At 38.9% G+C, this 144179-nt stretch overlaps 4 protein-coding genes across 4 annotated transcripts in view; 3 read left to right on the top strand and 1 right to left on the bottom strand.

Annotated features, from left to right (window-relative positions):
* LIPK (lipase family member K) overlaps positions 1–8117 on the top strand; it is a 21025-nt gene extending 12908 nt beyond the window's left edge. Inside the window, exons 6-9 of the mRNA XM_066243147.1 lie at positions 1462–1608; positions 3880–3951; positions 6740–6811; positions 7462–8117. Of these exons, the coding sequence (XP_066099244.1) occupies positions 1462–1608; positions 3880–3951; positions 6740–6811; positions 7462–7695 (525 nt within the window). The 3' untranslated portion in view covers positions 7696–8117. The remainder of the gene's footprint in view (positions 1–1461; positions 1609–3879; positions 3952–6739; positions 6812–7461) is intronic.
* A 26060-nt stretch (positions 8118–34177) lies between these two features.
* On the top strand, positions 34178–52106 carry LIPN (lipase family member N). The gene is made up of 10 exons (XM_066243010.1): positions 34178–34255; positions 36511–36626; positions 37178–37295; positions 39470–39668; positions 41276–41385; positions 43814–43950; positions 46101–46247; positions 47868–47939; positions 48480–48551; positions 51645–52106. The coding sequence occupies exons 2-10, from the start codon at positions 36522–36524 to the stop codon at positions 51876–51878; spliced, it is 1194 nt and encodes a 397-aa protein (XP_066099107.1). The 5' UTR covers positions 34178–34255; positions 36511–36521; the 3' UTR covers positions 51879–52106.
* A 22804-nt stretch (positions 52107–74910) lies between these two features.
* Positions 74911–104662, top strand: LIPM (lipase family member M). The gene is made up of 9 exons (XM_066243009.1): positions 74911–75184; positions 79106–79223; positions 87004–87202; positions 88422–88531; positions 94320–94456; positions 94596–94742; positions 96024–96095; positions 97430–97501; positions 103242–104662. Exons 1-9 carry the CDS (start codon positions 75038–75040, stop codon positions 103509–103511), a joined length of 1272 nt encoding a protein of 423 aa, XP_066099106.1. The 5' UTR covers positions 74911–75037; the 3' UTR covers positions 103512–104662.
* Positions 104663–112264: 7602 nt separating this feature from the next.
* On the bottom strand, positions 112265–141843 carry ANKRD22 (ankyrin repeat domain 22). Its single transcript, XM_066243400.1, has 6 exons — positions 141609–141843; positions 121330–121521; positions 118450–118557; positions 117620–117697; positions 114897–114995; positions 112265–114613 (listed from the first exon to the last, which is right to left on the bottom strand). Exons 1-6 carry the CDS (start codon positions 141627–141629, stop codon positions 114536–114538), a joined length of 576 nt encoding a protein of 191 aa, XP_066099497.1. The 5' UTR covers positions 141630–141843; the 3' UTR covers positions 112265–114535.
* Positions 141844–144179: the final 2336 nt, after the last annotated feature.

Here is a 144179-nt window from a genome sequence, read left to right as displayed (position 1 = left end):
TTTAAAATTTTATTTAGAAATTAAATTTAATAGAGTGACATTGATCAATTAGAGTACATAGGTTTCAGGTAAACATAGCACATGTATCGATTTTAAACTGAGTCACTCATGCATTGATATATAGGTGGAGTCAAGTCAGAGACTATCACCCTGTATTTAGAAAAGTCAATTGTCAGAACAAAAAACAAGGACCCCTTACGGTAGATATAACCTCTTCTTTCACACCGTATTTTCATAACTTATTACTCTCTGAACTGGCTGTTTTCCTTGACATGAGGTTTCTGCCAAGTTTTGGATGACAAATATATTGGTAAATGAAAAACAAATATGTTCACTGATTAAAATCTCATCCTGACAGTTTTTTTTTAATGTAAATGGGTATTTACAAAAAAATTAAGAACCAAAAAAATTTTTTCCTCTTTATATTGAGTTTATTATCCTATGATTATAACACAAGTTATTAAAAAACAAAAGCAAGATTGAATTTATATACACAAGGATTAGATCTTAATTTATGTTTCAATCTCAAAGATTCCTCAAGTTCTAAAAATAAGTTCAACTTACTTGCAACATTGCTTAAAATTTCATTAGCAGATATATTTTAGAGGTTAAACTTTTGCCTCTTGAGAGAGTTTATTAAAAGATTCTGGAATGAATGACTCATTAAGTCTGTATTAGTCACAATATAATAATAATATTGTTTTTGGAATGTTTACTAGTTTCTAGAAAATGAATTAGGTGCCTTTTAAACATGACCTATTATCTTCACAACAGTCCTACATAGTACATATTAATTTTCCATTTTAGAGTTGAGAAAATTCAGGATAATAGAAATTAAATATTTTCTTAAGGTATGAAAGACAAAGCCCAAAGTCAAACCAAGGTATCCCTGACTCAAAAGACTTACCAGTGTTCTATGGCAGTGGTCTTCGACCCCCAGGCCAGTGTACCAGTGTATCGGTACTGGTCCGTGGGTCATTTGGTACCAGTCCACAGAGAAAGAATAAATAACTTACATTATTTCCATTTTATTTATATTTATCTCTGAATGATGTTTTATTTTTTAAAAATGACCAGATTCCCTCTGTTACATTCATCTAAGACTCACTCTTGACGCTTGTCTCGATCACGTGATGCATTTATCTGTCCCACCCTAAATTTAGGCCGGTCCGTGAAAATATTTTCTGACATTAAACCAGTCCATAGCCCCAAAAAGGTTGGTGACACCTGTTCTATGGGGACTAGTTTCTCAGAGGCCATTACAAAAACAATATAAGTAAAAGATCTTGGTGAAAGAAGTGGGTTAGGAGGATAACACTTAACAGACCTCGTGGATGCACTGAATTCTAAGTACTAAGCAGATGTCAGCTTGTGTCCAGTCCTTGTCTGATTTACCACTCATTTTCCACTCTTGACATGCACATGCATGACATTTGATGATGTCTTTAATTGATCTTGCAGGTGTTATTTGGTGACAAGATGTTCTCTGCTCATACATTCCTTGAACAATTCATTGCCACTAAGGTGTGCAACCGGAAGCTATTTCATCGTATTTGCAGCAACTTCCTATTTTCTTTTTGTGGATTTGATCCGAAAAACTTAAACATGGTATGTGTAACTAGTTGGAGCTGGGAAAGCAGTTGTTTTGTTGCATAGCAGTTAGGAAATATTATTCTAAATTACATAGAAGCCACATTCAAGATCTGCTTTTTGTCTTCTGAAATGTAATTAGCATGTTCATGGCTTCCAACTAAAGCCAAGAATCTACCTGCTCCAGTAGGAGGACTTAACAAGTTGTTTATTGTTTGTTTGTTTGTTTCTGAAAATTCTCATCAACTCTTGCTATTGGCCACAGTGTTAAATTGAAAAAGTCACTTTGATTATGGCTATTTGAAATTTATTGCACTGTGTTTGAGCCTTATCTTAGACGTACTGAAGTAAAGTTTCAGAGAGTGAGCTCACGCATTTCTATTCTTTAAATCAATTTTCTACTTTCATAGGTGAAGTGGAAAAAGCCATTTTGTGATCCACTTTAATCCAAAGGGATAAGGGGTGGCTCTTCAATGACAGCTACAATTCACTGTTCAAGGGATACTGAGAGGAATAAATGTCGGAGTTCTTGTCGAATCTTTTCCAACTTAACTGACATTCTTCCCTTTTTTTAGTTACCACTAGCTGACTCAGAGTGGGAAGAGGAAATTACTCTTTAATCCCCTGCTAGAAAGGAGATTGGTTTGAAACCACAGACAAAGCTGAAGTTGATTTCTGCATATATCACAGATTCTGTCTAGAGACTTGTATTGCTTTGTGAGAAGAAGGCACTGATAAACATTTTCCTTGCTTTCAAGCAAGATTTATAAAAGATCGTCTATTCAAAGCATGCATTAGCCACTGTCTTTTCACATTCCTTCTTCGCTTTCCAGATTTACTTCAGAAACTATGCTTTCCTATCACTTAGCTGGAAGAATTTCATATAGGCAAAGCTGAGTAAAAAGACCTTTAACCCTTTGAGTAGTGAGTTTTTTTCATGCTTGCTGACCCCCGGGAGTGAGTTTTTGGGTTTTTTTTTTTCTTTCAAAAAATGAAATTAGTTCCAGTTATAGTTTTATTAAGTTAAAATTATGTTTGTTTGATAACCAATTTATGGAAACAAGAAGAACATACATTTGCCTCTGTTTAATGTTTGTTGCCTTACACATTTTTAAAATAAATCAATCATACTCTGGATGGTCAGGAGGCACAAGGACGTACATGAACATTTGTACTGCTCAAAGGGTTAAGCAAAATCTGTAATAGAGATAATTTTAAAAGTACCCTTTTAACATCCTTTAAGAGTTTGCTAAAGAAACACTTCACAAAATGGCGCGCTTGAACATAAATTGAGGGCCCTCATCGTACATTTATATGGTCAGACTGACTCCTTTTCTTATTGTTGGGGGTTTCACTATGGAATACTACAATGCCTGTAAGAACACTTATTTCAGTGGAATATGATCAGAGGTGATACCTAAGTAGAGTGTTTATAGAACTTTAGAAAAAATACACATGTTTAGGACTCAACCTAGAGATTTTAATATTGATTCATAGGTTTTAGTAGCTCATAAGTAGTTGTACTTTTTCTTAAAGCTCCAAGATGTTTCTGATGTTCACTTTGGTGTAAAATAACTTTTTTGTATGCTAAAAACACAAAATGCAAAAGCTTTTTAAATTGAGAATATATTTATTGCCGGTTCAAAACCCTGGGCTTGCCTGGTCAAGGCACATATGAGAATTGATGCTTCCTGTTCTCTGTTCTCTCTCTGTCTCTCTCTGTCTCTCTCTTCCCCGCCTCTCTAAAATGGATAAATAAAAATATTTAAAACTTTAAAAATTATATGTTTAAATGTTAATGATGGTTAAAATATTGGATGGATATGTCCCAATTTTTTGCAAAGTACCCTGCATAACATTTCCATTTTTAAAATCAGAAGACAAAAGTGAACATTCAGATCTGTTCTCAATATTTTACAATGAACAATTTTCTCAGAATGTCCTGTGGGCTATAACACAGGATAAATAACGTCAATGGGACTTTTATCTCATGACTTCTTGTCTCCTTGGGCCTGTCCGAGGTGAGACTGGAAAGAAAAGTTGTATTACCTTCTGTCTTTGACCAGTGGGATGCCCTCTGTGGGCTTTGTGAAGACACTGCTCAGGACAGAAGAACAGAGCTGAGGGACAGGAAAGTGCTTATTGATAGGCTTCTTTGGTTAATACATCTTCAGAGAGTATACTGTATGATTTTTCCTAAAAGAAAAATAGAGAAAATATATTTGAATTGACTTGTGATATGATTAGATGATTAGCCTCCAGATGAGACATCATCTCTTTACTTTGCAGAGTCGCTTGGACGTGTATTTGGCACAGAGTCCGGCAGGAACGTCTGTTCAAAATATGCTACACTGGGGCCAGGTATGTGCTTGTTTTTGCTGAAAAGATGCACACATATTTCTGCAAGATCCCCAAACAGCCTCCCAGAGAGCTCGCTGCAGGGTTTTGCAGGCCCCTGCCACTGTCCAGTTGATGACCCCAGAATCAGCATCAACTCGTTGATTTCATTTATTCCCTTCTAGTCTTCACGTTCTCAGTGTCTGAAATTTGAGCCTGGTTCCCAGATATTCTAACTGCATCCTGATCCTTAGATTACTCCAAACTGCCTTTTCTAGGGAAAGCTTCCAATTTCTCTTCTGGGAAATCACCAACTCTAATTGAACTTTATATATCCTGATAATAGGTTATTTCAGAAAGATCTCATCCTCCAGTTGACATATGGGACATTTCAGAGTGTGAAAATAATGCTTTATTCACAAGAAACTAGACATTAGGGAGGGATTAAAGTAGATTAATGCTGTCTGTTTTTACCTCCAGTTTAAGTTTTCTTAGTGTGTGTATTACTTAATATTTGACAAGTTCAAAGATAAGTCAGATTCAATTAGTATAGTTTCCTGAGCCAAGTACGTATTAGAGAAACTGCGTGTGTGTGCGCGCGCGCGCGTGTGTGTGTGTGTGTGTGTGCGTGGAGAGAGAGAGAGAGAGAGAGAGAGAGAGAGAGAGAGAGAGAAAGAACTGGAGAAGTTCTTCCCAAAGTTTTAATATGAGATCTCTAGGAATTTGCATTTTTTATTTTTTTAGGAATTTGCATTTTAACCTACACCCTGATAAACTTGTTCCTTGCTTTAAAATTTAGAATCACTGCTATAAATAACCTGAAATGCTAGTTGAGGATTTCTGAAATTCTTTGAAGAGTTCCACCTTCAGGAGATAAGCCTTCAAGTTCTTATAAGAAAAGATCTTCAAGACCTAGGGCCTCCTACTGGTGAAGAGAGAGGCAGACTCGGAAGGTCATGACCTTCCCAGGCAATACAACTTCAATTTCATATTTACTGAGCGTTTAGTATGTGTCCTTCAGCTATTTATATACGTGATTTCATTCAGCATTATTGAATTCATTCTCATAACAATCTTTCAATAAAGACATAGATATCCTCATTCTACAAATGTCATAGCCACTTCCTGACATATCTCACAGCTGACTCCTCTTAAAGATCACTTTTCTCTGATAGAAAATCCTCCTCAGGATAGAAATAAAGGAGAGAAATAAAATATTTGATCATAAGTTATATACACAGCTAAGGCAAGGATGAGGATGATGGTAATAATACTCGTAAAAAGAGATTTGTTAAGCATTTTTAGATGCTACATGTTTTTATGCATGGTCTTGTTTAATATTCACAACCTTAGAGAAGAATTTTATTGTCATTCCTATTTTACAGGTGAGAAAATAGTTTTAGAGAAGATAAATATGATATATTGTCTTAGACCACAGATTCAATATTTTGTTGAAGCCTGGATTCACACCAGGTCTATTTAATGCTAAAATCTAAGTTCTTAATTAGTACATTCTACTGCATCTTATTGTTGAAAACTAGCATAATTTCAATAACAGTAGGCTGCTGCCTCTTTTAGTATAAATCAGATAGGAATAATTTAAAATTAAAACATCAAGTTTAAATCAATGAGTGTGGAAAAAAAAATACCTGAGATTTAAGTTAAGAAAACAAAACCCTAAAATCATCTGAGAATAATTTAATGAAGTAAACATTATTTGTTTTTCAAATCGGCATGTGTGGCAAATAACAAGGAAATTAATCCCTAGGCACATGACTATTTTTATTCTAATATATGAAGGCTAAAATTAAAATGCAAAAAATAAGCTTGCATGGTGTCTCAGAAATGCAGCCTAGGACCACGCTCCTGATACATGGCAGGGGACTCGGCCCTGCAGACAGGGGACAGACCAGCCATGCCATACTTCCCACAGGAAGCATTCTTTCCAATAGTTAACAAAATTGTTTAATAATAGGGAGTATAATTATAATGTCTTAGACCACCTGATTAGAATAATATGGTTCAATTATTGAATAATAATGGCAGTGATTTTTTAATGTAAGAGATGTATAAGTGGTGCCCTTTAAAAGAGATATAAAGGCCCTAGCCGGTTGACTCAGTGGTAGAGTATCGGCCTGGGTGCAGGAGTCCCGGGTTCGATTCCCAGCCAGGGCACACAGGAGAAGCGCCCATCTGCCTCTCCAACCCCCTTCTTCCTCTCTGTCTCTCTCTTCCCCTCCTGCAGCCGAGGCTCCAGTGGAGCAAAGTTGGCCCAGGCGCTGAGGATGGCTCTGGGGCCTCTGCCTCAGGTGCTAGAATGGCTCTGGATACAACAGAGCAATGCCCCAGATGGGCAGAGCATCGCCCCCTGGTGGGCATGCTGGGTGGATCCCGGTCGGGCGCATGCGGGAGTCTGTGTGACTGCCTCCCTATTTCCAACTTCAGAAAAATACAAAAAAAATAAAAAAATAAAAGAGATATAAAACTTTCTTAAGCCAAGATATTTAAGAATCATTCATTCCAACACCTTTTAATTTTTTTCTATGTACAGCTACAGCATTATAACACTCAAGCATTGCTTTTTTGAGAATTTTCATTGGAAAATTATAAGGAGTAATAAAAGCTTGGCAATCAGTTTTATAAATTAACATCAGTTTTTTTATCATTTTAATTATTTAGCTTATTAATCTTTATTGAATTTTAGCTCATGTGCTAAAGGGTGGGATATAATATCAATCTTCTCTGTATCTTTAAAGATAGTATGTTGGTTTTATGTATCACTTAATGTGTTTATTCATTTTATTTTATTTAGGCTGTTAAATCTGGTCTGTTCCAAGCCTATGATTGGGGAAACCCGGATAAGAACATGATGCATTTCCACCAGGTACAATAATAACAATCACCAGTTGCTTCCTACCAATGAACTAATACTAGGTGTGGCAAAAGTAGGTTTACAGTTGGGAGTACACAAAACACAGAGTTTATTCTTGTATTAGTATTTATTAATTATTCTATGAATTCTTACACAAACAACTGTAAACCAACTTTTGCCACATCCTGCATAGTATCCATTCGTTAAGCACTTACTAAGACCTCTTCGAACTATGCCAGCTATTTTATATAGGTAGATCAGATGTTATTTACTGGTTTCTTACCATGTGCCATATCATTTTTAAATTCACAGTTCATATTATTGCAATGAAGTGTTTTTAAGTAAATTTAACATTGTAATGTTTACATGTCAGCCTGGCAAGATAGTTGGTTAAAGTTTTGACCCAAAGTGCAGAGGTTGCCAGTTCGATCCCTGGTCAGGGCACATACAGGAACAGATTGATGTTCTTGTATGTCTCTCTCTCCCCTTTTTCTCTCTCTCTAAAATAAAAAAAAAAATAGTTTGCATGTGATTAAGTGTGACCTTACTTGCCTATTTTTAATATTAAAGAACATACTTAAAAACTAATAATATTACTTCTATAATGTGGTTTTCCATGAAAACTCCTTTTTTTTTTATTCTGTCTCTTTAATTATGTTTAGTTTACACCTCCTTTATACAACGTTACCAAGATGGAAGTTCCAACAGCAATGTGGAGTGGTGGAGAAGACCGTGTGGCTGACTCCAAAGACACTGAAATTTTAGTTCCTAAAATTAGCAGACTTATTTATTACAAATTTATTCCACACTACAATCATGTGGATTTTTACCTTGGACAGGATGCGCCCCAGGAAATTTACCAAGACATAATTACAATGATGGAAGGATGTATCTGAAATTCAATACACTTACTTTTTTCTAAGCAAGTTTTCATGATAAGAATATGGCACACAAACCCAAAGGTGACCCCTCCACTGATTTTTACCCCCTCATATCCATGCATTTATGTATTTCGCACTTGTTGAGTTGGGGAGGCTGAAACTTGCTTCTAGAATTAACAAAAGTGATGGGATTTCACACCCTTGATTAGATTATGTTTATGGCAAAGATATTGGGATGTCACTCCCTGATTACTTTATATTCTATAAGAAACCATCTTAGCAGACTGGAGCAAGAAAAATCTCCTTGTTGTCTTGATGAAGTAAGCAGACAGGTCGAGGAATCCCACATAGGAAGGAACTATGTGTGGTTTCTATGATACGCAGGTGAACTTCAGCAGGTAAACTTCAGCCCATAACAGGCAAAGAGTTAGGACTCCCAGTCATGCAGCTGGAAGGAAATGAATTCTACATGAAACCCGAATGAGCTTGGAAACCCATTTTTTCCCAGGAAACTTCCAGTTGAGAAAACAGTCTGACCAACACTGGGATTGCAGCCTGGGGTAACCTTGAGCAGAGAACCTTGCTATGCCATGCATGCCCTGAGTACTCTCAGAAACAGTAAGATAATAAATATATGTTGTTCTGAACTGCGAAGTTTGTGGTACTTTGTTATCAGCAATAGTAAAATACTATTATTATTAATAATAAATTGTTGTTGACATTGTTATTATTTTGTCTCTTTGGTTAGAAGCTTGAAAGACCTTGCCTTTACTTAGCTTTGTCTTATTTCCTTTGTCCTGAGGAACTTCCGTGAGCATTGCTTGGTTTGCAGATCTGCTAGTGATCAGTGTCTGAAAAAAAAAACCACCACGCCTTTATTTTGCCTTCATTTCTTCATTTTTTAAGTTGTGGTTAGGACATTTAATATGAGATCTACCCTCTTAATGAATTTTTAAGTGTATTGTACAATATTGTGAACTATATGAACTATGTTTGCAGAGAAGATCTCTGAAACTTTATTTTCTTGCTTAACTGAAACTTTATAACTATTGAACAACTCTCCTTTTCCCCTTCCCCCAGCCCCCAGAAGCCACATGCTACTCTTTGTATCCATGAGTTTGACTATTTTATGTACTTCATATACGTGGAATTATGCCACCTTTGACCTTCTGTGACTGGTTTATTTCACTTGGTATAATGTCCTTAGGTTCATGTATGCTGTTGCATATGGCAGGATGTCTTTTCCTTAAGTCTGAATAGTGTGCCATTGTGTGTATATGCCACATGTTTCTTATCTGTCTCTTCATCAGTGAACATTTAGGTTGCTTCCATACCTCAGCTATTGTGAATAATACTGGAATGAACCAGGAGCGCATAGATCTTGTCAAGATCTTCATTTAAAATATCGTGGATGTATACACAGAAATGGGATTGCTAGATCCCATGGTAGTTCTATTTTTATTTATTTATTTATTTATTTTTTGTATTTTTTCTGAAGTTGGAAACAGGGAGGCAGTCAGACAGACTCCCGCATGCACCCGACCGGGATCCATCCGGCATGCCCACCAGGGGGCGATGCTCTGCCCATCTGGGCCTTTGCTCTGCCGCAACCAGAGCCATTCTAGCACCTGAGGCAGAGGCCATAGAGCCATCCTCAGTGCCCAGGCCAACTTTGCTCCAATGGAGCCTTGGCTGCAGGAGGGGAAGAGAAAGACAGAGAGGAAGGAGAGGGGGAGGGGTGGATAAGCAGATGAGCGCCTCTCCTGTGTGCCCTGGCTGGGAATCGAACCTGGGACTCCTGCACTCAGGACGACGCTCTACCACTGAGCTAACCGGCCAGTGCAGGTAGTTCTATTTTTACTTTTTTGAGAAACCTTTATAATCTTTTCCAAAGCAACTGCACCATTTTGTATTCTACCAACAGTATATAAAGTTTGTAATTTTTATACATCCTCGACAACACTGTTGTCTCTTGTGTTTTTGATAATAATCATTCTAACAGGTGTGAGATCGTATCTTATAGTAATTTTGATTTGCCTTTCCCTGATGATTAGTGATTATTGAATGAGGGTGAACAACTATACAACTTCTCCACCAGGGGGGAGGGAGAAGAGGGAGATGTGCACATCCTTAGAAGAGGTTTGAGATGCTCCCAGAAATTCTACCTGGGCTGATTGGAGAATGATTTTTACTTTCCCTTCATTTCTGAAAGATATTTTTTCTGACAATAGATTTTAGATTGACCCATTTCATATTTTTGTTATTCTTTTTTTTTGCATGAATTTATTTATTTATTTTTTTTCTTTTATTTACATATAATTTTATTTTTTTAATGGGGCGACATCAATAAATGAGTATACATATATTCAAAGATAACAAGTCCAGGTATTCTTGTCGTTCAATTATGTTGCATACCCATCACCCAAAGTCAGATTGTCCTCTGTCACCTTCTATCTAGTTTTCTTTGTGCCCCTCCCCCTCTCCCTTTCCCTCTCCCTTTCCCCCCTCACCCCCCCGTAACCACCACACTCTTATCAATGTCTCTTAGTTTCACTTTTATGTCCCACCTACGTATGGAATAATGCAGTTCCTGGTTTTTTCTGATTTACTTATTTCGCTTCGTATCATGTTATCAAGATCCCACCATTTTGCTATAAATGATCCGATGTCATCATTTCTTATGGCTGAGTAGTATTCCATAGTGTATATGTGCCACATCTTCTTTATCCAGTCATCTATTGACAGGCTTTTTGGTTGTTTCCATGTCCTGGCCACTGTGAACAATGCTGCAATAAACATGGGGCTGCATGTGTCTTTACGTATCAATGTTTCTGAGTTTTGGCGGTATATACCCAGTAGAGGGATTGCTGGGTCATAAGGTAGTTCTATTTTCAGTTTTTTGAGGAACCACCATACTTTCTTCCATAATGGTTGTACTACTTTACATTCCCACAAACAGTGTATGAGGGTTTCTTTTTCTCCACAGCCTCTCCAACATTTGCTATTACCTGTCTTGCCAATAATAGCTAATCGAACAGGTGTGAGGTGGTATCTCATTGCAGTTTTGATTTGCATTTCTCTAATAGCTAAAGAAGATGAGCATCTTTTCATATATCTGTTGGCCATTTGTATTTCTTCCTGGAAGAAGTGTCTGTTCATATCCTCTTCTCATTTTTTTATTGGATTGTTTGTTTGTTTGTTGTTGAGTTTTATGAGTTCTTTGTATATTTTGGATATTAGGCCCTTATCTGAGCTGTTGTTTGAAAATATCATTTACCATTTAGTTGGCTTTCTGTTTATTTTGTTATCAGTTTCTCTTGCTGAGCAAAAACTTCTTAGTCTGATGTAGTCCCATTCATTAATTTTTGCCTTCACTTCTCTTGCCTGTGGAGTCAAATTCATAAAATGCTCTTTAAAACCCAGGTCCATGAGTTGAGTACCTATGTCTTCTTCTATGTACTTAATTGTTTCAGGTCTTATGTTTAGATCTTTGATCCATTTTGAGTTAATTTTAGTACAGGGGGACAAACTGTAGTCCAGTTTCATTCTTTTGCATGTGGCTTTCCAGTTTTCCCAGAACCATTTATTGAAGAGGCTTTCTTTTCTCCATTGTGTGTTGTTGGCCCCTTTATCAAAAATTATTTGACTATATATATATATGTGGTTTTATTTCTGGACTTTCTATTCTGTTCCATTGGTCTGAGTGTCTATTTTTCTGCCAATACCATGCTGTTTTGATTGTCGTGGCCCTATAATAGAGTTTGAAGTCAGGTATTGTAATGCCCCCAGCTTCATTCTTTTTCTTTAGGATTGCTTTGGCTATTCGGGGTTTTTTATAGTTCCATATAAATCTGATGATTTTTTGCTCTATTTCTTTAAAAAATGTCATTGGAAGTTTGATGGGAATTGCATTAAATTTGTATATTGCTTTGGGTAATATAGCCATCTTGATTATATTTATTCTTCCTAACCAAGAACAAGGTATATTCTTCCATTTCATTATATCTTTTTCAATTTCCCTTAACAATGGTTTATAGTTTTCATTATATAAGTCCTTTACATTCTTTGTTATGTTTATTCCTAAGTATTTTATTTTTTTTGTTGCAATCGTGAAGGGGATTATTCTTTTGAGTTCATTCTCAATTGTTTCATTGTTGGCATATAGAAAGGCTATTGACTTCTTTATGTTAATTTTGTATCCTGCGACCTTACTGTATTGGCTTATTGTTTCTAGTAGTCTTTTTGTGGATTCTTTGGGGTTTTCGATGTATAGGATCATATCATCTGCAAAAAGTGATACCTTTACTTCTTCTTTTCTGATATGGATGCCTTTTATTTCTTTGTCTTGTCTGATTGCTCTGGCTAGAACCTCTAGTACCACATTAAATAAGAGTAGAGAGAGTGGACAACCCTGTCTTGTTCGTGATTTAAGGGGGAAAGCCTTCAGTTTAGTGCCATTTAATATGATGTTAGCTGATGGTTTATCATATATGGCCTTTATCATGTTGAGATATTTTCCTTCTATACCCATTTTGTTGAGAGTCTTAAACATAAAATTGTGTTGTATTTTATCGAAAGCCTTTTCTGCGTCTATTGATAAGATCATGTGGTTTTTGTTCTTTGTTTTGTTGATATGGTGTATTACGTTAACCATTTTACGTATGTTGAACCATCCTTGAGATTCTGGGATGAATCCCACTTGATCATGATGTATTATTTTTTTAATATGTTGTTGTATTCGATTTGCTAGTATTTTGTTTAGTATTTTAGCATCTGTATCCATTAGAGATATTGGTCTGTAGTTTTCTTTTTTTGTGCCATCCTTGCCAGGTTTTGGTATGAGGGTTATGTTGGCCTCATAAAATGTGTTTGGAAGTATTGCTTCTTCTTCAATTTTTTGGAAGACTTTGAGTAGAATAGGAACCAAGTCTTCTTTGAATGTTTGATAAAATTTGCTGGTATAGCCATCAGGGCCTGGACTTTTATTTTTGGGGAGGTTTTTAATGGTTTTTTCTATTTCTTCTCTACTAATAGGTCTGTTTAGGTTTTCTGCTTCTTCTTGACTCAGTCTAGGAAGGTTGTATTGTTCTAGGAATTTATCCATTTCTTCTAGGTTGTTGAATTTAGTGGCATAAAGTTTTTCATAGTATGCTACAATAATTCTTTGTATATCTACGGTGTCCGTGGTGATTTCTCCTCTTTCATTTTGGATTTTGTTTATATGAGTTCTTTCTCTTTTTTCCTTGGTAAGTCTTGCCAAGGGTTTGTCAATTTTGTTGATCTTTTCAAAGAACCAGCTCCTTGTTCTATTAATTTTTTCTATAGTTTTTCTGTTCTCTAATTCATTTATTTCTGCTCTGATTTTTATTATCTCCTTTCTTCGGCTGGATTTGGGGTTTTTTTGTTCTTCTTTTTCTAGTTCCTTAAGGTATGAAGTTAAGTGGTTCACTTGGGCTCTCTCTTGTTTGTTCATATAGGCCTGAAGTGATATGAACTTCCCTCTTATCACTGCTTTTGCTGCATCTCATAGATTCTGATATGTCGTATTGTCATTTTCATTAGTCTGTATATATCTTTTGATCTCTGCACTTATTTCTTCTTTGACCCATTCATTTTTTAAAAGTATGTTGTTTAGTTTTCACATTTTTGTGGGATTTTTTTCCTCTTTTTTGCAGTTGAATTCTAGTTTCAAGGCTTTATGATCAGAAAATATGCTTGGTACAACTTCGATTTTTCTGAATTTGCTAATGTTGTTTTTGTGGCCCAACATATGGTCAATTCTTGAGAATGATCCATGTACACTGGAGAAAAATGTATACTCAGTCACTTTGGGATGAAATGTCCTGTAGATGTCTATCATATCCAGGTGCTCTAGTGTTTTGTTTAAGGCCACTATGTCTTTATTGATTCTCTGTTTGGATGACTGATCTAGAGCCGTCAGTGGTGTATTGAGGTCTCCAAGTATGATTGTATTTTTGTCAGTTTTTGTTTTAAGGTCAATAAGTAGCTGTCTTATATATTTTGGTGCTCCTTGGTTTGGTGCATATATATTAAGAATTGTTATGTCTTCTTGATTCAGTGTCCTCTTAGCCATTATGAAATGTCCATTTTTGTTTCTGAGTACTTTTGCTGTCTTGTAGTCAGCATTATCAGATATGAGTATTGCTACGCCTGCTTTTTTTTTGGATGTTATTTGCTTGGAGTATTGTTTTCCAGCCTTTCACTTTGAATTTGTTTTTATCCTTGTTACTTAGATGAGTTTCCTGTAGGCAACATACACTTGGATTTTCTTTTTTAACCCATTCTGCTACTCTGTGCCTTTTTATTGATGAGTTTAATCCGTTTACATTTAGTGTAAGTATTGACACTTGTGAATTCCCTATTGCCATTTTTTATCTTGCTTTCTGTTAGTTTTGTGTCTTGTTTGATCCTTCTCTTTCGTTTTTCTATCTTTTGTTTTTATTTGGTTGTATTCCATACATCTTTCCTCTGTTGCAATCTTTTTTATTTCATGTGCTTCTGTGGTGGTTTTTTCAATAGTGGTTACCTTTAAGTAATGGAAAGGGTTCCTACCCTGTTCATTGTAGCGAACTATTTTGTGAGTACTTTTGCACTCCATCGTCCTTTGCTACTGTTAATTTCCATCTTCTCCCCCCCCCTTTCTTTTTGTTGTTGTCACAGTTTAAATTTGGTTTTATTGTGTTCTTCTTGGAGCTTTTACTTGTGGCTCTGTTTTTTTTTTTTTTGTTCTTTGTATCTGATTGGAGAACCCCCTTTAGTAATTCCTGGAGTGGGGGTTTTCTGATGATAAATTCCCTCATCTTTTCTGTATCTGTGAATGTTTTTATTTCTCCTTCATATTTGAAGGATAGCTTTGATGGGTATAGTATTCGTGGCTGAAAGTTCCTCTCTTTCAGGACTTTAAATATTGGGGTCCACTCTCTTCTAGCTTGTAGAGTTTCTGCTGAGAAATCTGATGATAATCTAATGGGCCTTCCTTTATATGTTGTATTCTTCTTTTCCCTGGCTGCCTTGAGAATTTTTTCTTTGCTGTTGGTTTGTGCCAATTTCATTATGATATGTCTTGGAGTAGGTTTGTTGGGGTTAAGAAAACTGGAGTTCTGTTTGCTTCTTGAACTTGAGACTTTAGTTCTTTCCACAGGCTTAGGAAGTTCTCATCTATTATTTGTTTGAGTATGTTCTCCATTCCATTTTCTCTCTCTTCTCCCTCTGATATACTTATTATTCTTATGTTATTCTTTTTGATGGAGTCAGATAATTTTTGTAGGGCTATCTCATTTTTTTTTTACTTTTGAGTCTCTTTCTTCTTCTCTCTGTTGTGCCTCAAGTTGCTTGTCTTCTATTTCACTAATCCTCTCTTCTATCTGACCTGTTCTATTAGCTAAGCTTGTTACTTCGTTTTTCAGCTCGTGAATTGAGTTTTTCATCTCTGTTTGATTTGTTTTTATAGTTTCAATTTCCTTGGACATATATTCTTGTGTTCATTGAGTTGTTTTCTGAGCTCCCTAAATTGCCTTTCTGTGTTTTCTTGTATATCTTGGAGGATTTTTAGTATTTCTATCTTGAATTCTCTGTCATTTAGCTCCAAGGTTTCCAATATATTAAATTTTTTCTCCATAGATTTTTCCTCATCTAGCTGTGTTACCTCTCTTTCTTTTGTATCCATGATATTCAATTTTCTCTTCCTTAATGGCATCTGAGGATGGTTTTGTTGATAGTATTAATGAGATTTAATAAAGAATAAAATGTTAAAACACTAAAAAATCGAAGAGTTGGTTTTTTAAAAAAAAATTAGTAATGAAATAAAGAAAAATAAAATAAAATAAAAATTTAAAAAAAGGAAATTATTCCCCCCCTCCTTTTTTCCTCTCCTCTCCTCTCCCCTCTTTCTTGAGAAAATCTTGTGATAAACTGTGAATTATAACAAACAATGCCTGTAATGGAGGGCCTGTATTGGGGAAAAGTAATAAAGGGGCAAAAAAAAAAAAGAAAGAAAGAAAAAAGAAGAGGGTATGGACCCACAAAAAGCAAATAAGGAAAAATTTTGGGTCAAGAATAAAATTATTTGCTTTTAGGTGTTGGTTGACTAAGAGTTATGATGAGAGGAATAAAAGGCAAACAGAAAAATGGAGGGACAAATTAAAAAATTACTATTGTATTTAGTGGAACAAGAACTAGATAAAATGGAGAGCCAGTGATGGGAGCACTCCTAGTGAGTTAAAAAGGTGAAGTAAAAACCCCCCAAAATGCCACAAACATAAGTTTGAGTCCCAGATAAGTTAATTTGTTTGTTATTGAGGTTTTAATGAGAGGAGAGGTAAAGGAGAAAGGAAGAAACTAATATAGAGGGAGAAAAGAAAGAGAGAAAGAGAAAAAAAGAGGGAACCACTAAAAGAAGAAAAAAGAAAAAAGAGGAGAGAGAGAGAGTTAAGGGTTTTGGAGTGCAACCCTCATAGAAAGAAAGGAAGAGGGAAGAAAAGATAATGGGAGATGTAACACTTATGGGTAGTGTAGTTCAAGGAGAAGAGAGAGTAAGACTGGCAGAGAGTTAATCAGCCAAATTGGAAGAGGAAAAAAAATATCAAGAATGAAGATAGGAGAAACAAACGAACAAATATAATAAAATAGGATAGGTTATAAAGTCTGCGTATTATTCTTGATTTTGAGAGGTTATCTTCTTGCTTTTTCTTTTCTCTCCCTCTTCCTGGTTGGTGACTCTGTATCCCAGGTTCTGCCCCTTTGGCACACTCAGGTAGAGGTTTGCAGTTGATAAGTCTCTATGGCGATGTCATGTATTGTGCTTTAGTCTTGTTGGCAGTCGAGGCTCATTAGCATTTATAGGCTCCGACAGTGAGAGAGTCTGTGTTCCTGGAGCTTTTCTCCTAGTCTTTCCTTCCTCAATTAGTAGCCTGATAATCCAGCTATGGGGTTGCTGCTGCCTCTGCCTGGATAGTAAGAGGCTCAAAGAGCTGGCAACTCCCCACTCTATGTCCACTCAGCACAGGGCTCTGGGTAAGGCTCAGTTAGTCATAGCTGCTAGCATAATCAGACAGGCTTTCCGCCCATTCAAAGACCTCTGGCTCTGCCACTCTGTCCAGTAACACAAGAGGGCGCCCATTCCCAGGGCACTTGGAGGAAACTCTCACTCACTATCTGCACGCACAGACCAGGATATCCGGCCGGCAGTCTCACGCTCTGAGTGAAACCCCCAGCCGCATGGAAAAGTTCCAGAGTTGGAATTGGCTCTCGCTCCGTCCCCGTGCGCGGCTTTTGCAAGGCGCTGGGGCGGCCCGAGATTCTGCTTTGGCCCACACAAAGGCCCCTGACTCTGCCCCTCTCTGCGATAACATGGGCGCCCACTGCCGAGGCACTCGGAGGAATCTCTCGCTATCTGCACGCGCAGACCAGGATATCAGGCTGGCCGCGTTTCCCGGCCGCTGAGGAAACCCCCACCAGCACGGAAAATTTCCACCATTGGAATTAGTTCTCGCTCCCTCCTGTGCGTGGCTTTCCCAAGGCGCTGGGGCTGCCCAGAGATTCTGCTTTCAGCCCACACAAAGGCCTCTGACTCTGCCTCTGCCTCTCTGTGGGGTAACACGGGCACCCACTCCCAGGGCTTTGGAAGAAATATCTCGCCCACTATCTGCGCGTGCCGACCAGGAGATCGGGTAAAATGGCTGCCCCGCTTGTCTTTCTTTGTCTGGGTTTGGCGCGAGTGTTAGCTTGTATTGCCCGGGTTGCCACAGGAACAGTTTTTCCTCAGCTTGGATCTCCGTGCCACAGCCTGTTTCAGCCGTTTGTGCTGCGGTCTGGATCTATTCACCCCCTTTGCCCGCCTCAGTTTCTATATTCACAGATCCCAGAGAAAGCTGCCCTGTTTAGGTTAGTGAGAAATGCGGAGCATTTCTTACTCCCTAATTCCTTTGGGGTTTGGTTATATATTTAGCCAATTTTTTGCGCGACCATACCTTCGGGTGTATTGCGAAACATCTGGAGGCTCCAAGGATAGGTTTTTCTGTTTCTGGTTGAAGATCTTGTTGAGTTTTGGGGGAGATTTATCGGTATCGCTTCCTACCCCGCCATTACTCTGACGTCATCTTCATTATTCTTTATATACATGGAATTATGCTAGTTTCTGATAAGTATATAATATATCTCTGTTTCTTTATACTTAATGTTTTTAAATATTATTTTTGTCAGTAATTTCAGCGATTTGATTTGGGTGAATGTTGTGTTTTTGTGTGTATTTTATTTGGAACTCTACAGGCTTCTGGGGTCAGTATATATATAGTTTACATCAAATTTCAAAAAATTATGTCTGTGATTTCTTCAAATCTCTTCTGTGCTTTACCTTTTCTGGCTAACTAGATATATGTTGACCACTTGCAATTGACTCACAAGTCACTGAAGCTGTGTTCTTTTTCCCCAGTGTTTTTCTCTGTGTGTTTTATTTGAGAGATTCTGTGTGTGTGTGTGTGTGTGTGTGTGTGTGTGTGTGTGTGACAGAGTCAGAGAGAGGGACAGAAAGGGACAAACAGGAAGGGAGAGAGATAAGAAGCATCAATTCTTCTTTGTGGCATCTTAGTTACTCATTGATTGCTTTCTCATATGTGCCTTGACCAAGGGGCTACAGCAGAGCAAGTGACCCCGTGCTCAAGCCAGTGACCTGGGGCTCAAGCTAGCGACCTTGTCAGGCTATTTGAGTTTCTTTTCCAATGGCTTCATGTTCACAAATCTTTTCTTTTGCACTCTCTAATCAGCTGTAACTATATATATATATGGTGCATTTTTTTTTTTGGATGCTATATTTCTCATCTCTAGAAATTCCATTTAGGTCTATTTTATATCTTTGTATCTTCCTTCCTTATTTTTGTTTTCCTTCAATCCTCTTAACACTGTACACATACTTTAATACCTGTTTTAACATACTTTCTGCTTATTTAATTATCTCTGCCATTTGTGAATTTGTTCTATAGATTGACTGTCTTCTGATTCAGGGTTGTATTTTCTTGCTTTAGTTCAATACTCCTAAATTTTTATTGGGTAACACTTTGAATTTTGCACTGCTGAGTGCTGAATTCTATTTTACTCCCTTAAATAAGGGTTGGAAATCTTTTGGCAGTCAGTTAATTTACTTTCAGCTAAGTTTGATTGTTTTGAGGCCTTTCTATCTCTTCTAAGGCAGTTTAGCCCTGCTGCTGAGGCATACACTGTCTGAGGTCTCTACTGAATTCCCATGTGTTCACAAAGGGTCCTCCGTCCTGGTTGGTAGGAACTCATATTAATCCCTATGTATACTCTACAAATGGCTTTACTTCTTGTACCTTGGCAGTTATTTTCCTTTGAAAGTTTTACTTTGTCCACTCCTCTGGAATTCTATTATTATTTAGCCAAATAAAATGAAATTTAAAATTATTATTAAAATTATTATTTAGCCAAAGTTTCAGGAGGACGTATCTTCATATTTCAGGAGCTCTTTCTCTTGGTTGCTCCTTTTACTTCATTGTTCTGGCCCACAGATTGTATTGTTCTTGTTCTCTGTCTCCTTAAGTCAACTAGGCCACTGAACTTCCTTTGGGTTCCCCTACCTTTGCTGCAATGTAGGAATTGCTGGTGGGCAGAAAGCTATGGTGCTCATAGGCTCATAGGACTTGCCTTGTTTTCATCCTCTTAGTGATCACAGTGCTGTCTGCTCCTTAGTGACTGAAAACTGTTGTTTATTACTTCGGTTTCAATTTTTTAATTTTTTTATTATAGGGTGATAATTCCAAACCCTGTTATTCTCTCACGACTAGAAGCAAAAAACAAGGTTTTTTTAAAAAAAAACAAAACTTAAAACATATTATTCTGCTAATGTGTAGCTGGCAAACTTTACATAAAGAAGATAATTGTAAATAAATAAAATAAAAAGAGTATGTAACTTAAAAATGTTAAGTTTTCTATGTTTCATCTAAAATTGTCTATCTTACTATCAATATGTTGCAGGAAGTGATGATGGAATCCTGCACTCTGAATTTAAATAAAAGTAAGCACAGTCGTAAAGGATTCAAGTGACTTGACTTAGGTGTATAAATTTGTAAGATAGATTAAGAACTATATGTTCAGAATGGCAATCAAATGTAGTATTTCTATGACATTAATTTTTCTCTGCAAATCTCTACTGCTTCCTCCCTTTAGTTATATCCATTTCTACTGATCCATCTTTCCTATTACTTTTTTAAAGGGTGTTTTTGCCATGAAATACAATTATGCCAGAATTTATGATAATTCTCTGCTTTTTATTTTATTTCATCAAATCCTAACTCCCCATCTGTCTTTCAGAGTTGCTCATAATCTAATTTCACCTGCCTTCCCAGTTACATTTTGCATCTGTTTTCTTAAGCAGATGCACATCTTTTATGTTTGTATAATTAAGTCGTTCTACACATCTTTCTCATTCTCCACACTGTTGGACTTAAATTGAATGGAAATATAATTAAGGTACAACATTGCATTTCTTAACCGAGTAGATTTTCTTGTTTTTATTGCCATATCTCTTTTTCTGAGTGAGAGGAGGGGGAATAGTGAGACAGATCCCCATATGTGCCCCAGCTGGGATCCATCTGGCAACCCCCATTTGGGCCTGATGCTTGAATCAACCAAACTATTTTTAGCACCTGAGCCTGATGTGCTCAGACCAACTGAACTATCTCAGTGCTGAAACCAATCAAGCCACTGGCTGTGGGAGGAGAGGAGGAAGAGGGAGGAGGAGAAAAGCAGATGGTTGCTTCTCTTGTGTGCCCTGACCAGGGATCAAACTTGGAATTATATGCCAGACTGATACTCTATCCACTAAAACAACTAGCCAGGGCTATTGTTATATCTTTAAAATATTTTTTAATTTATAATTTATTTCAGTAAGAATCTCAAGGTACATCACCATCACTTTTATCAGTTATATCAATTTAATATTTTTAGTTTGACTTTGTACTTCATGTTCAGGATTCTGAATACAGGCAGTTTCTAGAAAAGAGAAAACTTCCTCATGGACCCATTTTTCAGTTCAACCATAAGCCTACTTTGTGCAGGACTTAAGGTGTTGCAGATCTCCTTACTGAAAGGGAACATTTGTAGTCCCTGCTAAAGAAGTTTCTGAACAGCTCCTCAAAGTTACAAGTTATTAATTTAAAAATTTTACTCTCCATTTCTTAGATGTTAAAGACTAGAGATATGGGATAAAAGAGGAAAAACATCGTTCTCACACTTATAATTTACATATTGAGTTTAAAATATGATGGGAAATTTCAACCTAATGATGATAGTAATTAAAATAATAAACATTATTTAGCTCTTGTTATGCACTTATAAACTGATTAAGCTTTTATTAATATGGCCTAAGTCATTCATCCTTGTCCATATCTTTGTGATACAGGTACTATGCTTACCTATTTTGTAGAAGACCACTGAAGCTCAGAAAACTTAAATGTTAACTCAAATATTTAAATAACAGGTTAAATATTTTAAAATTTTGAGCAAATAATTAGTCTTGATCCCAGAGTTTTCCAAATTCAAATCTTATGTTCTAAAACTTTGCTTTGTTTCCCAAAAGGGAGTCTGAGATAGGTTGTCTAGTCCAAAAAGCACCTTCTGTTCAGGGACTGTTGGGACTCTGTACAGTGACAAGACTAGAATTTCATACAAACTTAAAGCAAATAGAATAACTAAAAATCTATGTCACCAGAGCTACAAAGAGGGAGTGACTAAACCAACAACGGGGGTAAGGGTGAAGTGGGCAATACCAGGACAGAACAGGAGTGTATTTAAGTATGTAAAGCAGGCTACCCAAGTTCTGAGTCAAAACCAGGTTGACAGCTTGGTTGGTATTTGTCTGACAAATCTGTTGACAGGAGTGTTGCGATGGCTTTTGCATAGCTACACTACTTTAAGTTAGCAGCTAAGAGTCATCCTTTTCGACCCTTCCCAATATAATTCCTCTTAATGAAGCCTTGCCCTGCAACATCAGAGAATTACCCAAGCCTCACTAGAACACTCCAACCTTCTATATATAGTAGAATCAGAAATTTTGAAAGCACACTATCCTCAATAAGAAACAATCTTTCCTTTATTTTCATACCTGAGATTTCTTACCTGAAGCTGAACATTTTCACATTTTTAAGGTTCCACTGACCTAGTTCTTTTAGTGTTAGTTCCAACTATTGTATTCTGCTCACCAATATGGTGTCAGACGGATACACTGGTTTAGTAAAATGAACCAGTTCTTTCTTAGCACTTTCTTTTAAGGATATCATGGGTACTACCAATATTTATAAAGGTCAACGTAACAAAAATAGTTCTCATTTCTATGGCAGTTCATGTTCATTGCTAAGTGTTTTCACAGGTTTAATTACCTTTCCTCTTACAGATTGAGAGGTAAGATGGAATCACAATGGGACAAATGCTCAAATTAGTGCTAAACAATGGAAGTTCCAGAGCCAGCTCCACTAATTATTAGTTGAGTGACCCTAACCATCTTCCTTATTGTTAATCCTAACAATATTCTTTTCCACAAAATGGGGGCATTCATTGCCACTTACCCCATATGTTCTCACAAAGACCAAAGACATTTATGAAACACATTTGTATCGCACAGCACTCAAACATGGGCTATGAAATCCAAATTGTTTCAGTTTGGTTCCTAGCTGCATTATAATATTTATATCTATATACAAGTTAATCACTCTAATCCACATTTTTCCTATATATAAAAGGGAGATAATGTTAGTACCTCTAATGTTGGTTGATGTGAAATAATGCACTAAAAATTTTAACACAATGCCAGCTACATAAAAATGGGTTAATAACTATTATTATTTATAAAGTTCTATGTTAAGATTAATGTTTTTAATCATGACCAAAATCTTACATGGAAAAATGGAATGCTTTAATTTACACAGGAAATAAGTACAGTATATCAAGACATTAAATGACATATATAAAGTCATATTTAACTATAAGACTTATTCCCTTGCTCACTTTAGACTTGGATATATTTACTCTATATACATTAATAGAAATCATCTCTACTGCCCAGGCAGTGGCACAGTAGATAGACCGTCATCCTAAAATGCTGAGCACCCTGGTGTTTAAAACCCTGAGGTCGTTGGTTTGAGCATTGGATCACTGGCTCAGCTGGAGCCCCCCATCAAGGCGCATATGAGAAAGTAATCAATGAACAACTAAGGTGCTGCAACTGTAAGCTGATGCTTCTCATCTCTCTCCCTTCCTGTCTGTCTGCCCCTGCCTGTCTCTCTCTCTCTCTCTTTCTTTTTCTCTCTCTTGCTAAAAGAAAAGAAAAGAGAAAAGAAAAGAAATCACCTTTACCTATTATTTTGAAATACTTAACATTTAACATTTGCCAAGCACTATGTTAAATGCTTCTGTATAATTTCTTGTTTAATTCTAGTAATAATCCTGAAGACGGACTTTGTGTTTCCCATTTTACAGATAAAAAGACTGGATGTTTAAAAAGTTAATAACTCATGGACACAGATAAGAGTGCAGTGGTTACCAGGGGGAGGGGAAGGAAAGAGAGGGAAGGGGGTGGGGCAGGAGAGGGGCATAAATAGAAACAAATATAGGGTGATAGAGGATGATTTGACTTTGGGTGATGGGTATACAGCATAATCAACTGTCCAAATGATGTGGAGATGTTTTCTCTAAATGTATGTACTCTGGTTGAGCAGTGTCACCTTGTTAAATTTAATTGTTTAAATAAAAAAATTTTTAAAAAGTTAATAACTTTCTGAAATGGTGAAGCCACATTTTTGGAGGCAGGAGAATAAACCCAAGCTGTCTCACTCTTGGAGCCAGCACTGCTGATTAAGCATGATGCTATATTACTCTTCACAATACAATATTGCCAGTATAATAATAGTTGCTAATTATTCTCCATTTTTCACACAATCAGTTAAATAATCTCTAATGTTTTATCCAGTGCTGCACTATCTGCTATGGGAAAAGGAAGAGAAGAGGGGCCCTGGCTAGTTGGCTCAGTGGTAGAGCGTCGGCCCAGCGTGTGGAAATCTCGGTTTGATTCTCGACCAGGGCACACAGGAAAAGCGCCCATCTGCTTCCCCATCCTTAACCCTCTCCTTTCTCTCTGTCTCTCTCTTCCCCTCCCACAGCCAAGGCTCCATTGGAGCAAATGTTGGCCTGGGCGCTGAGGATGGCTCCATGGCCTCTGCCTCAGGCACTAGAATGGCTCCAATTGCAGCAGAGCAACGCCCCAGATGTGCTAAGTATCACCCCCTAGTGGTCATGCTGGGTGGATCCCAGTCAAGCGCATGAAGGAATTTGTCTGTCTGCCTCCCCCCACCCCCCACTTCTCACTTCAGAAAAATATAAAAAAAAAGAGAAAGAAGAGGTATTGAGGGCATGTATTAGATGGGGGATTAATATTTTTTATTTTAATTAATTTTATTGGGGTGACATTGGTTAATAAGATTATATAGGTTTCAAGTGTACAATTCTGTGATACATCATATATATATATATTGCATTGTGTGCTCACTACTCAAAGTCCAATCTTCCTCCATAATCATATGACTCTTTTTTACCCTTTACTACCACCCCTGTCCCCCTTCCCTCTGGTAAATGCCATGCTGTTGTCTGTGTCTATGAGTTTTTTGTTCGTTTTTCTTGTCTTTCTTTTGAGTGCCAAGAACCACACATTATCTCATTTAATCTTCATGATAGTTTGTGAGTTAGATATTAGTATACTCATTTTACATATGAAGAAGGTCCAGAAATAATTAAGGTACCTAAGGTCAAATAGCAAATAACTGGCTTGTTACTCTAATTCCTAAGTGCACATCCGTATGTTGTCAAGGTTGTGATCTAGATATGGAAAAGTCATGTACATGAAAGGTCAGAGAAGCCTTAGGGTGTCTACAGGTAGAAAAAGGGCCAGGGAATGTGGATTTTATCTGATTTACAAATGAACTTGGAAGGGAGACTAGCTGCCTCCTGGCAGTAAATCTGCCTGTCTCATTTATGATTGCACCCACAATTACCCAGGCACAGCCAGTGATTAATAAATAGTTGTTAAATGGCTGAAAGTGTCCCCCTCTGTCCTCTAAACACTTGATTGGGTCCTGTGGAAATTGGGGTACTTTTAAGATGTAATTAATATATATTGGGCTAAGACTCATTTCTCAAGAATTTCTTGGAATAAATAATGAGCTATAGATGTGAAGGGGAGGCAACTGAATGAAATCTGTGCCTTGGCAGGGGAAGGTTAGCTGGCAGGGCACCAAAGGCTTCCCAGGGAGGCACCTCTATGGGGACTCTGGCATATCAGACTGGCATATCCTGATTTATGATCTTGTCATTTTCCCAGAAATGATTGCACTTACACATGCTGAGTCACATAACTGAAACTTACAAGAAGCTACAAAGCACAAACAGAAAACATGTTTATAATTTACATTAAAAACTATAGCTGTCCAAAAAAAAAAAACTATATTAATTTTTATGCAAAGCTAATGGATTCTTTCCCTGTAATAAAGTACATAGGAAGTCCTAATATGAAAATGTTGCTTGGTGTACACGGATTAAAAAACACAAAGCGCCCTGGCCAGATAGCTCGGTTGGTTGGAGCATCGTCCCAGAGTGCAGAGGTCGCCAGTTGGGTTTCCGGTCAGGGCACATACGGGAGTGGTTCGATGTTCTTGTCTCTCTTTCTCTCTCTCCCTCTCTCTCTCTCTCTCTCTCCCTCTCTCTCTCTCATCAATAAAATAAACACTTTTTAAAAATCTTTAAAAAAAAACAAAGAGGAAGCATGTGATTTCAGAAATCATTACCTACACAATCATTCAAGTGCACTGAGCCTTTTCCATAAGAAATTAACTGTCAACACTTGACATTAAAGCTTCACAATAGCTTTCTGAACTGGTACTGCTTGTATCCTTTATTTAGAGACTAAGGAACTAAAGTTTGGAAATACTGGATAACTTAACTCAAAATCTTAATTCTCTAAACTCTGGAATCTTGATTTTAGATTCCAAACTCCTTATGTTCTAACATCATCTCTATGATGAATGAGCTAGGCATTGGGAACACAAAGAGTAATGAGGCAGACACTGTTTCTGCCCAAGTGCAACTTACAGACCAGTGAAGAAGGCAGACGCTCTACAGCTGCTTACTCACATAATTAAACCTTTAATTATACTTGTGCTGAATTTACCAAGATGAAATGCACCGTCATTGAGTTGGACAAGGATGTATTCTTTGAGGAAATAATATTATATATTGGCTGAGATCTGTGAAATCTGCCTGATATTACAGGCCAGGGAATAGCTCAGGTGGCAAGGAGCTAGGCTTCTGGAGGAGAAAGAAGCACAGGGAGCTAGAGCATAGGGAGCTAGAGCGTGATGAGCTTGGAGAGGTAGGCAGAGTTGGTTGTAGGCCTTCCTAAACCACGCACAAAATCTTGAATGCCAAGCAATTAAAGGGTTTTAATCTTGAGAGTACTTAAAACAGAATCAGGTCAGATGTGTGATTTAAAACAATATTTTCACTATGAAGTGAATTAGATGGTGCTGGGAGTCTAGGTAAGAATGTTGTTGTGGTTCGGCTAGAGATTAAGGCAGTTCAGTCTATTTGGAACCACATAGCTAGTTATGAACAAGTATTTCCTCAGTTCTACATCAAGGACTCAGTCCTCTTAAGGACCAGTGATGAATTTGTACTGATACCATGGTCTCAAAGCAAAACCTCTCAAGAAAGTTGCTGTGTTAATTATATACATACATAACGGCTGTTGCTTATTCAATCAAAACTCAGAAGATTTAGACCTAAGAAGCTGTCAAACTTATAAATGCCTTTAAATGCTAGCACAATATAATCACTTTGGTGACATTTTTCTCTTTCTGAAAATTTACAATAATTAATAAAAACTTTAAAATAATAGTGTGGCATTTGTTGTTGGATGAGGGTCAGGATAACAAGCTGTCCTTCTGGATTTGCTGACCCTGAGAGCACTGATGGATATTATGCTTTTTTCCCAGTGGGCAAATATTTACTCATGTCTCAGAAGGCACAGTTCAGCTTATACCACCCACTCTTTTATATATATATATATATATATATTTTTTTTTTATAAATAAATTTTTATTTTAATGGGGTGACATCAATAAATCAGGGTACATATATTCAAAGAAAACATTTCCAGGTTTTCTTGTCATTCAGTTCTGCTACATATCCATCACCAAAAGAGAGATCGTTCTCCGTCACCTCTATCCAGTTTTTTTTGTCCCCTTCCCCCTCTCCCTCCTTCCCTCGCCCCATCCCCCGTAACCACCACACTCCTGTCCATGTCTCTTAGTCTCGCTTTTATGTCCCACCAATGTATGGAATCCTGCAGTTCTTGTTTTTTTCTAATTCGCTTATTTCACTCCGCATAATGTTATCAAGATTCCACCATTCTGCTGTAAGTGATTCGATGTCATCATTTCTTCTAGCTGAATAGTATATCATGGTGTATATGTGCCCCATCTTCTTTATCCAGTCTTCTATTTTTTTTTTACACTGATTAAAAGCCTTTAAACAAACTCTTGGCCAATACAGCAAGAATCCATAAAAGAGTAGTGTCCTTAACATGTTCACCAAGTCCAAGTTGGCCCCATCACCATGCCAAATCCCTGATAAATGCAACCCAACCACAGTTCAGTCTGTTAGGAGCTGTCACAAGGAGCAGGAGTCCAGGAAAAGTCCACACAGGAAAAGTCCGCATGGCACTGGAATTGTTGTCACCATTCTATACTTTGCAGCTCATGTCCAAGTCCCAATGATAGCTGCTTCTAGCTGGTAATAATTCAGGTAGACTGGAAAAGCCATTTGCAGCATGCATGGATATGGAGCTTCTGTTCTCCTCTGCCTGGAGAGTTGAGACCAGGTTGCTTTTCCCTGAAGCTCTGTGACTGTGGCATGGTAAAGAGAACCTTGGGATACACTAAGCTGGGTGGCAAAGGTAAATTCATAATCCAAGTTGGCAAAAGGGGGAAGGAGAGCTCTACATTAGGAGTAGGTCCCAGCCTGAAATATGAGTGGGGCATTGAGGTAGGAGGGATAAAGGAAGCACTATATACTAAGCAAAGCAGCAGAAAATAGGACTATCAACACCCACAACAGAGATCTTTGAGGGAAGAATAAAAAAACTGACTATTCAGGCAAAACATAGTTAAGTGGCCCTTGTGCAAATGAGATCAGTTTACCTGCTTCTTGGAAGAAATACCCTAGGCTCGTCCACAGTGTCATAGATGGGGCTGACGGCCCTGGGCACCTTCAGCCTTCAGTGGCAAACCCCAGCTTTCTGGGCAAGGTTAGGTCATAGGTGGCTGGAGCAGGGCTGGAAGAGACTAAACCCTCCCTTAGAGGAGCAAGGGGGAAGCCTGCCTTCCAGTGTCCCTGTTTCCTCACAGCAGAGGCGTGTAAGTCTGGCAGGCTTTAGCTCAATGACCTTCCTTTCCAGTATTGAAGCAGGACCCAGATGGCATCCTATGAGACCCCTTTGGGGCATTGGAGCCTTTAAGGGTGTATCCTAAAAGCTGGTAGTTCCCCTGATCTCTATTGGGCTTTTTCTGCCTCTAAGTATCTTAAAAGCCATGCTCAGAAGATCTCGCTGAGGGGTTTGAGGATCCCCATTCGCCTATATAAATCTTTTTCCATATATCTGGATATTATGCTTTTGATAAAAGATTGTAAGATTGTAGCCAAATATTTGTGTGCATGTCTTTTTTTGCTAGACAACAGTATTCAAAGCTCAGATGAGGAGCAGAGGCCAAGCACCTGAGAAGGTATGTTTGATGATTCAGATAGTAGGAAGTTTCCTAATAGATACTCAATTCAGGTTAAATATGAAAAATTAAAGAATCTGGTTGAAGAACATTTTGAGAGAAAACAAGCTCCAGACTGATAATACAACCACTAGTCAGATGTGGCTACCAAATATATTATAATATGATTAATATTAATGTAGTTATGCTGTAACATAATCATCATATTTCAAAGACAGTGCAAAAAACAAATTTAAAGAATTGAAAGTCTCTCAATGATATTGATTAATTATATTACAATAATAATATTTTGGATTTATTGGTTTAAATAAAATATAATACATATAAAGATTTGTTTTACCTGTTTATACTTTAACAAATGTGGTTATAAGAAAATCCTATTATGCCTGACCAGGCGGTGGTGCAGTGGATAGAGCGTCTCACTGGGATGCTGAAGACCCAGGTTTGAGACTCCGAGATCGCCAGCTTGAGCAAGGGCTCATCTGGTTTGAGCAAAGCTCACCAGCTTGGACCTAAGGTTGCTGGCTCGAGCAAGGGGTTACTCGGTCTGCTGAAGGCCTATGGTCAAGGCACATATGAGAAAACCATCAATGAGCAACTAAGGTGTCACAACGAAAAACTGATGATTGATGCTTCTCATTTCTCTCCGTTCCTGTCTGTCCCTATCTGTCCCTCTCTCTGACTCTCTCTCTGTCTCTGGAAAAAAAGAAAGAAAGAAAGAAAATCTTATTATATATGTGGTTCACATTACATTTTTATCACACAGCTCTGGCATAGAAAATCAAGATTAAGGTTATTGTTGCCCCCAAAATCTGGTTATTTGTAGAAAAACTTGAATAATTCTTCATTTATAATTTTTTCATGTATGGAGAAATAGAATATAGAGTGTGTGAAAGATCAGATTGTGCCCTAGTTATCAAGTTTGAAGATAATTAGAGGGCTGAATAGCAGAAAAACAATCATTGAGTAGTAATTTTTTATTGTATTACTGTACAATGCAATGTATAAATAATTGTAGACCTATTATAATTTAATACAAAACAGAACAAGGTTAATTTTTCTTATAAATTTACTTTATTCTATTGATATTATTTACTATATAAAAATGTTAAGAAATAATTTTCTTTGAAATATATATAAGAGCAGAGATTCATTAGAATTTATACCCAAGCTCGTAGGATAGCATAATTAGTATTTCCTAGGAATTAAGCAGTATTCATTCATTCATTCCTTCACTAAGCAAATAGTTTTGATGCAAATAGTTAGTGGTTAGAAGACAGATGAAATCAAAATACTGTGATATTAAAAGCCATCTACCCATTTTCAGGAGTGGTAGAGAGATTTGAAAGTGAGTTAACAAAATAGGAAATAAACTCTGGATGAAACAGCAGCATAAGAGCCATTGTTACCTCTTTACGGGTTCCAATTACTATTTATTTATCTTTGCAATTTTTTTTTGGTATTTTTTCCAAAATCAGACTCCTGAATGCACCTGACTGGGATCCACCTGACATACCCACAAGGGGGTGATACTCTGCCCATCTGGGGCGTTGTTCCATTGTGGCCAGAGCCATTCTAGCACCTGAGGTGGAGGCCATGGAGCCGTCCTCAGCACGGGGTCCAACTTTGCTTCATTGGAGCCTTGGCTGCAGGAGGGGAAGAGAGAGACAGAGAGGAAGGATAGGGGGAAGGTTGGAGAAACAGATGGGTGCTTCTCCTATGTGTCCTGACCAGGAATCAAACCCAGGACTTCCACACGCTGGACTGATGCTTTACCGCTGAGCCAACCAGCCCGGGCACCATTGCAAATTGATCAGACTATCTAAAACTAGATCCAACTTGAATTTCTGGCTGAGTGTTTTGCATATGTTCTTTAAAAAAAGAATCTTCATTTGAATATACCTCCTACAGGAATTCAAATACAAAATGAGCTCTAACAAATACCATCCATATATTCTACATATTAAGTAATCAGTTAGGCAGGTAAACCTGCTCGGAGGAATGAATGGTATAAATTTCCTCCAATTGGGTGGTATGGCCCCTCCTCTTCATTCTCACAAAGCTTTGACCTTTGCCACTGATAGCGTCCTGATCCTGCCATTCTGGGTAATGGATGTCACCAAAGGCAATAACCAGCACTTTTGGTAATAATTTCTCTTTAAAAGTAAGTGATATTTCTTTTGAACATTTTGATTTGGGGTGGGTGAATGTTCAATTAGCTTATCATGGCTTCTTTTCAAAAACCTTCAGTATTTCACTCATTTATGATGGATAGCATTTTTTATTTGTCATTTCTCTCTTCTACTTCTTTATCATAGCCGTACTATATTTGAAGATGGGTGTAGTATAGTGGAGCTGAAACGGAGATGTACTGACACCAACACTAAAGAGAACATGCTCTACTCTAATAGGTAATCTCAAAAACAACATTGTTTCCTATAGATATCATGAATATTGACAACTTTGTTTTATGAGTAAAGAAATAAACATTTTAAATATAATTTAAAGTGCCTTTCCTAAAACCAAAATATGCGAATTAGTCATTTTACATACACGCATATGTGCACACGCACACACGTACACACCACTTACAGCTTTATTGTGCCCTGTTTAAATTTTAAGATGCATAATGATTTAAATAAATTATCTACTGAGCTAGCAACAAATCCTGTGTTACCGTTCATACAAAGATTTTTACTCCAAGACAAAATTTATATCAAGGGTGGAAAGTTTTCGATTATTCCTTTTTCCAAAATTCTTAATAGTTTTTATTTTGTTGGTTATACCTAATTTTCTTTCAAAATTTGAGTTGAGTTCAAGGAGAAATTATGCCCCTTTTGAAATGGTCATGTATATATATATATATACTAATAAAAGACTGGCTTTGGGGGTAAAGAAGCAAACAAACAAAAATAATGATGAGACACAATAGTAAATGTATTTTGAATTAGAACACTGGAAGAAAAATATTTTCACAGAAATACTTAAGGATGTATGTTCAACCATTTATTATCAGCCATATTGACAATCAAATAGGCAGCAATCATCAAACAATTTGCTAAGGCTATGATATGATACAATCCTTGGGTAAAGATATCAGAAATACCATGGGCCTTCTGAAAGGTTGTATCTTAATCTACATTTTGCCCACAACCCTTTCTAGCTCTAATATCAACAAGCTTTATGAAAAAAATAAACAGAAAATATTGGAGCTTCTAGAGAATAGAAGTTACCATTTTATATTTCACAGAGCCAAGGAAGAAGTTTCAATGTATTTCATGTTAATTCATTTTCATATATTAAATAATTACTAAAATAGCAAACTAACATAAGAATTATAAAACCATTGTGGGGAAAAAAATAGCTTCATTTATTTGAGATGACTTTGTATCTGTACAAACAAAAGAATTGGAAGAATTCTCCAGATTATTTACTCAGAGTTGAAAGAATATGAGAAAGCAATGGTGTAGAATTTCTGAAATTTAAGCTAGTCTAAAATCTGTAAAAGTCTGAGAAGTTTAACTATATTAATACTATTTTTACATTAAATCATGGCAACTAATCAACATTAATAACACTGCTTTCTAGAACTTTCCAAAGAGTCCATTGAAGTTTTGTTAGGAGGAGTTGTTTTTAAAGTCATAAACCATGAGAGTTTCCAGGCAAGTTCGCACACTGCTACCATTGTACTTGTCCATCATGGCAAAACATGATTGAGTCTTTCATCAGAGACTAGTATTGATTGATACATGATCTTTCCACCTATTCCAACATTGAGTGCTTCTTTTCATTCTGTATTTGTTTAAATGGCATAAAATTTCTCACACAAGTGGAACAGATTTTAGGTTTTAGACAAATAGGAATAATCTCTATTTTTGAAAGGATTTGAGAATAAGTCCAAACTAATAGAACTGAAATTTCTGTATCATGCTGGGTAGCAACTTAACCTTTCTCCATGTTGAAAGATGAAAGAGATTTAGTTACTGCTTGAGCCACAAGCATGCAGAGTGAAGCAGAAAATTGAGGCACATACAACTCCATTATCTAATATTTCAGGTGGGGATAAGAGCTAAATTACCTTCATTCTCCTCAGATCTCTATTTCTACCTTGTTTAAGGCAGTAGCTAAATGGTTTTAGGGTCAGATCCCACATTACTGGCAGCAAGTTGAATCACTTATCATATTTCCCCATGTATAAGACGCTCCCATGTATAAGACACACCTTAAGTTGGGGGCCCGAAATTTGAAAAAAAAAAAAAAAGTATTACATAAAGTTATTAAACTCAAGTTTTATTCATCATAAATCCATACAACCCCTCAAGTGGGAAAAGCAAATAAAAAAATCTACAACCACTGTATAAGATGCACCCAGTTTTTAGACCTCAAATTTTTCCGGGAAAAAAAAATGCATCTTATACATGAGGTAATACAGTAGCATGTGGGTCACTTTCCTCTGTCACCCTGCTAGTTCCAAAATCTTTCTGGACTCAGGATGGCTTTATCTTGTCAATTTAGTTACAATCAATCAAATCTCTACACAAGAGATGAGAGTGATTTTCAACCTTTTTCATCTCATGGCACACATAAACAAATTTCTAACAACACTAAAAATAGATGTGTTCTGCTGATATGACAAAAAATAGGTATAATTTTGATTGATTTACAAAAATGTTAATAGTAATTATCTACCCTTTTTGGTCCAAATTGACTTTTCTAAAAAAATCAGGTGCCTACACTTGTATACAAGAATTTCTGGTACAAGAACTAACCAATCAGATGCAATGTGATAAGACCTATATATAATCAGGATACGACATTCATACCAGAAGGCTCTTGTTGTGTTGGCTGTTTATCATTTTTTTATTGGATAATCTAAAGGAAAAGAGGTTGGTGTCCTGACTAAATAGTCAAGTATTTCATGTTTTAAAAATTCTTGCGACACACCAGTTGAAAATTGCTGCCCTAGATGATTGACATCAGTACCTTCACATTCAGTTGACCCTTGAACAACAGGAGTATTAAGGGCACTGATGCCTTACCCCAAAAACTTTACTAATACCTAACTTTTGACAGGAAGTCTTACCAATAACTGTCAATTAATACATATTTTGCATGTTATATGTATTATATACTGCATTATTGCAATAAACTAAGCTAGAGAAAAGAAAATGTTAAGAAAATTATTAAAAAGAGAAAATATATTTACATATTTTTTGAAGAAAATCTGCATATAAATGGACCCACGCAGTTCAAACTCATGTATTTTAAGGGTCAACAGTCCATTGCCTCGTTTGACCCTCACAGTAATGCTGAAGGGTTGAAGACATACCTATTATTATTTCTGATTTTGTGTATTAGGATCCTGAATAATTTTACTCTGCATTTGACTCACTGGTTTTAAAATATTGCTGAATCCTCCCAACAGCTTAGATACTCAGTGTCTATCACAAAGGATTCAGTCAAACTGGTTATTTGACACCATGTAGACCATTGTTTCCCAATCCACAAGTGCATTTTGGCATTTGGTGTGTTGGGAAGACGCCCTAGGTGTGTGTCACATTCCAATTTCCCCATATCCATGGGCTTCCTGTCTCTCATCTGTCTTGCTTCTAACTGTCACTGCAACTGTATCTCATTCTTCAGCCTGATGTTACATGCCGACGATCAGAAGTTCCTAACTCATAGGAGTCCTCAGGAGCAAGGGAAGCTCACCTAAGGAGGTAAGATCAAGATTTATTACAATCAGGAGGAAATTGGGCGTGGCAATCAGATGTAAGGGCTCTTTAGGGAGGCTGCCTGTGTCCCTGTCCTAGTTTTGTAACCTGTTGGCTCTGTGACCTTGGGCAGATGTTAATTTCTCTAAACCTTTATTTATTTTATTGATAAAATGAATAAAATAGCAGTAAGTGCCTCATGCAGTTTCTTTGAGGTTTAAATAACATATGTGAAGTCTTTAGAACAGTGCCTAGCACAAGCCAAGCACTCGACAGATATTAGCTATTATTCATTTCAAAAATGTTTTAAATTATATAGCATTTGGAGATATAAAATTTTATTCAACCAGATAGCGAATAGAAGGAAAGTTATTTAATTTCAAAAGTAAATTCTGAATTTGTAGAAGTCAGTCAATTTGTTACAGCAGAGGTTCTCTGCTATTACTCTCTTACTCATTCTTAGATTAAGAAGTGAAAGAGCTTAGAGCTTTATATGGCACTTAATCCTCTCTGTAACCCTATAATCTTCCTTATAACTGTGTAACATTATTCTCCTACTTCCACCATAAAGGAAACCAAGAGACAAAGCCAATAAAAATAACTTCCCCAAGGTTAGGAATCTTGTTTTTGTGAGGCTGGACTTCAATCTCAGGCCATTGGAGCTATCACGTGATCAACATTCTACACTCAAGGATGTTGGCCTGCCTTTGAAGATACATGATTTAAGCCATGCCAAAAAGGATAGATAGCACATTTATTTAAAATTTTCCATTGGGTCCACATGAGAAATAATCACATCACTAGAAACCTATTGTATGTTTGCTTCTTTGGTTAAAGTTTCTGTTCTTGTTTGCTTTGCGGGATGCTGTTCTAGAGTATAGGATACTTTGACATTTACCTTTGCTGTGTGTGGTGTGGAAAATTATCCTCTGAATCTTTAGGTGTTCTGGCAATTTGCAAATGAACAAAGACTTAAAATAATTAAAAATTTTAGATTAAGCCCAACCATGTGGTGACATAGTGGATAGAGCATCATCCTGGGATGCTGAGGAGCCAGGTTCGAAACCCTGATGTTGCCAGCTTGAGCATGGCTCACCAGCTTGAACATGGAGTCCCCAGCTTAAGCATGAGATCATAGACATGATCCCATGGTCACCAGCTTAAGCCAGTAGTAGGATTCAGCCAGTTCACACCAATTTGGCAGAACTGATACCTAGTTTTTTGTTGAGTTCGGCAAACTGGTTGTTAAAATGAGACTTATAATCAGGGCTCTCTCTAAGGTGGGCACCTGGGCAGCTGCCCGATGTGGAAATCACAAATTTACATTCCTTACTCTTTTTTAACGTTCATCTGCACAACAGTGTATTCTAGGTGCTCATAGTATAATGTGCATTTCATCCATAGGTGAAAAAATTGACAGAACTATGCTTGTAATATTTTCTTATTCATTTCATAAAACTCATTATACTTTTGATGAAATACTACATTTTAATTCCATTGCATTTGTTACTTCTGTAAACAAACATATAACATAAAGAGAAAGAGTGCCAAACAACCAGAGGGTGACAAGCTGTCATTGGAAATATCTTAAATAACAGTTTCATTGATTTTTGTCAGATATTATTTAATATTTTTATTAATATTTTAAAATCTTATAATCTAGTTTTGTATACCTCTTTTAGTGTTCTTATTTAAGTATCAAATGCATGAGATAATAAACTACCTTTTGGTATATCATTTTTTTTATACTTAAAATTGTCACTTAGGCAGAAAACCAGTTGCTAAATTATTTGAATCCCACCAGTGGCTTGAGCCCAAAGGTCTCTGGCTTGAAGCCCAAGGTCACTGGCTTCAGTAAGGGGTCACCGGCTCAATTGGAGCTCCTTGGTCAAGACACCTATAAAAAAGCAATCAATGAACAACTAAGGTTCTGCAACTATAAATTGATGCTTCTTTCTTACCCCTCTCTCTTCCTGTCTGTCTGTCTCTGTTTATCTCTCTCTCTCTAAAAAAATAGATTAAAATAAACCTTCATACTAGACTAAATTTATTTTATTTTCAGAACTGGACTATGTCAAAGTAGTGTTTATGTAAAAAAACAGTTTAATAATGCTCAGAGTTAACTCACTGTATTACTTCTTTTCACACTTTCTTAGCTTTTTCAGGATGTTAGTCAAATTTATATTAGGGTACTCTTTTTATTTCAGTAATCAACTCTGGTATATAAAATTAATCTGTGATTATTAAATGTTTTATGTCAGGCATTACCGTGATGTGGCTGTTTTTAACAACAACCTGTTTGATTTGTGGAACTTTAAATGCTGAAAGATTATTTAATTTGGAAAATGAAGTGAATCCTGAAGTGTGGATGAATATTGTAAGTCATGGAAAATTCTGAAGAACATCAAATAAAGCAGATTAATGGGTTATGAAATTATTAAAGGTCCTGTTATAGCTGCAAATCTCTGATAAGAAAACAGATAAAACAGGTGATTTTTAACATTTCTCCAATAGTCAAGCCAGGTAGATCTGCCCTTTAGGTTGAATAAATAATGCTTTTCAGTAATGCAAAGCAGAACTATATTTTTATAGACAATTACTATTTTAAGAATAGTAAAAATTTATATTTTAAGCCATCTAGATGATACTTATGTCTTCTCTCTACTGGGCTGTGATTTTATTTTCTTTAAACCAAGAAAGAGCTAAAAAGACTTGAGAATATAGTTTTGTCAAAAGAATGGGTTAATACTAAATATTATCTCCCCCCAAATGCCAATAATAAAAACATTTTTTAATATTCTACCTATTTTATTATCAAGACTTTATATAATACATTAATTTTACAATTATAGAGGCTACATATTACAGATAATTTCCCTTGATAAGCAAAGAAAATGTTTATCTAACACTTGTATTTTCACTGGGCAGAGTGAAATCATCACTTACAATGGCTACCCCAGTGAAGAGTATGATGTCATCACTGAAGATGGGTACATTCTCAGCATCAACAGAATTCCCCATGGGCGGAGAGATACTGAGAACACAGGTACATGATGTGTCTCTCCTGATAAGAAGGACTGGATATATGGCTAAATTTGAGTGCTGGCTTTTCTTTAATAGAGTGACTAATTTATTAAAATTTGTTTGAATTTTGCATTAGTCTTTAAATGGTTAACAAGGAGTCTCATTCTTTTCCAAATCCCTGAAGAATGCCAAGAATCTAAAAACACAAAGGGCAAGACTGATCTTGCTGACCACAGCCAGGCTTGACTGTGAGGGTGTAAATGCACAGGTGGGCCTACATTTTATTAGCTCATTCCTGATGCCTCCTGAGACAAGTGCTGTATTTCAGTAAAGTCAATCCTGCACTGTTGGAAAGGGATTTGCTGGGTTGTAGGAAGTTGGCTGCAGGGTAACCCAAAAAAAGGGTCGGTAGCCCTCACTGGAATCAAGAGACCTCCTTCTTCAAAATAAAAATTCAACTTAGTTAATTGACATTTCTGAAACTTTTCAAGGAAAGGAAATGTTCACATTCACATATGCTTTGACCTGAGGGAGTGATGGTTTGTGGAATGAATGACCGTGGTGTTCATATGGCCTCATTCTAGAATGAGGAGCCAGCCATGCACAAGCAGAGGAGTTTCCGTCTTTAAAAGGAGAAATATAACTGCAGAGCCTCTGAGGAGGGACAGAGAAGAGTAAGTAAATTCTCTGCAAAGCCTCAGTGGCAAATCATTCACCGTGATTACTCCGCATCGCCTCTCCCACCTCCACATTCAGAGGCAGCTATAACCATGTTGTTTGACAGGTTTCTCCCTCTAAGAAAGAAATTTGTAATTCACAAGTTTAAAAAAAAAGTGTGTGTGGGGGGGTGTGTGATGTGGGTAGGATTACTTGACAAAACATGAGACAGTTAAAGTTGATTTCAAATAAAGAAAAAACAAGCTTTTTGTATATGCCCTTCTTGAGGATATAGTACTTCGACAAAGAAGTTTGTTTATCAGAAATTCAAATTTAATAGGGTTTCCTGGGTGTTTTTTTTAAATCTTTTTGTTTATTTGTTTGTTTTGGGCTAAATCTGACAAAACTTTGGCAACTAAATCTCCTTCAGGCATGAGGGAGAAGGAACCATGAAATACAAAAGGAGAAAACATTTTCAAAGAGAGATTTTGCTTCAGGAAAGAGAATTTGGGGAGATTTGGAATTAACAGCCATGTATTATGTATCATTCCAAAAGTTTTATATTAATTTAAATCAGTTAAACCTCCCAGCAGGCCTATGATGTCACTACCACTAATAGTTCTCACTTTTCATAATGAAACTGAGGCAAACAGGCTATGAAATAGACGGGAAGTCATACAAGTAGCAAGTAACAGAATCAGGATTCAACCCTGGGCAGCCTGACTTCAGAGCCTGTGCTCTTAACAATTAGATTATATTGCCTTTTAGGAACTGTTAACCCGGGTTCTTCTCATCTTCCCGCATGAACACTCTGTTGGGAATTTGAGAATTGACAGCGGGATGTTGAGCTGATTTTACTATTATACATAGTTTTCAAATACTCACCAGTGGGTAAAGGTTGGGGGTTTGGTTAAAAGCTTGTTGAGAAATTAGTGATTGTGCATTTTCACTCACCTCCTCTCCTCCTGGAAGAAGGACTGGAAGAGGTATAAGACTCCATTCAACAAGATCACTTCCTGTCTTTGTAAGCCAAAGCCAGCAGATATGTAAATATGAGATCATGGAGTAGAGCGGTTACAAGCACATGCTTTGGCATAAAACAGAACCAAGCGTGAGTCTGGGCTCTGTACCTTGTCAGCTGGGTGACCTCTTGGGACTGTTACTAAATTATCGTAAATCACAGTGAAGTGAGTATCCTCAAAATAGTGGCTACTTTATAGAGTTATTGTAAGAATTTAATTAGCTCAAGCACATCAGTCAGTGAGCATACATCAGTTACAAAGTATGTGCTCAAGAAATGTGTTATGGGATTATGACGTTTAACACTAATGACAGGGCAAAAGTAAATGCTGTTTTTGGTTTTTGTTGTCATTTTTTTTTTGATGTGGTATGCGTGTGTGTGTGTGTGTATACTGTCATGTTCCTAAGATGCTCTATTTATCATAAATTATTTTCTCCTATCTATCTATCTATCTATCTATCTATCTATCTATCTATCTATCTATGATCTATCTATCTTCTCTTTCTTTTTTCCTCCAGGTCCCCGGCCAGTTGTGTACATGCAGCATGCCTTGTTTGCAGACAATGCTTCCTGGCTTGAGAATTCTGCCAATGGAAGCCTTGGATTCCTTCTAGCAGATGCAGGTTATGACGTCTGGATGGGGAACAGTCGGGGGAACACTTGGTCAAGAAGACACAAAACACTGTCAATGACTGAAGAAAAATTCTGGGCCTTTAGGTAAACTGTATCTAAGAAAAATCATAAAGGAAGTTGGAAACAATTTCTTTGAATATAATAGTGTGAATGATATTAATAGCAATCTTTAATATTTAAAGTCACAGTTCCCTGTAATTTCTACTAACATCTCAAAGGACAGAAACAGCAAGAAGCCTTGATTTCCTCTGATTCTCCCATAAACAAATTATATCACTTTTAAAAAGATTATTTTAACATTCAGTTTTATTTAATGCAATACATAAAAAGTATGTCCCAAGAGATAGCTCAGGAAATTCTTCTGACCAATGTATGCACTCACTCAATATTTATTGCATGCCTACTATATACACTGTTCTAGTCCCTGAGCATTCAAGAGTGAACAAAGTCTCTGCTCTCGAAAAGCTTATATTCATTCTACTGCTGCTAGTACAAGTCTTTTCTCTTGGACAGCCAATCAGTTTTGCAATGATACATATCAGTACTGTATTTTATTTAGAGAAACTGTGGTTGAACTGTATAGAATACCTTTTTCAGAGAAATTTCAATTTGAGGTCTTTAGACCCTTGTTAATGGTCAATGTACTATTTCTTTTAGTGGAAGTGTTTTCTGCTGTCACCAGAGGGCAGGCTGATGCCCGTAGTAGGCTTCCCTTCTAGGCCTAAGTTCTCTGTATGCAAGCCCACTGCTAGAATAGAGTGGACAGTCCTACCATATTAATAAGCTATGCAGAACCCACTGACAGGTTGATAAGAAAAGAAGGACAGAATGAATTGTTAGGGTCAGAGCTTTTGGGCAGTGTAGCAAGTCACTGGTTCTTGGCTGGGAGCATGGAACTTGTTTACTATAAGATATTACAATTCCCGTACTTGAGAGTATCGATCTAGAGATTTCCTCATTTGTTGTTTTAATAAACAGTCCTCTAACTCATGGAGTATCTGACTCAACTAAATATTATTTATTAATTGTTCTCCTGTATTAATACCAGCTGAACTGGCACTAAAAGATTTTGGTATATGTTGAATATATCATATATTCCTCTATATGTACACAACTATTAATAATAGCAACATCTAATTAGGTGCCTACTAAGAGCCAAGGCCACTTCTTTAATACTATCCAACCCTTATAAAATCTATGATATATAACAGATACTATCATGTTCATTTCACAGATAAGAAGACTTAAGTTTAGAGTATTTAAGTAACTAATCAAAAGTTTATTCAACTAGTGTATGCTAGAATTGTGATTTACAACCTGTTCTGTTTCCAAAGTGGGGTGTTAAAATGGCTCTACTAGTCTTAAATCCCCTTGGGGGTTTGAAGTAGGGGCATGAAGACTATATGGGGAAAGGGAAATGAAAAAAATACCATAGAAGGTATTAAAGAGGAGAAATGATAAGACTGAACCTCAGATAGTTTATGCAAATCTTGAAATCATTCCTGTTATTAGAAAGTAAACCACATGAATGCAGCAAACAAAAGCTACAATAGCTTACATATAATTCGATAAATAATGAAATATACACCAAATAAGTGAGCAGTACAGAATTCTATGTGTAAAAAATAAGTGAGCAAATGCTCTGAGTTTTAAACTTAGTTGTATTTATAAGCCCCTGTTTTATTTTGCAGTTTTGATGAAATGGCCAAATATGATCTCCCAAGAATAATAGACTTCATTGTAAATAAAACTGGGCAGGAGAAGTTGTATTTTATTGGACATTCACTTGGCACTACAATAGGTATGTTTACAAGGGTCGATGTTTTACAAGGGTCAGATTCTTACAAGAGTTCACCTTTAAATGGGAACAGTTACTGCCATTAATAGTGTCCTTAATTCTCTGTCCTGTGCTCAGTACATAATAACCCTAGTGCCCTAAGTGGCTATAAACCTGATTTTTAGAAACAGTATATAGATAAAATCTCTCCTCCATTTCTGATCACAACAACACATTTGTAATCGTAATGTAATTTTCCAGAATAAGATGTACCCCAAATCCAAAGAAATATACAAAGAGTAGGTTTCTATACTCCCTCTGGCTGAGAAAGTAAAGCCAAATGACATAAAATAATCCATGAAGAATATAAGTGCACATCAATCATACCTTCTTCACAACTCAAACGAGATTTAAAAATAAATAAAGGTGAGGAACATATATTTATACTTATAATTGAATAAATTGAAAAGATATGAAAAAAAAAAAAGAAAAGATATGATCCTTTTTGTTTTAGTTGGAGCATAAAAACAGTTAATGAACTGGGCTTATCTATTTAGCATGTTTTTCCATTTAATATTTTTGGAAAACAATTAAATGTAAGAACTATGCAGAAAACAATTTTTAAGTCTAAGACTCTGCTCTTTGAAAACATACTTTTTAATGATTTCCTAGATCTTTGGGGGGGGGGAATAATCAATACTCTAGCTCCAAATAAAAATGTAAAGGGATCTAAACCATTAAAAATATGAATTTATTAGTGATCTTCCACTGAAGTTTCCAATCTTAAGAGATTGAGCTATGTGAAAATTATTTAACTATAGGTCAAACTTATGCAATAAACATTCTTCCAGTAGTCTCATTTTACCATTATCACCAGCAGCAAACATATATTAACCAGTAGTTTATATTGATTGGCAGCTTACAAGCTTGGAATAGGCAGTGAGCACCAGGAGCATATTCTATTGAGAAACCACTCCCCTTGTCCCAAAACCACTGCCACAAACAGGCAAATAATTACACTATCATAGCTAACACTTATTGAGCATTTACTAGGTTTAGAGCGCTGTGTTTGGGAACTTACTCGTAATATCTCTCTTTATGCTTCAGAACAATCCTAGCATTATTATTTCTGTCTCACAGAAGGGGAAACATAAGTTCAAAGAAATTGAGTGAATTGTTGAAGGTCTCTTAGCACATAAGAGACAGGACACAGATTCAAACCAGGTCAGTTTAACTTTATCCATGAGGTGCTTAGGCAGTGGATGGAGCAATGATGGCATGAGTGAGGTCTAGAAAAGTGGGTTGGACCTAGATATGCTCTTATAGATGGTTTGTAAAGTAAACAAAAAAGTTGACCATCAGTGCTCTTCATCACATTTAGGGCATAAAAATTTTTAGTGAGCATTATTTGGATATTGGGCAGAGCAATTTTTGTTTGGTGGGAAAGACCCACTCTTTGCAGGACACTTTGCTATCTAGGGCCCAGCTCACTAAGTGATAATAAAGCTTCCTAGTCTGTATGACCACCAAAAAAACTCACAGAGAACTTCTAGGGGGAAGGAGTATGCCTATTTCAGAGTCTTGTATCAATTACTCAGTCAATTGATACAAAGTCAGCTCATTTTTTCAGCCAACACAGTTTCAACAAAAATTTCAGAAAAAGGAAAATAAGCTTCTATGGCCAGAGAGAGAGAGAAAGAGAAAGAGAAAGAGAGAGAGGTGGGGGGGAATAGATGGGGGCCGGGAAGGCACCTTGAACAACCGAAAAAAAAACAAGGAAACTTCACATAGCTGCTTCTGTGTGGTGTTGATCTCCAACCTCATCATCACAGTGTTAGTGGTGGGTGCAACGCTATTGCTTAAAGATCAGAGCAAATGGAGACACTTAATTCTTCCTGGCACTATGGTGGATTGGGGAAAATCTCCTTCCCTTTTGGAAGCAGGAAACAATTCTGGAGGGTTGGTAAGCATCTGGTGAAGCACTGGGAGCAGTGAAATCTCATTCCACTGTGAGAAAGAAAAACTGGAATAACTTGACGATACTGCAGAAAGAGCTTAGTGAGTCACCTCCCATGAACTGATTCTTTACTTCTGGAAGCTCTGGACTCATTCTAGCATCTCAGAGGTGGGGGTGAAGTGACAATATTGCCAGCACTTACCCCATGCTCTGGAAGTGAGGTTGCCCATAGTTCACACTGCAGTAGTGGTTTCTGCAGTTACTTTTCCCATCCAAGTTAAATTGTCCAGAATTTTAAAAATAAAATAAAAATGGAGACTTGAGAGCAGAGAGGACTGAAGGCAGATTGTCTCTGCAGAATAACTCAAAAGAGTTTCCCAATTCATCCCCAAGATCATTGCAATAGAAGGACAAAAACGACGGTCCCGCTTTTGTTGGTAGAAGCATTTTGTATTTCTCGTTTTTACAAGACTGTCTTGTCTCCTGTTCTCTCAGGGTTTGTAGCTTTTTCCACCATGCCTGAAGTAGCACAGAGAATCAAAATGAATTTTGCCTTGGGTCCTGTGGTCTCATTCAAACATCCCAAGAGCATTTTTACCAGTTTCTTTCTACTTCCAAGTTCCTCAATCAAGGTAGGCTCCCCATTTCGCCAAACTGTATCTGAGAGTGTCATTTTAGATCATAGATCCTTATTCTTTTTTAAATCTGTTATGAAGTAATAGTAGGAAGTTTCATCTAATCTGTGGAAACCAGACTCCGCAACCATGTGCTCATTTGTGTCTGTGTATGTGTGTCTGGACCACAATATCCACAGTTTTCATATACAATTTACCATACTCTGTCATTAGCAGACCTGACACTATATCACAATTGCTAGCTGAGCTGAGTGCTATGTCTATCTAAAGTCCGTTCAGAAGTTTTCTTGTTCCATTCTTGTTCTGTGGAACATGTGGGAGACATTTTTCTGCTTTCATATGCTCACTGACATCCCTGACTTTGATGTTAGATAAACCTAAATAATAATAATATAACTCTTCCCATATAGAAACGTGTTCTAATTTAATAAAACTAAGATTCTAGATCCTAAATGTCTTATAGCTCAATTATTTATTAAAATATTTATTGATTATTTTCCAAGAATTGGAAAGTGGTTTGACTGTTAATTGTAAATTAAGGTTGTTATCCATTAAAATTATTTTCTGTTTGCTTTTCATTTTTTTTCAAAGGTCATTGGCACAATGCACATAGTATTTTACCAAGATTGCACCTTCAATTTGTGGTGAAGGATAAAAAGAATTTTGGCCAAACTAAAGTCTAGGAGACCAATTAGGGTATCACAGTAATTCATTTATAAGATAAGGCCCTGGTTTAGGGTAGAGTAGTAGAAATGGAGGAAAGAATTTATTTGTGAGCTAAGAAAAAGAAGAATTTCCATAAGGCCTAATGATTGTTTTGATAATTGTTTGTATTGTTTACTATGAGCTCAGGTGATATAACTTTCCTTTTGTGCAGTTGATAGTTCTATTTCAAAGTGTGTTGATGTCAGTGTTTATGCTTTCTACAATTGGACGGAGTTGAGCAGGCAAATAAGTTAAATTCAAAGATAGACACATTTCTCTTTCTAAACACACCAGTTTTGCCTATATATTGCTTTGCCTACCAAGATTGGGTCTGAAGCAAATATTGTCCCTGGATTATCTGTTTTATATCCCTTGTCAAATTTCCTGCCACTTTAAATCCCATTCCCTGAACCCTCCTACCATTGCATAATATCTGTTGCCTGCAGAAGCTCCAGTCCTCTCATCAAATATACCCCACCCAAGTTTACTTTCCCAAACCCTAGAACTTTTAACCATGTTACTTCCCATGACATCATTTTTTTTCCATCCAGTGGCACCCTCTCTTTGGTGCACCGTTCTCTACTTTTTTTTTTTCCGAAGCTATTAATAGAAACGGGGTGAGACAGTCAGACAGACTCCCGCATGCGCCGGACCGGGATCCACCCGGCACGCCCACCAGGGGGCGACGTCTGCCCACCAGGGGGCGATGCTCTGCCCCTCCGGTGCGTCGCTCTGCCGCGACCAGAGCCACTCTAGCACCTGGGGCAGAGGCCAAGGAGCCATCCCCAGCACCCGGGCCATCTTTTGTTCCAATGGAGCCTCGGCTGCGGGAGGGGAAGAGAAAGACAGAGAGGAAGGAGAGGGGGAGGGGTGAAGAAGCAGATGGTACACACAGAATTTCCTGTGTACCCTGGCCGGGAATTGAACCGGGACTTCCGCACACCAGGCCGATGCTCTACCACTGAGCCAACCGGCCAGGGCCCCGTTCTCTACTTTTTAGCATAAGAGCTAGCTAATCTGCAACACTAGAAAAAGGATGCACACATGGGTAATAGGGAAAACTCTGCTTTTCCTTCCTGCCCAAGGCAATATTTAAACTTAAGAAGAAACATTTTTGCCTTTCTTGCCAATTAGTGAGAAATTAAAAATAAAGCCAATTACTAATTACAGAATACAGTGACAGAATACAGGGAAGCTTCCCCATGGAGAAGCGAATCTGGGGTTGAAGGTTCTTACTGCGATCTTGTAAATTATGTCTGTTGGTCTTCCCTGGGTGCAGACAGATTCCTAAGTAGTTACTTTGCCTGAATGACTTGATATTCTTGACTGCAACAGCAAATAGAAATACAAATAAGTCCCTGAGAACCCTTATTCCTGGGATGCTGAGAATGTCAAAAAACTTGGAAACAGTTCTTGAAAAAAAAAAAAATTTTTTTTTACAGAAATTTTTTGGTACCAAAGGTTTCTTTTTAGAAGATAAACCAGGGATGTCACCTTCTATCAAAATCTGCAAAAATAAAATATTCTGGGCGATATGTAGTGAAATAATGTCCTTATGGGCTGGATTCAACAAGAAAAATATGAATATGGTATGTATAATGATTATGGGACCGTTGGATGTTTTAAGAAATTCCAGCTTTCCTTTTATTTATTTTGTTGTATCTATTACACCGCATAAATTAATACAGTAATTTAAGCTCGTAAAGACAGAGATTTGCTATGCACAGGTAATTAATTCAATGGACTGTTAATGGGAAGACTGGAAAAAAGAATAAGTAGGCAGCTTCATCTTTCCAACCCTGGTCAAGTTTAGGAAATGAATTTTCCATAATTGGTAGTAGTTTCACATGTTCATAATCAGCCACCACTTTCTACAGTGAGTTTGAGTTTACAATTAATATAGTACATTTAAAAATAAAATCCTAGAGTCCTGACCTGTGGTGGAGCAGTAGATAAAGCATCGACCTGGAATGCTGAGGTCATGGGTACAAAACCCTGGGCTTGCCTGGTCAAGGCAAATATGAGAGATGATGTTTTCTGCTCCTTTCTCTCTCTCTCTCTCTCTCTCTCTCTCTCTCTTTCTCTCTAAAAATTAATAAATAAAATCTAAAAAAATAAGTAAATAAAATCTTAGAAAAGAAGAGAAGCACATATAAGCTTTAAACTTATTTCATGTGGGCCCTCACTTGTTGGATGACTTTGGCCTCAAACAAACTCATCATTTAACTAGGAGATTACAAGACAGAATGGAATGGAGCTGGACTCTCTCTTTTATGAAGAAGCAGCAGTCCTGTTTCATCAACTCTTTGTTTCCTGTTACTGAGAATTCAAGGAGGAGGAGTTGACATTTGCAGAGGACTGCGGTTAGACAGTTATGTGTCATATTCCAAATGTCAGCTAAATGAGACTGTGACAGTAAAACTAGTCCCAAATGTCTTTTTTACCAGCACACCCTACTCCTATTCTTTAAGAAGCTAAGTTGTGTTCGACTAGAAACCATAAGAAAGCATTGTTCAAGGCCTATTTATTCAAAAAGTTAATAGTTCCTTTGGTTAGTTTCATTATATTCTGAGATATAAAATTATAGTTACTATTATATCTCTAAAATTTTATCTCTGTAATGTTTACAAAGACTGAAGTACAGTGCATATAAAAATGATTGTTTACTAGCCTTTAAAAATAATATTTCTTCTATTCTCACAAGACCCTACCAAATTGGTAGCATGATTTTTAGTCTCTTCATTTAATAGAAGAAAATACAGAAACTCAGAGATGTTAAATAATTTACCCAAAGTGACAAATATTATAACTAGTAAAATGAGATCCTGAAATCCAGGTTTTTTGATCTACTGATCTGTAGCAGAGTATGTCTGTGCACATACACACACTGCCACCCCAACTTGCACATAACACCTTCCCTTCATGATGTCCCTTGTTACTTCTTCTACTTCAAAATAAGCAAATTATCTTATAGTTTCTGAGCTGGTGCAGGTTTGCTCTCAAGCAATCCATGCCACTGGTCATCCTGTGGTTCCCTCATGTTTGAGTGTCGGCCATAAATGCAGATTTATCTAGGCGATTCACCTCGCTATTTTCAAAACCCCCGTATTTATTTACTAAATTTAGCAGAATTTTTTTTCTGTTTCTGAAAGGCTTAGTTTATTTCACTGTGTGATTCTTGCTGTAACATGTGGTTTATTTCCCTGCAGAGTCGAATAGACGTGTATATGTCACATGCTCCCACAGGATCATCAATACAGAACATCCTGCACATAAAACAGGTAGTGTCTTTGTCCTGGAAAACCATCCCAATCCTTATTTTCATTATATCTGAAGGGACAGAGTTAGCAGGCCTGCTCTAAGAAGCTTGCAGCTGGCTTCCCTTTTGTCTCTGTCACCATCTTAATGATTTGATTTCCCTGGATATTAAGAGAAAAATCAAGGAATGGTGCAGACCAAGTAGGTAATATGAATGATCCCCATCTTAAATCAGAGCTTGCAAAATAGGCCCTGAGCGAAAGCAAGAAGAGAGTGGGAAAGCCTCAGGAATCTGAGCCTTCCCCAGAGAGAGAAATAGCTGAGATTTGACTTCTCCCTTAATGCGGTTTGGTTTTCCATTAGTTTTTCCTTCAGACTCAGGAATATCATTGCGCTCTCTGCTGCCCTTGTTTTTCATAGTGGTAAAATGTATTTCTATCTGCCTACTGGTCTAGAAGCCTTATTTTCTTCCCAGTGTACAGTGTTTTTCCAAAATTTGCTGTTAATATTCATGATTCTTATTCTGAATATTATATTTCTGGAAAAAATCTCATTTATTTCAGCTTTATCGATCTGATGAATTCAGAGCTTATGACTGGGGAAGTAAAGCTGAGAACATGCTTCACTATAATCAGGTGAGTTGTTCAGAAAACCCTGAGGGCTGGTTTTGAGACACTGTAATAAATTATTTGGGAGTGAGAAGAATCCTACCTGGCAATTGGTGGTATTCACATTGATAGATAGAGCTTTTTGAATTTTTTTGAATTTTAAAATATACTCATTGCAGAAAATCTAGAGGAAAAAAGAAGCATATACTAGGGAAATTAATTAATTTACAATCCTACCATCAATAACTAGAGATATCAATATTTTATTGCATTTATTCCAGTTTTCTCAGTATCACTGCTTTTACACTACTTTTAATGTTTCCTTTTTTATTAACAGTGATAGCAAGACATAACCAATGTCACTGAGATGTTTTTTAACATAATTTTCAATGGCTCATAATAGTAAAAATTGTTTTTATAAAAATCTACAAAAATTTACAAAAGTCAATGAATACACATTTCTTGATACCAACAGCAAGAATCAGGATACCACATGAACATTTAAAAAGTATTGTCCATCATGAAGTGTTAAATCTTAAGATATCTTTTCCTTCTAAATTTACAATCTAAAATTATAGATTCCTTTGGCCCTCCTGTACTTTTTAATTAATGTTGTTGCCATCATTTCTTTTTTCCAAGTCAGAGGCTGGGCTTCTTAGTATGAATTAAATATGCAATTTTTCTCAATGTTTTCTCATACTGTCATATTTAAAGCTATTTAGCTATTTATTAGTGCAAATGTACGTCAAGTTGTTTCTGAGCATCAAAACAGTTAATCAGATCAATTTCCCAATAATGTATTGAATTTTTTTTGTGTGTGTGAGAGAGACAGAGAGGAGGCAGAGAGAGGGACAGACAGACAAGGAAGAGAGATGAGAAACATAAATTCTTCATTGCAGCACCTTAGTTGTTCATTCATTGCTTTCTCATATATGCTTTGACTGGGGGGCTGCAGCCGAGCCAGCGACCTTTGGGCTCAAGCCAGCGACCATGGGGTCATGTCTATGATGCCAGTGACCCCGCACTCAAGCTGGTTGAGCCTACACAAAGGCCGATGAACTTGGGTTTCAAACCTGGGTCCTCAGCATCCCAGGTCAATACCACTGTGCCACTACCTGGTCAGGCATCCCAGTAAAGTATTGTTAGAAAAATGATTCTGCTAGCTCTTGAGGCAACAAGAGCTATGCATATTTCTATTATCATTTTTATCAGCTTGATTAAGGTATTATTTACACACAACAAAATTCACTGATTTGACATGTCCAGTTCAATGAGCTTTGACAAATATATTCCTTTGTGTAACCGCAATACTATCAAGATATAGAAATTTCTATTACCCACAAATTTTATCCTGCCTTTAGACTACATACAGTCACAAATGCATATATTTACAAATGCTTAGAAAAGAGCCAGAAAAAAATAAACAACCAATGTTAAAGTGATTACCTTCAGACTGGGGAAGACAGAAAGGGTGAAGTGAATGGACATGGTATAAAAAAGGAGGCTCTCATTTTGGATTTTACATCTATTTTCATCCATTATTTTTATTAAGCATCTTCTATATTGTTTACGTTTATAAGAAAATGGAACAAAAAATATCACAAAGTTAAGACTGTTATAATCAAGTTCTTTTTTTTTCAGCTTTAGTGAGGTAAAATTGCCAAACAAAATTTTTAAATTGAAGTTTACAGTGTGAAAAATATGTGATAGTGTAAATATTCTTAGCATTTACCAATGGTTAGCTAGTACTACCCTACGCCAGACCAATCCTGTTTTATTTGTTTGTAATTTTAGATCATTTGAAGTCACTATTTATTATATTCTAATGTGTAATTTAAACATAAGCTTTCTCCTTATGTTTCCAGCACAGTCAGTGCTCACTCTATGTTTTCTTTTTTTTTTCCTAAGAATGAGAGGATGAGCCCGTGTAAACTCTATGAGGGTAGACATTTCCTTCTCTTTTGTTTACCAATGTTTTCTCACCTAGCAGAGTACCTGGCACTTACGAGGCCCTTAACACTTATTGGTTGCATGAATGAAGTTTCTTAACTTCCCTCTTACCCACCTGAGAATGTCTCTGTTCTTTGGATTCAATCCTTCCTCTCTCTCTCTGAAAATGAAGATCTTCCTATTTTCCAAGTTAACCTGGACTTGTGCCCTTGACCCCAACTCTTCTTATTCTTTCTTCACTCTTGCTTCTTTTATTATCTTAAAGGAACTACTGTCCCATATGAGAAACAGTTTCCATACTTCATGCAACTTACTCTCCTAAATTGGCCTTCCATAACTCAGTGATTTATTTTTCTTCTCCTTTTGAGTGCTTGTTTGTCCTCTATACTGGCTACTTTCTGTTTCCCACACTCTCCAACTGTCAGCATTCCCTCAAGATTATTTACATCTCTATCTTTCTTGCTTGGAGAATTTAGCCATCCCCACAGCTTTGATTATGTCCTGTGGACCAGCCACATTGCTTGTCTAGATTTTTTCAGGACCTATCCCTTCTTCAACATCATTCCACAAACTAATGTTCCTACAGTCCTCCTAAAACAGAACTCTGAGAAAATGACCCAGCTTTGTCCCCAGAGCTCCTAAAGTATGTCTAAATACCTTAACCTGGCACTTAGACCTTGACTGTCTGTCTCCAATCTTATCTCTTACTGAATTTTTTCACTTATTTTCTTCTCTGCGTATGCACTGGACAGTGCACCATTCCTGACCACAACATACATGCTCTTTCTGCCTGCTAAGAAGCCGTTCTATCCTTCTCCTTATCTGTCAAAATCCAACCACTACTAAAGAATGATTTCATATGATTTTTTTTTATTTAAAGCCTCCAGTTAGAAATTATTTATTTGTCTTCACTTCTGTTTCCTTTGTAGAGTGTTTTATGGCATTTAGCATACCTTACTTTGTATACAAATGTTTGTTCGTTTACCTTGCCTTGTTTCTTCAAACTACTTGAAGATAAGGATTATTGCATGCTTCCTTCCTATGTCTCTCAGTGCCTGGCTGGACTATGGACTTGGTAGATATTGATTTGGTAGCCTCTCTACTTATTAGAATTTAGTGGCTGTTATGAGGAGCTTCTTCTCATGAATGCCCTTTCTCTCTCTTCCCCAGAGCCGTCCCCCACTGTATAACTTGACTGCCATGACAGTGCCGACTGCTATTTGGGTTGGTGGAAATGATGCCCTTGTAACACTCCAGGATGTGGCCAGAATACTCCCCCAAATTAGGAGTCTTCACTACTTCAAGCTATTGCCAGATTGGAACCACTTTGATTTCATCTGGGGCCTTGATGCTGCTGAACGGGTGTACAGTAAAATCATAGACTTGATGAAGGCGTATTCCTAACTGCAATACATCTATTTTGCAGTTAACAGTTCCTTCCAAGCCCATAAGGCTTCGGGAAAAATAATAATCAACTGTGAAGTCTACTCCAGCATCTCCCACCTTATTGATGTTGCTGAGGGTTCCCTTGTCACAGAGTCTTAAAGGGGAATTATCACAACTGTGTCACTCTTAAGAAATGTCCACATCTGAAATCTCAGAATCCTTTCCCGTCAGTCAGGGATAAGCCCTCTTTTCCATCCAAGAGGATCTAGTAAACAAATCTTTGCTAATGTACACTTGAGAGATGAGTTAAAAGAAGCTTCCTTCTTATTTCAAGTATATACAGTGGCTTCATGAAAATAATTCCTGCTTCCCATCCCCTTTTTCAAAGACTTAAACATAAGCATAGGAGTACTCACTCAGATAATAAGACCTTGTCAAGGTAGCCATTGGGAAATATATTTTGGGTGTCTGTGATCCTGTGGCTTACTTGAAGTCATATTTAAAGCTGTAGTTATTATGGTGATCTGTATACAAACCATGAAATAAAACCTGGTCCATATCAACCATGAAAAATAACAGCAGAATGAAAAACCAACACAATTTAAATATTCCAAGAGCTTGTTTTATTGTTATAAGCTTAAATAAATGAGAGACAAAATTAAGAAAGACAAGGATAAGTTAAATTAATAATTATTAAACCTATATACTATAGGTCACTGTCTTTAAAACAAGGTGAAATTAATCAAGATTTTTAATAATAGTGTGCTAGAACTTATTGACAGTAGGCAATAGTCTTATTTTATAGCATATGCTAAATAATTCTCTCTTGTTTTGTTCTAAAGATAAACTCAAGTGATCAACTACTATATCTATATTATCAAAGTAGAATTTATACTACTGCATTGTACCTAAATAACATTTAAAACAGTTCCCAGAAAGCTTCATTTAGAACCAGCAAGGCAGGCACTTGGAATAGCCAAAATCTTGCCTTAGTTCAGTCTCTAAATGATGCCAATCATTGATTTAGTAGAGTTCCAAGAATTGCATAAAGTTTTAGTATCAGCTCAAGCAATACATTTTTAATGTGTGCATTTTTTCTGTTATGTATGTTTTATTTCCATAATAAGTACTTTTTAAAAACTTTAAGCTTCTCTGCTTTAAGTTAATACTAAACTAAGAAGTCCAAAAGAAAACAATGCTCCACTCTTGCCATACCAGTACTTTTTATACTCCAGTTCTGCATTTGGTTGCAAATATTGAATATAACGACTATCATAGGTCATAGCCTATTCTTTGCTAAGAGTTTTACATGAAATATCTCAGTTAAAGTTTATATCCCTATGAGAGTACTATGGTCATTTCATTTTACAGATGAGAAAATTGAATCACAGAGAAAAATGAGGCATAAAAGGCAAATATGCCTAAGATTGCACAAGTGAAAAAGGCATGATTTTAACAAGGAAGTCTGATAGCCCCAAATCCATACTTCAGCATATACCTGTATAAATATTTTCAGATGCTATATAAATGACAATAGTCATATTTATATTAACCTAAATCAAAATTACTTGAAAAATTAAGGCAGAGGATGGGAAAATGATTTTTTTTTTTATTCTAACCATCAAATTGAGATGAGTAGATAGAACTACCATATGATCCAGCAAACCTACTTCTGGGTGTAGATCCAAAGGACATAAAATCACTGTTTTTGAAATGATATCTGCACTCCTATGTTTATTGCAGCATTATTCATAATAGTCAAGACATGGAAACAAGCTAAGTGTTCATTAATAGATGAATATATACATTCAGTCATTAAAAAGAAGGTAATCCTGTCTTTTGCAATAACATGGAGGGAACTTGGGGATAATATGTTAAGTGAAATAAGTCAAAAAAAGACAAATATTGTATGATCTCACTATGTGTGGAATCTAAAAACAGCAATCTCTTCCAACCAGACAGTGGTGCAGTGGAGAGAATGTCAGCCTGGGACACTGAGGATCCAGGTTAGAAACCTCGAGGTCATTGGCTTCAGCACAGACTCATCCAGCTTGAGGGATGGCTCACCAGCTTGAGTATGTGGTCACTGGCTTGAGCATGAGATCATAGAAAAGGCCTCATGGTAGCTGGCTTGAGCCTAAGGTCACTGGCTTGAGCAAGGGGTCAATGGCTTGGCGGGAGCCCTCCCCAGTCAAGACACATATGATAAAGCAATCAATGAACAACTAGTGCTAAAGCCATGAGTTGATGCTTCTTATCTCTCTCCCTTCCTGTCTGTCTGTCCGTGCCTGTCCCTATCAGTCCCCCTCACTCTCTTAAAATAAATAAATAAAAATAAATAAATAAATAAATAAAACCCACAAACTCATAGAAAGATAGTAGAATGGTATTATCAGAGAATGAAAGGTGGGGAAAATGGGGAAATGTTGGTTAAAAACAAATTTTTAGTTATAATTGAATATATTCTGGAGATATAATGTACAGCCTGGTGACTATAGTTAAAACTACTGTACTGTGTTCTTAAAAGTCGCTATGAGAGTAGAGCTTTAATGTCTTCACCATAACAACAACAACATAGTATGTGAGGTAAAGAATTATTAACTAACATTTTTTTGTGGTAAACATTTCACAATTATCAGTGTTTCAAATCACACATTGTACACCTTAAACTTACACAATATTATATGTCAATTTTATCTCAATAAAGATGGAAAAAATTGAGAAAAGTGAAAGATTGCTGATCAGGTCAATTATTACATATTTTTCACTATTCTTTCTGAAATAGCTGGATCAGTTCCAAGTAGGCAGAAAGTCTAACAGTCCTCCATTGATTAGGAGCTCTGCTGTAGACTTTATAATATAAATTTATAAAAATTTGACAATTCTCTTCTTTTTCTTACCCTTACATTTATATAAAGCTAGAAACTTGGGCTCACAACAACATAACAGGCTCACTAAGTTAGTATAGTTTCTCAAGCTTAAAAATCTTATTTATAATTTTTATAGAAAAATTATAAGTAATAATATAAATTTCAATTAATATGAATTCCTGTCAAATGTAAATTCTTCAGTGACTTTCTTTCATATAGTATAATCAGTTTCAGATAGGTGAAACCTGACTAAAATAATGAGTTTTGAGACTCATGAAGCCGAGAGCAACAAGTTATTTGCCCACGTGGCACTTGCTCAGTTCTGACCTTTCCCCATTCTCCTCCCATAGGAAACTCATCCGTATCTTCCACTATTTCTGAAAAGATTTCGCTGAACTTCAGCCTCAAAGTTAATACTTTTTCTAAATCACTTTTTGTTATGCTACGAAATTATCTTTGAAGGCTTTTGTGTCGGTCTATCTTCCTAACACATTTTAAGTAGCTTGAGAACAGGAGTAGATCTATCTTATTTTTCTACTTCTAAAAAACTTTTTATTTTGAAATGATATAGATTCGGAAATTGAAAAAAGAGTACAGAGAGGTCTCACATACTCTTCACTCAGTTTTCCTCAAAAGTAAGATCTTACATAATAACTATAGCATACTCTCAAAACTATAGATTTGACTTTGGTAAAATCCACAGAACTTACTCAAATTCACCATTTTTACATGCACTCAGTGTGTGTGTGTGTGTGTGTGTGTGTGTGTGTGTGTGTGTGATTCAATGCAATTTTATCACATGTATACATTGTAACCACCACCACAATTAAGATATGAAACTATCCATTTCCCTTGTGCTCGCTATAGTCAATAGACATTCCGCCCCACCCCCAACTTCCTTGAACCTAACCTCTGCCAAGCATTAATATATTTTCCATCTCTACACTCCCATAAATGAAACCATACAGTGTATGACCTTTTGATACTGGCTTCTTTTTTTCACCCAGCATAATACCTTGAAATCTATGCAAATTGTTAACATGCATCAAATTTGTTCCTTGTTATTGCTGAGTAGTATCTTCTGAATCCACCACAGTTTGTTTAACCATTTACCCACTGAAGGACATCTGGGTTGTTTCCCAGTTTTGGCTTTATCTTTTAACTTTTCAGCCCCTAGCCAGGTGACTTGAAAATAGAAAACACTCAAATCAGGTTCATTAATTTGAATTAATTGCTAGTCCCACCCAAAGCTGAATTCTGCGCTAATATCATCTCTAATGTGTATATTGTCCTAAGGGTAAATATCAATTTTATTAAAAGTATCCATTAACTTGCCTACACAATCCTTCATTCATATCTTAATCTGGCATGTAGAGATTACAAATGTTCTCATTGCATTTTCTGATGCATTTAAGTTCTAATGTCATTTAAGAAGTATTAGAGTGAAACCAGACTGCTGGTATTATTGACAGATTAGGAAATACTTCTAACCATTGTAAAAGTGTGACAGGGCTTTAGTCCCATCAAAATCTCCATCAGCATCATCACATCACCTGCAGAGCTAATCCAAATGAAAATAATAACAATGACAATAATAATATTGTGTAGTCATTTAAAATCTCATGTAAAGTATAAGTAAGCCTGACCAGGCAGGTGATGGCACAGCAGATAGAGCATCGGTCTGGGATGCAGAAGACCCAGGTTTGGAACTCTGAGATCGCCAACTTGAGCATGGGCTCAATAGCATGAGCACATGGTCACTGGCTTGAGCATAGGATCATAGACGTGATCCATTGTTGTTGGCTTGAAGCCCAAGGTCACTGGTGTGAACCCAAGTTTACTGGCTTGAGCAAGGGGTCACTGGTTCAGCTGGAGCCCCCGTCAAGGCACATATGAGAAAGCAAACAATGAACAACTAAGCTGCTGCAACTATGAGTTAATGTTTCTCATCCTTCTCCCTTCCTGTCTGTCCCTCTTTCCCTCTTTCACACAAAAAAAAAAAAAAAAAAGAAAGAAAAAAACAAAACAGGGGTTTTCGGGTTATAACAGTCTTGATATATGACATTTTGAGTTTACGATTCTCACTCCCATAAAAACTATTAAAAAATGAAACCTGTTTCAGCTTATGCTGTCAGCATCATACTTATAAACTAGTTTAGTTGTGCGCGGCGGAAGAATACACAGTAACACAGCACATGAGTGAGGGAGTTGGCATCCGTCCCCCAGTACACTCACCTACACCATTTTGAACTGTTAAAAACACAAGTGTTCAATTTGTGTTGCTTTGTTTGGAGACCTTTTGGCCTTTATCATGGCTATTAAATGAAAGTCAGAGTCTTCAGATGTTGGTGCTTCGAAGAAGAGGAAAGCCATCACAATGGATGTCTCAGAGCTACTGGCATCACATGGAGAGGAGCTGTCTGCTGAGGACCTCATTCAGCTGGAGAAGCAGCTGATTGAAGAGGAAGAGACAGAAATCCCAGCACTCAAGAGATTTACCTTCTACCTATGTGTTTACTAGCATAGAAGGTTTTTCTATGGTAGAGGGTGAGTTGGCAAAATTTCAGGCTGAGGGCCCCAGCGATGACAGATTCAGTAAGGTCTCCAGAGCTGTTATGGATGCTTTGCAATGCTACAGACTTTGGAAGAGAAGAAGTCATCAACCTTCCAGACTAGCCTGGCACAATTCTTTAAGAAGGTAGAAAGGCCTACATCCGATCCTGTACCCTCTACATCAGGGGTCCCCAAACTTTTTACACAGGGGGCCAGTTCACTGTCCCTCAGACCGTTGAAGGGCCAGACTATAAAAAAAACTATTAACAAATCCCTATGCACACTGCACATATCTTATTTTAAAGTAAAAAAACAAAACGGGAACAAATACAATATTTAAAATAAAAAACAAGTAAATTTAAATCAAGAAACTGACCAGTATTTCAATGGGAACTATGGGCCTGCTTTTGGCTAATGAGATGGTCAATGTGCTTCTTTCATTGACCACCAATGAAAGAGGTGCCCCTTCCAGAAGTGCAGCGGGGCTGGATAAATGGCCTCAGGGGGCCGCATGTGGCCCGCGGGCCATAGTTTGGGGACCCCTGCTCTACATCAGCTGCTTCTCAAGATGAAACACCTGTAGTACAGGTAGAATCATCTCCAGCATCTCCTGCCTGGTCCTTAGGCAATCCTGATTCACCTGGCCCAGTATCTCCAGCACCTTCTGCAGGTTCTCCTGTCTCTCCAGCTTCCTCCTCCCAATAGGTCACTCTCTCCCACCTTGCAATGCCCTTCCAGTGTGCAAGCCAACCACAAGACTAAAGGTAAGAAAAATTTTTTACACTAATTTTTTGTCATTTTTTTCTGTTACTACAGTACAGTGTATATAGTACAGTATATTTATGTCCTTTTCCTTTTTCTGTGACTTAGTTGTATTTTTATGTTCTATATTATGATTTTTACAACTGTGTTAGGATAGGTAAGTGACTTAGGCTAGGGTGTGTTTCAACTTCCATTCAGGTTATGTCACTGTTATAGGAACAGAACTGTGTTGTAACCCGAGGAACTTCTGTATAAATAAAAGCACCATTTTTTTTAATGCCACCTACCTTTGTTTGTCATTTTAACTTGCATGCAACTTGCTCTCCTGACCAAACCAGTCAACTGAGTGGAGAAAGTTGATTTGTTTGGAATCCTGTGTGCCCTTTGTAAGCTTCATCAAAATAAGCACTTAAAAAAAAAAAACCTTCCAACTGCCCTACAACTGCAACCTCTCCCTCCAAGAAAAGATCACTGGAAACTCTACTCTGGGTAATGAACCACTGGTCCTAGACTCTGTCAAAGCACGTCATCAACAGTGGAGGGCGGAGAAGCTCCGAACATCGCAAAGAGAAGCCAACAAAATAGAATGGAGGTGGAGCAAAGAAAAAATTAACCACATATTCTACATGATGCATCACAAGGTTATGTGGAAACTGCATGTTTATACGTTAGAATGAAATCATATTTCTATTATAAAAGTCATATATATGTGTATTATAGAAAATGAGAAAAATGCAAATTTTACAGGAATTCTTCAATATTAAGTAGCTCCTATAAGTGGATTTTTTTGGCATTGGTGTACTATGCATCCATATTTTCAGTTATTTAAACTTTGAAGGCACATACAGAAAACTTACTTAGTTTAAAAAAAAACCCACCTTAGCTCTTTTAATATCAAAAAGACTTAGTTTTTTTTAAGTAATCAAAGACCAGAGGGAGACAATGTGAAGTGAAATATTTAATAAGGCATAAAATTTTTGCTTCCTAAGCAGGTAACCTAAAATGTAAAGAAAAACCTTTTATAATCTTTTATTAAGAGAAGACCAGTAATCTAAAATATTTTATTATTTTAACAGAGAGAAATTAAACTCTAGCTCTGTATCAGCATTATTGAACAAGTATGGCCGTAGTTGGTACTCAAGAAACCTTCCTAATACTGAGGACACCATCCAGGGAAAACCTGATGTGTTGACAATGATGAAGCCCTTACCCCAAATGCTGCTTCTTGGGAAATTCTTGGTAAAGTGCCTGAATTAAAGTTTACACTACCCCCCATGTTCCCCAGCAAGACTGAAGGCAAGTTTCTTCTATCCTTTGTTTGATGTAAAGTTAAGATGATATGTATTGTGGGGGTTCTCTGCACTCAACACAATTAAGAGTAAAAAGAGAGGAATTCTTCAATGTATTGATGAGGAAATGAGAGTTTGCCTTTCAAATATAGGCCCAAACATTGAAGAAATCTCTAGGACATATCAGGCTCATGTTTTTCATAAACACAAGAATGAGAAAACTTGACACATTCATGCTGGGACCTGCTGAATTTACTAAATCTTACTAAGAACATATCTATATATATATATAAATAAATTTTTTGTCATTTTTTTATTTTTTAACCTCTTTTTTTTTTTTTTTTTTGCATTTTTTCCAAAGCTGGAAATGGGGAGGCAGTCAGACAGACTCCCGCATGCGCCCAACCGGGACCCACCCAGCATGCCCACCAGGGGGCGATGCTCTGCCCCTCTGGGGCATCACTCTATTGCATCCAGAGCCATTCTAGCACCTGAGGCAGAGGCCACAGAGCCATTCTCAACGCCTGGGCCATCTTTTGCTCCAATGGAGCCTCAGCTGCGGGAGGGGAAGAGAGAGACAGAGAGGAAGGAGAGGGGGAGGGGTGGAGAAGCAGATGGGCGCTTCTCCTGTGTGCCCTGGCCGAGAATCAAACCCAGGACTCCTGCACGCCAAGCCGACGCTCTACCACTGAGCTAACCGGCCAGGGCCTTAACCTCTCTTTTTTACAAATCCTAAAAAGCATAACTCAAAACATGTAACAAAAATGTTTTTTAATGTCAGAATAAATTTAATTTTGTCATATTTATTTCATTTAATTACCATAAAAGCATGCTTGGACTTTATATTTTCTCTTTAATATTTGGCTTAATTATTATAACATATTTCTCAGAAATTTGTATATAGTGCGCCTACAATTATTTGTAGGATTTTAAATGCGCCTTGACTTCAAAACGTTTGAGAACCATTGCCTTAAGGGAAGCTTCATGCGGACAGCTGAGTGGGGAGCAAATTCGTCCCTAAACGTACCCAGTTCTTCCCTAACTATAAGTATGGTGGTGTTCTTCCAAACTTTAGTCATTCACATTCCTCATTCACATTTGCCATATCCGCCATGCCACCTGTGACACTGCTTATTTTAAAAGTCTCAAAGTCAATTTGCCTACTTAAAAAAACAAAAACAAAAACAAACAAAAAACTTTCTGAAGCAAGCTATAAATGGGAGGGAAAAGTATTCTTTGTCCCAACTTGAAGGTGACCACAAACATTGTAACTAACTCACAGACTATGAGATTCAATTTTGTTTAATAGCATAACTGTGTATCAGCTAAAATATTTTATAGCCCGCCCTCACGGTGGATAGCCTACACGTGGGGAAACACTGTCCAATAAATTCCACTAGGTCATCAGGGAGAATGGTATCCATAGACTAAAGCAGCTGCAGAAGAATTTAGGCCCGAGGCAGTGACGCTGGTTGCCAAGATGACTGCTGATTACAGGGAAGCTCTGTGGTCAGTGTCCTGCTTCCTCCTCTTCTTCGGCCTCCCTTTATGCTGTAGCGTGGAGCTGAGGAGACATTCCTGAATCAGCCCTCCTTCAGCAAAGAGACTGAGGTAGGTCCCGGCTGTGGTTCTTTCTGCTCCTAAATTCCACTGCCCTTCCTTTCAATGAAAATAGGCTTGAAAATATTTTCTTAAGTTGAAAAAAAAAAGATTTATTTTGTTTTTGTTCAATTACAAAATTAAAATCTGTTTATTATAGACAGTTTAGAAAATAGAGAGAAACTAACAAAGAAAATGATAAATAATATTATCATCACCACTAAGAGAAAACTACTTGGTTAATATTTTGGATAGATTTCTCTCTGGTCCATTTCTGTTCATATTTATTTATAACTTAAAAATATTCAATAAATACTGTTTAGTAGCTGTCATTTTCCCTATTAAAATGTATTATGAATACTTTTACATTACCTATAATGTATGTCTATAATATATTTGTAATGTCTGAATATTATTCTGTTGTAAAGATGAATCAGAATTTATCAAACTATTTCATTCACATGGCTGTTTATGCTGTTTCCAATTTTTTACTTTATTCCTTATATGTATTTTTGTTTTGCACAGATGGCTTCTAGAAATATGTTTCTGAACCTATATTTAATTTTTATACATATTGTCAAATTTTGTATCAGAGAGTTTACATTGGAAAAAAGGAACATTATAAAGGGGAATTAATGCAAATTTGAGTAAATAAAAAAAAACAGAGAAATAAGTGGCAACCTTTTTTTGGGAAAGAGCAAGAAAAGTCTTTATTTCACATTTCATGTGAAAAGCAAGAGAATATGCTTGCCTTCTCCTTGACATGATCATTTGTGGGAGAAAGAAGGGGGCAGAAAGAGAGGCTCTGGAAATGGACTAACTTCTTAAAGGGGAAAAAACAGTAAGGAAATTATTTCCTATTGGTATATAGATGGACATATAAACTCCTGGTGGCAACGTTTTCGGGTTGCAGAAAGATGCAACTAATGGACATTCTTCATTATGGCAAAATGACTTTCCTCTCTTTGTTTTAGAAAAAGTTTTATGATACACGCTCACCCAACCATAGATTTGATGGTTTAATCAATAAAGACAATCATATGCGTAACCTTAAAGAAAATTTCTGCTTTGGTTATCTACACGAATTGTCTGATGAAGAATTCCAAATAACTCACTTCCTAAGTGTTGCCTTGGCAAAGCCATGACAGCCAGGGCCTCTGAGCACTGGGCCAGAGGCTCTGCCTACACCTCACCTGCACACTGTTAACTGCTAATGAGCATGGTGTGCTGTCAGGGTCCCTGCGCACCTCACTACTCTAACTGAAATAGGACGTAGAGAATTTCCAAGTAATCAGCTTTATTTTCAGTCTTCTCCACCTCCAGCCAAAAATAGATGTTATTCCTAATAATAAGGATGACGACAATAAATAGTGACAACATATAAAGTAGCTTCTAGGTGCTGGGCACGATGCTGTGCATCTCACCATATACTTAGGCTTCACGACAATGCTGCAGAGAAGGGGTTATTCATAAGAAGAAGAATATATACGTAAAAAAAGGAAAAATCAGAAAATTGTCCAAGGACCCACTGCTGGTGAGAAGCAAAACTGGGATCTGAGCCAGGTCTATCAGAGCCACTGTTCTCCATTGCCTCTTGTTGGGACTCCACGCTGGATGTCGCCTGTGATTGGAAGGTTCACGGTATTTCCAGGCTGCATAACTAAACTACACCCCCCCACACTTGCCCTTTTAATGACCCTGGGAAAATTTATTTTAAAGAAACAATGACAGCCTGAGTCTTTTGTGATCCTGAATTATTCCAGCTTTTATTAGGTATATTACAGATTTGAAAGAGCAGGGGAAAAAAATGTTTTTCTTACATCTCCTTAAGGACATTGTTTATAAAGTTTCTGGGGTTTTTGTTGTTTGTTTTGGTCTGTTCTGTTTGGTGTGTATTAATGTGGTTAAGAATAGGCTGTATATTCCCTGTTGGAAAGATATACCAGGCAGATTGCAGACAATTAAATAAACAGGTCAGGGCAGGAGGCTTTGAGGAGAATTTTCTAGAAATTGTACATCACCTGACAATATTAGTGATGGCTAGGTAGGTGACTTGCTGCTATGTTCTGGAAATGGAGAAACTCTCAAAAGCAACAATGCATAAGAAAGAGAAGCAAAAACTTTTAATTCTGATGTAGTCCCATTCATTTATCTTTGCCTTCACTTCTCTTGCCATTGGAGTCAAGTTCATAAAATGTTCTTTAAAACCCAGGTCCATGATTTTAGTACCTATGTCTTCTTCTATGTACTTTATTGTTTCAGGTCTTATATTTAGGTCTTTGATCCATTTTGAATTAATTTTAGTACACGGGGACAGGCAAGAGAAACTGATATCAAAATAAACAGACAGCCAACTATATGGGAACTGATATTTTCAAACGACAGCTCAGATAAGGGCCTAATATCCAAAATTTACAAAGAACTCATAAAACTCAACAACAAACAAACAAGCAATCCAATAAAAAAATGGGAAGAGGACATGAACAGACACTTCTCCCAGGAAGAGATACAAATGGCCAACAGATATATGAAAAGATGCTCAGCTTCATTAGTTATTAGAGAAATGCAAATCAAAACTACAATGAGATACCACCTCACCCCTGTTAGATTAGCTATTATCAACAAGACGGGTAATAGCAAATGTTGGAGAGGCTGTGGAGAAAAAGGAACCCTCATTCACTGTTGGTGGGACTGTAAAGTAGTACAACCATTATGGAGGAAAGTATGGTGGTTCCTCAAAAAACTGCAAATAGAACTACCTTATGACCCAGCAATCCCTCTACTGGGTATATACCCCAAAACCTCAGAAACATTGATACGTGAAGACACATGTAGCCCCATGTTCATTGCAGCACTGTTCACAGTGGCCAAGACATGGAAACAACCAAAAAGTCCTTCAATAGAAGACTGGATAAAGAAGATGTGGCACATATACACTATGGAATACTACTCAGCCATAAGAAATGATGACATCAGATCATTTACAGCAAAATGGTGGGATCTTGATAACATTATAAGGAGTGAAATAAGCAAATCAGAAAAAAACAAGAACTACATGATTCCATACATTGGTGGAACATAAAAATGAGACTAAGAGACATGGACAAGAGTGTGGTGGTTACCAAGGGTGGGGGGGGGAGGGAGGACATGGGAGGGAGGGAGGGAGAGAGTTAGGGGGAGGGGGAGGGGCACAGAGAACTAGATAGAGGGTGACGGAGGACAATCTGACTTTGGGCGAGGGGTTTGCAACATAATTTGATGACAAAATAACCTAGACATGTTTTCTTTGAATATATGTACCCTGATTTATTAATGTCATCCCATTACCATTAATAAAAATTTATTAAAAAAAAAAAAAAAAAAGAAAGAGAAGCAACCTCTGAATACAAAGACATTTTACCATTTGATTCTTTTAAAGGGGGGGGGGGACAGTGACTATTGCTAGGATGTCCCCTGAATGCTAATGAGGTGATAGAGGGGTCTCTGTCTTGATTTTGCTTTCTCTTTACTCTTTAGTCCACACTGACCCTGGTTGCCTTAGGCCCATCATGCTGAAGCTAATCTTAAACATTCAGGCAAATTCTTTCTTTCCTGTGGCTTTATTATTATTATTACTACAGCTGACATACTATATTATATTAGTTTCAGGTGTACAACATAGTTATTAGACATTTATATTACGTATGAAATGATCACTTGGATAAGTCTAATATCCATCTGACACTATCCATAGTTATTATAATATTATTGACTGTATTCTCCATGCTGTACTTTACATCCTCATGACCATTCTGTAACTATCAATCTGTGATTCTTTATTCTGTACCCCTTTTCACCAATACTCCAACCCCCTCCCATCTGGCAACCATCAATTTGTTCTCTGTACCTAGTTTGTTTCTCTTTTGTTTGTTCATTCATTTTGCTTTTTAGATTCATGTATAAGTGAAGTCCAATGTTATTTATCTCTGTCTGACTTATTTCACTTAGCATAATACCCTCTAGGTTTATCCATGCTGCTGTAAACAGCACAATTTCATTTTTAGTGGCTGGTTAATATTCCATTGTCTGTATGTACCACTTCTTTTTTATCCATTGATTTATCAATGGACACTTAGGTTGCTTCTCTGTCTTGGCTATTGCAAATTATGCTGCACTGAACATAAGAGTGTGTATGTCTTTTTGAGTTAGTGTTTTAGATTCCTCAAATATCTTCTGGCCTGTTTTATTTATAAATTAATAGAGCTGATCTGTCAGGTCTTTGTCAGTCTCAGTATGTTATCCTCCTATAAATGCCCTCATTTCCCAATCAGAGTTGAACAACCATGCACTTCTGCAACCTATTAGCCAGGAAAATTCTAGTCTCTGCCCTTTCTATGTCTTTGATGACCCCCACTCCCATGGTTGAGTTCCCTTCACCCTTCATAAGGATGTGTGGCACTTCATGTTGCTCTCTGTCTGACCCCCCAAACCCTAAATCTGAATCCACTCAAGCCTGACTCTCTCTTTAGTGCCCCAGAGCTAAAATAATCCCCGGCCACTTCTCAAAATTTTCTAAATCTCAAAGGGTAACAACACAAGTAGATATTTTCTATTTTTTAAAGGGACACAGATACAATGTCAGAGGATAGAGCATAAATAAAAACCTAGTGATTTAAAAAACATTTTTAGAAGCATAAAAGTTTTTTAAAAATTGCACAATGGTGCCTGACCTCTGGTGGCGCAGCGGATAAGGCATCGACCTAGAATGCTGAGGTCTCCAGTTCCAAACCCCAGTCTTGCCGTCAGGGCACATACAAGAAGCAACTACTGTGAGTTGATGCTTCCCACTCCTACCTTGGCCCCCTCCCTCATTCTCTTTCTCTCCTCTCTAAAATCAATCAATAAAATGTTTTTTAAAAAATTACACAATGATCCAAAAGGTAAAATAACTCAGTAGTAGATGGCTAGTATATATTTATCATATAAAATCCAAATTTATAAACTTCCTCCTTTATTAAACTTCTTTGGTGGTTCTCAGAATTAGAAATAATACAAGCCACAGCACTCTGGTTATCAGTCTTGGCTTCCATATTAGTGCTCTAATCTGTTTGGTTATATGATACGATAAAATCTGCACAAAAAAAGTAGTTGAAGTTGTCATTGTTTTTAAACAACTTCAATTCTCTTCAATGATACAAGACAGCAGAGGAAGTTTTACTCTAACGCTCTAGCACAAGTGAAGGGATATGTGGTCACTGAGGTGAAGTTTGATACACAACGTGCACATTTGAGATTACATGTGACGCATAGTTACTTAAATACGTGAAATTACATTTGAAAAGAAAATTTAATCCATTTATCGGCAGATTCCTGGAAGCCCTTCTGCAGAAACCAGGCTTCCACAAAACACTGTTTGAAAACTACCTATCTGGTTCCAACTCAATTTAAGAGTCCAAGGCCTAGATGGGGAAAGTGACCTCCCTCCGGTCATATAAATTGCCACCAAGGGACCCTAACTCCTACTCCAGTGCTCTCTTCATTTCACTTGAATGCCTCATTCACCAAGTTCTTTTTTTTTTTTTTTTATTAGTGAAGCTTCAGGCCTTATGACAAAAGAAAGCAAATAATTTTTTAATAATTAGAGAGAGAAAGATGTTTGGGAATAAAGAAACTGATTTAGGTAGAATAAAGAAACTGATTTAGGTAGAATAAAGAAACTGTAAATTACTCACCTACTTTCCTGGATGAGTTAGTCTTGCATCTGATGGCTGTCAGGTTTATTTATCTGCATAAATTTACTCCCAAGTCTTAGGCCAGTTTAAGTTTAATATTTATACTTCTTCTCATGGTTTATAACAGGTCAAAAAATTCTGAGACCCTCTTTTTCTTAAGGCTATTTCTCAAATTGCCCTAAGCCTGCAATCACTAGCCCAGATCTTCTGCTCTGGGAACAGAAACCAGAGTTACATTTCAGAAGCTAAAAATCAACACTCAGTCCAGGGCTATTTGGAGATAGAGGTAACTTAGAATGCTCTGATTTTCCTTTTTTATGTAATGTGCCCAAGAAAATAAAAAATCCTTCCTTTGGCCACCATTACATTTCCAACTATGTTTCATGTCACCCAGATGACAGACTGACTATATATAGATGTCACTCATTCCCTAGGGTTAGAAGGAACCTGAGACTGATGCTCTGATTTGTTTTCCCCTTTCTTTCACTAAAATGCACTCCACAAGGAATTATGTCTAGCAAGCACTCTGATTTTTTTAGACTAATTCTTCCATTACAAATACCTTCCTTCATGAACTGCAAACGTATTCTATTTTATCAATTCATTTCAAAATTTCTATGGCACATCCTTTGGGAAACCATTTTGATGATAACCATAATGAATCTATTAAAAACTGAAACATTGGGAATGCCCAGGTCAAAAGATTTCAAAATAACCGTTTGTTTTCCTAAGTGTACTTAAAATGATTTCACTGTCATTGAAGCAATTTCGAAGGTTCAGGCCCTTTGCTGCTGTTTTTATACCTCTGTTATCTCCAGATTGGGTGACCTGGATGCTAAATGTCTCAACAAGCCATGGAAAGGTCTATTTACCAGAGTTATTTGCAAAGTGCCTGTAGAGGTGGCATTATGAGATGCATCGCGTCATGCAGACCAGATCCATATGATCATACTGTATAGGCTTTGCTGTGTTTGTTGGTTAAATGCAGTCCATTTCATTGACATTTAATTGATGCTTAAGTTCACTTCGAGATGAAAGAAAACTGAATTAACATAAACCATCATTAGCAGTTGTAGAAATGAGTAACCTGCATGTTTGTCTCTTCAACTCCTACAGTTTTTCTTTATATAATTTTAAAACCTCAAACAGGCTGTGGTTGTTACCATCATTTTACTACATTTTTAATGCTGGTGGACACAGGGATAACTTTAACCCCAAAACAACCAGTCTTCTTTCACTGTCTGGGACCAAATTTCTCTCTGGAGAAGAAGTCATGCTGAAACATTTGCCTCACAGGGGTGAGAGCTTCCATCCCTGCAGGCAGATAGGACAAGAAGGATGTCTGTTAGCACAGCACACAGCAGTCAAGCCCCAAACCCAACTCCTCCTCAGAACCATTTGGTTCACTTGATAAAATAGAAATTCCTGGGCCCCAAACCTGGAGACTGCTGCACTTGGTTTAGAGTGGGAACTGAAAGCAGCAGCATCAATCAGAGGATTTTCAGTCTGATTTTCTTGAATATGAGAGGTAAAGTCAAGGTGGAAAACTTCATCACTGCCTAGCCTTAGTAATGTCGGCGCTTTGGAAAAAAAACCCACAATTAGTATGTGCCTTTGTTGTTCGGAGGATCGGTGTGCTCTAAAGAGGATGAGAATAAAATATTGTATTTGTGGAGAATAGGGAGCATCTCATAGAAATAACATTTTATTCTTACCTGGAAAACAGACAGCTACTAAATCAAAGATGACAAGCTTACCTATGAAACAACTTTTGAAGGATTTATCTATCAGCAGTTGTAAAAAGTCAATAATTTTAAATACTGATTTAAAAAAACTTGTTTATATACCTTTTCTATGTAGTATTTATTTTTCAGACATATATTTATATACTGTGATGATTCTAGACTACAGTTTCTCAACCCCAGCATTACTGACATTCTGAGTAAGTTCGTTCTTGTCTGCAGTCTGTACTCTGCCCTGCATGCAGGTTGCTTAGAGCAGCGTCCCTGGCCTCTGCCACTAGATGCCAGTAGCATTCCTTAGGGGTGACAACCCAAAATGCCTCCTGACGTTGCCAAAAGTTTCCTGGGAGAAAAAAAAATCACTCCCAGTTGAAAAGCATGCTGGAGAAAAATGATATACTCCTGGAGCCTCAAGATGTGGTAGTGTAAGATGAAAGAGGAAAGAAGGCATTCATAGCAGAGGAGTCAGAGTAGACTATGTAATAAGTGATACCGGCAAAATTAAATAACTGCTTAGAAAAAAAATCCAGATTCAACATCTACTCATACTGGAAAATACATTTCAAATGGTCTAAAATTCTTTTTTTTAAGTTTATCTTACTGATTTTAAAGAGAGAAAGGGAGAGAGTGAGAAAGAGACCAGAACATCAATCTGTTCCTGTGTGTGCCCTGACCGGGGGTCAAACCAGCAACCTCTGCACTTTAGCACAATGCTGTAACCAACTAAACCAGGGCCAGAATTTTAAATGAAAAAAATATAAAATACACTTTTATAACTTTGGGGTAAAGAAAATCAATCTAAAAAAAATCAGAAAACCCACGAACTAAAAATGAAAATTTTAAAGAGATTTAACTCAATAACATTTTAACCCTTCTTTATGAATTTAATAGAAAAATATCAAAGAAACTAAGAAATTCTTTTTTTTAGCCTGAACAAATGGTGCAGTGAATGGAGCATAGACCTGGGACACTGAGGACCCATGTCTGAAACCCCAAGGTCACTGGCTTAAGCGCAGGCTCACCAGCTTGAGCGCAGGCTTGCCGGATTGAGCGTGGGATCATAGACATGACCCAATGGCCGCTGGCTTGAACCCAAGGTGGCTTGCTTGAGCAAGGGGTCACTAGCTTGGCTGGAGCCCCAGAAAGCAATCAATGAACATATAAGAAAACAACCAATGAACAACTAAGTTGCTGCAACGAAAAATTGATGCTTCTCATCTCTCCTTTCCTGTCTGTCTGTCACTCTCTCTTGCTTAATAAAAAAAAGAAAACAATTATTTTTTGAAAAGATAAACAAAATTGATTTAACTTTAACTAGACTAAGAAAAAAAGAGGTAACTTAAATAAAATCAGAAATGAACAAGGAGACATTACAACTGATATTACAAAAATACAAAGAATCGTAAGAAACTACTATGGACAATTATATTTCAACATATTGGACAAGCAAATTGAATTCTTTCCGAATTTTAGGGTCTTTTGTTTCACTTTTTTCTTTTTTAGCAAGAGAATGAAACAAACAGGGGCTGACACATAGGGAAGGAGAAAGATGAGAAGCATCAATTCTTTGTTGTGGTTCCTTAGTTTATTGATTGCTTTCTCATATGTGCCTTGACTGAGGGACTCCAACAGAGCAAGTGACCCCTTGCGCAAGCCAGTGACCTTGGGCTCAAGCCAGCAACCTTAGGCTTCAAGCCAGTGATCTTTGGGCTCAAGCCAGTGACTTTTGGGTTCAAGCCAGCAACCATGGGGTCATGTCTATGATACCACGCTCAAGCTGGCAACCGGCTTAAGCTGGTGAGTTTGAGATCGAGCCAATGACCTTGGGATTTTGAACCTGGTCCTCAGCACCCCAGGCAAACACTCTATCTACTGCGCCACCACCTGGTCACGTTGTTTCACTTTTTTTCTTAACCTTTGTGTTACTTTTTAAAAATGTTTATTTGTTTTATCTTGTTTTGTTCGTTTTAACCTTCAACTTTTATAGTTTTTACACTACAATGGGTAAATGTTTAGATAACAACAGAAGTTAATAGAATAGTACTGTATATTCTTGAATTTTCTAGCATTTCTGTGGTAAGTTTATGGTATGAATATTAATGTTTTTAGAAATCAACTCACCTAAAAAAAATTATGCCTTCTATAATCCTAGAACCTCAGTATTGTACAATTCTTATTTTAAAATCTTGTACTTTCTCTCTTGTCTAAGCATAACCATGAGTACATTCTGTTATCTTATTGTGCAATAATGTTTAAAATATTTCCCAAAATTTTGAATTTTTTTTAATTTACGTAAGCTTATTTTAGATTTTAATAACTTTATTCTAAAATAAAACAATTTCTATTTTCTTTTAAAAAGAACCATCACATGTTGATTACTGTAGCTAAGAGAAATTGATTGGTGTCAAAATAAGAATCATATATTTTCAGGCCTGTTGGACAAAGTGGGAGTGTAGATAAGTTCATTTGCAAGAAGGCCTGGAGATACTGTAAGCCGTACTGAGAGTAGGGCATGAGTTTGATCAGGACAGACACTTTAGTCATTTGATCCTGGAGTGACACGAGTATTGAGTTGCACTTTCAGAGTTCTTGGCACTGCCCTCACTAGACTCAAGGCTTCTGTTTATAAACATAAAAGAATTGTTTTAGGCCCTGGCTGGTTGGCTCAGTGGTAGAGCGTCGGCCTGGCGTGTGGGGGACCCGGGGTTCAATTCCCGGCCAGGGCACATAGGAGAAGAGCCCATTTGCTTCTCCACCCCCCGCCCTCCTTCCTCTCTGTCTCTCTCTTCCCCTCCCGCAGCCAAGGCTCCATTGGAGCAAAGATGGCCTGGGCGCTGGAGATGGCTCCTTGGCCTCTGCCCCAGGCGCTAGAGTGGCTCTGGTCGCGACAGAGCGACGCCCCGGAGGGGCAGAGCATCGCCCCTGGTGGGCAGAGCATTGCCCCTGATGGGCGTGCCAGGTGGATCCCGGTCGGGCGCATGCGGGAGTCTGTCTGACTGTGTCTCCCCGTTTCCAGCTTCAGGAAAAAAAAAGAATTGTTTTAATAAAACACACTTCAGCATTGTGGGAAGCCACACTAACTTGAGAGCCCTTTAACTGGCAACTCAAACAGAAAAAAAGAAATTCTCTCCCAATTTCAGGTGGTTTTGTTTTACTTTCTTTTTTTTAACTCTTGTGTTACTCGTTGTTTGTTCTGTCTTGTTTTGTTTATTTTAACGGTTTTAGTTATTTTAGTTTTTACACACAATACATTTATGGGTATGGCTGCATGTTCATTCTCCATTCATTTTTTTCTTAGAAAGTTTTTCCTCAACATCCTTCCTATTTGACCTGTTCTTTTTATGTAAGTCTGACATTTAACTGATTTCTAGATGATACACATTGGGCAAGACCATTTTGTTAGTTTCAAGATATTGGAGTATTTCAGATCCTCCTTTTAGAGATGGTAACAAAAAACCATTTTTTATTCATTTCTTTTTTCATTTTTAAATCACATTTATTTTTCAATTACAGTTGACATGCATTATTACATTAGTTACAAGTGTACAGTCCAGTGATTAGACATTACATAACTTACTATGTGATCATCCCATTTAGAAAAAAAAAATTTTTTTTAACATGCCAGAGTTCCTTAAGAAAAACCTTTTTTTTTTTTTTTTTTTGGTATTTTTCTGAAACTGGAAAGAGGGAGAGACAGTCAGACAGACTGTCAGATCCACCTGTCACGCCCACCAGGGGGCGATGCTCTGCCCCTCCCGGTCGTCACTCTGTCGCGACCAGAGCCACTCTAGTGCCTGGGGCAGAGGCCAAGGAGCCATCCCCAGCGCCCGGGCCATCTTTGCTCCAATGGAGCCCTGGCTGCGGGAGGGGAAGAGAGAGACAGAGAGAGACAGAGAGGAAGGAGAGGGGGAGGGGTGGAGAAGCAGATGGGAGCCTCTCCTGTGTGCCCTGGCCGGGAATCGAACCCGGGACCTCTGCACGCCAGGCCAACGCTCTACCACTGAACCAACTGGGCAGGGCAAGAAAAACCTTTGAAGGAAAATCTCTCCTAAAACATAATTCCAGGTTTTAGGTCACACTGGACATTAGGCTCCTCCACCTTTCTTCATGGTACTGTTGATGCCTTCCATGGGCTATGGGTTACTAAGGTGATGAGGTCATTGTTAAAATTCTGCAATACGAAAAAACTATGCTTATTTAACATTTGTTTAAAATGTAGCTCTTTGAGTTGGACTTAAGATGTCACTTTCCTGCTTCCAAAATAAGTTATGAGCTCATAAATTTACTCGAGAATTTGAGAGACAAATTGAATTCTATTTTCTCTGCATTATGCATGTACTAAAGGGTGACACAGTTTCCAAAGAATGGTGAGTTTCCAAAGGCAGGGTGAGAAGTTGTACTACCAAAAACATAGGATTCTTTCTGAATTAATCAGTTTATTGGTATCAATTCATTTATTGATAAGCCAGTAAAATATTCACAAGTATATTAGTCCAATGTGGGAGTTGATCTTACCTGAATATATTGGAGCAAATATGAGTAGATTATATCTCAAAGTTATAATGAAATTATTAAAATTATTTTAAATGTTAAATCCTCCTCGGCCGATAGCTCAGTTGGTTACAACATTGTCCCGCAGTACAGAGGTTGCCAGTTCGATCCTCAGTGAGGGCACATACTAGAACAGATTGATGTTCCTGTCTCTCTCCCTTTATCTCCCTTCCTTGCTCTAAAATCATAAAATAAATGCATTTTAAAAATTTTAAATCCAGGAGAGAACTATTAAAGAGACAATTCACAGAGATTGATATAATTGCTTTTGATCAGGGGTCCCAAACTTTTTACACAGGGGGCCAGTTCACTGTCCCTCAGACCATCGGAGGGCCGGACTATAAAAAAAAAACTATGAACAAATCCCTATGCACACTGCACATATCTTATTTTAAAGTAAAAAAACAAAACGGGAACAAATACAATATTTAAAATAAAGAACAAGTAAATTTAAATCAACAAACTGACCAGTATTTCAATGGGAACTATGCTCCTCTTACTAACCACCAATGAAAGAAGTGCTCCTTCTGGAAGTGCAACGGGGGCCGGATAGATGGCCTCAGGGGGCCGCATGCGGTCCGTGGGCCATAGTTTGGGGACCCCTGCTTTTGATAATATGTGGGGTTTTGTCCTTAAACAGGAAGTAGGATATTGAAACATTATTTTCTTTCCCATGTGGTAATAATACTAAACAACTAATTAAACTATTTGAATTTTAGTTCTGACCTTGCCACTACCTAGCTAGGTAACGTTGGGCAAGTCACTTAACATGTCTTCACATTCTTAAAAATGGAAGAGCCGAGTGAGGTTTGCTTTCCTTTTGGCTGTCTCACATTGTAAAAGCCTAAATGGTCAACAGTAGGCACCAAAGTTATTTTCTCCAATTTCCTGTGGCTGAACTTCAGAGAGTGTTCAGTGGGGACTAGGACATGGGACTCTGCCTGTTAGACAAATGCTCCCTCTGCTCCTCTAAATTAGGTCAGCTCGCACCTCCTTAGCGTGCATCAGGTAACAATGGTGGGAATGCTGAAATTATCCCAGATAAGCGCTGCAGGTTTACCTCGACACAGGTTCAGCCAGCCCCAAGTGGGTGAGGCCGACTGTGGGCAGATACTTTTTTTCTCACAGACTCACCGTTCCTGTTCGAGCTTTGGCTCCCTCACCAGACACGTTGCAAAAGTGTACAAATTACTGTGGTTGCTGTTAGTTCATTTTGGAAAAGTTGATGTAGAAGTAAAGAAATATTTTACTATAGATAATAATTTTCTTAAGTATTAACACATATTTTCTGAAAATGACAAAAAAAATGCTATCTTCCTGGCCTTCTTAAATATTGGTAGGTTAAGGAATTGTTCATATTGCCATACAGTAAAAATAACTAGGCTGCAACTCATTTATTGAAGAGAATTTAATTACTAGGTATCCTTCAAATTAATCTCCCAGCAATTAACTAGTGATTACAACTCAAAGTAAAAATTCTGATACATGTCTATTTATTTGAGCTATATAGAAATGGACTAAACATGAAAGATTCATTTTCTGCTAATCAATGTTCTCATCCATCACTAAAAATAGTAAATGTCCCAAAATTTTTTGACATATTAAATAAAAATACTTAAACTACATTGATCTTCAAACAAAGGACAGTGATCATTGAAACCTTAAAATGTGACTATAGAAACTTGCAATATTTTCTGTAGACTCCATATCTTTCTACCTATCACAGAAAGATAAAAACTGAGAAAAAAGAAAAAGATGCTCCCTGTGGTCCTTGATGATGAAGAGCAGGATTTTATGAGCTGTATCACATGCACATAAATCTAGGTTGCATCAGAGTTCCACACACCTTCAAGTTAAAGGATTGGTGATGGCAAGTTGCGTGAGGGAGTGGGAGGAGCCAGATTGTATTGGGACATCCTAGACTATGTTTCCATTCTAACTTCGTGTTCTTTCATTCTTATCAACCAGGCTTATTTAATTTACTCCAGAATTTGGGGAGGAATTACAGCTGGAAAATATACATTTTTAAACCTACAGATCCTTCTGACTTCAGAATTAGTTGTTATATTGCCAGGAAAACATTCATGCAGATGTTGGACCATGTCAAAAATCTTGTCAAGAGAATGGATCATTTCACACAAAACTGAGGTGTGGCTTCTGATTCTGGTGGTGAATTTATTACAAAGAGATGTGAATTCAGTACGTATGCCGACTAAGGATGTGGACCCAGAAGCATTCATGAATATTGTAAGTTGGGATTTTTCGTACTGTTTGGTGGTGGGGGGATGAAGTGCCTTAGATGTTAATGTTTCCATCTGTGTATTATCTGCAGTGTATGTATTATATTTATATATGGAGGTGGGTTTTGCTAGCAGAGCAATCATAAATTAGCATATTGTACTAGAAAGTGCTAAACTGCTAAACTGGGTGTGAGTTGACTGGGTTCCCCTCAAACAAATTCGGTAAACTTGGGCAAATAACTTAATTCCTTTGGGCTTCAAACACAATTTAACTTTTTATTGAATTCTTAGACTCAGTCTACATACAGGAAATTCATTGCAGTATCATAGGCCAAGCCCAGACCCTCAATTATTTCCATTTGTCTGTGCTTTTAATTCCTTTTCTACAGGCTGGCTTTAGCTCAGTGATTTCTTTGAGTCAAGTTTCCTTGCTAATTCCTGTTCTATTTTCTCCCATAATAAAAAGGTGTTATCCCTTGCTTCTTACTATTAGGGCACCTCCTTCTAGTAGCATCCTGTGCTCTTCTAAAGCATTCTCGTTATCCTGTTTTGGACCAGTAACTGTGTTGACAGACAATAAATGAATGAACCCTAATGATTGTTAGAGAGGGCCACCTGTTAGTAACATTCATGAAGGATGTGACATTTCTTTAGGTATCCCAGGTAATTTTTATGGCTTACTTTCAAATTCTTAGTTGAGTTTTAATAATGTCTGCCACCCTGTAACACATATTCCATGGCAGATATTGTGATGAAACCTGCAGAAATACTAATTTCACTTAATCTTCTGATTGTACAAACGTTTATATACGACCTCATGCCTCCTGACCATTCAGAGTACGATCGATTTATTTTTTAAAGGTGTAAGGCAACATTAACAAAAGGCAAATGTATGTTCTTCTTGTTTCCATAAATTGGTTATCAAACAAACATGATTTTAAGTTAATAAAACTGTAACTGGAACTAATTTCATTTTTTGAAAAAAAAAAAAACAAAAACTCACTCCCGGGGGTCAGCGAGCATGAAAAAAACTCACTACTCAAAGGATTAATCTTCACAACCCTATCCAGTTGATGTGATCATCCCCATTTTTTTAATCAAGAAACTGAGATTAAAGAGGTTAAGCAATTTAAATCAGGCCACGCCACTGGGAGGAAGTAGAGCCATAATTTATAAGCAGGCCTGCCTGAACACATCACTGCAACCAGTATGCAGTCAACCCTCCCAAGTGAGAAGTGAAGGCCGCCTCCGGATGAGTGAGATGATTGTGGATAGTAGTCATGATCCATAAATTTCTCATTGATTTAATGTGCTTTAATACAGATTTAAGACCCTTTTTACAGAAGCCTCCTTTGAATGGATTCTAAAATTCTGACAGGACCTAGAAATATTTTGAATCTATAAGATGCCAAATATGAGGGGGTCTTTTGGTCATTCCAAAGACTGATTGTCTTTGGTGGTTTGTCCAGAGAGTTAGCGAATTGATGTAGATACTTAGGAACCATCCTCTGGCCCTGGGATGGTCCCGCACAAATTCTTGTGGGTTTCTAGGTGGAGGGAATCTCTTAACCTCTTGGCTATAGGCAGGGCCAGTCTCTCTGAGCCTCACCCATTGTGTGTACACAGCACCTACACACTGCTGGAGCTTCAGGAGCCCTAAAACTAATATCTGAACTGGATTCTGGCATTGGGAAGGTATGCATGGAGAGGCAAAGTAAAATGGGAAATTCATATTTTATTTATTAAATAAAATAGAATAATGTAGTTCAGAGTCTAATTAGGTTTGCTTCTTATACTGATTTATACAGATATAATCTATCCTATATTTTAGTATAAAACTGACTTCATTGGTGTGTTTTTTCTAGTAAGTATTCACTGCACACCTATTAGGTCCTTGATATGATACTGTGCTAAGCACTGAGTTTGGAGAGAGATTTAAGATATCAAAGCCCTTACTTCATTGAGCTTGCAGTTCAGTAAGGAAGAGAGACATTCCATCACTAATTATGAAGAACAGTGAAATCAATGAAGAAAACATAAAATAAGGGGAAACCAACACAGGCAACTTAGGAAAGTTTTCTGGGGGGAAAAAAAAAGGTTTCTTAACTTGAAGTCTGAAAGATAAATAAGAATTACTTGAAAGGGTAGGGGTGATTTTTAATTATTGTAGTAGCTCATGTCATTTAATCCCTACTATTTATTGCCAGGTGACCCAGTTAGTGTTACATGTACATTATCTTTTTATATTCCTTGTAATAATTCCATCGAGTATAAATCATTGGTATACCTAGTTCACAAATGAATAAACTAAAGAATAAGGGTAGGTATAATAAATTTCCTAAGATCATAGAGCTAGTGTGTGCATTAGAGTTAGAGCCAGGATTAAAACTCAAGGAATGGGGCCTGACCTATGGTGGAGCAGTGGATAAAGCATCGACCTGGAATGCTGAGGTCACTGGTTCAAAACCCTGGGCTTGCCTGGTCAAGGCACATATGGGAGTTGATGCTTCCTGCTCCTTCCTCCCCCTTCTCTCTCTCTCTCTCTCTCTCTCTTTCTCTCTCTCTCTCCTCTCTAAAAATTAATAAAAAGAAAAATTTAAAACTCAAGGAATGGGATCACAGGGCCTTCCACTTAACATTGTGTCCTTTTGCCTTACATGCTATAGTGGGCATTTGGCACCTGGCTTTTTCTTCTTTTGTTCCTTTTAAAGCAGCAGCTGATAGAAATAATTCCCTCCTTCTCTAGATGATGACAGTGGGCAAGAACAGTGAGGACACTCAGGAGATCTCTGCAGCTTCGTATTTTACAATTGCTACATATAACAACTGTATAGACCAGGGGTCAGACGTAGGCAACAAGAAATCTGAAACTCCTTGAATTACTCAGGCATCCTTGACCTAAAAATGTTAAAAACTACTACTTTTGAATCTGATTTTAGAGCTGAAAAGAAACTGAGGAAATTCATGGCCCAGGTGTTCTCATAAGATATGTGTCCCATTGGCTGCATTAGGGTACGTGACCCCTAACCCAAAGCAGGCCCAGGAACCTGTGTGGTTCAGTGCCCCATATGATTCTGATTCAAACCCAGGTTTTGGAATCAGTGTTCTGGTCGGTGGTTCTCAACATCAGAATGCATCAGAATTTCCTAACGAGCTTGTTCAAACACAAATTCTGGGCCTTCGCCTCAGAACTACCAATTCAGTAGGTTTGGGTGGAAACTGATAATTAGTATTTCTAACAAGTGCCCAAATGAGGCGAATGTTTTTGATCCAGGGTAGACACTTGGAAAACCACTGTTCTAGTCCAGTTTCCACACAATAAATATAGAAAATGAGAAATGAGGAGGGCTGGCTAATATTTCTGAGATAACACGATTAACTAAACTAAAGAAAGGAGTTTTATGTGTACGTCTCCCAGTATCCTGAAATCTGCTTTTTGTGTGTGTGTGTGTGTGTGTGTGTGTGTATTTTTCTGAAGCTGGAAACAGGGAGAGACAGTCAGACAGACTCCCGCATGCGCCCGACCGGGATCCACCCAGCACACCCACCAGGGGGCGACGCTCTGCTCACCAGGGGGCGATGCTCTGCCCCTCCGGGGCATCGCTCTGTTGCGACCAGAGCCACTCTAGCACCTGGGGCAGAGGCCAAGGAGCCATCCCCAGCGCCCGGGCCATCTTTGCTCCAATGGAGCCTCGCCGCTGGAGGGGAAGAGAGAGACAGAGAGGAAGGAGAGGGGGAGGGTGGAGAAGCAGATGGGTGCTTCTCCTGTGTGCCCTTGCCGGGAATTGAACCCGGGACCTCTACACGCCATGCCGACGCTCTACCACTGAGCCAACCAGCCAGGGCTGAAATCTGCTTTTTACTTCTGGTTAATTAAGAATACAGCATTAGAGAACTGAACTCAAAAGACATTGTGTTTCTTCTGCAGAGTGAAATTATCCAGCATCAAGGCTATCTCTGTGAGGAGTATGAAGTCACAACAGAAGATGGGTATATCCTTTCTGTTAACAGAATTCCTCAAGGCCTAGTACAACCTAACAAGACAGGTATGGTTTACCCTATGTCCCCCTCACATGACGGTCTTCCCTACAGTAATGACTTTCTTGTAATTTGAGTTTGTAAAAGGTAGTTACTGGTATTGATTGGGATCCATTGTTCAGGCCAAAATGACTTAGTTTCCCCCAAATCTCCATCACCATCACCCCTATCTTCAATGATCTCGTATAAATATAGTGTTTACTTTTCAAAGAAGACCTTCAAGAAAAGTCTATTTCTTTTTTTTTTTTTTTTTTAATAAATTTTTATTAATGGTAATGGGATGACATTAATAAATCAGGGTACATATATTCAAAGAAAACATGTCTAGGTTATTTTGTCATCAAATTATGTTGCAAACCCCTCGCCCAAAGTCAGATTGTCCTCCGTCACCCTCTATCTAGTTCTCTGTGCCCCTCCCCCTCCCCCTAACTCTCTCCCTCCCTCCTTCCCATGTCCTCCCTCCCCCCCCCCACCCTTGGTAACCACCACACTCTTGTCCATGTCTCTTAGTCTCATTTTTATGTTCCACCAATGTATGAAATCATGTAGTTCTTGTTTTTTTCTGATTTACTTATTTCACTCCTTATAATGTTATCAAGATCCCACCATTTTGCTGTAAATGATCTGATGTCATCATTTCTTATGGCTGAGTAGTATTCCATAGTGTATATGTGCCACATCTTCTTTATCCAGTCTTCTATTGAAGGGCTTTTTGGTTGTTTCCATGTCTTGGCCACTGTGAACAGTGCTGCAATGAACATGGGGCTACATGTGTCTTCACGTATCAATGTTTCTGAGGTTTTGGGGTATATACCCAGTAGAGGGATTGCTGGGTCATAAGGTAGTTCTATTTTCAGTTTTTTGAGGAACCACCATACTTTCCTCCATAATGGTTGTACTACTTTACAGTCCCACCAACAGTGAATGAGGGTTCCTTTTTCTCCACAGCCTCTCCAACATTTGCTATTACCCATCTTGTTGATAATAGCTAATCTAACAGGAGTGAGGTGGTATCTCATTGTAGTTTTGATTTGCATTTCTCTAATAACTAATGAAGCTGAGCATCTTTTCATATATCTGTTGGCCATTTGTATCTCTTCCTGGGAGAAGTGTCTGTTCATGTCCTCTTCCCATTTTTTTATTGGATTGTTTGTTTGTTTGTTGTTGAGTTTTATGAGTTCTTTGTAAATTTTGGATATTAGGCCCTTATCTGAGCTGTCGTTTGAAAATATCAGTTCCCATATAGTTGGCTATCTGTTTATTTTGATATCAGTTTCTCTTGCTGAGCAAAAACTTTTAATTCTGATGTAGTCCCATTCATTTATCTTTGCCTTCACTTCTCTTGCCATTGGAGTCAAGTTCATAAAATGTTCTTTAAAACCCAGGTCCATGATTTTAGTACCTATGTCTTCTTCTATGTACTTTATTGTTTCAGGTCTTATATTTAGGTCTTTGATCCATTTTGAATTAATTTTAGTACACGGGGACAGGCTGTAGTCGAGTTTCATTCTTTTGCATGTGGCTTTCCAGTTTTCCCAACACCATTTGTTGAAGAGGCTTTCTTTTCTCCATTGTGTGTTGTTGGCCCCTTTATCAAAGATTATTTGACCATATATATGTGGTTTTATTTCTGGGCTTTCTATTCTGTTCCATTGGTCTGAGTGTCTATTTTTTTGCCAATACCATGCTGTTTTGATTATTGTGGCCCTATAATATAGTTTAAAGTCAGGTATTGTAATGCCCCCAGCTTCATTCTTTTTCCTTAGGATTGTTTTGGCTATTCGGGGTTTTTTATAGTTCCATATAAATCTGATGATTTTTTGTTCCATTTCTTTAAAAATTCTCATAGGGATTTTGATGGGAATTGCATTAAATTTGTATATTGCTTTGGGTAATATGGCCATTTTGATTATATTTATTCTTCCTATCCAAGAACAAGGAATATTTTTCCATCTCATTGTATCTTTTTCAATTTCCCTTAACAATGCTTTGTAATTTTCATTATATAGGTCCTTTACGTTCTTTGTTATGTTTATTCCTAGGTATTTTATTTTTTTTGTTGCAATCGTGAAGGGGATTATTTTTTTGAGTTCGTTTTCTAATATTTCATTGTTGGCATATAGAAAGGCTATGGACTTTTGTATGTTAATTTTGTATCCTGCGACCTTACTGTATTGGTTTATTGTTTCTAATAATCTTTTTGTGGAGTCCTTCGGGTTTTCGATGTATAGGATCATATCATCAGCAAAAAGTGATAGCTTTACTTCTTCTTTTCCGATATGGATGCCTTTTATTTCTTTGTCTTGTCTGATTGCTCTGGCCAGAACTTCTAGCACCACGTTGAATAAGAGTGGAGAGAGTGGACAACCCTGTCTTGTTCCTGATTTAAGGTAGAAAGTCCTCAGTTTTATGCCGTTTAATAGGATGTTGGCTGATGGTTTATCATATATGGCCTTTATCATGTTGAGATATTTTCCTTCTATACCCATTTTGTTGAGAGTCTTAAACATAAAATTGTGTTGTATTTTATCAAAAGCCTTTTCTGCATCTATTGATAAGATCATGTGGTTTTTGTTCTTTGTTTTGTTGATATGGTGTATTACGTTAACCGTTTTGCATATGTTGAACCATCCTTGAGATTCTGGGATGAATCCCACTTGATCATGATGTATTATTTTTTTAATATGTTGTTGTATTCGGTTTGCCAGTATTTTGTTTAGTATTTTAGCATCTGTATTCATTAGAGATATTGGTCTGTAGTTTTCTTTCTTTGTGACATCCTTGCCAGGTTTTGGTATGAGGGTTATGTTGGCCTCATAAAATGTGTTTGGAAGTATTGCTTCTTCTTCAATTTTTTGGAAGACGAAAAGTCTATTTCTTGACCTCTTCTAGCAGTTAGCCCTTTTTTCAGATATTCTAGAACAGGGCTTGGGAACCTATGGCTCGCGAGCCAGATGTGGCTCTTTTGATGGCTGCATCTGGCTCGCAGACAAATCTTTAATAAAAAAAATAATAATGTTAAAAATATTATAAAAACATTCTCATGTATTACAATCCATTCCTTTCCTACCGCTCATGCTCATGGTTGTGGGTGGCTGGAGCCAATCACAGCTGTCCTCCGGGACAACACCAAATTTTTATTGGATAATGCCTAACGTATACGGGTCATGGCATGGTTCTCATGAAATTACATTTTAAAATATGTAGCGTTCATGGCTCTCTCAGCCAAAAAGTTTCCCGACCCCTGTTGTAGAATATCCTTTAATGTTCTTGCAAACAGACCAGACTAGCCCCTGCACACTCTATATTAACCAACCAAATAGCATTTTGAGTATCTAAGATGCTGCCCCGATTTTCACTGAGTTCCTTTCAGAATCAGACCCTATATGTACATTTTTAATTTGCAGTACATGTTTCCATGGTTTATATAATTCCCCTTGTTTTTGCATATGGGATTTTCAGCATTGCTGGCTTTTTAAAAATTCACCTCATTAAATTATGCCCATTCTTCTTCTCTACTTGACTCTATTCCTTTTACTACATATTCTAGTTCTATGTTTATAGCAGCAACCACATTATCTGTCATGAGTCCAGATGATATAATTTCTTATTGTGGTCTATTCTATATGCCAGGTAAAAGGCCAAATTACAAATACAGTACTTTATTTGCATTGCTCTCATGTAACTTTCACAATAATTCTAAGAAATTACCACTCACAAAGAGGTTAAATAGCTTGTCCAGAAAAGCTATGCTAATACTTGTTAGTATGTTGTGAAACCTGCACTCAAATCAAGATCTCTTCTAATACCATAGCCCATGTTCTTAACTAGAACCAGAAAGTGCTGGGCGAATGTTACTGGCCTTCGTGTTAAGAAGGTTCTGGATTCTGTTTGATTCTAATTTACACTTGTGCAGGTTTTTGTTAACTAGCTTTTTAAAAAATACCAGCTGTGTAGCTATAATTTATACATGGCCAGCAGGCTCCCACCTCAGTGCCTTTGAACTTAGAGTCCTCCCTATGGACCCCTATTTCATCAGATACCTACAGTTTGCACTGGCCTTTCTTTCACACCCTCTCTTCAAAGCCTTTCTGTGACTACCCTATGCAATATAGCAACACACTGCCACCTACGGAGGGCTATCCCCTAATCCTGCTTAATTTTCCGTAGAGCACTTAACACCACCTGATATGCAGATGTTTGCTTGTTTGTTTAGTTGCCTCCCCTCAACCAGAATATAAAGTCATTGGGAGCAGGGATTTTATTTTATTTAAGGCTATCACCAGTACCTACAAGAGTGCTAACCAAATTGTAGGTGCCAATGAGAATATGTGGAATGAATAAATTAATTTTATTTAAAAAACAAACAAATGAATAATCTGGAGACATAGTTAACTTTTCACTAACTCCAGAAATCCTTGCAGGTAAACAAGGCATGGTTGTGCCAAGCAATCAAATGACTGTGGCAGTTCTAAGCTCAGGGGAGATTCCTGCAGATCCTATTTGGGGGAATTTATTTTCTCGCCTCCTGTTTATTTACATTGTTCACTCATTGCCCAAGGGAGAGCTTGGTGTTCAAGGTGCCAGCCTTTTGGTCCAGTGAGTGCAAAATACTCCCCTCTAGTGGCTGATGCTGTTCTTGTGGCTTCCATTGGCCTCTTCAAGGAAGAAAACTCCCAGCACTGAGAAAGCAAGATTTCTCAACATCTCGTCAAAAAGAGAGCCAGTGAAATTCATACTGAAAACAACTGAAAGAGATCTATAAGCTTGTGACAAAATCTTTTTAGAATCTTCCTTCATCAGATAATGATTGTTTGCTTCAAATATTTACATCAAGAGAGAAAATAGGCTGGGCCATCCTTTAAAACGACAGCTTCTTAAAAGAGAATATCACTTAAATTAAAATCTATGACTCTAGGAGATATCTGAAATGATACTGATCATTCATAAGCCAGTTCTCTCACTAGGTGAACCACAAGTACAGACAAGTGCCAGGTAAGGCCAAACTGGAACCAGCCATGGGAAAAGTCGTAAGGGTTCCAAAGGAGAGCCTTGATCCACCTTAGTTTGATCACATCATTTTGAGATCACCTCCATGAAATAAGAGGATGAACTCAATGACCAGATGTAAAGGAAAAAACTTAAAACAATTCAGACTTACTCTCCTGGTCCTGCACTGGCATCCCTCACGTTCTCTCCCCAGAGGAATAAAATGAAGCAAATGGAATTCATAAAGATTGTAAGATGCTAGATGAGTTTGTTGTAAAAAAGCCTCTGTCAATAGGGAGACAGTATATGGAATCAGTTCAATGAATTACAGGATCTACTACTGTCTTATAAGAAGTTCAGGCGGCATGCCTAATGCTTAATGCACAGTACCTCAATTAACCTTCAAAACCTTGTGAGGTAGGTTGTTGTAACATAGAGTTGTTAACTAAGACACTGAAAGTCAAAGAATAACTGCCTTTGAAAATTATAGCACCAATAACAACAGCAGTAATGCTTCTCTTTACTACAATCTTCCTCTAAACCAATACTGTGGTGTGGACATTACATTCATGATCTGATCTAATTCTCCTAAGTCCAGTCCAGAGCATACTGTTTTTCTCCCCTTAAAGATGCAATGTTCTATAGTGGTGAGGGGAAGGGCAGTAAAGAGTCACAAATATACAGTGATGGCTAATGATTTGACTTTGGGTGATGGGTACACAACACAATCAACAGTTCAAATGCTTATTGAAATAGTTTACCTGGAACCTATATAATCCTATTGATCAATGTCACCATATTAAATTCAATTTTTTAAAAATTTCTCAGTATTACTTACTACTGTCAAAAATAATGTTTATCTTAATTATTTAACATGTTAGAATTTCTAATGCCCTTGATTCTTCTTTATGCCCTACTGATATTTTTATAAATTTTATTTTAATATAATTTCAAATGTACAGAAAGTTTCTAAGAATTGTACAAGGAACTACTATACACTCTGATTTACCTACCAGTTGTCAATTACATTTTGCCCTCGTTTACTGCCTCTCTGTTGCCATTTTTTCAAATATCTGTGACATTAAGTTTGAGACATCATGTCCATGAACCCTTAATATTTCTTAATTGAGGAGGAAAAAACTAACATTTTCTCCTACTCCTCTTAGGTTCTCTCACTGGGGCCCTGTAAATTAGCCTAACAAAAGACAGATTAACAAGAAAAATACAAGCAGAAGTTTATTAGCACACCACAAACATACACATGGGAGCATTCAGAGATGAGTAACTCAAAAGGGTGGTTAGATTTGAGGGATCTGTATACCCTACTTAGTAGAGAAAAAGAAGAGGGAGAAAGAGCACTTATGAAAAAGAAAATGACTTTTTGGAAAGATATATGGCCTTTGGGGAAATAGATGGCCGATAAGGTAGTTTATGACAATGTCCAGTTGTGGGGCTAATTTCTCTTTTCCTAAAAAGATTAGAATTGCTTCAGGAGGGGATTTATAACATTGAGTTCTTTTGGGAAGCTCTGTTTTTAGGCAAAGAATTTCAGGAACTCAAATGCATTCAGCACAAAATAATTCTTTTTCCAAAGTGACTATTTGGAGGGAATGAAAACTTATCTTGTTTCCCCTTCACCAATACATTTATCCAAATTAGGCAACTGACAGAAATGGATATTAGTATCTAATCCATAATCCATATTCAAATTTTGTCAGTTGTGCTGAAGTCATTTATAGTGCTCCCCCCGTCAACAATCTAATCCAGTATATACACAATACTTGGTAGTCTCTTTGTCACCTTTCTAAGCTCAAAAAATTTTAGCATTCATTGCTGATTATGTAATATAATCAATCTTTCTGTATTTATTAGCTTTATATTATAAATAAGAGCTTTATACTATTTGCTAATTCTGTCTTTATTTTTATTGATATCAATATTGACTCACACATTCTTAATTTATTTAATAAGATATAATTTATTACTATCATTATTTACTTTGATGCTCAAATTTTTTCATAGTACAGTAAAGCATTGGGAGATCCTTCAAGCTGGCTATGGGTCCCTTTGACATGAAGCACTCATAACCATTAAACCATTACATATGTGGTATAGGTATATATGTGTATATTTTAATATTATAATATTAATAAGTATAAATGATATATAATTATATACCATATAATATATTAATATATTAAAATTGATAATATATTTTATATATGAATACATATTTATGTGTATAATTGTTATGTGAATAATTATATATAGTATTTCTATTTTAACATTAATATATAACTATTATATGATGTATAATATATGATGTGTAATATAACATATAACATATTACAAATTATACAATATAGTAACATATAATATATACATCATAAATACATAGCATTATTTTTAATCTTATTTATATATAATAGTTATGATTATTATAATCATATTATACTACCTCCTGGGGCAGTTCAATATCCTCTCTGGTGCCCAGACAAATCTAGTAATAATAATTACACAGAAACAACAATGAAAAGATGAAGTTTGACCCTTTCTCTGTGCTAGGCATTGTCTCATCTGCTCCTTGTGCACTATTTTATTTAATCATAACAAAAATTCTTTTTTTCTGATGAGGAAATCAAGGCATATAAAGGTGAAGTAACTGGTTGATCTAATCAAATTAGCAAGCTGCTGAATTAACAATTGAACACAGGTTTGCCTAACTTGAAAGCCTTTGCACATTAAGGGATAATGAGAAAAGTAGAACATTTCCCACAGTTGAAATTCTCTTTTGTGTAGGCTCCAGGCCAGTAGTGTTGCTGCAGCATGGCCTGCTTGGAGATGCTAGCAACTGGATTTCCAACCTGCCCAACAACAGCCTGGGCTTCATTCTGGCAGACGCTGGTTTCGACGTGTGGCTGGGGAACAGCCGGGGAAACACCTGGTCTCGGAAACACAAGACCCTCTCCATAGACCAAGATGAGTTCTGGGCTTTCAGGTATATGGAAATCTTGAGAGAGGAGGTGGACATGGATGTGTCTTTGGAGGAATGGGCAAAAAAAATATGGCTTCCAGTATTTGGGTAATTTACTTTGGTTGGTTAATCAGTATCCTAATATGATACCCCCTGACCGTCTTCGTTGACTAGTGATTCTTGTGGGGAAGTAGTGGGGAAAATGAACTTCCCCAAGTAGAAAACTGGATCTGGTGAGTGGAGTAAGAATGATGGGTGGTGTCGGGTATTTGAAACTGGAACAGAGAAGTGTATGTTCATTTCCTTAGAGATGGATGTCCTAGGACTAACTCTTCTGTGAATTATGACAAAGACTAGTATCCCCAGGAAGAGATGGGACCAGACAACATGAAAGATACAAGGAAACTATTAAGCCTTAAAGACGATCAATTCGACTAACACATCTCTCACACCCTTACAAAAGATTTTTAATATTTTTACTTAAATTACTTATAGACATTGAACCTGTTCTTTATCCATTTTATTAGAGAAGGACCTGATAGATCTTTAATAACTTTCATATAAATGAATCTGCTTGACCCTGTGCTGTTCTACTAACAGAATAACAGGACACCTCTACTAGGAGGTGGATTTTATGCTCAGTAAATACTGACTGAAGCTGACTATTGCTCTATTAACAGGGGTCCCCAAACTTTTTACACAGGGGGTCAGTTCACTGTCCCTCAGACCATTGGAGGGCCAGATTATAAAAAAAACTATGAACAAATCCCTATGCACACTGCACATACCTTATTTTAAAGTAAAAAAACAAAACGGGAACAAATACAGTATTTAAAATAAAGAACAAGTAAATTTAAATCAACAAACTGACCAGTATTTCAATGGGAACTATGGGCCTGCTTTTGGCTAATGAGATGGTCAATGTGCTCCTCTCACTGACCACCAATGAAAGAGGTGCCCTTTCCAGAAGTAGGGCGGGGGCCGGATAAATGGCCTCGGGCCGCATGCGGCCTGTGGGCCGTAGTATGGGGACCCCTGCTCTATAACATCTGCAGAAAATAGCGATTTGTTAACAACCTGTGACTCCAGAGGCGCCCATGCATCACAGGTGTGAAACAAGTTTATTCTGAGTGTTGTGAGGGGCACAGGAGAAAAACAACTGAAGGGTTTGTAAGCCCCAGGGGCTGTTTTTATTTGTTTCTGATTATAATTGTTCATATAACTTTGTCTTTTCCCCTTGTAGTTATGATGAGATGGCTAGGTTTGACCTTCCTGCAGTCATAAACTTTATTTTGCAGAAAACGGGCCAGGAAAAGATCTATTATGTCGGCTATTCACAGGGCACCACTCTGGGTAGGTTCAAAGGAAAGCAGGTTTGTATACTTAGAAGAAATGTGAGCATCTGGTGTACAGCTATGACTGGGAGCACTCATATCACACTTTACTCTCTGGCCTTGTCCTCTTCAGTGACTCTAAGAGCTACAGGAAATGAACATGGAATTGAGGGAGGCTTCTAGTATGGGAGGTAGAGGAAAGGCTTTGGAGTCACACAGATATGTATTCAAATACTAGCTCTATCACCTCTTAAGTAAATGTCACTGAGCAAGTTATTTAACCCCTCTGGCCTCAGTTTCCTCATCTATAAAATGGGGATAATAGCTCCCTCTGAGGGGTATTAGAGGTGATGGACTATTCAATATGATCCATTAGATAGATGTCAGGGATTTTGTCTAAAATACAGCTGTGTGAAAGCAGTTCCTGGCACATAGTACGCACTCAATAAACCCATTGAACAAATGGAGCACTGAGTTCAGTGTCTGTCACATAATGGGCAATCAATGAACACTAGCCATAGAACCAGTGGTGGGATTCAAATTACTTAACAACTGGTTCTCCACCCTAATGACTGTTTTAAGTATATATTAAAAAAATGATATAACAAAAGGTAGGGGGTTTTTTGTTGTTTTTTGGGGTTTTTTGGTATTTTTCTGAAGCTGGAAACGGGGAGAGACAGACTCCCGCATGTGCCCGACCGGGATCCACCCGGCATGCCCACCAGGGGCGACACTCTGCCCACCAGGGGGCGATGCTCTGCCCCTCCGGGGCGTCGCTCTGCCGAGACCAGAGCCACTCTAGCGCCTGGGGCAGAGGCCAAGGAGCCATCCCCAGCGCCCGGGCCATCTTTGCTCCAATGGAGCCTTGGCTGCAGGAGGGGAAGAGAGAGAGAGGAAGGAGGAGGGGGTGGAGAAGCAAATGGGCGCTTCTCCTATGTGCCCTGGCCGGGAATCTAACCCGGGTCCCCCGCACTCCAGGCCGACGCTCTACCACTGAGCCAACCGGCCAGGGCCAAAAAGTAGTTTATTATTTCACATATTTAACACTTAAATAAGAACAATAAAAGAAGTACACAAAACTAGATTATGTTAGAAGAGTTTTAAAATATTAATAAAAAAATCAAATAATACCTGACAAAAAACAATAAAACTGTTATTTAAGATATTTCTTTTTTTTAATAATTTTATTTTTTTAATGGGGCGACATCTATAAATCAGGATACATATATTCAAAGATAACATGTCCAGGTTATCTTGTCGTTCAATTATGTTGCATACTTATCACCAAAAGTCAGATTGTCCTCTGTCACCTTCTATCTAGTTTTCTTTGTGCCCCTCCCCCTCCCCCTTTTCCTCTCCCTCTCCCCCCTCCCCCCATAACCACCACACTCTTATCAATGTCTCTTAGTCTCACTTTTATGTCCCACCTACATATGGAATAATGCAGTTAAGATATTTCTAATGACAGCTTGTCACCCTGTGGTAGTTTGGCGCTTTTTCTCTTTACTTTACATGTTTGTTTACTGAAGTAACAAACATGAGAAAATTAAAATGTAGTATTTCGCCTGACCAGGCAGTGGCGCAGTGGATAGAGTGTTGGACTGGGATGCGGAGGACCCAGGTTCGAGACCCTGAGGTTGCCAGTTTGAGCGCGGGCTCATCTGGCTTGAGCAAAAAGCTCGCCAGCTTGGACCCAAAGTCACTGGCTCGAGCAAGGGGTTACTCGGTCTGCTGAAGGCCCGCGGTCAAGGCACATATAAGAAAGCAATCAATGAACAACTAAGGTGTTGCAACGAAAAACTGATGATTGATGCTTCTCATCTCTCTCCATTCCTGTCTGTCTGTCCCTATCTATCCCTCTCTCTGACTCTCTCTGTCCCTGTAAAAAAATAATAATAAAATGTAGTATTTCATCAAAGGTATAATGAGTTTTATAAAATGAGTAAATAAATATTACAAGCTTAGTTCCGTCCAGTTTTTTTCACCTAGAGTGAATACGGGAACTTAGAATATGCTGCTGTGCAGATGAACATTAAAAAAGAGTAAGGAATGTAGCCTGACCAGGCAGTGGTGCAGTGGATAGAGCATCAGACTGGGACGAGGAGGACCCAGGTTCAAAACCCCAAGGTCTCCAGTTTGAGCACAGGCTCATCTCGTTTGAGCAAGGCTTACCAGTTTGAGCCCAAGGTCGCTGGTTTGAGCAAGGAGTCATTTGGTCTGCTGTAGCACCCTGGTCAAGGCACATAGGGGAAAGCAATTAATGCACAACTAAGGTGCCGCAACAAAGAATTGATGCTTTTCATCTCTCTCTCTCTTCCTGTCTGTCTGTCCCTATCTGTCCCTCTCTCTATCTCTGTCACAGAAAAAAAAGAAAGAAAGAAAGAAAGAAAGAAAGAAAGAAAGAAAGAAAGAAAGAAAGAAAGAAATGTAAATTTGTGATTTCCACATTGAGCAGCTGCCTAGACGCCCACCTTAGAAAGAACCCTGATTACAAGTGCCGTTTTAATAACAGGTTCGCCGAATTCAACAAAACATTAGGTGTCGGTTCTGCTGAACCAGTGCAAACTGGCTGACTCCCACCACTGCATAGAACTGAAGGGGGAGTTTACTTTTTTTTCCTCTAATGCCAATGTCTATAATTACGTGCTGGTGTCCTTTTGTTTTTGATGTATTTGTGAGAAAACTTAACTTACCGCCCCAGAGGATACAGATGACCTACTTGGGAAGATGAGAGTGGAGGCTGGTTATCCTGGCCCTTTATCAGACCGAAGTCAACAGGGCAAATGTACGCGGCTTAGATTTAGGAGGAAGGAAGCTCAGGAGAGCCACAGTGTGTGCCCTGAGGAGAAGGCTCTCTAGAGGAAGCTGAGAAGAACTCTTTACCTTCATTCACCCTGAGTCAAACCACAAGTTGAGGGTCAGGGTAAGGAACTTTAAGAAGACAGATGAGCACTCGCAGGAACTTGGCACAAGTTCAGTTTATTCATTTTTTTTATTATTATTTATTCATTTTGGAGAGGAGAGAGAGAAGGAGGAAAAGAGCAGGAAGCATCAACTCCCATATGTGCCTTGCCCAGGCAAGCCCAGGGTTTCAAAGCAGCGACCCCAGAGTCAATGCTTTATCCACTGCGCCACCACAGGTCAGGCAGTTGGTTAATTTTTAGTGAACAAAAAGAGACTGATTTTCACATTTTCCTTTCTGGATTTTTCAATGTTTACTAATGCTAGTGATATTATTTTCATCATGCATTTCATAGAAAGAGAGTTAGTATTATGCTTGCTCCTACTCTGATTTCCAAAGGTCTTAAAATTGTTTTTTCTGGCCCTGGGCAAATGGCTCAGCCATAGAGCATCAGCCCAGTGTGTGAAAGTCACAGCTTCAATTCCCAGTCAGTTTTATGTAAAACAAGTTTGAGCTCTTCTACTAATAGCTGCATGGCTGACTAATAGAGTAATCCTAAGCTTTTTTGCCACCTCCTTCTTCTCAGAGTAACATTTAGCCTCATCATTTAGCAAAGTTTGCCCCAGCACTGAGGATGGCTCCATGGCCTCCACCTCAGGCGCTAGAATGGGTCTGGTCGCAACAGAGCTGCACCCCAGATGGGCAGAGCATTGCTCCTTGATGTGCATGCTGAGTGGATCCCAGTCAGCCACATGTGGGAGTCTGTCTGACTGCCTCTCCACTTCTAACTTCAGAAAAATACAAAAATACAAAAAAAAAAAAAAAAAACCAGCAAAACTCTGTTTTACTCATTATGTTACAGAACATGATAGCTATCAATAAACAAGACAATTTCTATAATTCTCACTTCTTTTCACTATTTATTAAAAATAACTCATAAAAACACAGGAAGAAGTAACCATTTGCTTCTCTACCCCTCCCTCTCTTCCTTCTCTCTCTCTCTCTCTCTCTCTCTCTCTGTCTTTCTCTCTCTCTCTTCCCCTCCCTCAATCGTGGTTTAAATGGTTCAAGCAAGCCGGCCCCAGGCACTGAGGATGGCTCCATGGCCTTGCCTTAGGCACTGAAATGGTTTGGTTGCTGAGCAACAGAGCAGCTGCCCCAGATGGGTAGAGCATCACCCTGTAGGGGACTTGCAGGGTGGATCCCAGTTGGGGTGCATGCGGGAGTCTGTCTCTCTGTCTCCCTGCCTACCTGCCTACCTATCTCTCACTTAATTAAAAAAAATTGTTTTTTCTCTATATTCCAATTGTTCAACTTGACATGAAGATAAAGGTGCTAATGATGAGGCTAAATGTTACTCTGAGAAGCAGGAGGTGGCAAAAAAGCTTAGGATTACGCTATTAGTCAGCCATGCAGCTATTAGTAGAAGAGCTCAAACTTGCTTTACATAAAGAAAAGTATTGATGAGGAAGTTCTCAGATCTTGACATTTGAGGGGAGTTCTATGTTGTCACAATTGCATTGGAATCTAGTGATGTATTTTAAAGTATTTTCAACCCAGTCCTACTGATGATACAGTTGAGAGAGCAAGAGTTAATGCCAGGTTACTCTTCTGCCTGCTTTTGCATGTGGCTGGAAAGCCTAATCACATGAAGAGAAAAGAATCAGTCTTTCTTACCGCTCACCTTCTGGGAACTAGATAGATTCACTTGATTGCAGGGTTTTTTTCTACCCAACCTCCCTCATCTCAACCGGCATCACATCAGCCTACACAGAGAGTGTACAGGCTTTTTTGAAATAGACAGAGTATTTCAAATATAATGACCATTCCCTGGCTTTATACAATAGCCCTTTTCTCCCAGAGGCTCCACAGAGATTATCCCTGTAGAGTATAATGTGGGGAATTTCTCTGTTTTACAGCTACAGGAACTGAGGTACAGACAGACCTAACTAGCGTCCCACACAAAGTTGATGGCAAAAATAAGAGTTGGAATCCAGTTCACTAGACAACTTGACTACATTACATTGCAGTTTGGATTCCAGAAAAATTGAGGATCAGAGAAAACCAGCAAGCCCTGGCCGGTTGGCTCAGTGGTAGAGCATCGGCCCAGTGTGTGGAAGTCCCGGGTTTGATTCCCCATCAGGGCACACAGGAGAAGTACCTATCTGCTTCGCCACCCTTCCAGTTCTCCTTTCTCTCTATCTCTCTCTTCCCCTCCCACAGCCAAGGCTCCATTGGGGGCAAAGTTTGCCCCAGCGCTGAGGATGGCTCCATGGCCTCCACCTCAGGTGCTAGAATGGCTCTGGTCACAACAGAGCTGCGCCCCAGATGGGCAGAGCATTGCCCCTTGATGTTCATGCCGAGAGGATCCCAGTCAGCCACATGTGGGAGTCTGTCTGACTGCCTCTCCACTTTTAACTTCAGAAAAATACAAAAATACAAAAAAAAAACAACCCAGCAAAACTCTGTTTTACTCATTATATTACAGAACATGATAGCTATCAATAAACAAGACGATTTCTATAATTCTCACTTCTTTTCACTATTTATTAAAAATACCTCATAAAAATTTGCAACTTAAATGAAGTAAGAACCATAAAAATCATCAGCAAAGTGTTTGGCATAAACTACATCCCATATATATATTCTCAAAGTCTGTATTATTGGACTCAATAATTTAATTCAATGAGAACCTACTACTAGATATCCAATTAGTTAAACATCAGAGGGAACATAGAAGAGTTTTTACCACTGTTGTTTTTCACTCTCAAAGAACTTATAATCTCATGGGAGAGTTAAGACATAATCACAAGTAATTACTGAAATATCTTGACAAAAGTAAAATAAGCATTTTATAAGTTCTAGGATAGTCAATACCCATACAGATATATTTCTTCTCTTGCAGGTTTTATTGCATTTTCCACCATGCCAGAGCTGGCTCAGAAAATAAAAATGTATTTTGCCTTAGCACCCATAGCTACTATTAAATATGCAAAAAGCCCTGGGACCAAATTCTTGTTGCTGCCGGATATGATGATAAAGGTATGTGCCTCCTCTGAAAACTCCTTGTCTATGTACAAGAGTCTTCCAGCCCAATAAGGTAAGACCGACACTTTTGAATTAGAGCCACTGCTTTTTGACTATAACGTAATGACTACTGTTTTGTTTCATATTCTTACAGGGATTGTTTGGCAGGAAAGAATTTCTGTACCAGACCAGGTTTCTCCGCCAGTTTTATATTTACCTTTGTGGCCAGATGATTATTGATCAGATTTGTAGCAATATCATTTTACTGCTGGGAGGATTTAACACACAAAACATGAACATGGTAAGTGGGCCCCTAGTCAATTCTCAGTTTTCCAAAGCAAACTAAGAGTTATGAGTCTTACTCCTTGAGTGCTATTGCCAATAAAGACTTAGAGAAATGTAATCTTAGTAATTCAATTTTCTCCAAATTATACAACTAAGCAAAAGATGCTTTCACATGGGTTGAAGTCAGGTTAGCATAAAAGTATTGCTAGATAGTAACATCACAGATTGTAAGATATAAGAACTATGAAAGCAGCTTTACACAGTGAATTAGCAGATAAAAAAAAGTGATTGGAATCCAGGAGTCAAGAGAGAGAAGCACCATGCATCATCCACCTCTTCTTTCTATTTGGGTCCTTTCAGTTTGTAGGTTAAGTTTTTGGATAGGATGTCTGGGAGCTACAATTTGGCTTTGGTATAGCTGCCAGTTGGTGGGTGTCACAGTGTGGCTTCCCAGGAAACATATTCTGAGATGGAGATGATGGGCAAAGTGGTTTGGGGTTATGTTCTTGGTAATGAAATAGGATTGGGTAGATAGGGAAAAAAAAAAGCTGTAATGTAGTCTTAATGGGAACCTCAGTTGCTCTGACAGGGATTGTAAAAATGAGATGACCTTTCAGAGGTATACCAAGTTAGGGTGAGAGAGCTGGCTTTTTATACCACACCAACCAGCCACTTAATGAGGATGCTGCCAATGTTAGGTGATCCGTTGCGCAAGACAGCTCTCAACACCTGAGGCAGTCGCCCGAAGGGGCCCAGCAGTAGAGGGCACTCTGCCTGCAGCATTCCTAGCAGCTATAAGAACACATCTCTAACTCCTGAGGACTCTTTCTCTTCTTTTTAAAAATAATATGATTAATAGCTATCATTTAATAAGCATGTATTATGTGCCAGGCTAAGTTGTTCTCTGTAACAATTCTATGGGACAGATATTATCAATATTCCCACTATACAGGGTAGTACTCTGAGATTAAGTGGGCTAAATAACTCCCAAATCCACCTTAAAATTAAATGGCAGAGCCAATTCTAGAGGCCTCATCCTTAATTACTGAAATAGAGATTAAAGAGAAGATATCAGATATCTAATAAGAAACTATCCTCAGATGAAAAACATAAGTGCCCAGGAGTACATTTAGTGGTGTTTTTATTTCTGTGCATGTATATAACTGTTTCATAGATAACTGCTGATAATTTAATGATGTTCCCATTTCTTAGTCTGACACCTGGAGCTTTGATGTTGACAAGGTGAATGTCTTGTGAGTTTTTCCATGTCCTACAAATCACTCATGCTTTGTTACAGAGCCGAGCAAACGTATATGTCGCTCATTCTCCCGCCGGAACCTCCGTGCAAAATATCCTACACTGGAGCCAGGTAGGAGTGTTGAATTTGTAGTTCTCCTAAGTAAGTGTCTTTGTGCATTTTGTCTGGAATAGTCCGAGAATGTCCTTTTGACAGCCTAGGGGTTAGTTATTTTACATTTATTGCCATTTGAAATGTGATCTAGAACAGTGGTCGCCAATCTTTTTTGGGCCACGGACCAGTTTAATGTCAGAAAATATTTTCATGAACCAGCCTTTAGGGTGGGACGGATAAATGTATCACGTGACCGAGACAAGCGTAAAGAGTGAGTCTTAGATGAATGTAACAGAGGAAATCTAGTCATTTTTTAAAAATAAAACATTGTTCAGACTTAAATATAAATAAAACGGAAATAATATAAGTTATTTATTCTTTCTCTGTGGACTGGTACCAAATGGCCCATGGACTGGTACCGGTCCACGGCCAGGGGGTTGGGGACCACTGATCTAGAACATTGAAACTTTTCAGGAGATGGGAGGAAAGGATTGGCCCACAGGTATGGACCGTAAAAGTGTGAATTCAGATGGTCCCAGTGAGACCTTTCTCTGTCTTTAGCCACTTCAGGATGAGACTAGAAAATATAATTTTTTGGCTCCTCCAGCAGCATGGTAAAGTAGTAACAAAAATGCTAAGACACCCAGTTACCCAAAGAGGTTTTCCAGGAGGGAAAGACTCTATCTGCAACACTGAGCGAAGGTCTTGATTACCAGTCACATGAACTAAAGAAGGTAGATCTGAAGTAAGACATTCAGAATGATTCAAGGACAACATGAATGCTAATTACTCTTTCACAAGTGAAGAAACACTGAACCTAATAATATTGCCCAGTCTAGATGATACTGTAGAGTGACCCTGACTGTGGACTAAGGATGCATATAAGGCCAGAGCTAGAGCATAACTAACCTTGGATTCTCATCTAAAAATATCACTTTGTTTTAAAAAATGGGGGCTCTTAATTCAAGCAAAGAGTTGTAAGAATAGTGAAAACATTTATAAATCATAAATATTGGTCCTATCTGTTTTTCTAGCAATTTATTGTTCTAGCAAGGTCATTGGTGTGTGTGTGTGTGTGTGTGTGTGTGTGTGTGTGTGTGTGTGTAAGAGAGAAAAAGAGAGAGAGATTTTATAATTAAAACTAGAGAATTCTGGCCCTGACTGGATAGTTCAGTTGGTTAGAGCATCGTCCTGTATTTCCCCGAAGATAACCTAACACTGAGTGGAAGCACAGCCTCAGCCTTTGCTCTCCACTTCCCCACAATGACAGACATGCTAGCACATGTCCACCCCTCCTCCCACTCTTATCCAGTGATATATGTGAATGCACGTAAATTTTTATTTCCTTTTAGGCAGCGAATTCTGGGGAACTCCGGGCATTTGACTGGGGAAGCGAGACCAAAAATCTGGAGAAAGGTAATCAGGTAAGAAAATCAATCCAACCCTTTTAAAGTGCATGAGAGGGAAGTTGTAATGACAGTTTATCTTAGAGATGGGAATAAAATACGAGAAGGTGAGCAGGAAATAACAGGTTGAGTTTAACTCCACTTGAAAACGAGAAACTTCACGGCTTAGCTGCTTTTATAATAGAGTATAACTTTACTGAAAGGTTGCTTCATGAAGGAGGCACTTGGGGTTCTCAGGAGCAAGATGAGATAGGTTTAGTGAGGGAAGAGCATGGTTTGTGGTTGCTACTACTAGAAGAATCCTGTTTTGGGATCAAAAAACAAACACCATCAATGAGGGTGGCAGGGTGAGGTTGTTTTTATGGAGCAATACCAAAAGCATAATCTGTGGTTGCCAGAGACAGGTTAAGGAAATAGGAGGAGGAATGGCTGAAGGGGTCAAAAGGTACAAACCTCAGTTATAAATTACTCATGAGATACAATGTACAGCGTGGTGACCAAAGCTAATAGTATGGTATTGTAGACTTGAAAGTTGCTGAAAATAGATTTTTTTTTTTTTTTTGGCAGAGCCAGAGAGAGCCAGAGAGAGGGATAGATAGGGACAGGCAGACAGGAACGGAGAGATGAGAAACATCAATTCTTCGTTGCAGCTCCTTAGTTGTTCATTGATTGCTTTCTCATATGTGCCTTGACCGAGGGAGGGGGGCTACAGCAGATCGAGTGACCCCTTGCTCGAGCCAACGACCTTCAGCTCAAGCTAGTGAGCCTTGCTCAAACCACATGAGCCCATGCTCAAGCTGGCGACCTCAGGGCCTCGAACCTGGGTCCTCCACATCCCAGTCTAACGCTTTATCCACTGCGCCACCACCTGGTCAGGCTGAAAGTAGATCTTAAAAGTTGTTATTACAACCAAAAAATATATAACTATTGATTAATCAGAATTGCTAATTCCATCCCTATTGTGCTGCGTTCAGCAAAGAACTTTGTTCAGTACTTTTTTCAGTAAAGCCAGTGTGGCCATTGCCTAAGGGCACTGAACTTTGTCCCTGTTTTAAGTTCCTATTTAGGGCCTCTATAATCTCCTCTCTTCCCACTTGGAAAAGAAGAAGAAGAAAAAGAGTTCTTTCTGGTCACATTTATAATGATTCTGTAATTTGCAAGTAAAAAAAAATTTGTAATGTTATCACATTACCTAAAAATATGTATTGTCAATGTTAGAGAATAAAATTAAAATAAATGTTGGTGTAGAATCAGAAATGGATACTATGCCCTTCTGAGCATAAAATCTTCACTGAAGATTGTTAGTTAGCTTTTGTGTAAATGTAAACAAACATTGACCATACAAACTTAAAACTGGAGGGAGCTGAATAGACACAGGCAAACCTTTGAGAGTTTCATACTATACTTAACATACATTTCTGTACATCAACCTAGATATAAAAAGTTAGGACATTGGAAAGACTGTGTAGTTCCTATGAATAGCAAACTCTCCTTCAAAGGTATCTGTGGCCTGACTAGGTGGTGGTGAAATGGATAGAGCGCCAGCCTGGGATGCTGAGGACCTAGGTTCAAAACCCTGAAGTCACCGGCTAGAGCGCAGGCTCATCTAGCTTGAGCACTGGGTCTACATCTCGAGCATGGGATTGACATCTTGAGCATGGGATCATAGACATAACCCCATGGTTGCTGGCATAAGCCCAAAAGTCACTGGCTTGAGCAAAGGCTCATTGGGTTGGCAGGAGCCCCCCAGTCAAGGCACATATGAGAAAGCAATCAATGAACAACTAAGGTGTCACAACTATGAATTGATGCTCCTCATCTCTCTCTCTTCCTGTCTGTCCTTGTCTGTTTTCCTCCTCAAAAATAGAGATAAATGTTAAGGTGTCTGCTCCATTTTTTAGATCCATCTTCACTCTTGCTTAAAATATGTCTTGACAGAAAGCATTCTGGTTCCAAGATAGTTTTAATTTTTCAACATTTAATGTCTCGAGTTCCAGAAAAAGTCACTTGTGCAAAGTAAGCACCAGAAAATGGTCTGGTGGTGGAAAGTATTCAAAAACAAACAAACAAAAAAAAAAACACAAACAAAAAGGTGTCATAGAATCACAGAACCTTAGTGCTAAACTTGAATTTAGTTTTTAGTCTAAATTCAAGGAGAAAATATTACAGACTCCATAGAATAGTCCAATTTTTCATATCTAAGGCTATAAAAGGTGGTTCTGATCATCAAATGCTGATGTGTGTGTGGCACACCAACAAGCAATTCCCTGAACACCAGCTGGGTGTCCTACAATTTTTTTTTTTAAAATAAATTTTTATTAATGGTAATGGGATGACATTAATAAATCAGGGTACATATATTCAAAGAAAACATGTCTAGGTTATTTTGTCATCAAATTATGTTGCATGGGTGTCCTACAATTTAACTCAATTCTGAGATAGTGCTATCCCAAGAGGACCGGGACTACGGCAGGTCTGCCACAACACGTGGAAATGGATTTTTGCAGTGCTGCAGGAAAAGAATTTCAGGGACACTCGCATAGGAGTTGTAAGCCACAGTGGCAAGATTTATAAGAGTGAAAGGAGATAGTGCACTCTCAGAGAGGCAGAGTGCAGCAGGCTATATATATATATATAGGGCAGCTACGTGGACTCAGAAAAAGAAGTTAAAGGCAGAATAAGAGTCTTCTGCTGCTGCTCGTTCCCCAGGTTGGAAATCTCTGGGAACCCTCAGAGTTTAGGAGAAAAAAAGGCCAAAAGTATGTACTTGAGAGAAGGACGGGCACAGGTGCGCTCTGAGAAGGGAGTGTGCCGGGGTTTTTGTCAGGTTTTCTTTTATTTCCTTGGGCTGGGAAAGAGCAGTCTTTCTTTCAAGCTATTGGGTCTCTTTCCTGTCTTTTTCCTGGCTTTTCCCTGGCTGGCTTGTGTTTGTGCCCCGCGGTCCCCGCCCCCTTATCCAATCTCTTTTCCCAGGTTTTTCCCACGCTAGACCCCTCCCCCTTTTATGTTGCTGTTTTGGCCCCTACTGCGCATGCCTCATAATTTTGCTTCGTCATTTGGCTTTTACTGCACATGCGTTTAGTAAAAAGAATTTCCTTGTGATTTTATCCCCTTTCCAGTTTGTTGGGTGGGCTCCCCAGAGTGACTCAAAAGCCGTCTTTCCTTCATAGTCGGATGTTTTCATTCTATTTGGCTGAACAATGCCAGTTACTCCCTGGAGTAACTGAAATCAGGCTTAATCAGATGTCTCTTTCGGTTAGCTCCCTTCTCTTTTGTTAATACCTAATTAACTGCCTACTCTAACAATAACATCAGATCCTACAGATTAAGAGCTCAGTCCCACAAGGCTGCCCCTTTCCCACTTAAGGTGCCCATCAAAAATCCAGGTTGTTACCTGGATTTCTGACCAACTGGCTATAAGAGGTTCCCATGACAACCTCCTCTAGCTCCATTAATTTGCTAGACTGGCTCACGGACCTCAGAGAAACATTTCACTTAACTAGATCAACAGTTTATGATAAAAGGCCTGATGGAAGAGATGAATAAACTGCACAGAGCTTCCAGGCCTTCTGCTAGTGCCTAGTTCGCCCTACATTTCCATTTGTTCACCAACCTGGAAGCTCTCTACACCTTGTTCGTTCTGGGTTTTTACGGAGGTTTCATGACACAGGTATGACTGATTAAGACATTAGCCATTGGCAACTGAATCTGATCTTCAGCCCCTCTCTCTTCCTGAGAGATGTGGAGATGTGGAATCGAAAGTCCCAATGCTTTAATCGCTTGCCTCCACTAGCTAGGATCCTTCTTATGGTTCCAAGTCACTTCGTTAACATAACAAAAGACACCTTATTTTTTTTTGGTTTGTTTCTTATGTGGACAACAGAATTCACCAGTTTTTTTGTTTGTTTTTTGTTTTGAGGGTTTTGTTTGTTTGTAGCAAGAGAGACAGACGTAAGACAGAAAAGACGAGAGATGAGAAGCATTAACTTTTAGTTGCACGACTTTAGTTATTCATTGATTGCTTCTCATATGTGCCTTGACTTGGGGGCTCCAACCAAGCCAGTGACCCTTTGTTCAAGCCAGCAACCTGGGGCTCAAGTCAGTGACTTTTGAGCTCTTTTTTTCTTCTCTCTCTCCCCCTTCCTCTCTTGCTAAAATCAACCAATAAAAAAAATTTTTTTTCTGTATTTTTCCAAAGCTGGAAACGGGGAGAGACAGTCAGACAGATTCCCGCATGCGCCGGACAGGGATCCACCCGGCACGCCCACCAGGGGGCGACGCTCTGCCCACCAGGGGGCTATGCTCTACCCCTCCGGGGCGTCGCTCTATTGAGACCAGAGCCACTCTAGCACCTGGGGCAGAGGCCAAGGAGCCATCCCCAGCGCCCGGGCCATCTTTGCTCCAATGGAGCCTTGGCTGCGGGAGGGGAAGAGAGAGACAGAGAGGGAGAGGGGGAGGGGTGGAGAAGCAGATGGGCGCTTCTCCTGTGTGCCCTGGCCGGGAATCGAACCCAGGACCCCTTGCACGCCAGGCCGACGCTCTACCACTGAGCCAACCAGCCAGGGCCAAAAAAAATTTTTTAATGAAAAGAAATGGACTTCAACATTTCTGTGAGAAGTTCTGGGTGCTAATTAACCTCAAAGATTCAGCCAGCCAGTCTAATTTTGTAGCACTGCTTGAGTAAGTTCTCAAGAGTTAAGAATCATAGACACTCTACTTTGGGTAATAGGAGACTACAGCAGGGATCTTTTCTTTTCTTTTTTCCAAATTCTGAGAGGAGAGGAGGCAGAGAGACTCCCGAAAGCACCCCAACTAGGATCCACCCAGCAAGCCTGCTAGGGGGCGATGTAGAGCAGGGATCTAATATATATCTTCCTTTGGTTCAAACTACCCTGAGTTCCAATGCCATTGGCTTCTCCATGTTTTTGGAGACAGTCAAGCTGGGCCTGCTTCAAGGGCTTTCTGTTATAGAAAATCTCTGTGAAGACCCAGAGCAGAGGCCTTCTCAGTAGGTCCCATTCTCTTGCCTTTCTCTGTAGACTATCTCTAACTCTGGCCTCATGAAGTGTTTGTTAAATTATCTTTTAAAGGTAATTTATGAGTTCGATTCCCGGCCAGGGCACACAGGAGAGGCGCCCATCTGCCTCTCCACCCCTCCCCCTCTCCTTCCTCTCTGTCTCTCTCTTCCACTCCCACAGCCAAGGCTCCATTGGAGCAAAAGATGGCCTGGGTGCTGGGGATGGCTCCTTAGCCTCTGCCCCAGGCACTAGAGTGGCCCTGGTCGCGACAGAGCAACGCCCCGGCTAGGCAGAGCATCACCCCCTGGTGGGTGTACCGGGTGGATCCTGGTCGGGCGCATGCGGGAGTCTGTGACTGCCTCCCTGTTTCCAGCTTCAGAAAAATACAAAAATAAAAATAAAAATAAAGTAATTTATGTGTAAAAATTCATTAATAAGAAAAATCATTAAAAATCAATGCTTAAAGTGCTAGACAATTTACATGTTTTCTCATTTAACCTAGTGATTATATTAATAGATATCCCCATTTCACAGTTGAAGAAACTGAGGTTCAGTAAAATTAAGTAATTTTACCTTCAAATAGGTGCTGGGATAGAAACTAAATGCAGAGCTATTTGGCTCTAAGGCCCATGCATTTTTATCACAATACATGACATATTTAGTATGTTTATTTGATAGGTAAATTATGAGCCTAGAAGTCCAAATGTGATCTACAGGTAACACCTATTCCTTTTTTCTAGCCAACTCCTGTAAGGTACAAAGTTAGAGACATGACAGTCCCTACGGCAATGTGGACTGGAGGTCAGGACTGGCTTTCAAATCCAGATGATGTGAAAACACTGCTCTCTGAAATGAACAACCTGATCTACCATAAGAACATCCCTGAATGGGCACACGTGGACTTCATCTGGGGTTTGGATGCTGCTCATCGTCTATACAATGAAATCATACATCTGATGAAGCTGGAAGAGACCAGCCTTTCCCAGGGAATGTGTGAGGTCAGATTGTGAAGCATCTGATACTGACAAGTCTTAAGAAAACCCTTGTGGACGATGGGAATGGGGTCCATTAACAGAGGATTTTAAGAATTTCCAGAATTGGAAAACTATCATATCAGTAGAAGGGAGGGGGAGAAGAGAGGGCAGAGACTTATATATTCCTTCAGATTTCCTGCATTTAGCACTAAAACTAATATTAATTTTTTTAGTTCAATTAACTACTCATTGGCTGAATATACATTTCATGTGCTATTATATATTCTACCATCTTGAAGTGTAGGTTTTGTTACATCCCAGGAGACAGACCACAGCAAACCCAAAGTGAATTTTATAAGTTTTATTGCAAACCTGAACAGGGACTGCAGGCAACCCACGCAAGGGAACACTGCAGCCCCGAGCTTCTAAAATGGCTCCTTTTTATAGGGTGGCTATCTAGTCTGAGCAAGCAAGCAGCGTTTACAAGGGCGGAAGAGGTGCGAGTAGCTGACCTTGTTTTTGGCTAAGTCTCTAGGGTAGGGCTTCCTTGCTGCTGGGTACATAGAGTTCAGTGAAAAATATTGCTACATTTCTAATGGTTATCTTTTTTCCTCCAGCCATGTACTGGATGTACTCAGTTTTCATAGCTGGTGGCCTGCGCCGCTCGTCCTAAGATGTCACATTCCCCCATGTTCTTCTTACTAGTTCAAATCATTGAACTTTGGTATTGCTCATCCAAACTGGGTATAATCTGATAGGGCTGAGCTAAGACCATAAGTCTTACAGTATCTATTCTTTCTCAAACAAATGCTACTAAACAATTAACAATGATTGGTCCACAGGAGAGGATGAGTAGCAGTATTAAAACTGGCCCAGCTAATGCAGTAAGTAAGGTTGTTAACCAAGGGGACCAATTAAAAAGATTTTGATACCAGTTATTGTCTTGTTGTAATTCCTTTTCCCTATCTTGGAGCCTTTTTCTTAAAACTTGGATACTTTCTCTAATTATTCCTGAATGGTTAGCATAAAAGCAACAAGCTTCTCCTAGAGCAGCACATAATCCTCCTTGTTTTAAGAAGAGTAAATTTAGCCCTCTCCTGTTTTGAAGAGCTACCTTTGCTAAAGAATCTACAGCATGTTCAAGGTATGACATCTGAGTTTGTAAAATAGATATATCCTTTGAAAAGGTTGAAGATAATTGTTTAATTCTAGTTTCTAGGGTGATGTGAACAGATGCTCCTGTAGCTATGGCTCCAGTGATCCCTAAGGTTGCTATGATAGGTAAAAGTAGGAGTACAGCTCTTTTAGCTCTGTACCTGATGTCGGATTGGAGAAGGAATTCAGAGTTTCCCCCGTATAGGTAAACCTGAGGTACAATATAGGTATACAAAAATCATCAGAGGTGCTAGGTAAAATACATTTGCTGACTCGAGATAAACAAGAAACCCAAGTTCCTTCTGGTGCTTTTAGTACCCATGGTCTTCCGGCTGCGGTGGACTGATGTGAGTCATGGAGAGACAAGAGTTCTGATATCCAACAGTGGTGGGGTTCGTCAGTTCTCCTAAGGTGAAGCAATGTCCTTTTCCTTGGAATCCGGCCAGAGAGATGTGTCCTTCCTGTTCGCACTCAGTAAGGGAGTCTGAATCATTTACAGTGACATTCTGAAAAGAAACATTAGTTCCTAATCTAATATAGTAGGGAGGTTGAGGATCTAGGCAGAGCCAACAACTTTTAGTAACTTCAGGTTGGGAGCTATTTAGGACTGGAAAAACAGAGTCTAGAAGTGTGAAGATAGAAGAACTCTGTTCCAATGTGGGGTCAGGAGGTGCTAAGGTGTTAGCTATAGGGGTAGCTTTAGTGGGTGATACAGTTTCCAGACTATGCGAAACAGTAAAACTGGGATTTAATTCTACTTTAGGTGAGTCGGCCTTAGGGGGCTTAAAGGCTTTAGGTAAGGTATGAGTTAATCCCCTCAAGAGAGGCTTGCGAGTCTCGGGGGGTAACTTCTTGATGGTGAAGAAGGTTCCTGGATCTGAGCCTGTGACATATAATTGTAGACCCCACGTTTTCCCTGTATTCCAACTTGGGTCTTGGGGTTTCTTAATAGTAATGATGGTGGAGTTACAGTTATCTTTAGCACAATTATCATCCCATCCATCATTTGGTCTTTTTCCCCCTGGTCTCGTTCCTAATCTGAGAAGGTTTATGTCCGGGTCTTGTTTAGGAGGACTCTACTGGAATTCACTAACAAGAGTCTCACAACCCCACCTTTTACAGTGATAGACCCACAAGTACGGCGCTGCCCAGAAGGGGGTTCAGGACAAGCATAATGAGGAGTATACCATAAGGCTCTATTTTTAACGTGGGGAGAGCATTTGCTACCTATGGTGTATGAACTAGGCCAGTCGTCTAGGAGGGGGCTCCTTGCTGAATCAGAGTGACTCCAAGCTCCCGGCGAGTCACAAAATTTCTCGTCAAAGAGTTTAGAAAAATCTACTGACAAGGTGACAGCTGAAGCAACCCAGGTTTGATTCCTGGCAATTACAGACCCATCTTGAGTTCTAATGAGAACCCATTCACTGCGGCTAGGGGTTCCTGCTTGAGTGAAAGTCAGTGTAAATAGGATTACTCGGGTGATGATATAAACTGGAGCTTTAAGGGGTCCATAGGGTCCTTTTGTACCTTCCATTGTTTGTCCTTAGTGGGTATGTGGTCAGGATGTGCTTGCTTTACCTGGCTGTGATGAATCCAATGTTTGCGGTTTGCTACCTTAACTGCTGTTGTAGTAGCCAGGATAACAAGGTGAGGTCCCTCCCAAGTGGACTGAAGGTTCTCACGATGGAGCCGCTTGACCCAAACCCACTGTCCAGGCTCGATGAGAGGCTCGCTGGAATGTGGGTGCTGGTTAGGTATTCTTTGGGTGTGGGAGTTGGCTTCTGCTCACACTGCCTCGATGGCCTGTAAGGACTTAAGGAACTGTGAGTTATTAAAGGAGGCTAACATGCTTGAACTTAACTTGGGCAGGATAGGAGGAGGTCTTCTGAAAAGAATTTCAAAAGGGGTTTAAGCCTTTATAGTAAGGGGAACACCTAGTACAGAGAAGGGCAAAGGGCAGGAGGTCTACCCAATCATCACTTATTACCTCTCTTAATTTAGTTAGAGTTTCTTTTAGGGTTCTATTTGTTCTCTCTATTTGTCCTGAACTCTGTGGCCTGTATATGCAATGAAGTTTCCAGTTAATACCTAGAGCTTTGGCTAAATTTTGAGAAACTGAGGCTATGAAAGCCGGACCATTGTCTGACCCCAGAGCAAAGGGAAGGCCAAATCGAGGGATAATCTCAGAGGTGAGGTACTTGAGCACAGTGGTAGCAGTTTCATGCTTTGTAGGGAAGGCTTCAACCCATCCTGAATAAGTATCAATAAAGACTAGTATGTACTTGTATCTATATCTTCCTTTCTTTACTTCAGTCAAGTCTACTTCCCAAATTTCGCCTGGAGAGTGTCCCCATTGTCTTTCCTTACGTATATTCTTCCATTGGTGTGGGTTTACTTTTGCACATGCAAGGCATCTGGATACTTCTGATTCTACAAGACTACTTAAGTCAGGTATGTAATAGTGCCTTCGTAGCAAGGAAGTGAGCTTGTTAATACCCAGGTGCGTTCCTTGATGTATTTCCTGAATTAAAGTTGTTCCTATAGCCTTAGGTATAAACAGTCTCTGATCGGGTAGCTGCTTCCATCTACTAGGTAAGTCTCTGCAGTATAATTTATTTCCTAATTGAATTTCTTTTTCTAAATAGTGAGGCTTCTCAGGTAAAAGTCTTTCTGGAAGTAAGGGAAGGATAGTAACTGGCTCCCCGGGTTTTAAAGCAACTGCTTTTGCTGTATCATACGCTAGATTATTTTCTTTTGCTATTGGATCCGACCCCTTTTGATGTCCTTTACAATGTATAATAGTTACTTTAGCTGGTAGCCAAATGGCTTCGAGGAGTGCTAAAATTTCTTCTTTATTTTTAATTTCTTTCCCTCCAGTAGTAAGAAGGCCTCTCTCCTTATATAAAGCCCCATGTATATGTGCAGTAGCAAAAGCATACCTGCTGTCCGTGTAGATGTTGACAGTTTTCCCTTTTGTCCATCTTAAGGCTTGAGTGAGAGCAATAAGTTCAGCCCTCTGGGCAGAAGTTCCTTGTAGAAGAGACTGGGCCCATATTACCTTGTCCTCAGTTGTTATAGCTGCTCCAGCTCTTCGGACCCCCTGGTCAAGGAAGCTACTCCCATTGGAGAAGAGAGTGGTTTCTGCATTCAACAATGGGAAGTCCTGAAGATCTGGGCGGAGACTGGAAATAGTGTCAAGAAGTTCAAGGCAATCATGATCAGGGCCGGGCTGTTCCTCTGTCTCGGGCAGCAGGGTTGCCGGGTTGAGGGCTACTGACTTGGAGAATGTTACATGAGGAGGGTTCAAAAAGAGTACTTGGTATTGAGTTAACCTAGCATTAAAAATCCATCAATCTGGTAGGGACCTTAGAAGGGCTTCAGTGGTATGACCTCCATGTATTTGGAGGTCCTGCCCGAGAGTCAACTTCTGAGCTTCTTTGACTAGCGCTGCCATGGCAGCTATGGCTCTCATGCATGTGGGCCATCCTGTGGCTACAGGGTCTAGGCGCTTGGATAGGTAAGCAACGGGCCGCTTCCAAGGTCCAAGCGTCTGTGTGAATACTCCTTTTGCTACCCTATGTTTTTCAGCTACAAATAACTGGAATGGCTTATTCAAATCAGGAAGTGCCAGAGCAGGGGCTGAGACCAAATCTTCCTTCAGGGCTTGGAAAGCAGCTTCCTCAGTTGTTGTCCATATAAGGTCTGGACTTTTACCCCCGGTTGCTGTATATAGGGGTTTTGCTAATTCAGCAAACCCTAATATCCACAGTCTGCAATATCCGATAGCCCCTAGAAATTCTCAAACTTGTCTTTTTGTGGAAGGGGTCGGGATATCAAGAATTGCCTGAATTCTTTCAGATGATAAAGTCCTCTTACCTTCTCTGAGGTCATACCCAAGATAGTGGCTTTCAGAACGTTTACGTGGGCCTTCTTGCTGGAGACATGATACCCGAGCTGGTCGAGGGTGTGGAGCAAGGCTCTGGTGGCTTTTTTGCAGGTTTCCTCAGAGTCTGCTGCAAGGAGAAGATCATCTATATATTGGAGTAGTGTAACCTGTGGATGTGATTCCCGAAAAGATTGTAAATCCTTGCTTAATGCTTCATCAAATAATGTTGGGGAGTTTTTAAACCCCTGAGGCAATCTTGTCTACGTTAGCTGTCCAGAAAATCCTCCTTCTGGATCAATCCATTCAAAAGCAAAAATAGGCTGACTCCTTTCAGCTAAAGGGCTGGAGAAAAAAGCATCTTTTAAGTCGAGGACTGGATAGTAAGTGCGGTCCGGAGGTAGAAGACTCAGAAGAATGTAGGGGTTCGGAACCATCGGGTGAATTGTTTCAACCCGGAGATTGACTTCTTGGAGGTCCTGGACCGATCTATAGTCCTCTGTCCCTGGCTTTTTGACAGGGAGTAATGGAGTATTCCAAGGAGGGTGACATAGCCTTAGAAGGCCTGCTTTTAAGAGTCTATTTATATGCTTTGAAATCCCTTTTTTAGCTCTCTGCGGGATTGGGTATTGCCGGACTCGTATGGGTAGTGCCGTGCTTGCTAGCTGAACGTGGACAGGAGGCTGGTGACTAGCTAGTCCAGGTGAATTTGTTTCTGCCCAAATGCCCAGTACTTCTGCAAATAATTCCTCTAAAAAGCTAGAGGAAACTGCTTGGGACGGTTCCTCTATTAACAAGTATTCCTCTGACAAGGGTACTGTTACTAATATAGACGGGGTTGAAGCTGGATCTAAAGTTAACGTAGTTGCCTCCCATGGAAGGAGATGGTAGCATGTAGTTTGTGTAGGAGGTCTCTTCCAAGGAGAGGATAAGGACACTCTGGTATTACTAGGAACGAATGAGAGATAGTTCCCTTCCCAAGGTCAGTGATCCTTACCTTCGTCCATGGGTATGACTTAGCTTTTCCCGTTGCTCCGACAATGGCAGTCTTCTTTTGAAGAGAGTGGTCCTGTAGCTTATTGTAGTACTGAATAAGTGGCCCCTGGGTCCACAAGGAATTTGGTGGGCTTCCCACCAACGGACAGTGTTACCATGGGTTCCTAGGGGCCTAACGGTATGGAACCCCAGCAGCCTTGATCCTCGAAGAGGACCTCAGCTTTCTGTCCCTTCTTCTCCTTTAGCTTAGGACACTCATTTTTCCAATGCCTGGTCTCCTTGCGATAAGCACATTGATTCTTGTCTAGAGGCGGTCTACTATTCTGCCCTTTCCTTTGTGGTTTTCCTTTAGCGGGTTTCTTTTGTTGGGCTGTGATTAGTATTTTTGCCACCTTTTCCGCACCTCGTATCTCTGGATCCTCCCTGTTCATATAAACTTTCTGACTAACTTCTAAAAGTTTGCTTCTGTTTTCTCCTTCAAATCCTTCTAACTTTTGTAACTTCTTTCTGATGTCTGGGGCCGCTTGGGAGACAAAGGCTACGTCTATGAGCCTCCTATTTTCTGGGACATCCGGGTCTAATGGAGTATATGTACTATAGGCTTCTAAAAGCCTTTCAAGGAAAGCCAAAGGAGATTCATCCTTTCCCTGGATGATTTTGCTGACTTTACTAAAATTAGTTGGCTTCCTTGCTGCTGCCCGGAGACCCCTGAGCAGGAAATCATGATACTTGTGTAAAGCCTCCTGTCCCCTAGAAGTGTTGGGGTCCCAGTCGGGGGGGGGGGCGTCGAAGGGAGAACTTCCTCTAATTCTTGCCTGCGACTAAGGCTATGTAGATCTCCATCCCCTAATGCTGCTTTAGCAGCCTCTTGGTAGATTCTTTCCTTTTCCTCAGAAGTGAAGAGAGTATAAAGAACCTGTTGACAATCATCCCAAGTAGGACGATGAGTACAGAAAATGGTTTCAAGGAGAGAAATTAGACTCTGGGGTTTCTCTGAAAATGGGGGGTTCTGATGTTTCCAATTATATAAATCACTAGTAGAGAAGGGGACATAAATTAATCTAGCCGGGCCCCTAGGATCCCGCCCCCTGCAGTTTCTCGGAGGGGAAGCAAAGGTGCCGGCTTTGGAGCTGGTGGCATAGTAGGATGACCATAATTGGCTCCTGTATGGGTATGGGTGGGTTTTCCCAAGAGGGGGCCAGTCTAGGTTGTGGGTTTGCTGCAGAGGGTAGCCCCGCGGTTTTAGGCGGGTCCTCACCTTGCTCTGGATACAAAGGAGGGTTTTTTTTTTTTGATTGATTTTTAGAGAGAGAGGAGTGAGAGAGAGAGAGAGAGAGAGAGAGAGAGAGAGAGAGAAGGAGGAGGAGCAAGAAGCATCAACTCCCATATTTGCCTTGACCAGGCAAGCCCAAGATTTCAAACCAGTGACTTCAGTGTTCCAGGTAGACGCTCTATCCCACTGCGCCACCACAGGTCAGGCTGGATACGGGGGAGGAATGGGATCTAGTAAGGACTCAGCGGCCCCTGGATCTTCTTGTATTACTGGATAAAGTCTGAGGGCAGGCTGTGGCTTTTCTCTCAAAGTTTCTTGTTTTGGGGAGGAAAGCCTCCCTTTGACTTCGTTTGGGGTTGCCAATAGGACAGCTTTTCCTCCTGCCTGGACTTTATCTCCCTTAATATAGTTCTTAAAAAATTTCTTAACATAACCTGGTCCTCCCGTGGCTATGGCAATCCACACCTCTATATATGGCATCTGGTCAGGGTGTGGGACCCGATAGACATTTGCCCTGACAGCAAAGAGTGTGGGTAAATTGAAAGTGCCCTCCGAGGGCCACCCTACACCAAAGGTTGGCCATTCTAGTTCACAAAGAGTCCGCAACGTGGCGGAATCAACAGGAGTCCCATAGTCTCATGCCCTGTGAGAGAAATCAGAAAAGTTATCAAGCAAGCACTGAAGAGGCGTTAGGGCAGTAGATTGCCCCTGACCCATGGCCCTTGACTCCCGAAGAAATCCTGTGAGGAAGCAACAGGCGAAAAAGACAAACAAACCAAATATGCACACAAAACAAACAAAACTTCTAAACCAAAACCAAAGGGAGAAGGCAGTGTCCTGCATTCCCCGACCAACCAGGTGGTGAGAAATCAGGTGGTGTCCCGCCTGCTCCACTACACACTTTTCTAACCAGAGCTCTGTTTCCAAATATTCAAAGAGGAAGCTTCCTTACCAAACAGTCTTGAGACTCCAAATGTTTCGAATCAGCCAAATTCAGTTTCCAAATGGCAACTGCTGGAGGCTGGCCAGCTACCAACGTCTGCTGCAGCCCACTCTGTGAGGAGGGGTCTTACATGGCCAATCTCACTGGGGCCTCCATATGTTACATCCCAGGAGACAGACCACAGCAAACTCAAAGTGAATTTTATAAAGTTTATTGCAAACCTGATCAGGGACTGCAGGCAACCCACGCAAGGGAACACTGCAGCCCCGAGCTTCTAAAATGGCTCCTTTTTATAGGGTGGCTATCTAGGCTGAGCAAGCAAGCAACGTTTACAAGGGCAGAAGAGGTGTGATTAGCTGACCTTGTTCTTGGCTAAGTCTCTAGGTTAGGGCTTCCTTGTTGCTGGGTACATAGAGTTCAGTGAAAAATATTGCTACATTTCTAATGGTTATCTTTTTTCCTCCAGCCATGTACTGGATGTACTCAGTTTTCATGGCTGGTGACCTGCACCACTCATCCTAAGATGTTTCTGGCTCATCCTAAGAGCCAGAAATTATCTAGATATTCTCTATGTCATTCAAGTAAACTTCCCCAAAACATGTATTTATTTTTCTACAAGCCATATCTTTGGAACAATAAAGTAGTATGACAAATTGAGGTGAGAGCAAAGTCTTGAGTCTCTGGATTGTTGTTGATTTTCACACAATAAACTAGATATTCCATAGAGACATAAGACTACCTCAAAAGCCAAACTTTTCTAACCAAAAATAGATAAGTAATAAAACAAATAAATACACCAAAACAAAAAGAAAATCAATGTACAGTATGGATAAATTATATTTTAAGCATCTTTAAAAGGGCCAAGTTTTATATTTGTGTTTCAGAGGAGATAATTTTATAAAATTTTTATGAGGTTTCCAAGAAATATATCATGCGTTGCATAAAGCATATCTATGTATTTCAGTATCTGGATTCTAGTCCTAGCTTGTTTGAGAGTTGGTAGGAGACCTAATGGCTAGAAATGTCTGATTCAGCTTTTTGCCTCCAAAAACTAAGAGCTAAGAAGAAAATTTTGTAATGTCCTGAGCATAATAAAACAAATTGTATATTTTATCTTTTTTGTTCTTGACAAAGTTATCGTTGGACAATTTCACAGCTTGTTCACAAATCTGGGTGTTTTTTTTTTAAGAATTGTCCACTTTTTACAGAGTTTCAGAGATGACAGATATAAATTACATGAGTAATAGTACAAGTTTGCAAAACTCTGGAATGAACAGCACAATTTTAAGAACTTCTGAATTAAAGCTATACTGGTGTGTGTCAAAGGTACACTGATATGTGAATTTCACTATTTTTTCTTATCTCCCAGAGTCACCTGATCACTCAATACAGTGTGAATGGATCTTAAATAATTTAAGAGATATTTAAGGGCTTTAGAATCTATCTATATGCTACTATCTCTCTCACACAATATGTGCCTTAAGGCCCTGTACATAATTCACTAAATATTCCAGGATTTGATTTTTATTAGAACTTTGTTCTATTCAATGATGGCAAATCTTTATTCTTAGACATATTTGTTACCACATATAGTGTGGCTTAGTTTATGTCTAAAAGTACTCATTTTTCAATCTCACTTTGTACAATTTAATTATTTAAAAAATATGTTTATTTCCACTCTGTCTCACTGACAAAGGAATTGAACAGATATTCTGAAATTTCATCTTTCATCTAGAACTATAATCCAGATATTACTTCATCATTTGACCCTATTACTTAAATAGAAATACTTTATCCAAATAAACTATAGTAATATCTTAAGTGTTATCAATAAAAATAAACAGAGCTAATAAGTTTAGTAGCTGTCTTGCATTCTCAAGAGAATTAAAGGTATTTTTAAACAAAAATCTTGGTAGTTACATAGTCATGTTCAAAATCAAGTGGCTTTTATTCATAAACCCATAGCAAAATGTTTAGCAGTGTGCTGGTGATCAGGTGACTGGTAAACTGGGTCTCCAGAAAGAAAGAAAAAGCCTTGATTTTAGCATTTGCCAATTTCTGTGGTATAAAACTGCCACCACTGACAACTGGAAAGTGTTTTTGTTATATTGTTTTGCCAAAGAAAGTTACACGTGTCTTTCTAAATCCTCCCTCCCACATACACATACACCATTCTATACAAATGTACATAATTCCATTCTTCCTCTTACTACCTAAAGGGGCCTGAGAGCAACAGTGTCTCCTGGGACATAATATAGACAAGACAGCCTCATATAAGAGCACACAGCTGAGAAAAGAGATCACTATTTAAGATAACTCTGATCCTCTTCTTCAGGAAACTGAATTTGAAGCATTAACTTTTTGACTGAAGTGGAGAACCCAATAGCTTTAGTGTTTCTCCTAGAAGGATTAGGGTCATGGTGAATTCCATTGAGCAAAAATATGACTACAAAGCTCTTCAAAACATTATACATGGCATATAGCATCATCCCGGGGTGCCAAGGTTGAGGGTTCAGTCCCAGGTCAGGGCACATGTAAGAATCAGCCAGTGAATACATAAATAAGTGAAAAAACAAAATGATATTTTTCTATCTTTCTCTCTCTTTCTCTCTTGCTCTCTCTCTCTCAACACACACACACACACACACACACACGCACCTCTCTTCTTAGAAAAAATTATCCATGGCAACCATCATTATCCCCATAAAACAGCAGCATCCAGGTTGAATGGCCCACAGACCAATAGTCCGAGATACAGACAGAATCCAGTCCTTTATGTTTTTCTACTTCTCCATCTGAGGCCACAAGGATTATGATGCTTTCCTTAGCATTAATTCAATCTGGGAAAATTTTAATCTTCGTGCAATATCCAGGGAATTCTCACCATGCTGACGAGAAGAAAAAAAAAACTATCGTTATCTCTCTCTAATAGAATCAAATGTCAATGCAAAGGGTCCAGCAAACAGTTTAGACTAATTGACTCTCAGGCTTGGAAATGATTTTAAATATTGTGCATTCTAACAGCAATAGGATAACTTGATTCTTTCATGAGGATGATCGATTTTGTTGTTGACATCAGAGGCAATCAACTTAATTCAGCGCAAGGCTGAAGTTAGCAGATCATGCTACTGGAGGGACCTCAGGCCCAGGCCATGGTCCACAAGTTCTTACCTTATTTCTTATCGTGGGGTCTGCATGGGCTTCAAGGAGCAGAGGGATAAGAGTCTGGTTTTTCATTTCACAGGCATAATGTAACGCAGTGCAGCCATACTGAAACACAAAGGACCAACACTGCAGCGCACCCGCTGGACTCCACAAGCCGCAGTGTGAGGCTTCTTTAGCAAGCGCTCTTATATTTTATAGTGTACAGCTAAGCAAAACAGTCTGCAACCACCTTTGTGCAACTATATTTCTTGTTCTTAAAGTCTCTTCTGCCTCAATATGTATATTATACATATTAATGTTCTATAAGTTATTAATATCTTCCTTCCTTATGATCTATTCCAAACTAAGAAAAATGCAACTTATAAAAAGCTAATGCTGAATTATCCCAAGGTTTCTTTGTAGAATTCTGTATGTCTGGTCAATCAACACCTTGGTCATGTCACCATATTTTTCCTTCGAGTCTCCACATGGGCTATTTTGCAGGTATCATCCTCTGTGGTTCTTGATAATAATAATAATAAAAAAAAATTCCACAATGTAAGAAGGTGACTCAGATTTCTACAGCACACTTATGAGACCAGTGCGATTCAGCATGGAAGTCTACTGTATTTGGTTTGTTATATTTTATATTATGTATGATAAATAATGGGTCTACTCTGTTGCTACTAATTTAAAACGCCAACTACAAGTCAAAAGAAATTTATATCTAGGGCATTTGTGCTAAAAAAAATTTTCTTTCAAAGCCAAATAACCATGGTTTTGGTAAGTGAAGAAATAATATCGTTGGCCCTGGCCAGTGGCTCAGTGGATAGAGCATCAGCCCAGCATATGGATGTCCCGGGTTTGATTCCAGTCAAGGCACACAGGAGAAGAGACCAGCTGCTTTTCTTCCCACCTCTCTCACCCTTCTCTCCCTCTTCCCTTCCTGCAGCCAGTGACTTAATTGGTTCCAGTGTTGCTCCAGGCACTAAGGATGGTTCCTTGGAACACATCAGCCTCAGGCACTAAAAATAGTTCTGTACTCAAGCATCAGCCCCAGATGGGGTTGCTGGGTAAATCCTGGTTGGGGCACATGTGGGAGTCTGCCTCACTATCTCCCCTCCTCTCACCTAAAAAAATTAATAATAATAATATCCTTGACTATCAAGAGTAACAGAATTAACTAAAAATTTCCCCCCAGAAACCCCACTAAGATCATGGGAAATAATGCTGTAATCTCATATTTTTTATTAAGTGGTGGCATGATGAATGGAAGATCAGGCTCTGAATTTTTCAATGTGAAATAAAGAGAGTCTAATAACTACAATACATTGCATAGAAAATGTATCTTAATCTATAAGTAGTTTTTTGAAAATGATGGTAAAAATATGATCTGTGTGCACATATATGGATGAGTGTGTGAAGGAATGTAATTCTCTATCTAGAGATAGAAATAAACATAGTTAAGAAAAAATATCTTGGAGAAATTTTGTTCACAAGTAAAGTTTTAAACATTTAGAATTACCTTTAATTTTTAATGACATCTTAATACATTTCAAAGTTATCTAACTTTGATGATTCACAGTTGTAGTCTATCCAAATTAATCCAAAAGTTATATTTAGAATAAAAGTAAAAACATGTATTTCATAAACTTCCTCGCTGTCTCTTTCTCTCTCACACCCACACATACAGAGAGAGAGAGAGAGAGAGAGAGAGAGAGAGGGAGGGAGAGAGAGAGAACTACCACCATTTAAACATATGATGCCCATATAACCCAATCTAAAATGATGTAAATACTTAATATAAACAGGGGTAGGGACATTTCTTTTCCACAGAATTTAGAATGATAATATACATACAACTGTATACAACATAAATTAGATGAATAGAATTAAATTAAACATGAATAGAATATTTGGGGTTTTTTTGGAATCAAATTTTGACTGGCTTACTTTTTCAGTAAAGAACTGGGAACGCAAAATTCCATTCAATCATATAAGCAAATAAAACTCCTTATGAATAAACTTTTGATCCATTTATGATCATGTAAGGGAGGAAGATGAATTCAAGGACATAGTTTATTTATAAACAGGGAGAAGTTAGTTGAGGTGGCTCCTGTTATCATTGCTCTTACCATCATTTGGATTTTTCCTTGACTTTGTCCTGAGTTTTCTTTACCTTAAGATAGGAACACTCTTTGCTGGTTGGGATCTTGGCTGCAGTAGCAGCTGCTCATGTTCATTTACTATACGCCAGGCTATCAGCTAAGTGCTTTGAATCAGCCCTGTAAGTTACCAACATCCTCATTTTATAGATGAGGAAACTGAAACTTGAATGAGTTTATAACTTGCCAAAACACACACAGGTAAAAAATGGCAAGCCTGGGTTAATATGTAGGCATCTAACTCCAGCTTCTTAAGTACCAAGGATGAATTTTGTTATCAAAGCTTTCATCTTCTTTAACTTCTCACCAACAGTGGAGCAGTTTTTTTTAAGTGTTCTATATACAGTAAAGATTTTATTCCCATGAGTTTAGTGGCAGTATCTAAACAACCTCAAGATCACCTAACTGGCAGTAGAAAAACAGAAAAAAAGAGAAAAGAAAAGTTGAAAAGAAAAGAGAGAAGAGAAAAAAAGAAATGCACAAGTATCTAGAAAAATGAAACAAGCAACTTTATAGATGACAAACATACTACCTGCAAATATCATTTTGAATATTATTTCAAAATGACTAAAAATACAAACTTACACGGTCTGCAGCATTAACATCCACACCAGCACTAAGTAGCATTCGGACGAGATTCTCATTCTGCTTCGTCTTTGACACCTATTACAAATGGCAAGTACAAGAGGTTTGTTTACAGACATGTTCTTCATCTCATGTCTGGACTACTCCAATCAATGGGCTTCGTTTTAATCCCAGTACCCCTATGTGCATACGTTCCTTTGAAAGTCTTTCGCCACCTCCACACAGCCTTCCAGTATCAGTTAGGTAAAGCCAGGGTTCTCACACTAGCATCAGAACCTAGGAACTTAGAAATGCAAATTCTGGCATCCCAGCCCAGACCTACCAATTCTCACTGAGAACTAAGTCCAGTGATCTGTCTCCCTTCCTCGTTCAAAACCTTCCAATGCTATAGCATTGCTCTGAGGGCAAAGTGAACTCTTCAGCCTGGCCTACCAGGGCCCGTATGTTTCGGCCTCCACTTACGGCTGTAGCCGGCCTTCTCTACACCTCCTGGCTCAACTCGCTCTGGCTACACTGGCCTTTAGTTTAGTCTTTCATTCCCACCAGATTTCTGTTATAGAATAGTTGCACTGAATATGCCTCCTCAAAACGATTCTTAAGCAAGATTAATTTATTATTCTAAATAAACACCAAACAGATTATTTTACTATTAACTAATTAATTTGGCTACCTTTCTCCGTGCTCTACTTTAATCACAGCATCACATGTAATTTGGATATGTCATTTACAGAATACAAACCAAGAGCTTAGTTTGTTACCATTTCTTTACATCTCACTGGCCCAGCAAACCTTGTTGAGTCATAACCCTTGGCTCTCTGAAGTGTACTCACCATGAGGAAATACCCAATAAGCAGGACGGGCATTAAGAGGACAATGAGTAGATAATCAAAGAAGGTAAATTTTTTCTTCACAGCATAATGCAAGCAGGTTCTCTCTTTCTAAAAATTAAGAAAATTCTTTATGAATAAAATATTTCATTTCAAATTTTATATTTCCAGCTTACCCTATCAAAAGAATAAGTTTGTGTTTTTTATTTTTTTGGTACCCATTTTTGGGGGGCAGTATGTCTGATGAATAAACCCAGGTTCCCATTGATAAGACTATTGAACAGAGTACAGTCTAAAGAAGACTCTGGTGGAGAACCACACCAAGGTAATAGGAGAAATATATATATATATATATATATATATATATATATATATATATATATTTTACAAATCATTAAAAGATAGATTCTCATATTAATGTTAGTTTTGGAGAAAAATATATTGAAATATAAACAAAGGACTAAATTCAGTATGAAAATCTATAGTTATCCCTTTTTTAATATTTTTATTTATTTATTTATTTATTTATTCGTTTTTAGAGAGGAGAGAGAGAGAGACAGAGAGGGAGAGAGAGGAGAGAGAGACAGAGAGAGAGAAGGGGGGAGGAGGAGCTGGAAGCGTCAACTCCCATATGTGCCTTGACCAGGCAAGCCCAGGGTTTCAAACCGGCGACCTCAGCATTTCCAGGTCGACGCTTTATCCACTGCGCCAACACAGGTCAGGCTATAGTTATCCTTTAATCACCAATGGTATACAATTAAATTTGTGGTTTATTCATAAAAAAATCTTAACCACATGACATTTTTTCTATGTTTGTTTCTATGTGCATACAGGCACTGCTAGAGAAGCAGAAATAATTCGATTTAATTCTTTTAGTACATGAACATTTACCAGGTGATAAACTTGAGTTTCTAAGGATTGTGAGGAATGTAAAGTCTCAGAGCCTCAAAATTGACCAAAGGAGACAGAAATATGCTCAGATAAGTATTATAGAATAGGCTATTGTGATTGGAATTCCAAACAAACTAATGAGAAGAGAAGGAGAGCCAGAGAGAAAATGAGAGGTTAAATTCTTCCTGGGGGAGGAACTGTTCTTAAATAAGGCTTTGTTTTTCTAATATAAAGGCATATGTGTTCTCTGTAAAAATTTGGCAAACTAGGCAAGATAATAATAGAATGAATTTAAAACTACCCATTATTGCCTGACCAGGTAGTAGTACAGTGGACAGAGCATCAGCCTGGGACACTGAGGACCCAGATTTGAAACCCCAAGTTCATCAGCTTGAGTCTAGGCTCAGCAGCTTGAGCACACGGTCTCCAGCTTGAACTTGGGATCATAGACATGACCCCATGGTCACTGGCTTGAGCCCAAAGGTCACTGGCTTAAAGCCCAAGGTTGCTGGCTTTTGCTCAAGGTCACTAGCTTGAGCAAGAGGTCACTTGCTTTTCTGTAGCTCCCTGGTCAAGGCACATATGAGAAAGCATTCAATGAATAACTAAGGTGCCGCAACAAAGAATTGATGCTGCTCATCTCTCTCCCTTCCTGTCTGTTTGTCCCTATCTGTCTCTTTCTTTGTCTCTTTCTCTCTCTGTCACACACACACACACACACACACACACACACAAAAAAAAAAAAAAAAAGAAAATGCAAACCAAGCACTTATTCTGATAACATTCCTATCCATCTAAAGAATCCACTGAAGTCCTTTCCCCGATATTTAAAATACAAGAGGATCCCAGGAGGCTGGCTCAAGTTCTCTACAAAACAGAGATAAGGGTGCCCCCTCAGCCCTGTCCCTGTTTTAGCAAACATATCCCTCTCTCAGTTTTCTAAATGTAGAATCCTCTTGAAAGAGGATATGGACCCATCAACATCTGTTTTGGCCACTTCCTCTCACCACAACTCCACACACATGGTTCTTCAGCTGGGCGATCGTGTCATATTCCACTGAGCTGCCCATCTGTTAGATTCAACAAGGCATGACTTGCTTTGAAACCCAACCAAATAAAAAGAATAGTAAGCACAAACAAGAAAGCCCAGTAATAATTTATTTTTCTGATAATACATTACCACTCCAAATGGGCTGATCTTTAAACTGACTTGGAAGGGACAAGTGGACCCTATGGGCTGTTTTTCCTCATTGAACATACATACATGAGGGGGTATCGGGCATTCAGAATTATTACAAATAATGACTTTTTGTGTTTACTCAGTGTGTTTTAAAGGTTGCCTTTATTATGATGCAACCAAAGGGGTTCTGAAAGGAGCTTCACAGCAATAGGCACATATTCTGCTCTTCCTGCGCTGAAGATTCAACATCAGCTGGTATCGCATCTTTAATGCCTTTCTACGTGGCTTCAGGTCACCTCTGGTTCATGAACTTATTTGTCCCTGGCAAATTTTTTACTAGTATTCTTTTACTCTATAGGTAAACTGTAGGATCTTTTGCAGATGAAATAGCACCAGCAGTTCAAGATTATTTTCCCCAGGAAATCTTTCCCTTTACTTCTGTAGTGGTGAGGAGGAGGAGCTGAGAGAGCATGGAGGTGAGGAAGGAAAAGCATGGAGTGGAGAAGGAAAAGAAAGGAAGCTCTAGCCAATCAAATGACTGAAACACTCTCTTCCTTTTCAGAAGTATTGATACAAGGACATAATTAACCACAATAAAAGCCTGCTGACTGAGCTGTTTTATTTTGCTTTTTAGTGCAATAAAATGTCCTCAAGATGTGTTAGTCTTCCCAAAGTAAGTAAGTGAAAAAAAAAAAAAGGTTAGTATCAGGAAATACAAGTATGTTTAAATGACATTCACTGCTTCCACTGATGTTAAGAGGAAGTTATTACCATGGTCAATTACTTTCTCTATGCCTGCCTAATGGCTTCACCTGGTTTTTGAGGTTCACATCAGCATTTCTTCTTAGAAGGAAGGAAACAATTCTCAGGTGCCCTCTCCTGCAGGCACAGATCAGGGGCGTGTCTCCATTAAAGCCATCTTGAACGTTCACATAATTGGGGTCCTCCCTCACCCACCTCCACACTTGACCAAAGTCATTCTGATAGGCTGCCTGGCAGATGGGCTGAAGAGAGAAAAATGAAAGCAGGTTTTGAAATATAATTAAACCACACACATAAAAATTATTACCCAGTGACTTTAAATTCAAGTGTTTCTAAATTGTAAGATATTGCTTTGTCGATAAGATGTTTGGTCTCCATTATGCCTAGTGTTAAGTCTAAAATAAATGTTGAGTCCCTAACGAGCCTCTTAAGATTTCCTAACTTTCTTGGCACACACAAATGTTTATCAAATGGACAAGTGGATGAATAGATGGATGCAATATTGCAGATTGGATTCAGTGAGGAAACTGTGTGTTGTGTTCATGGATAGATGATTCCTGTCAGAAATCAAAATTTTAGAAAAGATAAAATAGTCATATTGCAGGAGTTTAGGACGGCACTTGGGGATAGGACGATTCATGGGCCCCAGGACTCAAGGAACTTAGCAAAATGGGAAAAGACCTATTTTAGAAAATAATATACAAATAAATTATGTAATTAACTGCAATTAGATGCCTTTTATTTTAGAAAGCATTATAAAGAGCTTTGCAAAGCATGATGGGAGTTTAAGAGCAAGACCTAAGTGGACCTCATCTTGCCCACTATCCCTCTCCTGCTTTCCCTTTGGACTGCTCTCCTTGGTTCAATAGCCCATGTTGAGTTATTCCCTCTGGGCCTCTGCTCTTACTGCTCCTTTTACATAAAACACTTTTTTCTCCTCCCTTCACCTGGCTAACTGCTGATTCATCCTTCATGTCATAACTTGATTTTCATTTTTCTGTCTTTCCTGACTACAGCACTGCAGCAGCTGGCATGACTGTAACTACTTTCTTAATTATTTAGAACTGTATGTTCAGGCTGTAAACTCCATGTGGACAGATGTTACAACATTCAATCCATCACCGTATCCTTGGCACATAAAACAGCATGGGGCACATGGTAGGCCAACAGTCAAATCTTTTAGATTTATTTTAATTGTGTAAAAGTAAAAGCACTTAAAATAATACCTAGCACGTGAATGGTGCTCAATTTATGGCAGTTTTTAGTATCGCTTATTAAGTCATTCTTTAATTTAACAAGGTCAAACTTGTGCAGTGTGCCAGCCACAGTTGGTGGGGGGGTGGGGAGGAGGATATATAAACTATACTATTAACCATGTGAAATTTACTTACTGGCTAGGGATATAGGACACACACACACAAGATTAAACAGTAAGAAAATTTTAAAGGCATACGGACTTGGCTACGTAAGTATTGGCAGCAGCTGGGATAGACCAGTGAGAAAGTCAAGTGGGATATTTGCTAACCAACTCATGTTCTAATATAGCCAAATATCATAATAAGTGAGCTTTTAAAATTGAGATACTGTTAAACCCCAAGACCTACTCATGAAGAAACATCCTAAAGGAAAGTCAACTTAATAGCAGATAAAGGGCAAATTTCTGTACCCCAAAATGAAATGAGAAAGATATAAAGGTTCAGAGTTGCCGTAGAAATGCACAATTACACAAATCATCATATCTAATACTCTGAAGTCTTCCTTTTACCAAGCCTTGTCACCAGTCGGGCTCAGCAATGTCTTGGGGCTGACATAGAAATGACCAGGCAGTTGAAAGAACATGTATTTGTTGTCAGAAAACTGGGGTGTAGTCGTGGTTCTGCTACTAACTCCTGGATGACCATGACCAATTTTCTTCTTCCCTTCAGCGTGTCTCAGTGTCCTCAGTCACCAAATGCAGCAGTGAAGCAGAGGTCCTTTGAGTTCTCATACTCTTTGACAGTCTCGCTTCTAGACTTCAGATCTCCTTCCAATCAACACAACTTTCACATCAACTGCCAGGGTCTAGGGTTAGATTAGTGCTATTTAAGCACATAATTGCTGTTGTCTTGGCAGTAACGCCCAGACACTTCAGTTTATTTTTGTTTTTGTTTTTGTTTTTTTTTTTTTTCATTTTTCTGAAGCTGGAAACAGGGAGAGACAGTCAGACAGACTCCCGCATGCACCCGACCGGGATCCACCCAGCACGCCCACCATGGGGCGACGCTCTGCCCACCAGGGGGCGATGCTCTGCCCCTCCAGGGAGTCGCCATGTTGTGACCAGAGCCACTCTAGTGCCTGAGGCAGAGGCCACAGAGCCATCCCCAGCGCCCGGGCCATCTTTGCTCCAATGGAGCCTCGGCTACGGGAGGGGAAGAGAAAGACAGAGAGGAAAGCGCGGCGGAGGGGTGGAGAAGCAAATGGGCGCTTCTCCTGTGTGCCCTGGCTGGGAATCGAACCCGGGTCCTCCGCATGCTAGGCCGACGCTCTACCGCTGAGCCAACCGGCCAGGGCCAGACACTTCAGTTTAAATAACAAGTAAAACAAAATTAAATTCAACAAGATAGCATAAAGTTACCAGCTCTTAATTTGTCCAGTTAAATGTATTAAAAGCAATAGCATCATTTCATAAAAGAAAAGACATTTTAACATAAATATAAGTCCAAAACAAAAATATTTTAACAAACTATATAAGGATATAATCACAGAGGGAAAGCAGTCCTTTATTTTTTTTAATTTATTGTGTTGACATGGTTTATAAATATTCCACTCAATATAACGACCTCTACCACCAACACCGTGCCTACCATGCCCCATGCAAAATCTCTTCCCATTCCATTTCACCCCCTTTACCTCCCCCCACCTCCACCCCCCCCTTTCCCTCCGGGACTTGCTACCTGTTGTCTGTATCTATATGTTATAACATATATGTAATTTGGCTAATCCCTTCACCTCCTCTGATCCAGTCCCCTCTTCCCTCTTTCCTGACAGCTGTCTGTCTGTTCCCTGTGACCCTGCCTCTGTTTCTGTTTTGTTCCTCAGTTTATTGTGTTCATTAGATTCCACATATAAGTGAGATCCTATGATATTTGTCTTTCTCTGCCTGGCTTACTTCACTTAGCATAATAATCTCCAGGTCTATCCATTGCCAACACAAAATGTACGATTTCATTCTTTTACAAAGCTACCAACAAAGTCCATTATATTAGACATATTTAACCACATAGAAAAACTTCCTTGTTTTTGTTTGTTTGTTTTGGTTTGGTTCGGTTTTCTGAGAAAGAAAGGCAAGGAGAGAGAGACAGGAACATCAAGCGGCTCCTATGTGTGCCCTGACCGAGGAATCACACTGGCAACCTCTGCGAGGGGCGACACTCCAACCAACCGAGCTATCTGCCCAGGAGTTTTTTGAATTGATTGATTTTAAGAAAGACAGAGAGAAGTAGAGAGAGAAAGGGGTGGAGGAACGGGAGATTTCATGTGTTGTTCCACTCAGTTGTGCATTCATTGATTACTCCCTTGTGTGCCCTGACCAGGGATTGAACCTGCAACCTTATTGTTTTGGGATGACATTCTTAACTGACCAAACTAACTGGCCAGGGCCCCTCGTCCTTTTTTAAATTTTATTTATTTATTTATTATTTTACTTATTTATTTTAGTGGGAAAGGGAGTGAGAGAGGTAGAGAGACAGGAACATCAATCTGTTCCTCTATGTGCCCAGATTGGCAATCAAACCAGCAACCTCTGTGCTTCCAGACAATGCTCTAACCAACCAAGCCATCTGGCCAGGACTTTTTATTTTTATTATTATTAATTTTTTATTTTTACTATCAACAAGCAAAAAATTGCCACTGGTCACTAGTAATTATGGACTACCATTTGGAAATCGATTGTCTTATCATGTAAAACTTGAAAATAGGTAGCTATAGTTTTTTTTTTTTTTGGATTTTTCTGAAGCTAGAAACGGGGAGAGACAGTCAGACAGACTCCCGCATGCGCCTGACCGAGATCCACCCGGCACGCCCACCAGGGGGCGATGCTCTGCCGTGACCAGAGCCACTCTAGCGCCTGGGGCAGAGGCCAAGGAGCCATCCCCAGCGCCCAGGCCATCTCTGCTCCAATGGAGCCTTGGTTGCGGGAGGGGAAGAGAGAAACAGAGAGGAAGGAGGGAGGGTGGAGAAGCAAATGGGCGCTTCTCCTATGTGCCCTGGCCGGGAATCGAACCCAGGTTCCCCGCATGCCAGGCCGATGCTCTACCGCTGAGCCAACCAGCCAGGGCCTCATTTTCCTTTTTAAATTACTTTGCAACGTTTGAAAGACTAGAATATTTCATGTAGTCACTGGCTTTCCAATTTCTCTTTAAAAACTGAAAGACTTGACAACACTGGGCCCACATTCACATAGGGCATGAAATAAAGACCCCTCTGTGTGGGATCCTCAAAATCTTGACTGAGACGTAACTAACACAAGAAAAGGAAGAGGTGGATGGTTCTCTTGCTCACCGATGTCTCCGGGAGCTTTCCCAATCCCACTTGAGCTATATTACTTAAAATATTAATCTAATCTTATCTTTCAACATTTCCTAGGCTTCTTGTACCATAGGCATAGAGTTTCTGTTTTTAAAAATAAAAATATATGTCTGGCTCAGTTAGACGACATACAAGTGATTTGTTGTATGAATTGTAAAAACTGCTGAGAAGGTTCTATTCTTAATCTCCAGAAGGGGGCAGCTCAGCATCATGAAACACTTAAAGTAGAAAAGAGAAACCCAATAGAAATGTGATGGTTGGCAAATTAGTAATGAGAAAGAAGAGGGAGCTGTCTGTTTGACCTTTCTGTCCATCCTTACTGCCAGCGTACTAGTTCAGATCTTCATAATTCTCTCCAGGACTATTGCAAAACTAGCCATTAATTGGCCTTACTTTATTCCTAGTTTCACCCACTCCACTCCAACCCATCTCCAAAAACAGCAGCTTTTTATCACTTCCCTAATGGAAAAATCTTCAATAGTAACCAACCAGATTAGGATGCTGTCCCCAAGCTGACACACAATTCTTCAAATCTCACAAATCCTGTCTTTCCAACTTCATCTCCCACCACTCCCTATCCCTACCTGTGACCTAACGGAATAAACCTGTGTGTAATTAACAGCTGTTTCCCCACCTGGATTGTAACTCCATGAGTGCAGGCCTTGTGTCTGTACTTGTACAGCACTGTACCCCCAGCAGCCAGCATATATACTTGACACAAAAGTGGGCATTCAATATATATTTGGTGAGTAAATAAGTAAATGAATAAATTATAATGAGCTTTTATTAAGCACCTCATTAATTTCATTTAATCTTTATTACAACCCTGTTAGACAGTAGTATTAATTTATATTATACACGTGAAACTGAGTGAGGTTGTCTTCTTTATCAAAATCATACAGCTCATAGCTGACAATGCCAGGAAACTAATCAAAGGGAATGACAACCAAATGCATATATTCTGGCTGTAATTACTTCAGGTAATTTAATAACAGACATTGGCACTGGCCAGATGTCTCTGTGGATAGAGCATCAGTTCCATGTGCAGATGTCCCAGGTTCGATCCCCAGTCAAGGTATATATGAGAAGCAAATGCTTCTCTTTCCCATCCTCTCTCCCCCTCTTGGAGCCTATGGCTGGACTGGTTCAAGGGTCAGCCCCAGATAGCTCGGTTGATACAAGTATCAGCTCCAGACAGAGGTTGCCGGATGGATCGGATGGATCCCAGTCAGGTATGTGTAGAAATCCGTTTCTCTATCTCCCTCCCCTCTTTTCACTTAAAAAAATAAAAGAAGAAAAAGATCAGCCTTCAAATGTCTTCTGACTACAGGATTTTGTGTTTGTGACTCTTTGGATTGCATGTGCACCTAAAATTAAGCTACATCCTGCAGCCCCAGGCGATTGATCAGTTTTCTTCTGCACTGCCCTGCTGATGTTCAAGATTTCCTCATTATAGATCAATATTCTTTCTCCAAACTGACCTAAGATTAGAAATATCTGCTAAGGAGTAAAGAAGTAGTGGTCAGAGGGATTGCAGTAGAAACCAGAAAAATATATGGCCCAGATGAAAGTGTTTCAAGAAGGGAGACAGAGTTAAGAGAATGAAGTATAAGTAAAGATTGCTGGATTTGATTATTAATAATCATCAGTCATAGATCAATTTTAATAGAGTGATGGAGCAGAGGGAAGAATATATAGACCGAGTACATGGTCTATGAAGAATTAGAAGATGTGACTGGAGATGAATTTTTGGTAATTTTGGCAGTGAAAGCTAAGAGGTAGCTCGCAAGCATGTGAAAGGGAGTAGCAGGGCCCAACCAATGTTCTGCACCTTTGTACACAAAGTGGTTTTGTCAAGTGGGTCTAAGTACAGGCTCTAGACACAAATTTCTGAGTTCCAGTCTCAATTCGACCACATAACAGTTATTTGGACAACTTATTTAAACTCTGTGAGCTCAGTTTCCTTCTCCATTTAATAACCACATCTTCTTTATCAGGTTACAGAAAGTATTAAAGGGGACTGTGTAGATGAAGCACTTTGCTCACATAATTCATAATTTTAGAATTATGAAAACAAAGAGCCAGTGACGATGGACAGGGGTGCTGATAAAAGAGTGGATATTGCTCAAAAAACAGTGAAGAGGTGATAGGCTAGAGAACAAAGACGGATGCATGTGCCTCACTAAACAGATGACAGCGTTGGCTCTAAGGCCAAGGCGGGGGAAGCAGGGTAGATTTAGAGTAGAGAGAACTTTACAATGGCTGTTATTTTTGCCAGCAAATCTGAGGTCTCATCTTCATGACTTATGCTAATATGTATTTACCAAAAGTAAGTAGATGGACATAGATAACTCAGTAAATGGCAATTATGTTTACACAGATGGATGGGTTAATGACATAGAAGAGGAAGTTGAGACAAGAGTGGAAGAGCTCTGTACTATGGTGGGGAATAGTTGGGACAGTCATAATGAATGTGTCTACATGAGATGACTAAAAATATATAATTGCTTGAAGCATCAGGTTGTAGAAACACATTAAGAAGCTACATGGACCTGGAAAGCATTATGCCAAGTAAAATAAGTCAGTCAGAGAGAGACAAGTACCATATGATTTCACTCATATGTGGAATCTAATGAACAAAGTGAACTAACAGACAAAATAGAGACAGACTCATAGATAGAAAGCAGGCTGATACCTATGGGAGGGGTTTGTGAGGGGTTGAGGGATTGAGCAAAAAAGGGAAGAAAGAGAAAAAGCTCTTGGACATGGTGATTGCTTGGGGAAGGGGAGATAGGGGAGGTGGAGGAGTTGTAAAGGGGGGATAAAGGGTGATGGATGGAGACTTGAATTGGGCTGGTAAATGCACACAACAGTGTACAGATGATGTGTTGTAGAACTGTGCATCTGAAATCTAAACAATTTTTTAACCAATGCCACTACAATATACATTCAGTAAATAGGAAAAACCCTGGCCTTTGGTGGCGCAGTGTATAGAGTGTCAACATGGGACACCAAGGTCCCAGGTTTGAAATACCAAGGTCGCCAGCTTGAGTGCAGGCTCACCAGCTTGAATGCAGGTTCACTGTCTCAGCTGGAGCCCCTGGTCAAGGCATATATGAGAAGCAATCAATGAACAACTAAAGTGATGCAACTATGAGTTGATGCTTCTCATCTCCCTGCTTGTCTCTCTCTCTCTCTAAGAAAAAAAAGAAGTTACAGTGAGCTGAGCATACAATATAGGTCTATTACTTTCTTTAACAAGCCTATTATCAGGGAAAGATGAAAAAAAAAAAAGCAAGCAGGAAGAGATGGATTGGAACAGAGTCAGTACATGTGATTTAGTGGGAATTGTGACCAGTTATAAAGTTGTGATTGGAAGTAAAGGTACCAAATTCTAAGTACCACATTCAATCTAGAGATAGATCTTTGTCCAGAATGAGAAGTCAAGAATGGCTGTGTTGGGTGGTGGAGTTGGAATAGAGACAGAGGTCAAGAAAGGAGAATGAAGCTTTGTGGGTATTGAGGTCACTGAGAATGATCCCAGGGAAAAGAAAGAAAGGAAAAATTGAACTACAGTATCAAGGAAACTGGAAGTGTGTCCTGGAGTATGATGGACAGATGTGAGAAGGTGGAAACAAGGGCATAAGCAAAGACTTCAAGTAAGAAATTGAGCCATGATCACAAGACAGCCATAATGAACAAAAAGTACGGAGACTGAGTATAGACGACGAAGAGATTTGAGTGATGACACCAAGGAAGGTATGCTAAACAGGTGAGGAGATTGGAGAGAAGGAGTAGCATGTGCCCTGAATGGATTTCTCTCTTTTTTTAAGACTTTATTTATTCATTTTAGAGAGGAGAGAAGGAAGAGAGAGAGAGAGAGAGAGAGAGAGAGAGAGGAGGGGAGGAGCAGGAAGCATCAACTCCCACATGTACCTTGACCAGGTAATCCCAGGGTTTTGAACCGGCAACCTCAGCATACCAGGTCGACGCTTTATCCACTGCACCACCACAGGTCAGGCACTGATTTCTCTCTTATTGCTACTATTCCTCAGAACTCAATCACTACTGGGACCTTCCTTCATGTCACATAAAAGCTAAGTGGGTCAAAGACAAACTTTAAGAAAAAATCCTTGTGCTTTTTTGTCTGAAAGAAGAAATTTACTAAGAAAATTTAAAATCACAGTAGTGAAGAAATGAATTATTAGAAAGAAAGGTTTGGAATTAACTATGCAAATCAAATAAAACCTAAGAGGTGTTTATTATTGTTCCCTAAGATTTTTTAATATTTAGAAGAAAAATATCTTATTTCCTTTCCAGAAAGGCACCTCATTAACGCACAAAGCTCTTCATTAGAGAGTCTTTGCTTTAAAAACAAACAAATCCTCCTCAGTAGCTGTTACGGAATGTTGTAATTTACTAAGTCCTCTGAGCCTCAGGCAGGATTCTACATGATCTCTCTTTAGAGTAAGAGTAAGAGAAGACCACCACACTTGAGGTAAAATATTACCAAAAAGTGGGTGGGCCTTGGATGGATGGCTTGTCCCAAAGCACAGAGGTTGCCCACTGGATCCCCAGTTGGTGCACATGGAGGAGCAGATCTATGTCCTCTCTTTCTCTCTCTCTCTTTCTCTTTCCCCTACCTCTCTCGTAAAATCAATTAATAAAAAAAAAAAAAATTTTAAGGCCCTGGCCGGTTGGCTCAGTGGTAGAGTATTGGCCTGGCGTGCAGGAGTCCCGGGTTCCATTCCTGGCCAGGGCACACAGGAGAAGCGCCCATCTGCTTCTCCACCCCTCCCCCTCTCCTTCCTCTCTGTCTCTCTCTTCCCCTCCCGCAGCCAAGGCTCCATTGGAGCAAAGTTGGCCCGGGCGCTGAGGATGGCTTCATAGCCTCTGCCTCAGGTGCTAGAGTGGCTCTGGTTGCAACAGAGCAACGCCCTGGATGGGCAGAGCATCACCCCCTGGTGGGTATGCTTAGTGGATCCCAGTCAGGCGCATGCGGGAGTCTGTCTGACTGCCTCCCGATTTCCAACTTCAGAAAAATACAAAAAAAAAAATTTTAACTGGGTAGGGGTGGGGGAACTTTCCTTTAGAAGACATCTATAATGGCAAGCAGCTCAGCTATTTGCATATTATTAAAATAATGCCAAGTATTCTTCTAGCTGTGACTATTATATTTTGAGCAATACAAAATGTGATTATGTTGCCTACCAGGCAGTGGTGCAGTGGATAGAGCATTGGACTGGGATACGGAGGACCCAGGTTCAAAACCCTGAGATCACCAGCTTGAGTGTGGGCTCATCTGGTTTGAGCAAGGCTCACTAGCTTGAGCCCAAGGTCGTTGGCTCGAGTACAGGGTTACTCGGTCTGCTGTAGCCCCCTGGTCAAGGTACATATGAGAAAGCCATCAATGAGCAACTGAGGTGTCACAACAAAATATTGATGCTTCTCATCTCTCTCTCTTCCTGTCTATTTGTCCCTATCTATCCCTCTCTCTGTCTCTCTCTGTTCCTGTCACACAAAAAAAATGTGATTATGTTAAATAATATATACAGAATATTTTAGTTAATTATCAACATGCTGGATATGTCATGTACTATCCCTGAGACACTGTTTAAAATTTAGAGTCCAGAGAGAGCCCAGAAATAAAACCACATGTATATGGTCAAATCATCTTTGATAAAGGAGCCAAAAACATACAATGGAGAAAAGAAAACCTCTTCAATAAATGGTGCTGGGAAAATTGGAAAGCCACATGCAAAAGAATGAAACTCGACTACAGTTTGTCTCCTTGCACAAAAATTAATTCTAAATGGATCAAAGACCTAAATATAAAATCTGAAACAATAAAATACATAGAAGAAAACATAGGTACTAAACTCATGGACCTTGGCCATAGAGAACATTTTATGAGTTTGACTCCAAAGGCAAGGGAAGTAAATGCAAAGATAAATGAATGGGACTACATCAGACTAAGAAGCTTTTGCAGAGCAAAAAAAAAGACAGCAAACTAAATGGGAGATAATATTTTTGAACAACAACTCAGATAAGGGGCTAATATACAAAATATATGAAGAACTCACAAAACTCAACAACAAAGAAGCAAACAATCCAATAAAAAAATGGGAAGAGGACATGAACAGACAATTCTCCCAGGAAGAAATACAAATGGCCAAGAGATATATGAAAAGATGCTCATCTTCATTAGTTATTAGAGAAATGCAAATCAAAACTACAATGAGATACCACCCCATACCTGTTAGATTAGCTATTATCAACAAGATAGGTAATAACAAGTGTTGGAGAGGCTGTGGAGAAAAAGGAACCCTCATTCACTGTTAGTGGGAATGTAAAGTAGTATAGCCATTATGGAAGAAAGTATGTTGGTTCCTCGAAAAATTAAGAATAGAACTACCATATAACCCAGCAATCCCTCTACTGGGTATATACCCCCAAAACTCAAAATCATTGGTATGTAAAGACACATGCAGCCCAATGTTCATAGCGGCATTGTTCATGTTGGCCAAGACATGGAAACAATCAAAAAGCCCTTCAATAGATGACTGGATAAAGAAGATGTGGTACATATATACTATGAAATACTACTCAGCCATAAGAAATGATGACATAGAATCATTTATGACAACGTGGATGGACCTTGATAACATTATAATGAGTGAAATAAGTAAATCAGAAAAAAACTAAGAACTATATGATTCCATACATAGGTGGGACACAAAATTGAGAGTCATGGACATAGATAACAGTGCAGGGGTGCCTGACCAGGCAGTGGTGCAGTGGATAGAGTGTCGGACTGGGATGCGGAGGACTCAGGTTCAAGACCCCGAGGTCGCCAGCTTAAGCGCGGTCTCATCTGGTTTGAGCAAAAGCTCACCAGCTTGGACCCAAGGTCACTGGCTCAAGCAAGGAGTTACTTCATCTGCTGAAGGCCCATGGTCAACGCACAGATGAGAAAGCAATCAATGAACAACTAAGGTATCACAATGCACAACGAAAAACTAATGATTGATGCTTCTCATCTCTCCATTCCTGTCTACCTGTCTGTCCCTGTTTATCCCTCTCTCTGACTCTCTCTCTGTCTCTGTAAAAAAAAAAAAAAGACTAAGAGTGCAGTGGTTACCAGGGGGTGAGGAAGGGATGGGGGGGGGGGGAACAGGCATAAAGAAAACAAAATGAAGGGTGAAGGAGGACAATTTGACTTTGGGTGATGGGTATACAACATAATCAAATGTCAAAATGATCTGGAGATGTTTTTTCTAAATCTATGTGCTATAGTTGACCAATATCACCCTGTTAAAGTTGATTGTCTAAATAAAACTATTAAAAAAATTAGAGTCTGGAAAAGTGGGACAGAGGTGGGGCTCTAGCACTAAGTTCTTTACTCTTTAGTGGAAAAACTACAGTATACCAAAAGTTGTTCCTAATATTTTAAGTTTCCAGAGTTTCAATTGCTCTTTTCCTAGTAGGAGTGTGAGAGTTGCTGTGTTTCATTACGGCTTTGTTGTCATGATGGGGGCTCGTTTCTTTCACCTCTGTAGGAGTTCTCTACCCTCATGGTGCCTCAGTATCACTCAGGGAACTGTGAAATAGCATGAATGCTTCCGCCCTCCTTCCATGGATTCTGATTCTATTGGTACATAATGGGACGTGAGTCTGTACTTTTTTTTTTTAATTCAATTCTCTTTCTTTAAAAAAAAATTATTTTTTAATTTATTCATTTTAGAGAGGAGGCAGGGAGGGAGGGAGGGAGAGAGGGAGGGAGGGAGAGAGAGAGAAAGTTAGGATGAGCAGGAAGCATCAACTCCCATATATGCCTTGACCAGACAAGTGCAGGGTTTTGAACCAGCAACCTCAGTGTTCCCAGGTAGATGCTTTATCCACTGTGCCACCAGAGGTCAGGCTGTACTTGTATTTTGAAAGGGTCTTATGGCCATACCACCCTGAACGTGCCCGATCTCGTCTGAAAGGGTCTTAATGTGCAGCCAGGGCTGAGAACCACTGAGCTAAAATATAAACCTGGTTTTCTCATCACATAACACTTTCTAAACCTCAACCCCTTCCCTAACCTCACTTCCCCAGCCAGTTCACAGCTGGATCAATGTGTCAACCAATGAGAGATTTTTAACCACGTTCTAGGTGCTCATGAAATCTGACTTCAGGAAGGCTGCAGTCTATTAGGGACACTAGACTTAACCTACTGGTTAAAGGCCAATTAGCAGCTTGTGGTGCTGCATAGATCTTGCTGCAGGTAGGAGACATCAGAGTTTCTTAGACATGAACCATGAGCTGGGCCCTGAAGAATGCCCAGTGCGATCTAAGAGGTGGGAAGGTGAGAAGGGGGTGGCTAAACAGTAGAAGTGAGGAGGGTGGTCTGAAGAGGAGTGAGAACATGCAGTTACTCAAAGAAAAATAAGACTTTGAAAAACAAAACTGTGAAAACCAGGTACCTCTCATTTCCTAGAGAGGTACCTTATTCTCTAGGAAATGAAGAACATTAAGTCCAATTTCAGTAATTCCAAATGCAATTTAAAAAAGTAAAACAGGGTGATATGATAGAGAGTTCCTGGGCTGGGAGACAGTCCTTATAATTGAGTGATAGAGGAAGACCTCTTTGAGGAGGTGACATGTGGGCTGATACATGATTTGGCTTATGTTAAAGTCAGGCATATAGCTCTCAAGCAAGTGCAAAGACCGAGACAAAAATATGAAACCTTCCGGAATAGCTGGAATGCTGTGAGCAAAGAGAAGAGTAATAGATGACACTCGAGAGAAAAGTTAGTATATCAATGGGCTCTGTTATATCTGTGTCTGTGTTTTCTCTTCTTTCTCCAACAATGTGTACTTGAGAGATAATGTTACCTTCACTGCCAGGAAACTGAAGAAGCCCCATTGCACACTTCAGACCTGAGAAGCTCTGAGTTCATGGGGAGGAAGACTAGGAAAGGTCAAGAAAGCCTTTGCCTCTGATGGTGAGGAGAAAGGATGAAGGAAGAGTGGGTTCCAGATGATAGAATCTAGCAGGTCAAAAGTCCTGATACCCTCTGACCAGGTGGTGGCACAGTGGATAGAGTGTCGGACTGGGATGCAGAGGACCCAGGTTCAAAACCCCGAGGTCGCCAGCTTGAGCACAGGTTCATCTGGTTTGAGCTAGGCTCACCAGCTTGAGCCCAATGTCGCTGGCTTGAGCAAGGGGTTACCCACTCTGTTGGAGCCCCTGGGTCAAGGCACATATGAGAAAGCACTCAATGAACAACTAAGGTGCCACAACAAAGAATTGATGCTTCTCATCTCTCTCCCTTCCTGTCTATCTGTCCCTAACTGTCCCTCTCTCTGTCTCTCTCTGTCTCCGTCACAAAAAAAAAAGTCCTGATACCTTTCTACTACCTCAAACCACCAAAGAGGTAAGTGCAGAGCCAGAGGAAGCTCAGTGTGCTCATAAATGTGCAACATCCAGTTCTCTAAAAGGAGGCAGAGGAGAAGAAAGAAAACCTTCTTTGTGGTGTTTGTCAATTACAGTGGTGTAACTACTCCCACCTGGTTGATTTCAAGTTACCAAGAAGAGGTCACTGATCTTGGAGTTGGGCAAAATCAGCTCTCTAAACAAACCAGTTCAAGTTGGCTCCAGCTGACTCCAGCCAGCACACCACCCACAGGACCTGACATATAGTCCCAAGACTTCTCCGTACTGTCTGCTTTAAACTACAAGAGGGGTGAGCTGCAGAAGGGCCCCACACTTGAACTCTTAGTAATCAGTGTCTCCAAACACTCAACAGACCAAAAAAGGTATTTATGCACTAAGTCTGTTTTGGAGAGAAATTACAAATGACAGTTAAAAAAAATGTAATAGTTATAATAGCTACTGTATATGAATTTTTATTACATGCTATCTACATAGCTAAGTACTTCATCAACATCTCATATAATCCTTATAGCAATCCTGATGAGGGGATAGCTATTATCCCATCTGGCCCATGAGTAACCTAAGGCTTAAAGCTGTTATTAACTAGTAAGAAGCAGAAGTAGAATTCATATTCCGGTCTATCTGACTTGAGAACAAGCAGTTTAACCTATCATGTCTCTCCCATCTTCATGCTACACTATGTACTAAATTATCATAAACCCTACCCACAAATGTTCCAGAAGTTTCTATAGCTCTTGATGATTTTCTTCAATTATAAAGACCTTAAGCTCCCTACATTTACCAGATACTGTGTGAGACTCAAGGGATACAGAGGTGAATAAATCCCAGTAGGCACTCACATGGGTGCTGATCACATTTGGCATCACACTGCGGTTGAAATGTATCTCCCATCCATCCACCAGGCTAATACAACCACCATTATCACGCCCGGTACAACAGTTTCCTTCTAGGCTCCTGGTTTCCCCGTTTGCAGCTCTCCAATTTATTCTTTCACAACTATCAGAGTGACCTTTTAAACATTAATTGGGTCATATTACTCCTCTTCCTAAAATCCTCCCATTGCTTTCCATTGTGTTTAGAATGAAGTCCAGATTTCTCACCTTGGCTTACAAGACCTGCAGGATCGGCCCCTGACAACCTCCTCCACTTCTGCTCCTGTCACTTTCACTGCCTCCTGGGCACCAGGACTTTCTATTATCAAACTGAGGCTACCCAAGGGTGGGGAGGACCATGTTAAACTGACGTGAATACAGAGGTGAATATTACATGCTATCTACATAAAATTATCAGAGAATGGTGACAACAAAAAGCAAACCAATATTCAGTCAGTTTTACTACTCTGTAAATTCTGTATGAACACACTCCCTCTCATTGCCTACTAGATGAACTGCTCTTATCACCACACCTTTCATATATATACCGCTCAATTATTCCAGTATACCACTCGGTTATTCCAATAGGCCCAACTTGGGGGGGGGGTGCTTATAAACAGCAAGTGTTAATTCTCACAGTTCTGGAGGCTGGGAAGTCTAAAATCATGGCCTCAAAGTGTCTGTGTTTGGTGAGGGCTTTCCGGTTCATACATGGCTGTCTTTCTGCTGTTTTCTCACATGGCTGAGGGGGTGAGAAGCCACTCTGAAGCCTCTTTCATGAGGGCACTAATTCTACTCCTGAGGGCTCTTACTTACCCTATGACCCAATCACCTCCCAGAGTCCCCACCTCCTAATACCATCACCTAAGGGTTAGAATTCAACAAATGAATTGTGGGGGGATACAAACATTCAGACCACAGAAAATTGTTTGAATAGGTATTACATCCACAGGCTTTTAGTCCAAAACACTTACAAGATATGCAGAAAAAAAGCCTCACTATGACTCCTATCTTATCTTTTTCATAATAAGACTATCTTGCTTATTCTTATAGATTTTTTTTCATATAATAAGGGCAAAAGAAATGAATAGACACTTCTCCAAAGAGGACATACAGATGGCCAATAGGCATATGAAAAAATGCTCAACATCACTAATTATTAGAGAAATGCAAATTTAAACCACAATGAGATATCACCTCACACCGGTCAGAATGGCGCTCATCAACAAAACAACACAGAATAAGTGTTGGGGAGGATGTGGAAAAAAGGGAACCCTCCTGCACTGCTGGTGGGAATGCAGACTGGTGCAGCCACTGTGGAAAACAGTATGGAAATTCCTCAAAAAATTAAAAATTGAACTGCCTTTTAACCCAGCTATCCCACTTTTAGGAATATACCTTAAGAACACCATAGCACTGCTCCAAAAGGAGAAATGCACCCCCATGTTTATGGCAGCATTGTTCACAATAGCGAAGATCTGGAAACAGCCCAAGTGTCTGTCAGAGGACGAGTGGATTAAAAAGCTTTGGTACATATATACTATGGAATACTACTCAGCCATAAGAAATGATGACATTGGATCATTTACAACAACATGGATGGCCCTTGATAACATTATACTGAGTGAAATAAGTAAAGGATATTAGGAACAAATATGAATGTATAGCTTCATCTACTCTATTCTCATTTATTTCAAATGATAGCATACTCTCAGCATTTTTTATGCTGGTTTTTTTGTTTGTTTGTTTGTTTGTTTTTTTGTATTTTTCTGAAGCTGGAAACGGGGAGAGACAGTCAGACAGGCTCCCGCATGTGCCCAACCGGGATCCACCCGGCACGCCCACCAGGGGCGATGCTCTGCCCACCAGGGGGCGATGCTCTGTCCCTCCGGGGCATAGCTCTGCCGTGACCAGAGCCACTCTAGCGCCTGGGGCAGAGGCCAAGGAGCCATCCTCAGCGCCCGGGCCATCTTTGCTCCAATGGAGCCTTGGCTGCAGGAGGGGAAGAGAGAGACAGAGAGGAAGGAGGGGGGGGGAGGAGAAGCAAATGGGCGCTTCTCCTATGTGCCCTGGCCGGGAATTGAACCCAGGTCCCTCGCACGCCAGTCCGACGCTCTACCGCTGAGCCAACCGGCCAGGGCCTTATGCTGTTTTTTTAATCTAGCAAAATGTTCCTTTAATCTAGCTCCATAGTTCCTTTACCATCTGCCCAATTCCAATGTGAACCTGCATGGCCCCAGCCTCCAGCAGTACAGGAATACACTCCTTTGTATTGTTCTTCTGTTAAGATGCTGTATGAGTCGTATGAGTCGAAGTTCTAACCACCTGTTGAGTTACTAATCTCATTTGTATGTGTGATGCAGGTGTTAATAAACTTGTTTATATAACTCAGTCTTAGTCTTTCTGTTGTCAGTCTATTCTACAGGGACCCAGACAATGCACCTAAGATGAGTAAAAGCAAAAAAGCACTGATTTTCCTCCTCCACAGCTTTAAAGAAAAATGATAAACCTGTGTCCTCAACCTAGTGGAGCTTCCCATACCCCAAGTGGAAAATTGAACTTTACTAAGAGTTTAAAGAAAAACAGTATAGAACTATGGCAGTACAGAACCAGGAAATGGGCGGGACTGTATGTTTCTTGCACTGTTCTTATTTAGTGGTTCACATTCTTCACACCTACGAAATGCAGAGTGACTGGTACAGGACAGAGGAGAGACTGGTGCATGACAAATGAGGAAATTGTGTTAAAATACTTGAGAGATTACTACAGAGCTTCCCGACCCCTTTATAATTACGGATGGGAAAGTGTCACAAAGAGTCAACTCCAGACCTCTGCATCAGAATACCAGAGGGTGAGGCTAAGCTGTTTCCTTTTTCTTTTTCCATTCACATGTAACTCCCAAATGCGACTGGAAGAAGCAACCTCAGCTTTTCTCCCACCTAAAAGAACCCATTTCTCTTTAGCATTTTTCATCCATCAATGAAGTCAAATTGTCCTAATTCTAAACGTTTAACAGCACGGTATTAGTTCAAGTGACAAGAAATTGGTATCTAGGGCTATTAAGGATTTTCTAAACCTTTGGCAGAATTGGTGTAGCTCTAAAATCCACTGCTTTTTGATGCCATGAAATCTGTCAACTTAAAATGAGAAAACCCATGAGCCACACTGGAAAATCTTTGTGTGTTCACTGAGAGCACCCCTCATCCTAATAAAATATCTCCTGGGTCCAAGGCTGTGGGAGGGCAGCATATAGAAGAATAAACATACCCTAACAGCCATTCCATAAGCAGCATCCCCTCCACAGCTGTCTTGCTGGAAGATTAAACACTTACTCTTTTTTTTTTTTTTTAGAGATAGAAAGGAAAGGAGATACAGAGACAGAGATAAACATTGATCTGTTTTTGTATGTGCTTTGACCAGGGATCAAACTAAACACCCTTACATCTGCTACTCAAACTAGTTTTGCAAGTACCTTTACATACCCTCATTTATGGCTACTTTTACCTAAAAGAGAAGAAAGAAGGAGAAGGAAAAGGAGGAGAAGAGAGTTGATATCAAGGGGAATCCTGAAAATTTAAAAAAAAAATTTCCAGAAAGGTAAACAACAATTTACTTTTTGGAAATGACTGAGTTTTCAAATGTTTTATATTGCTGGTGCAAGAGTAAGTAGACAGTGAGCAGAATTAAATGGGAGATCCTAGAATCTACTTCCACTTGTGATATTGCGATGCATAGCAACATTTATTTCAATATCACTTCAGACTATTTTTGATTCAATACTAATTGTGAGTTTTGAATAATTACCTATGATCTTCTAGGTAAATTAGGGTTCTCTCTCTCTCTCTTTCTCTCTCTCTTTCTCTCTCATGTGTGTGTGTGTGTGTGTGTGTGTGTATGTGTGTTGCATTTGTTTTTAAACCCATAATAAATTCCAACTTGCTCTGTCCTCAATATAGCTAAAAAATTAAAGCATATCATCCACTCCTGGGCATATTCTCACTGATGCTTATGAGTAATTCAATGTCTTGCTTTGCCTCGACTCAGCCACTTGCCAAATCAACACACAATCAACAACTGCATTGCTTATGCAGTGACTTTCTTAACATAATTATTCCTGGAGCCTAGACTATAACCCAGCTGTCCACTGGCTATGCCCAGTGTGGTGTGTGGATCAACAGCATAAGCAACAGGGAGCTGATATGCATAATCTTAGGCCCCACCCAGACCTACAGAATAAAAATCTGCATTTAAACAAGATCTTGGGGTGATCAGTGTGCGCATTAAAATTTGAAAAGCACTAGCCTAGAGCAGTGCTTCTCTTCCACTGGGTGGTAAGCTGATCACTTCCATCGGAAGCACCTGGATGCTCTCCTAAAAGTAGGTTACTGGATAGTACCACGGACTGAGTGAGACAGACTCTCCTGGTGGGGGCACTTGAAACGGCATTTCAAACTGTTTTCTCTTATTGACTCTTAAGCAATCTAAAGCTTGAGAGTTACTATCCTATAATAGCATTATAGAATATTATCAGTGTTGTCATTTTCATATACATGAGCTTTCACCAAACCAAAGTCACTAGGCAAGACACACCTAGAATTATAAACTAACCAAAGAACACATTGACTATAGAAAGACAAACACACATGCACAAACTGGCATTAGAAGTAACACACAAATGAGGAGAAACTGCCTATAGTACTAGAAGAACCACCCAATGCGTTCTGTTGAGCATGTGTAATGAAATGCAGACTAACCGGTTAACGTGTTAGAGGAAACAAATAGTGAATAATAATGCCATCACATCTCTTGTACTTGTTTAAACTTTACTCATTTGTACTCCTTTGAAAGGTAGTTAAAATTCAATTTGAGTCTAATAGTTTACTTTCAATATAGCAGAAAGTATTTTTTTGTATCCACCAAATGTGAAAAGAAAGAACTCAAAAATGTATTTCAAAATACATAGTTTTTCATCTACAAAGTATTTATTTATAATTGCTAGAAATGAATTTTCTTTCAAATACCAAGCTGAAAGGTGGTCCTCTCTATATGAGTTTTTATAAAAGAACCAGTCTGTCTTTAGTTTGTTTGGAAAATACAGTTAGGTAACAATTTTCACTTTTCCTCTGGATGTTTGACATCAGAAAAGCACGACTCAAGTTCATTTTGCAAGATCCAAATTACCCCTACATACATGCGGACATCGTAAAATGTATGCGGTATTCCTCTGTACTTACATGTAGCTAACATTTTATAATTGCAAACCAATTTGTCTTAAAACGTGAAAAAAAACATCAGAAGGATGAACACACAAGACTTTATTTTGACTTGATGCTCACACAGAAAGTTAAACAGAAGAAAAGGAGACATTCATTAGGAGAGGAAATTCCATCTGAAGACCATGAGCAGTTTTTAACACCTTTAGGCTCTTATTTTCAGAAAAGGTACATACCTCAGAGTATAGAATTCCCATGCTGGTCCCTCACAGGCTTATTTCACCACCACAGCTTTTTGAATCTTCCGGAGGTATTTCTAATTAACATCAAAATGCTTCCCGGCAGAGAGAAAGGTTCCAGAAGCCTGGGTCAGTGGCAAACCCTTTCTTTCTACAACTGTGAGTGTTTTGCCTGCAACACAGGCGCAACAGCACCACCTTCTAGAGGGCCCAACCCAATGAAAGGAGGGCACTAGTTACCCTATAATGACCCACGCCGTGCATCATCTAATGTTACCACCCTGGGAAACCGGTTTCTGAGTCACGTCTGCTTTGCCAGTGGTAGCAAGTAGAAAGAAGGAAGCCAAGTTGAGGCAAAAGGAAAGTTCCTACTTGGGCAGGAAGGACACGGAGTTCAAAATAGGGTACTGTGCTTAGGACATTTCCTAATTGAAATCTGGTTTTCTGGGGCTATTGAGAAAGGGTAGAGAGTAACAGACTCGCTTGTTTAGAACCATATATGTCTGCCACAGAGCTTGACTTTCGTGAAAAATAATCTTCAAAACTGTTGCTATCTTTTTTTTTTTTTTTTTTTTTTCAGGGACAGAGAGAGAGTCAGAGAGAGGGATAGACAGACGGGAATGGAGAGAGATGAGAAGCATCAATCATCAGTTTTTCGTTGCGACACCTTAGTTGTTCATTGATTGCTCTCTCATATGTGACTGGGGGCCTTCAGCAGACCGAGTAACTCCTTGCTGGAGCCAGCGACCTTGGGTCCAAGCTGGTGAGCTTTTTTTTTTGGCTCAAGCCAGATGAGCCCGCGCTCAAGCTGACGAGCTCGGGGTCTTGAACCTGGGTCCTTCTGCATCCCAATCCGACGCTCTATCCACTGCGCCACCACCTGGTCAGGCTTGAAGTACAGATGAGTTTATTATTCTTTGATGCTGTTGACTAATATAATCTAATTAAAATAATAAATTAATAAATCAAGGTTGATTTACAAGTTATAAGGCACTTATTATTTTATTTACTTTATACACTGTATGTTGTAAGGCCAGTGACTATACCATTTCAGTTCCCACTGGATTTAAGCAGATGGTAAAGGAACTGGGGAGCCAAAAAATGGTGGGCCATTCCGTTTACTAGAGTCTCACAAGGGCGGCCAAGCAAGGAGGCAGGGAAAACTGCTTCTCTCTTTATCAGGACTGACGAGCAAACAGGCGGGAGGTGGGAGGGGACGGTTTCTCCAGCCAACGATAATAAACATTGGCCCCTCTCAGTGGTGGCAGGGATCCGCAATCTATTGATACAATCTGCCGCCTGAGGGCAAGCACCTGTAGCTTTACATAGATGTACACCCGTGGTGCTGCCCCGTGCTCATGCACCAATCAGGCAAGATACAAGCGAGCAAGCTTAACACACTTTTTTGCCCAACATATCTAAATTATTATTTTATAAAACTGTATTATCTCATATACAAATATGTTCATAATTACTTTTTTTTTTTTTTTTGGTATTTTTCTGAAGCTGGAAATGGGGAGAGACAGTCAGACAGACTCCCACATGCGCCTGACCGGGATCCACCTGGCACGCCCACCAGAGGCGACCGCTCTGCCCACCAGGGGGCGATGCTCTGCTCCTCCGGGGTGTCGCTCTGCCGCAACCAGAGCCACTCTAGCACCTGGGGCAGAGGCCAAGGAGCCATCCCCAGCGCCCGGGCCATCTTTGCTCCAATGGAGCCTTGGCTGCTGGAGGGGAAGAGAGAGACAGAGAGGAAGGAGGGGGGGTGGAGAGGGGGGGGTGGAGAAGCAAATGGGCTCTTCTCCTATGTGCCCTGGCCAGGAATTGAACCCGGGTCCCCTGCATGCCAGGCCGACGCTCTACCGCTGAGCCAACCGGCCAGGGCCTCATAATTACTTTTAAGAGCATCTTTGAGTAAAGTTTGAGCAACTCAAATTGAAAAAATTAAACTCCAAAGAAATCAGTCTCATTTACATCTTAGTTAATTAAATTATCTTAAAAGGTTTTAAGCTATATTTATAGCATACTATATATAATTTTCTTTTTTATGCACTTCAGTTCTGAGTCTAACAAGTATTATTTTTCAGCTACTTCAATGGTCTTGCAAATCTAATAAAATATACTAATATAATAAATATTAAGTTGTCTTAAACATTCTAATACTGTTTACAAATTTATATTTTATAATATTCAATGCTAAAATCCTAAGTCTAAAATAAATTACTCTATTATACATTTTAAATGAATCACCATGCCACTTGGTCAATATGCCAAATCTCTTAAACATTGTAGACATTATATACTAAATATATACTATTATATATAGTTATTATATAATAAATACATTTAGACACTGTTGGGCAGATAGAGTATATTATGCTCACTTTGTTAAATATGGTGCTGCCCACGAGGAGGCCGTCGTCCAGGTGATATTAATGTGTGTCTCTGTGGGCAGGTAGAATCCTTGTAGCCTGGTGCTTGGTTTTGGGATTAAGCCTTTCCCACCCGTTTTGATGTGGGGCGATACAATCCAATCATGCCTCAGAGAAGTGACTTTGTATTAGAGAC

The sequence above is a fragment of the Saccopteryx bilineata genome, chromosome 9 (assembly GCF_036850765.1).
Source record: "Saccopteryx bilineata isolate mSacBil1 chromosome 9, mSacBil1_pri_phased_curated, whole genome shotgun sequence".
NCBI lineage: Eukaryota > Metazoa > Chordata > Mammalia > Chiroptera > Emballonuridae > Saccopteryx > Saccopteryx bilineata.
Note: the sequence above shows the minus strand (reverse complement) of the source record. Positions and strands in the feature narration are given on the sequence as shown.

What these genes read in the sequence shown, in the direction of transcription:
- LIPM (XM_066243009.1), top strand. Translation starts at nt 75,038, where the DNA reads ATGTCAAAAATCTTGTCAAGAGAATGGATCATTTCACACAAAACTGAG. An exon ending in CAGAAGCATTCATGAATATT is followed by an intron (nt 75,185 to 79,105) that starts GTAAGTTGGGAT and finishes TTTCTTCTGCAG; the next exon opens with AGTGAAATTATCCAGCATCA. An exon ending in AGTACAACCTAACAAGACAG is followed by an intron (nt 79,224 to 87,003) that starts GTATGGTTTACC and finishes TCTTTTGTGTAG; the next exon opens with GCTCCAGGCCAGTAGTGTTG.
- LIPN (XM_066243010.1), top strand. Translation starts at nt 36,522, where the DNA reads ATGTGGCTGTTTTTAACAACAACCTGTTTGATTTGTGGAACTTTAAAT. An exon ending in TTCACTTGGCACTACAATAG is followed by an intron (nt 41,386 to 43,813) that starts GTATGTTTACAA and finishes CTGTTCTCTCAG; the next exon opens with GGTTTGTAGCTTTTTCCACC. An exon ending in TTCCAAGTTCCTCAATCAAG is followed by an intron (nt 43,951 to 46,100) that starts GTAGGCTCCCCA and finishes TTTTTTTTACAG; the next exon opens with AAATTTTTTGGTACCAAAGG.
- ANKRD22 (XM_066243400.1), bottom strand. Translation starts at nt 141,629, where the DNA reads ATGGGAATTCTATACTCTGAG. An exon ending in TGGGAATTCTATACTCTGAG is followed by an intron (nt 121,522 to 141,608) that starts GTATGTACCTTT and finishes TTCTCTCTTCAG; the next exon opens with CCCATCTGCCAGGCAGCCTA. An exon ending in ATGTTAATGCTGCAGACCGT is followed by an intron (nt 114,996 to 117,619) that starts GTAAGTTTGTAT and finishes TTTGTGTTTCAG; the next exon opens with TATGGCTGCACTGCGTTACA.